The following is a 116,987-nucleotide window of genomic DNA, read 5'->3' on the forward strand; positions in this document are numbered from 1 at the left end:
TTGTCCCTGGTCATCAAATTCGACAAATTGCTTAATCTTTTCAAATCTTTTTATGACTGCCTTTTGTAAAATCTGGATCTCCTGTCCAGTGTTCTCTTCTAATGCCCTCATAGAGAACTCCAAGTTGTGAAATCTGTCCAGTAAAAATAACATCTCATCCTTGGACATAATTTTTTATAGAATGCATATGACTTAGTTTTGCTAACATGTATATGGCATCCAAAGGGTTTTTACATCTTGGCATCATTTTTTGTGAGGTATCAGAGATTGTATTCCCAGACTCTACATTTTAATAAGGCCACATTACTAATTTTAATGAAGAGAGTGCAACAAGAGTGACTTATGTCCCTCCTTGGTAGTCGTTATCCAGTGTCAGCTTGGCTTCGGAGTATCCATGGGTGCTAGGGATGATGGAACCATGGGATTCTAGGGCTTTAACTCTCCACAAGAAGGAAAGGAAATCACAAAACAGAAGCCAGAAGTCATCTTTTCTTCTTCCTTGTACATCAGGGGACACAGACGAGAAACAAGCTCTTTGGATCATTCCAATCGCTTTCTTATTCCTTTTTATTTTTCCCCAGACAGGGTTTCTCTGTAGCTTTGGGGCATATCCTGGAACTAGCTCCTGTAAACCAGGCTGGCCTCAAACTTACAGAGATCCACCTGCCTCTGCCTCCTGAGTGCTGGGATTAAAGGCGTGTGCCACCACTGCCTGGTCCCCAATATCCTTTCTTTGTTACCCCAAATGTCTGGTTACTATATAGGGCAGAGGGCCCAATTGACTGTGTACCTTGGATTAAGTCAACATTAGCTGCTTTATTCTCTACTTTGTATTTGTAACTTCTCATTCTGAAATATTTTCAAACAGAAATAACTTGAGGAATTATACAACAAAGCCCTGCACTCTTCATCCTAGCTCTATCATTGTTAACTTTTCATTGTGTTTAAGTAATTTATTCTCCTTGTAAATACAAGATGTCTGCAAAGTGGAAGAAATATTAAAGACAGCTATCAACATTCATCAGAATTCACAGAAATGCATGGGATTGTTTCTTTAATTCCTCTTATATTGAATCAGTTATAGAGACATACTCAGAGGTATGAGGACTTTTCTTTTAAGAAAGCTAATGGTGCTTATTATACAGAAAACTAGAAATAGCCTTCATGTTCTGTAGTGAGTCTGGTTAAAGCAAACTGTGTAACATGATTGTTTCTTTTTCCAAATGTTCTTTCATTGGTTTCTGTGGCCATTAGGATCAGGGTCAGGTCAAATCTGCTCAATATATATGCCACCTCTCTTGAGGACGTTGGTCTTCTCAGTGCTAGGACCCCTCCTGGACCCTTTCAGAAAAAATGTGGTTATCTAAGACCCGCTCAACCATGGTGAATTCTGAATTTCATCATTCACATCTCACTTACATGTCAAAGCAGAGGTTATTTCATTTGTTTGGATTTCAAATTTCCTTAAGTGTTAGGCTGCTCCCTGATGACCTTAGGAAGCAGCTAACGTTGTGTTTCCTTAGTCCAAGACAGCATCACAAAGACCAGGAAAAAAGAAGCACAGGCCATATAAGAAAGTCTACTTAGTATCGTATCAAATAACTTCAGACTTAATGAGCACTGTGCAGAATTCCTCCTACATAATCTCACCTTTACCAGCCTATATGTGATTCCTCAAAGCCGTATATAGTCATAAGAAAACCTTTGGGGAGCAACAATGCCAGCTTTGTGGTTAGCAATGGCAGTGGAAAGAGTTCTCCTGGCCTGGCTTCTCACAAGCCAGCTTGCAAAACTCTGTGTTCCTTTATGTTGGGTGTGCTCCTGTTCCTTACCAAGAATAATGACAATAAATATAGTACCACTTCATTTACCACGGAAATCATTTGGTTTTAATACCTCAGATCCAGAAATTCCGAAGTAAAATTAAAATTAAACATGAAATTTCAACCAGGGGTTATCTGAGGTAATATTTGCATATTTCTTATGCAAATATCACAATGAAAAAATCATAGATTCTGATATAAAATATTCATACAAAAAAGAAATAAAATCAACCACAGAATATATCAATAGTTCCAGAGATTGAAAAATTCTTGAATCAAGAAGCAAACACTCTAAAACATAATATTTATTTAAATGACAATATAGCTTATGTTTGGAGGACAGAAAGGTCTTAAAGTGGAAAAAATACAGTTGCTCAGCTGCTTTTATTGACATCAGTACACAATCACTTGGTTCCCTCAAGGACCACATAATTATACCATAAAAACTTTAATTCCATTAAGTTTATTAATATGATCTAAACATGGATCACATAGATAAGGAAAGGAGACATAAAACAAAATTTAACTAGCTAGTACAAATAGACCAAAAGAGTGATAGGTTCTTCAGTTGGTGAAAATTTTATATTGGAAGTCAGTCCATCAACTAATATAAAAATAAATCTATCATAGGAAATATGATTCAGATTGAGCCAGTGTGTAACACCCAGTGGTGAGGAACCTTACAGACCCTATAGCTTCCTGTCTGCTCACCCTGTCTGCTCTACTTTGGAATCTCATCTAGGCCCCTTCATAGCAAAGGATTTGCAGCCATCTGTATTTTTTTTCTTAGCCTACAATCAGCCACCACCATCTCTGCATTTATCACAATCTCTTTCTTTTAAGAGCGCTAAAGAGTTTAAGAAAAAAAATGAGCAGAGCAGTACTGCAGAGATAGGGAGATACTTTGATGTGGGTTTGGGTACCAACAGACTCAGTCAAGTGAACAGGAGCGGTACCCCCGAAAAGCACTGAGGTCAGAGGTCACAGAGAACACAGGGGCTGGGCAATGTCAGAGGGAGTAGGGCTGTGCTCACACTTGCAAGTTACAACTAGGAAGAAGGATGGAGTACGGAGTAATTCACAAGCATTCCTTTGATGTTGTTGGTGAAAAGAAGGATGGGTGTCAGGCTGAACAATGGGTATTGAAATAACACAGAATGTGGAAAAAATGAAAGATTCTTTTCTTTCTACTTGACTTCTTGAACTTTCAAAGCAATTTAGTTGGGTCTGTTTCATTTTACTAATCATAGGCACAGAACATCTGCTTTTATAAGGAAACCCTTGAGAACCCCAGTGACATTGTCCGGGTACCCTGCGGAGGAAAATGGAGGGAGTGTGCGTACTGAAAGTCTCTGTGCTCTTCACACCCGTCTCTTCGGGCCCAGCATGAACATAGTCTTTAACCTGACTTTAAAGGCAGTCTCTGATTCCAGACTCTAGCATCACCAAGTACAGCAGTCACAAGCCCCGGGTGCTCATCATACTTCCAAGAAGCAGAGAACACACGAGCAACCTGAGAGAGAAAACGCCATGCAGGGGAGCAGAAGCTGACGTGGCACATACCAACGGTTCTGCTTTATAAGGCCTTTTGTTATCAGGAGGTAATGCTGTCATCCCTTGAATCTGAAAAAAAGAATAAAGACAGTCCCTGTGAGCAGCTGTGTAAGAGCCAGGCTGAGGCATGAAGGAGAATGACCCCCACCGCTTATATATTTTAACACTCCACCCCCAGTTGGTGGAACTGCTTAGGAAGGATTAGAAGGTGCAGCTTTGTTGGAGTGTTTTAATCAAGGGGAGGAGGCTTTGAGGTTTTAAAAGCCTATGCTAGTCCCAGTTAGCTCCTTCTCTCTCTCTCTCTCTCTCTCTCTCTCTCTCTCTCTCTCTCTCTCTCTCTCTCTCTCTCTCTCTCATGTTCATCATCTCAGATGATCTCTGAGAAAGCTAACATGATCATGCAGGAAAGGACACCCAGACCACTGATCAATGGATGAAAATCTGAAGCCTAGGTTTCCTCTTTGGGATTCAGCCCAGCTGTGACAACCGGATTCCCGAGGGCGAAAAGCGGGGCTTACCGACCACTCCGCATTGTCTGTCTTGGAACATCTCACGTTCACGGGCAGGCTAAGGACAAGCTTATTGAAAGAGAGTCCTTCTTTTTTTGTCCATTTAAATTTGTTCATTGCATCCATGAAAGAAAGGTTTTTATATTGCTTCGGGCTTTTGATAATGAAAGGCCATGTCCTGAAATTAAATAATCACAATTGCATTCAGTACATCATGTGACAGCAGAGTACATTTTGTATTTCCTGTAATTTTCAACATTCTAGCATAAACTTCTTGCCTGCTCATTTTTTAAATAGAAGAATAATTCCATATAAAGCATTTATGAACTCATAGGTGCCTTTCTTTATTCTTTTTCCTTTTTACATGTATTTATTTTATGTGTATGAGTGCTTGGGCTGCCTACATGTATGTCTACCATGTGCAGACCTAGTGCCAAGGGAGGCTAGAACACGGGTCAAATTCCCTGAAAGTGGAGCATTATGGATTGTGTGCTGAGGAACAAACCTGGGTTTCCTGAAAGGCAAGAGCTCTTAACTGCTTACTGGGCTCTCAGGCTAACAAATGAAGAGGCTCTTAAAGGAGAGATCCGTCTTCTTTAGATGAAACTGGTCATTACTTTTACTTTGATTGTCTCAGGTGAAATTATAGGCAATCTTTATTTATATTTTTCAGTTCCCCACACTGATCAAATTTTGTGGCCAGGCAGTTTGTTTTGTTTTTAGAGAGATTCTTTTTGTTCAAACTTCCTTTGTCCTTAAGAATTTCATACACCACACATACAACAAAATACAATCATATACATATATGAACACCCCATGCCCTAACACACCCCCTCCCAAGTTCATGTCTTTTCCCTTTCTTTTGTTTGCAACCCACTAAGTACAGCTAATGCTGCGTATATGTACATGGATGTGGGGCCGTCCATCAAAGCACAGGAATCCAGCAAGTGGTATTAACTTTTAGACAAATCACTTTGCTGCAGAACGCTTTCCCAGGGTTTGAAAACTCCAGCTAACATCGTAGCCTAACCGGTGAGTATTAGTGTCTGAATGGACGACACTAATGACAAATGAAGAATATTGCAGGTTCTTGGAAGTCACTGTGACAGGAATAAACTTCCCGGTGCCCTGCGGAAAAGCCTCTCCAGGGTGTCCTGCTCTGGTTGCTGGAGGATAAACACAAAGATTTAGAACTGAATCAGGGACTTAAGTTTGCACTGAAGTCATACGTGGTGACAGCTGCCTACAACCCCAGCACTCAGGAGACAGGGAGATGGGTAAAAAGATCAGGGTCAACCTTTGTTACACAGTGAGTTCAAGAGTAGCCTAGGCTACATGTGACTCTGTCTTAAAAAAATAATTTACTGATTGGGGAGTGGTGGCAGGTGCATTTAATGCCAGCACTCAGGGGGCAGAGGCAGGTCGACCTCTGTGAGTTTGAGGCTGGTCTGGTCTACAGAGTGAGTTCCAGGACAGTCAGGGCTGTTACACAGAGAAACCTGTCTTGAAAAACCTAAACAAACAAATAAAGGAATTTACTCAGAAAATTATGCTTCATGCCCAATATACTCTGCTTTCATGGGCACCTTAAAAAAAAAGACACATGATTTTAAATGCCAAAGCAAGAAGAGCTAACATGAAAGTATCTTAGCCAACTTGAAAAGATATTCAAGAGACAGCTTCCCTTCCAGGCTTCAGATTATTGATTCCTAGACAAAGAAAGGTATAATTATTTACACATGCAAAACTTTACATTAACTCGTTCACAGTTGTTACACGGGATTAGCATGAGTGACCAATATGTGTCAGATCCCGTGACAGCCCCAAATGATGACTTAGGGATTGCCAGTAGTCACGGATAATCATGGCCAGCTCCTGAATCCACAGTTTAAATAAAGAGTCCCCATGCTCTGTTCACTTGTTGTTGCCACCTTCTTTCTAACCTGGACAGCCCCCTCAGATACCCTGGATGTTATCTCTTCAACAAGAAATACAAACCTTAGGAGTCTGAGGAGAGTATAAAAGTAATATTTTTGCTGCAAAATTGAAGATTCTGTTTTTTATCTGTTCTAAGAAGTGAGAAAAATAAGAAAAGTGGGTACTATTTTAGTAGGGCTTCTATGCTGTGGTATAAGCCCCTGGTATGCTCTGAATATGCTTTACTCTCATTGGTTAATAAAGAAGCTGCTTTGGCCTATAGCAAGGCAAAATAAGGCTAGGCAGGAAATCCAAACAAAATATATAAAGAGGGAAAAGGGTGGAGTTAGAGGGGGAGATGCGAGCAGCCCCTGGGGAAGCAAGGTGCTAGAGCAGGCGGAGCCAAGAGCCTTGCAGCAAAGTATAGATTGCTAGAGATGGGTTAGTTTAAGTTGTAAGAACTAGTTGATAATAAGCCTGAGCTATAGGAAAGCATAACTATTCTGTAGTTAATACATAGATATATTATTTTATATATAGTTATATATAATATAATATAGTTAGGTTTCTGTGTGTTTATTTAGGACTGGGTGATTGGAACAGAAAAAAACTCCACCTTCCGTCCTTATTCCCCCTCTAATTAAAGTCAATATAACTTTGTGGAGTCTTAAATACATTGTTTCACACAATCTTTACAGCTGAGTACTGTAATAGGAGCAGCCAGCATCACATTACACTAAATATACAGTGATGTTTTCTAAAATAGCTACAACCCAGAATTGCTACAAAACAAACCTTGTCTAGAAAGAAGCCCGTTAAATTTGCATATTCTGCCATTTAAAATTCGCTGCTAGCTTTTTTACGTGTAAGATAGTGGATATTAACTATTGAAATAACATTTAGCTTTATAGAGACAAGGTATCTATACTGAAAAAAGAAAAACCAACTTAGTAAGTGGAAACCGAGGCAGTTCAGGGGTGGGATGGGAAGAAGAAACATCTGCCTGCAATCTCCTGAAACACCACCAGGGAGCGCCTGCACTTTTACTAAGGGCTTTGTATGATCAGTGTGGTAAATGTGACCTTTGTGCAGCTTTGCCGGCCAAAGTGAACACTGTGAGCATTCTGAAGAGCTGACTCTGAAAGTTTTGATTCTATAATAAGCCAGTATGTTAATATTTATGGAGATTTCGCTCCAAAATAGTGAAAGCGGTAACTACGTGTGTTGGTAGGGCAGCCAGGGAGACAAGAACACACCGAATGGTTCATGTGTTGGAGACGAGGCTCGAGGACTGGGAACCTGAAGACGCGGCAGCAGCCTCTCGGAGCCTCTTGTCTCAGACTTCTCTCTTCCGTCCCTTCCCTTCGAAATAAATGTCCTTTTGGTCACCTCTAAGCAAAAACCATCCAAGTTTTCTAACAACACAGCTCAGGTTACTCCCTGGAGAACTGAGGAGAGAGAGGGGGGACCATTGTAAGAGCAAATATGCTAATTATTTGTTTGAAAAGGACTAAGCTTCCTGTCAGAAACAGTAGTGGGATTAAACAGATAAATTAGTATAAATAAATTAATTAGTTAAAATAACAAATATCCCTGCTATTGCTGGGACTAGGGTTCAGTTGGAAGAATTGAGACTGTTAGAGAAACTAAAATGGTATATCTCGGACATGTCTACCCAAGATACACATATATTTATAATAAAATGATATTATAAATAATCACTGAGGTTGATTTGAACAAATTTTGTTAATATTGCCTTAAATCTGATGGATAATTTTCCTTTGTAACTCGAATTTAAATTCCGAGGTTCATTTTTCTTGTAACAAACACAGCAAAATTTACTGCTGCCCACCGCAATCTAGAGTGTGCTTTAGTTTTCTTTGCCAAAGGTAAGCAATAATTGTATACTCAGTTCATTCAAGATGCAATGGCGTTAGGCACGGCATTCCTGTATCATGTAAAACCAGGTGAAAGAAAGTAACGCAGTTGTTAGATTTCAAGTCTTCCTGAACCCCCGCGGCTGTTTCTAAGGTCTTACTGCTAGAGTAGGTCTTGGAAAGAGGAAGATGTGTGGGGAGAAAGTGGGTAACTTCAGCCAAGAAGCAGGGCCGGGTCCATACAGCTGAATGAATAGCCTTATAGAGTCTCCTTCCATCACACAAGTAAACATATGGTCAAAAATTAGTAAAACAAACAAGATGCTCATTAATGGACTTTCACTCCTGGCCGTGTGGAGTAACAGACACCAACTTACTGTGAAAAATGCCAGCACTCGTTAACAAAGCTGAACAGACTGTCTGGGCTAGGAGACTGGAAAACAGGAAGGAGAAAACCATGACCCTGGAGGAAATGAACACATGTCATAGCTGAACACTCTGTTCACCCAAGAGCTCTGCCGGTGAGCGTGCCCTGGGTCACAATGCAGCAAAGGAGAATTTCCAAGCAATAAATCGACAATCTCAATGAATTAAAGAGACAAATGTCAGCAGAATAAAGGACTCTGGAAGTACTGCAAGTTTCAAAGCAGAGTTCTGCTGGGGAAGTATTAAACATAGAGTTCTTTAAGTCTGTATTAGGGGTAACTAAACTCACGTAATGAGACAACTAGATTAAAGATGAAATTGTACAAGGATAGGCAAAGAGGAACTGGGGAACTATTTAGAAAAAAAAACAGCACAAAACTACGATTCTGAGAGCTCCCAGAGCTGGTACACATTCCAGTTCCAGCCAGCCAGAGCAGAGAGTCTTTGCTGACGTCACAGGTATTGAGTGACATCTCAGAGATCCATCTCAGAGACCTAAGAGTGGACCAGGCCTTAGTAGTAAAGGAAAGTGGCCCTAAACATCCATTCTAGAGTCACACCGACAAGGATGTTAAGGAATTAGAGAAAGTATAGTGCTAATCAACACAAAATATAAACATATACTCAAAAATTGCTAAGCACACGAACAGGTATATAAAGATGAACCTGAATCTAAAGACAAACTAGAAAAACACTACCATCTGGAAACTGGAGAGAGACAGTTTTCAAAATTAGCACACAAAGGTATTGAAACATAAAATATAAATACTAGTAACAAAACAGATGAAAACCATCCATACTAAAAACTATAAGGAAAACTACCCTCAAAACTGCTGAGGAAAATGAGGAAATGCTCCAGTCCGTGGAGTGTACTATGTTCATGGAGTAGATTTCCTACGGCTAACATGTCGGTCCTTTCCAGTTGTTCTGGGGACTCCATATAACTCATATAACTTTCCCTCGGTCTTGATGTTGGCTTGCTTGCTTGTTTTCAAGCTTCTTGTTCAGGGACAGAAGCAGGGGCTGATAGATTGCTAATTGGGAATGTCTGGTTTTTATTTGGTGGCTGATGGGTCCCTTTGCATATCCTGAGCTTTCTGTAATGTTTCCAATCAGAGGTTTTTTTTTTTTTTGTAAAGAGTTTTGTTTGGGTGTTTGCTTTAAAAAATTGACTAAATTGTCTTAATCTTATATGTGAAAATATAATGAGCCTAGACAATAAAATTAATTTGGGAAGGGATGATGGCAAGTGGGGGTTTGCAGACTGTATTCTCCTATTTAAAGGCTTCCTCTAGGACTGCAAAGATCAAATGTGTGCTAAAGTAAACCCATGAACACAGCCATGAACGCAGCCCAGGCCAGAGTCAGCATATGGTCAAATGGCTGTGCAACAAAAATTCTAACTTTGCAGCTTTCAGGCCTGCAAGATGACTAAGCAGGTAAATGCCACCAAGCTTGACAACCTGAATTCTATCCCTAAGGACCACATGGTGAAAAGGAGTAACTGACTCTTGCAAGTTGTCCTAAACACACACACACACACACACACCCCTAATAACATAAATAAATAATATAAAAAACTTAAGGCAGTTTTCTTTCACCAAATGGTTCTTGATATTTATTTGAAAAACAAATTTGCTTTGAATTTGCCTTGTGCTATAAGAAAAATCTATTCAAAATAAATCATCACTCTAAATGTAAAAGTTAAACTTTAAAATCCCAGAGAGGAAAATATTTACAATGAATAGCTTGCAAAGACTTCTTGAAGGGGATTTCAAAAAAAATCAAAGCAAGACACGAAATGATAGAAGGAACCTCAGAAAACAGTTAAAATAAAGCTATAGACTGAGAGACATTATCCATGGCTCAGTGTCTAACATAAGATGAATATCCATAACAAAAAGAGCTCTTATAATCCAATAAGAAAACAAATGTTTCAACTTAACAAGACAGGAAAAGTAAATTGTAAAAGTAAAAAGAATCACACAGACACACTCATAAATAACTTAAGGGAACTTTCTTTCTTTCTGTAATTCTGATTAACTGCAGAGTACTCTGGGATTGAAACATGCCAAACAACAGAATGACGGACTGGAAAAAGTCAGGCCAGGCTTGGTCGTAGTATCCCCTTGCTGTGGTCTGAATGTTTGCATCTCATTGAAATTGTATTTCCACGGTGATGAGCCTTTAGGAAGTGATCGGCCCAGGGGAATATTACTTGGCAAGGAAAAGGTATTGAATGAAACAGCCACAAATACAGATGAATCTCAGAATCACTGTTAATAAAGGAACCTGACGCAAAAGCACGTGTGACAGCCGCACTTATATAAAATGCAAGAAAAAATTAACATATAATGACATATAGCAGATTTTCAGCTTCCCAGAACTTTAAGGAGGAGGTGGGATTGCCAGACCTCTTTATGTTATGATCAGGTAGGATAAGTGTGATATTAATGAAATTTTCTGAGACTACATTTAAATAAACACTTTCAAATTATTATTATTATTAATTTTAAATTATGCTCCCAAGCAATTGACATAAGGGTAAACACATTAGCTGGAAGCAGATAAACAAGAAGGAAACAAAAACAAGATGCAGCATGACGTCATACCTTTCTGATTGTTAATGAATATTAATGAATTGTTACTCTCTCAGTAATGCACAACCCTGGAGAAAGACTGAAAGGAACACAGCCAGATGGACTCTTCTAGACAGAAGGCAGTCTCCAGGGTAGCAAGAGACAGGACATCCCTGTCCAAGGCCAACACGTTCCTCCATAAAAATGATTCAGCCCAGCAGAGAGACAGTGGCTTCCAACAGTAGTAATAAATACACAGCCCAGACAACGCACACATTCAACCAGGGAGCAGCCAGTCCCACCCTACAACCCTTTCCTCTCAAAATATGTCTGCAGAAAATGACTCATCTAATCCCCCAGCTGCAGTGTGGCAAGAAGAAAGCCTAGGTTCAAATATGTTTGATGAGGTTTTGGACAGAAGCCCTCAGAATAAGCAAGAAATGAGATGGGAACCAAGAAACCACAAGGCTAAAGAAAATCACATGGCACAACTTATAAAAGACTCATAAAATATAAATTAAAGGGGTTTATGGAGATTGCTCAGTGGTTAAGAGTATGTATCGCCTCTCTAGGGGACATAAGTTCAATTCCCAGCACCCACGCATGGCAGCTCCCTACCGCCTATAGCTCCAGCTCCAGGGTCCTGACACCTGCGGCCTTTGTGAGAAACTATACTCATATGCACATATCCTCCCCATACACATAATTAAACACAATAAAAGCAAATCTTTAAAAATACAGGAAAGCTGAACTCAGAACAAAGTGGGAACCAATGAAACTGAACAAAGTTATAGACAACGTCCCCTCTTGCCGTTTATTTTGATTAATAATGTGGATTTAATGAATTTACTTGAATGATTAAAACCTCAAGTAGAAGTTATAGAGCAGTATAAAAGATGAGCAGAGCATCACTGACAGACTACAGAGCAAGAGGCAGGAGGATTGTCATGTGTAAAACACTGAAGCTCAGTCTCTTCCTCCTAAAAAGAAAACATTTGCTTAAAGGAGAAAAACACATCTGGGGAAAATTCTAAATAGATTAGAAAATATAGATATAATACAAGGAAATGAAATACTATTTTTCTGGGTAATAATAGCCCACAGCTAACCTTGTTTTGGAAAGTAATTTTTTCTTCCATTGTAAGTGGTAAGAACTCAAATATAGCATTTCTGGGGGAGCTAGAAGTAAGGGACACTGAAGAAACCTATCAGGCAGTGAGAGGAATCTGGAGAGATGCTCATTCCAAGGTGAGCATAAAGGATGGAGCAAGGTGCATCCATTCATTTGTAAACATACAGCTATGTGGTTTTCACATTTTTGTTAATAAACACACAATTAGGAAATTTCCTGTTAAGAGTGTAGAATGCACTCTAAAGAGAAAAATGGACTTGAAGTAAGGAGCGATATGATATGAATATTTGGTAAGCTAGAGGTATAAGTCAATGGTGCATCCCTTGCCTACCATGTGCCAGGCTCCAAGTCTGATCTCCAGCATTGCAATGCATCAACATGCATGCATGAACACATACAAAGACACGCACATATGTGCCAAAATCCAATCATCCAAATATTTAAACAAACCATACCCTTATGTTTCCAGAGATTAAACTTAGGTTCTCAGTTGCCTGGTAATAAGTGCCTTTGCCCATTGATACTCCTCATTGCCCTCATCCTAGTGGTTTTTAAAATCACATTTTATATGTTGTTTTCATGTCTATTAATAACACATTAATCCTATGTACTTTTGTCTAATTACTTCACACTTTGAGCATTTTGGAAGATGTGAGCTTTTAGGAAGCTCTTTCATGTATAGATAGTGACAGGTATGTTGAACTGTGACCCCTAATTCTCCCATTTATGAATATACTGCTCAGTGTCGAATAGATTCCTAAATGCAGTTTCTGCTTTCTCCTCTATAGCAGCACTGCAGCTTGATGTCCTGCTCTAGCAACTGGAATTATGTGCAAGTAGGTTAAAATAAATCATGCATGTGAGCACACTTAGTAACTGCTACTCAGTTACACAGGCATTTGTGATTAGTATTTAGCGAGAACTGGACTATGCCTTCTGCTCTCATGGTCACAGCGTGGCGTGAAAAGGAACAGGGGAAAGTGTATATACACATAATGAACAAGAAAGCAGTTTACAATTTCTAATCCTTGTGTTATTTGGAATAGAGATTATACTTTCTTTGACTATCTGCATTTTATCATGTCTTCATTAAATGTTTTTCACCCTGTTCTTAAAAACACTCTCAAAAATCTGTGTATGTTTTTATCTAATTGCATCAGTCTTTTTTTTATGAAAGTCCAAATTCTCAGAAAGATCTTCCTGTTAATGCAAATTACACAATCTATGAATTCCCACCAACCATCCATGCTTTGTACCAAGATCCCAGAGAACCCACACTTTTTTTCCCAGCATCTCCTGCAACCATCCTTAGCATGATGTCATGCCTAGGTCCAAGATGCCCTTGGATTTCAGTGGACAGTCACAGTAATTTCTTGATCAGTACTCTTGTCATATCTTTCCCTCCTGTGGTCCTTTCTTCTCACTCCAGCCAAACAGACTTTGCTTATGTCCCAGAGTGGTTTCTTTCTGTACTTCTCATAATGGCTGCTGTGGCCCAGGCTACTTCTGACTCCCCATCCTCACACAGTCTCTGCCACACTCCACTCTGCTCCAGACAAAGGCATTGTCTTGTTCATTCTTACACCCAGCAGAATCATGACACACATCACTCTCTTTTCTCGGCAAATAATACATTTGCTATCTTTCTGTCCCTGGCTCCTCAGCCTGTGGGTCCCTGCTCAGATGTCACCATCCCAGAAAGGTTCTGACTCTTCTCTTGGCAAAGTTGCTCATTCCCTTCCTTATTTTTGCTGTTTTATAATAACCACTACTATTTAAAATTTAATGTCCATCTGTTTGTCTATTACATCCCCCAAATCTCTAGAATATAATAACCTTAAGAGGGGAAGAAAAGTCTTCGTATTTAGTTATACTGGTTTCTATGATATGCAGTCATGCTGTGTTTACAGAGCAGGCCTGAAACCGCTCTTCACAAACACCCGCTTCTTCGCTACACGTGGAGGAACACATCCAGAATCCTAGCACCTAGGAGGAAGAGGCAGGAAGATCGCCAACTTGAAGTCGACCCAAATCATGCAGGAAGGCCCTGTCTAAAGTCTGAGCGCAAGGTTCACTTTGGGCTAAGGGCTATCAACTTCAATAGTTGGCAGTCTCCTAGAATGGTAGGAAACTTCCTCTAACGTATCAGAAGGCTCAGCATGATAGTCAATGTGCTTCGTACTGAACACCTGCTTTCTACTGTCAAGTCTGCAAATTGTCATGCATCAGGCAGACAGCACTGCAGGAGCATCCCCAGTAAGAAGCCCAGGCATAGCGGCTCTGTGGAACGCTTCTAGGAGAAATCCCTTTAGGGATATAATCCCAACTGGATGTGTACTCCCTGTGGCTACCTGGACAGGCCGCTGGGAGACTGGGTTCTCTGAACTTTGCCTTTTCCATTGTTCATTTCCCTTTGTATCATTTCCCTGCAAGAACTTTATCCAGCTAAAGGCTGGATCCTTTAGGTCCTCCTAGTCATCAGTGATCCCCAGGGTATTGTGGAAGGACTTGGACAGAGCAACCAAGACCCTCACTCACTCTTCCAGTTTCCAAGCAACTAGAAAGAGCAGCACATAGAATAGCCCATAATGTCACAGTATGGAGATGTGACCCTCTCTTGGAAGCCTAAAACCCACTGCCACTCACGTGACGGGTCTGTAGATCTCCTTCACGCCGATAAACTGCAGCTGTTCCATGATGTCTGGGATGCTGGCGCAGCGGGTCAGGTTAATTCTTGGATAATAAAGAAGGTATGAAAGACACATTTCGTTCCTGGTGCTTAATCCTCCCTGAAAAGTGGAGAGGATTTATTTCGTAATGTTTCTCCCAGTTCTCACACACACAGGATGCAAAATTGACAGTGTTGTGCAGATCCCCAGCTCGGAAATACATTGGGTCTTTATCATTCACAAGCAAACACTCATTATTATTTCTTGTGATACTGAGGATCAAATTCAGGTCTCATAGTTGGTGGACAAACCACTAAACTCTAGCCCAGGTCTCTTTTTAAAAATCTTTATTATGGGCTCTCGCTATGTTACTAGGGTTGGCCTTGAACGCACAGTCTTTCTGCCTCTGCATCTCAAGTAGATGTCTTGAAAATTGTTAACTTAAAGGACTCTTAGCCTTCAAAAATATTGAAATATTAAAAATTAGTATTATTTCTTTCTCTTTAAAGGGTGCTTTTCTTAGACAATCTATTAAAGTCCATAAGAGTTCTATTATCTGACACAAACTTCTGGCACAGTAGACATTTCAGAAGTTCCTGGTGATGCCTACATGTTACAAAACAGTTGGATGGAATTATTTAGGCCTGGAGGGTCTCATGGAGCCCAGGCTGTTTTTGAACTCAGTATCCTCTTGCCTCCACCTCCAATGTACTGTTAGAGTGTTTTCTCAGCAAAACTGAATTTTCTATATTATTTTAGTATGTAAATATCAGCAGCTATGTGCTGCGGTGGCCATGGGCAGTACCTTCTAAGTATAAGTAGGTAATATTGAGGTCTGATCTCCAAAATATATAAAGAACTCAAGAAATTTGTCATCAAACGAACAAATAATCCAATAAAAAAATGGACCACAGACCTAAACAGAGAACTCTCAATAGAGGAATCTAAAATGGCTAAAAGACACTAAAGGAAATGCTCAACATCCTTAGTCATCAGAGAAATGCAAATCAAAACAACTCTGAGATTCTATCTTACACCTTTAAGAATGGCCAAGATCAAAAACACTGATGACAACTTATGCTGGAGAGGTTGTGGGGTAAAGGGAACACTTCTGCATTGCTGATGGGAGTACAAACTGGAACAGCCCCTTTGGATATCGGTATGACAATTTCTCCACTGTATTTTAATCAAAACTTCAAGTATCTGAAGAATCTAGAGTTGCTCTGTCCAGCTTTCAACCAAAAATTATTAAAGAAACAATGAACTGTTTTTTTTGCTCACGAAGTCACTAGTCACAAACTGTGAGGAGAAACAGATGGTGGATTTAGCAAAGGCGGCAAGAGTCAAGTAATTAAAGGCAAATATGGTTAAACTGGGGGAAGAGTTCAAGAGCGGCCCTAGGAATAGGAAACCCAGACTAATGGGAGTTCAAGAGATGAAGGTCCACAAGATGAGTTCAACTGCATATTCACTATGACTTACTGAATTTTAAAACTAATTGATAAAATTGATCCAAATAACAGAAGGATACTTATAAAAAGACATTTCTTTTTCGAATTATAGGCAGTTGGTCATGCCAGCATCCTTCCTCACTTATCTGTCTATCTGCAGCCACATTTCCAGGCGTAGGGTGAGCGGGTTTGTTGCAGGGATTCTGAGAGCCCACACCACCCTGGATCAGTAACCACAGCTGCAAAGCAAGGCTTGCTTTAGCTCACGCCCCACCTCACTCTCTCCTGCAGTCTTTCCTATTCTTGACCCTTCGCTCCTCCAAGTTTGCTTTAAATGCAGGAAGAGCTAAAATAGCAAACTTTTTTTTTTTATAAAAAATGAAGCAAGAGAGGATCTTAGTGGTGACTAGGCAAAGGTTTATTAATTAGCATACCAACCCCCCCAAATCATGAAATTTCCCTGAATTACTTTCACTGGAATTGCATGAATTTACAGACCACTTCCTTTTCTTTAGTTTTTCCTTTTTAAGTTTTATTAATTTAAAAAAATGTATTGCTGTACATTAATTTGTATGCTGTACTGAGTTTAACAGGGGTATTTTGTATAAATGTGTAGCATACTTTGAGCATACTGTCCATGAAGACAGTGTCTCTTAATTTCTTTAGCTGTCATTTACTGTCTCATACAAATATTTATATTTTTATCTACAAGATTAAGCGTGTCTAATGTTGGATTTTGTGTCTATGTAACTTCTTATTTTCAATTATTTAACCTCGAGATTGCTCTTTGACAGTAAACTGCAATTAGGGTTAAATATAAACTTGGGGAGCTTGAGTGTGTTTTGCCGTCTCACCTTCTCCTTTGTGGTCCTTAGAGTCCTTTGTTCATTCTTTGCCAAGAGGCACAGTGATGTTTCAACACAACACTCAACAGAGGCAGTAATAAGAAATGACCCTGCATTCTTCACAAATGTGAAGAAAGATTTTAACATTGGATTTAAGATCAGCTACAGATTTGATCATAGCTAACTTTGATCTAGATATGTCATTGATCCAGGTAAGGCAGTTCCTTTCTAGTCCTGGCTACTACCTGTTTCTTTCTCCTAGGCTTAACGGTTTTAGGAAGCTTTTCTCTGATTGTTTAAGATAAGCCATATCTTTTTCCTTCAATCTCTTAACTGGCAAGATGTATTTTCTGATTTTTCAACTTTATATTCTCTATCTGAACCCAAACCACTTATAACAGATTTATAAAACAGAATACAATCAGTCGGTATTTTGCCAATCAGTCAGTATTTTGGCCTAGTTCGTGCCTTTGTATATAGCTTTGGAGTGAAGATTGTGTTCTCTTAATAAAACAAGCTGGTGGGAGATGACGTCTACTGTGTTCCTATCAGAGACCAAGGAAGGCATGAAATATCTATTTCTTGAGGGTTTGGCAGAAGTCCCCAGTAAATCTGTTGGGATTGGACGTCTGTTTGGGTCAGAAGCTCTGAGTTAATGTGCTTCGTTGTTTCTTTTGAAGTCTGGATTTATCTAAGTGAATAAGTGAACACCCAGGCAGACCCAAGTAATATAGAGACTAGTTAAAGCTTTGTCTATTTGATGAGGATGAAGATAAGGAGGCATAGCTTTCCCAGTAAATTACAGCATAGTCTTTTCCGTAGTGCCACCAGGTTTTTGAAGTCTGGTAAGACACTAACGCAGCTCTTGCTTCCCCTCTATGATGCTTCATGATGAAGACCTTCAGAGTTTTGTTTCAAGATAGGAATGGACTTCTCAACTTCAAAATCAAAGGTTGTTCCTTCCTCTCTTTAAATGAACTTTAAGAATAATATTTTCTTACCCAAGTCATCCCAGATCGGTCCTTGGTGTTGTACCGACATTCAGTAATCAGGTTATCTCCCTGAAACAAAAGCAAGCACCTTTGGGTTAGAGTTGATGCTGTTTTGTCTATATAATCCATCTAATCTGTCTAATTGTTAGATCAGCAGTTTATAGTTACTGCATAAGAAAGCATCAGGCATTTTGATTCAGAAGATGTTGATATGCTTAACCGTAGTGTGTTAGCGTAATCCACAAGAAAGCAAACAAGAGGACTCTCTAAGTTCAGACCAGACTCTCCAGTATTCTAGCCAGACACCTAGGTAAGAAACTGAACAATCCGGATGCAATTTTTTCATCTGAGCACAGAGATTAAAAATAGTACTTACTTTGCACAGCTCTTTGGAGGAGATTTGATGATATAAATAGTATTCGTTCTTTAGTAGAGATTAACATGTAATGAAATAGTAGTCAAGATCCTAACTGTGATTCCTTCTGCACCCATGATCACCCCTAAAGCTTTTTAGTGATGTTCTCCTTTCCTTAGAAATTATTAGTAATTTATTATGTTAGTGGTTTTTTTCAACTTTTTGAACATTATAGCCGACATGAAGAATGATGACATTTTTATAGCTTCCCACCATGTAGATATTTCTGCTGGCGTCATTTCACAAACTGTATGAGAACCTAACTTTCGAGAGCAGATTTAAAGGGCCAGTGAGATGGTTCAGTGGATAAAAGTTCATGCTATCAAGTGTAACATCCTGAGTTTAATCCTCAGGGTCTAGGAGAAGAAGGAGAAAAAGAAGCATCCTATTAAGTGCGTGGAACAACTCTTCACGGGCTGGAGGCTGGCATCTCTTGCACTAGCCCTTTGGTTTCCCTCACTGCTCCTGAAATCAGTCTCTCAGCTTGAATATGGCCCTAATCATAGCGCACTTGTTAGAAAGCGATGCGCTAGAATAGCCAGTCATGAGATGAACACAATGAGACAAAGTGTAGTGTAGAAAGAATCACACCAGATCACTCTTTCTCAAGATATCTTACATCTGTCAAGATATGTAAAAATTTCTAAAAGGTGTAGTGAAGGGTATCTCAACCAATCACTTTGTTTGGGGGGGTGTTTGCCCCACAGCCCCAAATAGCTTATAAAACCATCCATGTGCGCTTGTTTGTTCCTTTTGTTTCCTGCTCTTTGCTGGAACCTTGGCTTTGTAAGCTCTCCCCTTATTAAAGCTGAATATATACTGAGCTTGCCTGGCTAATTCTGTTCGCCATTTGTTTATGCCGTAACAGTGTAGTGAGTCAGAGTGATGAGTAAAATGTGATCATTTAAAAATAAAGGCCCCCTTTCTCTTCATTAGCTACTTCTGTTTTTCACACTTCCTTCCAACATTTTGTCTTTTTCCTGACAGTTCACTTCATTCAAAAAATTCTACTGCAAGCCACACTCACCTAGAGAAGACCCATATGTCGCTGTCATTTCACAAATTGTGTAAATATTTAACGTTTAATACTCTTATATAAGGCTTGGAAATTGTATGACTATTGAGTCCGATGAGCATAGGATAACATTTGAAGGGAGACAATGCATCAAAAAATTAAGAAAAAAAATGAAAGGTTTCACCATTGTAAGACATACAATTCTCTTCGGACACCATAACCCAAAGAACTGCTATATAATTGGTTCATAAAACAAAGAATAGTTAACTATGTCTGATACCTTTCTTTGGGTTTGTGTGTGTGTGCACTCATACACGTACACGTGTGCAATCACAGATCCTGGGTGGCCACTGATCTTCCTCCCATCTCTGCCCCTCAGCATGCCAGTCACAGGTATTCAAGGCTGTATCATTTCTACAAGGTTGCTGAGGACTTGAACACAAGTCCTCTTGATAGCACAGCAAGACTCTTAACCACCGAGTCATTTCTCCAGCCCTGCTTTTCTAAAGGAAGAATTATTGCTCGGTTCATTCTTCATGAAAATGAAACTGATAAAATGTGTCTCCTCCTCAATCTATCATAACGTGCAATTTCACCATTATCGTAATTGTAACCCAAAGACTCACTAGTCAGGGATTGGAATCTGAACCCTTTGGTTGCTTGGTTTTGTTTTGTTTTGTTTCTTTCTTTAATCAAGAGCTTGCATTGCCTCCAGGGGATGCTAAGAGAAGTGAATTTCCAGTGTGGGAAGCAGATCAAACGCATTCCCTCTGATGTATGCAACACCCACAGTGGGTGGCTTCAAGAATATGAACTTGATGAGCAATTCTCTTGGCTAGCAGGATCCCTACTGCATCCTGGGAGATCAGCCTCAAGACACAACATTTTCTGACAAAGGGCATGCATGCCTACTGGTAAGATTGTTTGCTCTTCTTTCAGATACTGAAACTCCTGGAAATTGAAGTCGAAATCATCATCGTAAGCCAACGACTGCATTTCCTCCCCATGGCGAAAATGACGCAGCCTGATGCCTCTGCCTGCCAGGTGAGCATGGAGAAGAACTGCGAACACATGGATTCCACTTGGCTTCTCTGCTCCCAGGGCCTGCGGGAAAGCGAGGAGGACCCGATTAGCCCAAGGAAGGCATGCTCAGACAGTTCAGGCATACTCGAGGTTCAATTGACACACACACACACAAAGATGAAGCAATTTCAGTGAAAGCTTGAGCTGCCAAATCTACTTTGAATGTGGATTGTTGGCTACTGTCTTTGTGCTCACCATTTGCCAGGAGAAGGAAGGGGAAGGTACCAGGCCACAGTAAACTTAGCTTTCTCTTCACTGCCATTGGTCTGTGAAGAGAAAAACCATGGCCCGGTGAAGGTGACAGCTGCAGGTCGCTAACGGGAAAATGTAACCTCTCAAAAGGAGAACCTGTTCCCAGATAGAAAAGAGCATCTTCCCCAGTGGAATGACATGATTCACCCTGGTTCTACAGCTAATATGTGTTGTCATGGTGATTTAATGAGGGGTGATGGCTAAGTGGCTCAGCTGAACTTAATCTTTCTGCTTCACCAGCAAATGCTTGCAGAATCCCATATTTCAGAAATATGATCCACATTGAATGAAAGGCTTTGGTTCAAGAGAAAACCTGTTAATGAGAGTAGTCATGAAATGCCTACAAGGTTCCAATTTCCCTTCTGCACCATGTACTTTGCATTGCTTGTTCTTCCTGAAAGAAGAAAATTAAAAAGCAGAGGAAAAGAGAAAAGCCAAAGTGAATAGTGGAAAAGTATGGGAATAACATGTAAAATTGGGAAAGGACAAAGAAACTACACAAAGGAAGAAAAGTCATCAAATGCCCAAAGGAAGTAGGAACAAAAGCAACAGAGAAATGAGGAAACACCTTGGTTATTCTGCCATCCATCATTCTTCTCTTCCAGCCTTCAAGATTTAGAAGAGGCAGCCAAACATCCCATTGGGATTACACCGGTGGCTCTCCAAGATGCCAGTATTGAAAGCATAATAAACGTGCATGGAAACTTTCAGAACTCAGTGTCTAAGCTGGGGATGGCAATTGGTAGACTGTGGCACGGCTCACCTCCTCTAGGCACTCCAGTGTGCAGTGACCCTCGGAACGGAATTCGGGCATCCCTGGAGGGATCGTATGGAAGAGGCTCACCCAGAGGCCGGCCTCAATCACTCCTGCGTCGTATTTCCTTATGTCCGTGGTATGGAAAAACCTCAACCCGGAACTGTCTATCAAGCCTGTAACAACAGCAAATGACAAAGAGAACGGGGATACTTTAAGAGGAGTTTTCATGGTCCTTTGAAATGGACCATTTATGGATTGATTTAATGGAAATTAAAATCTCACGAGAAAAAGGAATACAAACAGAAATAACTCGAAGACAAAAATTAGCTTTGTGAACAGAAACTAGAACAAAAGTCACCTTATTGTCTATAAGTACCATAGACTTATGCCACATGCTACGGGGGGGGGGGTATGTTTGAGTTATCTAGCGGACATATTCCACAATTCTCTAACACAAGGGCAGAACAAAACTTTTAAAGTCATTCATCATAAGATTAAATAAGTCCAGAAGTTTTATTTTATATTGATTTGGGGTGACATTCTCCTCTTACTTATAGGTACAAACCATTCAGCTTAGAAATCATCTTCGGATAGAGCAAACTACTAAAGCTTACCTCCGTACAGTTTGCTAACATTCTCTTCGTCCTTAACAAACTCATTGAACAGCTGCTAAGGGCTGACGCATGAACAGTTACATGGTGGGTATTGTGGGGTTAAAAGATGAATAACAAATCCTTTGCTATGACATGTTGCTGACAGGAGGGAGAATACATGACGCAGATACTATAAGCCTGTAATTAATTTTAATTAATTGAAACCCTTCCCAGAGGTACCACGACATATACCTATGAGGAATCTGCTTTTACAAGGAAAACTTTGACAGTCTACCATGGCATCCTCCTGACTTAATTAGGTCAACAATTAAATACTCTTGTACTATCAGATACACCCTCTTTTGTATTGATTGGTAGAAACGTGGTGTTATTTTAATTGTTTCTCTTCCCTACAAGACCATAACTTTCGTTTGTGTCATTTTGTTCTGTTTCACATCAGGGTCTCACTATGCAGACTGAGTTGGCTTCAAACAGACAATCCTTTTCTACCAGGTCCCAAGTGCTGGAATTACAGGCATGCACCAGTATACACTGCCATGTTTATAACTTCTATGAGTGAGAGAATATCTTTTTCACTCACATTAATCTTTAAGCCCAGAACAAGCACATAGTTGATGCTTGGTGTTTACTGGGGGAAAAAATGTGAATTAAAATAATTAAGATTGCTTTCATTGGCGAATGCACAGTGAATCTCCTAAGTGTTTTTGCTTTGGGAAAATGGTATGAGTAAATTCAGAAACCAAGTGCATATCCTCATAGCTACCTCTCTCATACAGTTTCTCATCGTAGGTATTTCTTTAGTACACTTGCGGATAGCCTATCAAACAACAAATTGACTGTAGTTTTCAGTGTGAGGGGTGGCAGTAACTGTTTTATATGAACAACTAGAAAGAAACATGTTTAGGGCTGGGGGTGGCTCCCTTGATGAAGCACTTGATCTGCAAACGTGAGGACGTCCTGAGTTCCCTTTTTGGCATGCGTCTACCAACTGGGGAGCAAGTATTCAAGGCGCCTATGGGCGCCATTCTTCTCCAAACCCCCACATCCTGTCTCAAAGGATGAGGTGGTGGGCAATTGAGGAAGGTATCCAAAATGAACCTCTTGTCTGCACACACAATCACAGAGAGGGAGGGAGAGGGAGAGGGAGAGAGACAGAGACAGAGAGAGAGAAGGGGGATTTTTAAAGCACCACATGTATTTGGAACTAATTTATATCACAAAGGGAACTTTCATTTTCCTACTTCCTGGTGAGAAATATGAGAATGTATTCTTAGGACTTGTGACCATATATGCCCATTTGCCTAGATGCTACTGGTTAATGGCTATTGCCTAGTGTCAATCTGAATGGCATCCTGTTTTGCTTCGAAAAGCATCTTAATTTGGATGGCAAATGTACAGGTTAACACTTTCTTACAGAGTTTCATATTTCACTTTAGCCATGTTACAGACAATAGTTACGTGACATTTTAAAACTGGCATTTAAAAACAAAGAAAGAGCTTACCTTTCTTATGTGTGGGATTATCATAATGCACTTCTAAAAGCACATAATGAGGATCCAATGGCGTGCCGAGGGATAATCCAACATGAGGTGGGTAAGTAAATCCCTAAATATGGAAAAAAACTTCATGAGACAGTAACCTGTGAATGTCCTTAAGAGTTCTACTCCCCAAACCCAACTATTCCCCCAAGACACTTCAGCTTTTAGAACAATACCGTTCATCAAACACAGATCAAACATAACCATTTAGGGGAAGAATCTTTTCCTATAAACTTAGAAATATAAGTAAATTTCTATGTATTTTGCATGAGAATGGTGTGTTTCTGCTAGACCCGTACATGTAGGAGAAGCACCATCAGGTAACTGGCTACAAACTGGTCATCATCATTAACCTTACCTCTCCACCAATGGCCCAGGCAAAAATCACAGTTTCACAGGTCAGAAAGGCATCAGGCATGTTTGGGTGGTAGCACTCATGGCCATAGTCCAAAACACTGTCGTTAAAGTTGCTGCTGCACTGATAGAGGAGGATGTGATGGACCAGGCTCTCATGGCCTTTCTCTATTACCGGCTCAACCTACACAAATACGAATAAGAGGGAGGGTGTCATAAACAACAGCGCCTTTTAACATCCCAGAGGGAGCGTGGAAACAGCATCACTGATTGCTCGGTCTTCACAGGAAGGGCACTGAGATCCAAGTATGCGTTGTCCTGAAGATGGCGGTGCTGGTGATGATGCTAGATGACAGGGTGACAACAAATAGAGACAATCGTGTATTTCAAGAGTCGCAGGACTTCACCAACTTTTTTTCTCTTTCCTTCATGTCTAACTCATGTCTATTTCCGTTGTCCATTCTATAAAACATCTTCCTCTCTTTCAGGCCCCTCACTTTGTATTGTTATTGTTCCCTCTTATTTTTCCCTCACATAGAAAATATATATCAAGGCTACCAGTACAAACTCTCTGTCTCCTTCTTCTCCACCTCAAAATATTATTCTTACCCTACTTGAAGTAACAGATGATATCTTGGTTATTTTTCTATAAACATGGGCTGGACATGAAATAGGGCTCAATAATGGATATTTTAATTTTAATGATAAAGTTGCATTTCTAACAGCAATTTGGGGAGCTGGAATTTGGAAGTCAAAAAGTCCAACTATTAGTTAAGAATTACTATGACGTATTTTGAGTTGTGAGGTGGATCTGAAACCAGTTTAAAAGGGAAAGGGTAATTGGCACTGATGGCCCATGTGAACAAGCTCCTTTCCATCAACATCTTTGTAAGTCTCCTTCATGGACTTGGGTCCTTCAAGATACTTGTGTCTATTTCATCCAGGAGCATGCGAACCCACCCAGAATGAGTTGAACAGGACGCCCTTCCAGAGATCCCCACACCCAGATGAAATGGGAGCCTGGGCTGTGGGTATGGGCATCAGCTCAGAGGACCTGCCATACTCCTGTAGTTCTGGCGTTCTCAGGGCTCAGCTACCCTTAGGCTTTAGCTCTCTCTCTCTTCACTTGCAGGCACTGCATTCAGAAACACTTGCTGCAGACTTAGATGGAGCATCTTTAGCCCTTTTCTCCTAGGACATTGCATCTGTTATTTCTGTAGACTTTCTCATTTTGGTAGGAAAATCCAAATAACCTAAGGGGCACAGGGATGTAGCAGGTAGAGGTCTGGAGCAAGCTGCTATGAGATTCCACCTTTTAAATCCGATTCTGTTTCGTCTTCCCTACGTGCATGTTTCTGACCCCCAGTTGTAGAAATAAGGTAGCATCCGGCTTTGTTTTTGATTATCTTTAAAGGTCACAAGTCCTGAAGGCATAGACTATTTTTTTTCATTTGCTTGAAAATGACAGTTATGGTTCAAGCATGATTATAAAATTAGCCTTGATTGCACAGAAGTCTAACTCAGAACTTCTTTCAAAATTGCGTTTCCATATCCAGGATGAACTGTCCTGTGATATTATAGACTTATTTGGGTGCTTCAGTTCACCCACAAAGATAAGACAGAAACAAAGATCTCCACAGCCAGATATTCAAATCTATGTGAGGTTTTTGTTACATGTCTGGGAAAAGTTCAAGCAGAGCCTGGAGTCTGCACAGAATTCTGCAAAACAGAACTCAGAAGGGAGCCACAAGAACAAGGAGGCCCTGGCTTGCTGCAGACACCTTCATCAAGGTGTAGGGAGCGGAAGTGAAGAGTATGTGGTGCAGGATGATTGTTAAGATTCGGGAGCCCCAAATGCCTGTTAGGAGTAAATCTTTGTTCTCGCAGGAAGCATTGAAACAAACGTCAAGCTTCTAGATTATAATGCCTTCTTTGAATAATGATATCTCTCCTTTATCCAGCAGTTCCCATGCACCACCCACAGAATCATTCTTTGTTCCTATATCTGGTCTATAAACTGCATTGATAAACGCTCACTGTCCCCACCAAATAAATGAGAAAACTGAGATTTGGAGAGAGTAGGCAACAAGCCACAAATACTGCAGTCATGGAGTGAGATAACGATGAGAAACCAGACTGTTCTGACCCCAAAGTCTCTTCTTTTGAGAACATGCTGTGGCGAGAAGGTGTGTTGGAAAGCCACCAACACTGCAAGCCACTACCAGTGGGCCGGAGGATGAAAGCCTACAATAATCCTAGCTAGAGAAAGCTGGTAAGAGAGAAATGGCATCACGAGTTAATGCCAGGAGAGTCTCTGGGGCACAACCAGCAAGAGGCACCACACAAAGTTCCCATCAGAGAAGCTAAATCAAGCTGGAAGTCTTGTGCTGGGTCTCCTGATCTCCTTACTACCCATCCCATGGTACTTGGCCTGTTAATATATCCTTTTCTTAAAGAGAACAAAAGACAATGTGTCTCCAGTGAACCTGCCAGAGCTTTAAGGAGAATTTAATTATGGCTTCATCTACAGATTACAAATTGAGGGTATAACCTAAAAAAAAAAATAAGGATTTTTTTTGAGGAGTAAATTACTCATAAAACAGAAAGGAGACTTGATGCAGACCTGACTGTGAGAGAAAATGAAAAGTAGTTTGGAAGAAGCAAAATCCTTTGGAACGTAAAGGGGGTGGGAGCAAGAAGGCAGAGGTGAGGAGAGGTTGGGCAAAGAGAAGGAATCATGCTAGCTCTGCCCGCACCTTCAGCTAGGATAGAATGCTTTTGTGGTTTCAAGAGGTCCTGTTTGCAGCCGTTTATTCTAGCATCCCGGAGAGCTGATACATCACCTGGTCTGAATTTTGTACCATAAATTAGCAATTTTCAGGTCTGTACATTTATATGGAGGTCGTGACTGCCCTTGCAATTGTTCGGAACACAGAAAGCACAAGGATACACGTGTCCCTTGTGATTAATACTATCTTTATCTAAAAGTAAACCTTCGTGTATTTTGCCTTCGTTTTAGCGTGGCAGTATAAAGGGAGAAGTACCTTTCTTGTCCTATCCGCCTGGGCTAAGCATAACCACGGGGCGCTGATGACTAGAACTCTTTGGACTGATTTCTGTCTTCTCATTCTTCCAAGTTATCCACCTAAGATGTGGTTCCTTGCTTGTTGGAACATGAGTGGAGGAGCGGAATGACGCTCTCCAAAAACAACTTGCGATTCAATAAATTAAAGTTTGAAACAAAGTGGAGAGGCGACGGGAGGAATCTGAAATGAGCTGGAATTTTTGTCAACTCCTATCACTTATAGTCCTGCCGATTCTTGTTCCTGGCACTCTGCTTCATGGGCCTCCTCCCCCCACAACCCTTCCCCAGCCAGGCCAAAGTTAATATCCATGGGAAAGTTCATCAACTCTCTCTGACAGAGGGCATTTAAAGTGAGCTGGCTCTCAAAGTGGCACTACCCCTGAGGTCCCGGGCAGACCTATTGGTAGGTCTCTGCATGAACTCACTGGCATGCTCATATGAAGATGGTGGGAGAAATGTCTTCCATCACCTGCCCTGTACGAACTCTCATCTCTGAAATGAATGACGTGAGCATAACAATACATTCGACCAGATTGATTTGGAATGGAGTCTTCATACCGCAAATATTCCACTCTGAAAGCAAGTTGGGGATCAAAGCAAAGCATTATTTGATGTGGCTTCTACAGCCCAACAAGAATGAACTTGGCAGCGAGAGGAGGTGACAAGAAGAAGAGGTCAAACTGGGGTAGACATGGAAAAAAATAATGAGAACTAGAAGTAGGAAGAAGAGAATTCTGGGAAATCATTCGTCCCTTACTATGGTGCAGAAGTCTCACTAGGATTGCCATCTTACACATACTACAACTGATCAGCTCAGGGATGGGCACCCAGCCCATCTATGTGCCCTTGTTTGTTATTTAACTGTAAGAAATAATCTTGTCTCTTTAAAAGACTCTCATTATGAGGTCAGCAGATGCCATAAGTGATGTGCTTATGCACGTGGGAAACAGTCCCAGAGCAGAGTGTACGATAAAGCCAGCACAGAGAGAAGGGACAGTCCCGGAGAAGCTTTACTATGTAAGGTTTCTGTATCCAGTTTCTTCTCTGCCATTCTGAGATTTAGTCACTTGTACACCTCAGCTAATACAACCTTTTCCTCCCAAGCTGGTTCACTTTGTTGTTTATTTTGTTTAGTTTTCCATTGGCCATCCAAAGCTCTGAAAACATGAATACAGGTCACCAGTTTATCCATGGGTCCTGCACACAGCACTTGGAAGCTTTCTTATCTTAGAAATACTGTCACCTAATGTTCTAATTTACTATTTTAACTGAATCTGGACAAGTTTTCATCAGTTATTTCAGTGTTATTCCCTGTAAGTGTTCTAAGAGAGAAAAACCAAAACACAGCCTCTAATACACAGCCCTTTATCTCCTGACTCCTGGCCCCGGGGTTTCCACACAGGCTCCCGCATTTAAGCTGCTTCGATTGACGAACATGCAAGTTCCCTTCAGAAAGGTAGCACGTTGTGACAAACAGCCTGAAGTGACTTTTAAAACCTTAACAAATACAACATTGAATATTGAGAACCGGCTGAGAGACATCTTCAGAATGTCTTTCATGTTATTCTCCAGTCGCTTTTCCTAGCCCGTACTTTGCACACACATGAGATCAGGGAGCAGCCCTCAGCAGTTACCAATGCCAAAATTTGGTTTCCAAATAAAACTGCTGTATTGCTGGAGTGTCTCTTGGAAGTTTCATGTGATAATTCAAGTCAGGTGTACAACATTGCCCAAATCTAGTGAATCAGGAGGTTGATGTCTTCATTGCTCATATTTGGAACCATCAGATGCCAACTTTCCAGATGAGTGTCTTTATTTTGGACTTCCCAAAGGCCAGAGTGATAAGTAAACGTCTCTTCTTTATAAATTCTAAGGTCTGAAATATTTTATTACAGCAGCATAAGCAGTTTGAGACAGACGTTTTGACACTTGTCCCCTAAAAGCACTCCAAGTACCAGCCAGTCTTCCCAAGACAGCATTTTGCACACTGGCGATCTGACCAGTAATGCTGAGCTATATATGGTAATTGAGCAGAGGAGTTTTCTTTTCTGACAACCATGGCCTTCTCTCCTTAACTAGTGGCATGTTAGTTATCCATACAGTCCCATTAACATGAATTCCAAGGCATTGAGACCCCTAAATTTCTTCTTACGCACACATATTTATTCCTGCCACCAAAATCTCATTCATTCATGTTCCCCTCCATCCCATCAGTCTCCTTTATGCAACCTCATGAGCAACGTATTAGTCGTCTATGGAGCCCATTTTGGTTTTATGGATGCCTCCTTCTCTCTGGCTCACTTTTGTCCTGTTTCCCTAAGTTTTCCCCAGGATGTAGAACTGTGTGCACAGCCGGATGACAACATCTGTGCTTTGAATGCCAGGTCTGCCACTCACAGGCTTTGTGAGCTGACGCTCATTTATTTACCTTGGCTTAACCCGGTTTTCTTATTTATAAGTGGAAATCTGAATCCAGTTTCAGTCGACTTTGAAACTGAAATGAAAGAAGTGCATCCAATGCATAACGTACAGTGAATTCTGGTAAAAATTGTACTAAGTTCTGTCCAACCTAGTAGATAATTACATTGCTTTCATTAAATACCATTATCTCACAAGTATCTTCCCCCCTTAGAGGAACAACTCGTTGTTTTTCTCATGATGCCAATGAAATAGACATTTTCAAAACCTTTAGTGTGTGCACATGTGTGTGTATGTAGTACATGCAAATTTTCAAGAGAGTTAACAAAAAGCATCATGGAGACAAACTCCTGAACACATATACACATATCCATAATAATAAGTATGTAAAAAACACAGAGAGACACACATGTACAAAGACCACACTAGACATTCTCTGACATGATATCTCTAGGTCCCTATAACTATGCACTGTTTTTGAAAGGTATCTTGTTTTGTACATTTCAAATTCTGAGGTTGTATAGAGCCAAGCATGTATACAGTTCATATAAATGTGGTTTGAATTTTTTATGCTATAGAAAAAAGGTTTAGATAACATTCAAACAATTTTATTTTAAACAATATATAGCCTGTGGTGCAGCAATATGTCAAAGGGATGAATGTGGCTAGATTTATGACAGACCTACTGAGGATAGACAGACATGGATCAACTTGTTATATTGTGTGTGAGCACTGCCGAAACAGGGAACCTTTTACATAACTGCATATCACAGAGCAACAGAAAAGCCATAGCTACGCAATGAAGTGCACACATATATCAACTTTATTTATGTGTCTCACTCCTAATCCTGGAGAAGAAAACTAAATGCAGCAGAAGAAAAAATTGGAAGTAGTGCTAAACTGAGCAAAGATAAGAAAAATAATGGGAAATTTATTTGCAAATTTGTGCCAAACAGAGGGTGAGGCCCTGTCTCCAAATCAGTGACACGTCAAAGGCACAAAAGTGAAAATACATAAAGGACATGAACTCAAAGTCTATGTAACGACACCCCCATGGTTACAAGAGAAAGACGCCAAAACTCATTCATGATGAAGTATATGGAAATGAGAACAAAATAGCATGTTCATTTACCTGCCAGACTAGATACACTTAGCTCTATTAGCAGGTAATGTTGGCTCAAAAGAATGCACTGACAAGAACCTAGAAATCACTTCAGGTAGTTAATTAAATTACAGTAAATTCAGTTAACAGATACACTCATAAAAACGAGATATATCTCTGTTTAGGATGTAACACTTTAGGAGACATGTCTAAATTTAGAAGGCAAGTGTCATACCTTACCAGAGTCTGCGTTCGTCAGAGTGTCCATGGATGCTACAAACACCCAAGGGAAGTGTTTATGTGAGGAAAGATTGATAGTTCCTCATGGTTTCAGTCTGCAGTGAGCTGCTTCCATGTTCCCAGACTTGGGAGCACTTTGTGACAGAAGGGTGTGATGTAGAGTTCCTTAACTCACAAAGGCCAGGAGGAGGAGAGAGTGGATGGAAGGGGCACGTGGCAGGCTACGTTTTCTAAAGGCACAGCCAGTGAGTTTCTCTCATCAGTCAACCCTCTCTCCCGCAGCTCCCACACACCCCAAAGAATCTATTTAAATGCTGGTCTGTCAAAGAATTAAACCATTCATGGTGCAGAGAGCCCTCCTGACCTACTCACCCCTGGAAAAGCCCTCACAGACACACACAGAGACTGCATAGGTACCTCTCAGCCCTGAGAATTGATCATCAAAATTAACTAAAGTCTAAAAGACAAAGGAAAATATGCATATATATGTAGAGAGAGAAAAATATCATAACAGACAGGTTTTCATACAGATACACACAGATATATGGAAAGAGAATTTTTCAGAAAAATACAAGAAAGTATTAGTGATGTCTTGTGAAGAACTTGGAGAGAGAATAGAATTCAGGCATTTTGTTCTTTAATAATTTGGTTTGTATTGCTGCGAAAAAGATATTACTTCACAGCACATGCTTAAAATTCTGATTTTATCACTAACTTAACATTATGAGTCTCCATATCCTATCTTGTAAGGCAATCATGAAGACATCAGTTGGATTAGAAATCTCCCACAGTAGAGAGTGGTCGCAAAAGCATCAACCCAGAATTAATGATCATATTTCTCCCCACAACTTGTTATTTCTTTGAAAAATTAAATTATATTTATTATGGGCTATCATAGTTAATTAGGAAGAGTCTATGCAATCCTTCAAAACTATGTATGTGTGTCCACCAAACTCTCCACATGCTAACTTCTGCTTCGATAGAAGCAGGCTGTGCTATGCTATGTAGCCAGAAGGGCTACAGGAAATAATATCATTGTATTTCCCAAGAACTTAGAAGAAAAATTCAAATGTTTTCAGCATTAAAAGCTGAGCAATTTTGAGGAGACAGATATATGTATCCTGATTTAAATATTATTCAACATGTACATATGTACTGAGTCACTACATGGTGTTCATATATGCACAATTTCTATGTTTTTTTTATCTATCAGTTAAAATTTCTAACTTAAATATTATTGATATGAATTTTCCAAATACTGAGTAAATACAACACAATTAAACTCATTTTATAATTTTTATTTAAAGTTAATATTTAGAATAGTAATTAATTATAATCGATTTAAAGATAGCTTTGTCTAACAATGTACATATTCCCTTTCAAGACTCAATTATAGTCCTGGAGACTTTCATCTCTCAAAATAACCACCACAGTTTTCTTATTCAAACCTGGTGTAAAACCTTCCCAGCCCTAAGTTCCTTGACTGCTTCACCCCTCATGAGAAGATGCCAGCAGGAATATTGCCATCTCACCTGGATTCTACACTGTGTATTTTCTGTTCTGAGCTGTCGCTCACTTCCGGGTCTCCTTTAAAGATCAGCCTGCTGGCTCTATCTTGATGGTTGTTGTTGGAGTGGATCTTTATTCTATCTTATTATTTTTTCAAATGTATGATTTCATGGTCTTAATGCTGAGCATGTTGGGACAGAATTTAATAGATGGTAAAATTTCAAATCCCCAAACTGGAAGTGGAAAAAAGATTTTCATTTAGTTCAATCTAACTTACAAACAAAAACAAGTTGAACTTATCAATTAAATCCTTCATATTTTAAGTCTAGTTTCCTTATACTATACTATATATATATATATATATATAAAACAGATAAATTTATATATACAAAATATATATTCCTTGTAATATATATTATATATATATTTATATAACACTTTTCATCCTGAAATTTTGATTGCCTATATTAAATATAATTTATTATAATGATTTTGGCAGTTTCAACTAAAGCATACTATTTTAGCATTTATTCACCATTATTTTCTTCTGATTTTTTTCAGGACAGGGTTTCTCTTTGTGTAGTCATGGCTGTCTTGAAACTCATTTTGCGGACCAGGCTAGCCTTGAACTCACAAAGATCTGCCTGCCTCTGCCTCCCAAGTACTGGGATTAAAGATTCATGCCACCACTGCCTGGCTAGTCATCATAATTTAATGATGAATTTATTTGCTGGAAGAAATCAATAAATGAGGTGTCTTGTTTTTTTCTGCGGAGAGCAGGGAAGTAATACAATGGCAGTTTTCATTCCTTCAGAGATCTGTTTGCATGCAATACAAATTAGGAACATTGCTCCATGCAGAATTCTGTGCTGGACTTCATCCAAAATCCCAGAATCCATTACTCTTTTAAAGGCTTTCGCAGTAAATTCTGTTTTATCAGTAACGAAAGCAGGACACTGATGCTGTTCTTCTCTGAGATTGAAAATGAACTTGCTTTAGACCTGATAACCACCTGGCTCGTGACTATTAGTTTGCTTTCCTGAATTTTGGTTTCATCTGTGAGGTGTCTGTAAGCAGTGTAGCATAGCTCATCCGTCCAGCCTAAGTTCAACACAGACTCCTCAGATTAAGGTCACCCTTTTTAAGTCCATTTGTCCTGGAGAGAAAACAGATGTGTGGAGCCTGGCTACAACTCACCATCAATTACTCTGCTCTGTCTGGATTTGAGCCATTGAGTCCACAAATATTTCCTAAACTCTTGGAACCTGTGCCCAGTGCTGAAGATCAAAGATGGCATGATACAGTTGTCCCAGAACTGGAGGTTAGGGCAGAGATGCTACCATATCAATTTGTGCCTTTGTATATACATACACACCACTCCTCGCATATTCCCATAGTATCTCATTTAATTTCATGTAATCGTTATACAACATTGAGATTTGCATTTATTGTTTTCATTTTATAAGCAAAGAAGCTGAGGACCAATTAAGTAATGTGAACACGTTCACCCAGTTTCTGAGTTCTGAGCCTGAATTCGCCCTCAGAGTTCACTAGTTTCAGTCCCATTTTGAGGGCGATACAGATTGTCGGTTGCTCTTACCTGGACAGGCTGCTGGGGAAAAGCAGAGTGAGGACTGAGGTCAGGAAAGGGATGAGAGTAAGACCCGAAACAATTTGGTGTTACAGCACCATTTCAAAACGTCATTCGAGTTTATGGAGCATTTCTTTTTGGCTGAAAGGGGAAAATATTTTTAATTGGAAAGGTCGTATTGTCCTTTTTTTTATTATTAATTTGTGTTTCATTATGCCTGGAATTCAGACATGCCGTCTAGGACTGCAGAGCCAGCTCAGAGGGTAAAGGGTTGGCTGCATAAGCATGGTGACCTGGGTTTGTATGTCCGGAATGCAGGGAAAAGCTGCAAGCGGAACTGTGTGACTTGAACCCCACGTCTGGGGATGCAAGAAGACAGCAGGTGCCTGCTGGCCAGCCAGTCTGTCCTAAACACGACAAACTCTGGGTTCCGTGAAAGGCTCTCTGTCTCAAAAAAAATTACATGGAGAGCAACTGAGGAAGACACCTGATGTGGATGTCTAACCTCCACACCTGCACACATGTTCACCTGCACACGCGTACACACATACATACACACACTCATACATACACATATGCACACTCTCATACACACACTCAAAAGAGGGGGAAAGGAAACATGTTCTTTTAGGTTTTATATAAGTAGGTAAATTAGGCCAGGTGGTGGTGGCGCATGCCTTTAATCCCAGCACTCAGGAGGCAGAGGCAGACGGATCTACAAGAGCTAGTTCCAGGACAGGTAGGGCTGTGAGTTCAAGGCCAGCCTGATCTACAAAAGCTAGTTCCAGGACAGTTAGGGCCGTTACACAGAAAAACCCTGTCTCGAGAAACAAACAAACAAAAAAAAAGTAGGTAAATTGACAGATTTTTTTTGTTACGACTTTTTTCTTGTTCTTTATGGGTTTAAGTTAAAGGTTACCATTTAAAAATGTCACCATCAACAGGACAATTACATAAAAAGCAAAGAAATAACAACCTCAATTGTCTCAAGCTATGACTGGGTTAAATGCTGGTGTCACTGCCTGTGGGTGACTCTTCCCATGCTAGTAAGGCTGTTTATCTTCATAAACTGGACCTACACTGAATTTGTCTTAAAGCATTTGAGGCTCCTTCTGCCTTCCAGGTATGTGACTAAGTTAGTCTTTCCACATAGATGTTGATATTTTGAGAGCATGACAAATGTCTTATTAGTCTTTCCAGTTGTTTGCGTGTGTTATATTTAATAGGTTAATGCATAGAGAAAATATTTTAGCATTCCTCACACAGCAACTGCCCCAAATAAATTCACTTTTTGTAATGTTTGCTTTATCACTCACCATCCCCACTGAATCCAGCAAATCTCTGCATTCCCTCCAGTACTTCCAGTGATAAGATGAGTAGATAAACTCACTCATCAAGGTGAGTCTCAAGCACAAATTTGATGAGTTCTTTAGTCTCAATAGACCTAACTTTTTTTTCATAACAAACATGTCATTACCTCCCTTTAAATAAAACAAATGCAATGGCTTTGCCAAAATTTAAATATTCTTAGATTGTGAAACATAGAAATTATATTGAAAAATGGATTCAGTTACAAATGAAACATAAAAAATGGGTGATTTATTCTATATTTGGATGTTTTCCCAGGCAGATAAAAACCAGTCCATTTAAACTTTGTAACTCAGAGCCTCCTTAGGTACTCAAAGAAAAGGTTTACAATCTTAGAAATGTGGTTGGTCTCTTTTCTTGGCAGACAAAGAAGAGATCCTGGGAGCTGATGAGTTGAGTGATCGTCATCATTCTAAGAAAGAAGTTTCTGCCTCCTCTCCTCTTTGAACCGTCACTTCTTTTTAGATGCTTATTACAGTCCTATCGCCTAACATCAAAGGAAGCAACACATCAGCCCTCTCCTCTGCATAGCTGTCATGGGCATCTCTCCTCAAGACTGCTTCCTTTCCTCTCACCCCCCACCCCGTCCGAATACCTCTGGCTGAACTCCCAGTTTAGTGATCTGAGTTCTAAATTCTACCATACATCACTCCATTTCTCTAGTCCAAACACAGTAGTATAGCTAGAGAGTGTAAGAAGTGCTTATCTACTAAGTTTGAGGACCCACGTTTGATACTCAATACCCAAGGGGAAAACTGGATGCAGCAGCGTATGCTATGCCTGTAATCCCAGCACTAGGAAGGCAGGCAGGAGGATTCCCAGTCTTGTCGGTCTGGCAATCTGGACAAATCATTTAGCTCCAGGTTCAGTGAATGACCCTTCCTCAAAAGGCAGTTGAAGAACTGATGAGTAACACTTGCTCTTACTGCCATGGTCACATGTTTGTACACATGAGCTCACATATACATGTGCTTGGATTTCACTTAAAAAAAAAAAAGTCATTTCAGAGACTGGTCAGAAGCCTCGGTAGTTAAATGTGCTTATTCTGCAAGCATGGGGGTCTAAATTTGAATCCTACGTCCCTGTAAAAGCCAGTCATTGCTGAGTATGCCTATAAACCTAGCATTGGAGGTCAGTGATAGGCAGATACTGACAGCTCCCTAGCTAGCCTAGGCTGGCTCAGTAAGAAACCCTGCCTCAAGGCAATAAGGCAGAGGGCTATAGAGGAAGAGATCCAATGTCCTGTTTGGTCCTCTGTATGTATGTACAGAACCATATACCCACACACCTACATGCATCACAAACATACATGTATAGAGGGGAAAAAGGGGAAAGAGAAACATATATGCAGTATCTATCTATCTATCTATCTATCTATCTATCTATCTATTTATCCATCCATCATCTATCTATCTATCTATCTATCTATCTATCTATCTATCATCTATCTATACCTCACCCTTAACTTCAAAAGCAAAAAATACTGACTTTACTTTATGGGCTACCATGCACAATCTTTCTGGTCCTTTTACAAAACCTTTAAACACTCCTAAGACTATATTTTCCTTTATGCTTTAGGCCATGTCCTTATAAACTTTTAAAGCCCAAATCTGACAACACAACGTTGGAGCCCCTACCTCTAGAGCCTGAGCTCTAGAGTCAGACAGAGGGATAACAAGATTTCATGACCATCCCTACAACCATGCATGTTTCTAGCCATCAGGTGGCCATGACCAACAGACTCAGTGCTAAAAGGATGTTGAGAAGATACTTGTGCATCCTGATGGTATGTAAGAGATGTGGTAGAAACTGGTGTTGACCCAGTGCATCATGCAGTCCAGCCTACAGAAATGAAACCATCAGCACCTAATGCTATGTTTATAACAGCAAAAATCCTCAGGTCACTTTGCATGTTCATCAGTGGGAGAGGGCTGCGAAACACTACAAAAAAAAAACAGAGTAGGAAGTAAATGCTGTATTATATTTTAACCTGTTTTTTAAAAAGTGTGGTAATTTGATAGAATAAATTTCAAAGTAACTTTACAAAAAGAGAGGACTTAAGCCAACAAAAAACCCGCATAATATTATAAATGCTTCTTTGAGCATTAATTGATAAAGAATACAGATATTTGTTATCATTTGTCAACTTCCTCCTGGAAAGGGAAGCAGGAGAAAGGCACTACTAATTTTTTTTAAATGCTTCTTTCTCCTACTTATTTGAACAAGTATTTAGACTTTGGATCTGCTTCATTTTGGTGTGTTATTCTCTTCTTTGCAAGCTTTCATATTAAATTAATGAAATTAAAACATAAACAGGAAAATATTTGAGGAATTAAAATAAAAACAAGTATCATTACATTGGAAATGAAGCAAGAACATGCAGAGAATATTCTCAGGTTGGAAAACTGTCTTAAGAGCTGAAGATACTCTCCTCCCTCTTCCCAGTGGGGAGTGAACAGAACAAGGCTGTTTTGACTTCTTTTCAAGACCTCCAAAGGCCAGGGCAGGAGAACACGGTGTGACATGGGGATTGCTCATTATTAATTCAAGATGAACATATAAATTATTTCATAATGGTGACTTTTAGCACTTTAATGAATAGTATGTGAAAATACGTGACCACATCAGCAAGCTATTGGAAAATTTTAATTGCGATATAAGTGGAAAACATTTCTCAGATAACTGCTGTTCCTTGTTTATAGTAACAAGGAAGAACTTAGTTCTCTGACATTTTAAGTTTACTTTGGTTGTAAATCTTAGAAATCTATCCTAGGCCAGGAGCGAGCATACCTAACAAAATGAGTTGGGCAGTAATCTCTTCACTGTTCAGAATGGAGGAATAAAAAATAAAGATGGTAAAAATATTGCCTTCCAAAATGTAAAGGAATTGATATAAACAAAATACATTTCAATTTTCTGAAATGTCTTGAAACAGTCAAAGAAATCAAAGTGAATTTTCAACTGCTTTGAATTATTGGATAATTATATCCAAGCAATTAGAGCTTTTACAAAAGCACTGAAAATTCTTTAATTATAGATTATTAAAAGATTATCCAGAAGAATATATATATATATATATGGAAATAGAAATTCTTTTAAATTTCACATGTTAAAAGGAAAACACGAATAAGTAACAGCCATTTATGACTTAAATTTAAATCCTAGTTTAATTAGCAGGTTGAGAAAGAGTTTTGTGGGGTTTGTCTTTCTCTCACGATATTTCATTTTTAACAACCATGAGATAAAATAATGACATAAGCAGACAGCTAGTTCAGACTCTCAGATGGGAGAGCGGTGACAATAAGGTGACAGTGTGCCATCTATCAGCCTCATGTGCTCTCTACGGATTTTCAAACAAGTTCCAAGTTTGTCTTGTAAACAGGTATCATAGCTGTTTTGCCAATACAGAAACTAAGATTCAAAGAAGCTATTAAAGGTCAAGAGTAGGGAAAGCATTTTAAGCTATCTCTGTGAGCTGAAAAGTCAACCTAACTAAACTAAATAAAACTAAATAGACTCAGTTCTTGGGGTTGATTACGCTCATATTACCTATGTATATGGGAGACTGGGGGGTTAGATTTGATAACCATCCTGTCCCACCTCCATCTCTGTGGATTCAGAAGACGCCTGTCATTTCTGAGCCTTGCTTTTCTCTTCTGGACAATTAGTAACTGTTAAATAAAACAGTGTCTGGGGATGCAATGAGCAATTGTAAGTGTGACTTCTCTAAATCTAGACACTTTAAAAGTCTTTGTATTTACCTACTGGTATGCCCACTAACACCAAGGTAATGGAGTTCAAAAGCCATCATGTAGGCATTTCACTTGTGAGCTGTTGTAGCCACTGTAGTGATGAGGGACCTGCACTGAGCTTCCCTCTAAAAGGATGAATGTCTACCTCTAAATCATGGGTCAAGAATCAACTACTGTGGACATAATCGCCATCTTCATAGTGGAAGTGATTATTTAAAAAATAAAGATGAAAGGGACCAGGGTATGGTTCAGAGTTGAAGTACTTGCTGTAAAAGCATGATGACCAAAGTTGAGATGCCCAGAATCCATGCAAATGCAAGTGGGTATGGGCTTCATTTGTAATTGCTGCCCAGGAAGGCAGAGAGAGCCAGGGCATCCCTGAAGGAAGATGACTGGAGACAGAGCTGAATAAGTGAGTTCAGAGTTTGATGTCCCAACTCAAAGGACAAGGAAGGAGGATGACCAAAGAACATTTTTGACGTCAACCTCAAGCTTCCATATACCAAGGGCATTCACACACACGTGCACAAACACACACATACACAAATATGTGTGTGTGCACCCTCACTCATGGAAATGTATATGCATATGCGTACATGTATCACACAGTTATATATACACATGAAATGAAAACATATATGGAGGGCTTAATATTTAAGAGATTCAAATGTAGATTTTAGGTAGGTGGCTTTAAGCTGGAGAATTTTATTTTTGTTTTTCTGAGGCAGAAGTTCGCTACAATATCAAGGGCTGCTCTCAAACTGATGATCCCCTCACATCAGCCTCCAGAGTGCTGAGGTTATAGATGTGTGTCAACATGTCTGGTTAAAGCAATATTTTTTCTTAAATGTTGGACTTTAGGTAAATAAATAATTTTGACATCATTCTCGGTTTTGTATGTCAATAAAATGGATAGCTGAATTATAAGAACACCTTCACTACAGAAGCTCACATGTATAATATACATTTAAACTATTAAGAAAGGGTGAACAGCATTGACACGGGAACAGACATTATTTCAATAAACTCAAATTGTAATCCAAGGGAAGATCCCTTCATTTCCAGGAGAACTGAAGGGCCATTATCTGAATCTTAGAAACAGTCACAACTTCACTGCTGATAGTTACATACATATGCCTGCAATTCGGAGGTAGCCTTGATATCTAGCATGGAAAGTATGATGCGATTTGCCAAAGTTTTAACACTAAACACAATGATGTCATTCAAGACAAAAATCTGTACTCTCTTTAGGTATGAAGGCTACAGTATGCAACCCCTTTCAATATTTCACACTAGGAGTCTTGGTATTGTTGGGGCATTCGATGTTTTTTTTTTAAATGTGGTTTCCCAGACAAGCAGTCACTGTGCATTCAAATTTGACATATTTAGACTAAGAATCTGAAGTTGAGCTGGCAGCTGCCTACTCCTTGGCTCTGGTACAAGCAGATGCTGGTTATGGCATCAATGCTTCTTTGCCACATGTGGAAACAAATGGAGCTTCCTCCATATTGATGTGTCATGTTTCAGAATGCTAAAGACAAAGCAAAGGCCTGAGTCTAGGGGCAAAGGATGTTGTTTTCTACAGATACAAAAGTCCCATTTAAGGCTAAAGCACCCACAGTGCTGTTTGTTAGTTTTACAATAGACACTCTTCCCCAAGGGAGAGGATGCCAAGAGGAGAATGGTCAGCCACAGGCAAGTTCCTTAACCTGTTTAGGCTTCAGTTTCTGTTCTATGGAACAAAGATGATAATGTTGACTCCTTTGTGGGTTTTGATGTGGGAACAGGCAGAATTCTCAGTGAGCTTTTGATCTTATGGCCTTACGTTAGTATCCAGTCTGTCCCAGAGAGTTTGCTTCCAGTCATCCTCAGAACCACCATTTCTTCACTCTTGAAATCTCTCTCCTTTGTACTGTCTCCAAATTAGGGTTTCCAAACTCTACTCTGCTCCCAGACTCTACTGTTTTCTCCCTTTTCTTCTTTGACTTCTTCTATCACAGAGGTGGGCACCAAAGTCTACTGGTTAGGTGTGTGTACGGGCTCACTTAACTTCGTATGCACATTTTCCCTTATGGGGGCTGTGAGTTCCTTCATGTGGATGGCTGTTATGTTACGTGGTCTTTATGTGATAGAAGACACGGCACTGCACACTGTCTAGAGTAGACCCTTCACAGGCACTCACTTCTCCTTTGCAATGTAAAGGTGTCGGATGAAAGGATGGTCCCGGGTATTTAAGATATGTAGTGGGTGTGGTGAGCGCATATCTAGATTATATTGTTAATAAATACGGCGTGTATTTTCACGGCTTCTTTAGGCTGAGAAGCTATAGGCAACAAGCACATGCTAAAACCTATTTCCAGGCGGTGGTGGCATATGCCTTTATTTAGTCCCAGCACTTGGGAGGTAGAGGCAGGAGGATCTCTGAGTTTTGAGTTCAAGGCCAACCTAGTCTATAGAGTGAGTTCCAGGATAGCCAGGTCTATACAGAGGAACCCTGTCTTGAAAAACAACAAAAAAGTTATTTCCATGGTCTTGTTTTTATTTAACATTTAAAATACAGATACAGTGATTCAGTGAGAATGCTGTTTCAGTTAGTAGACAGCTTCTCTAAGATTTGGTAAAATTTTGGGTGACAAAATGATTTAAAGAAATTCACCCTTTACAAAAGTCAGCGAGGTGGGCCTTCAGGATTGTTTCCTGAATATCATTACATTATAATTGCTAATATCGCGACACCATGGTGTGCCTCAGTTCCACTGGAACCCAAGTCTTATTTGCCTAGTGTAGAAAGCATCCTGCAGCTCTCAATTGGCTCAGGCTTTGCAATAGAAAGCAGCTGTGGCTCCAGGAAGTGGCTGGCTTTCCAGCTTCTCTGTCTGCAAATAAATCGCCAATGCACCAAAGGATGCCAATACCATAAACTGTTAAATTAGAAAGATTTGTCCTTAATATTGCTATGTGTGTATCTGTGCCTGAGTTCCTATTTCCTGTATCCCATGTGTGTACCATCCCACAGAGGCCAGACAAGAGCACTGGATTCCCTTAGCTGGAGTTAGATGTCATTGTGAGCCATCATATGGCTACTGGAAAAAAAAACTTGGCCCCCTCCAAGAATAGTAAGTACAGTTAAACACTGAACCATTTTTTTTCAGCCACCTGGGTTCTTCAGCAGACTACTATGTTTTGATAGTAGATGCTTAATATGTGTTCAGTCTTCCATTTTATTAATGTAAAAGTAGTATTAATGTTGCTCAGTCTTCCATTTTATTACTAAAAAAACAGTATTAATGTTGCTAAGAAAAGCAACCATTACATTATAAACATTAATATCTTGACATAATGTACTATAAAAGTATTAATGTTGTATTATAAGTATAGCATCCTTTCTATTAAGCATTAAAGTATAACATGTTTTACCATGTGCTATAGACTATTAATATAGCAAGTGCCATACAGGAATTTTAAATAAGCACAAAACAGTGGTTCTCCAGCAGTAGGTTGGCATCAGGGTTAGTTGAATTTTTCTGAATAGTATTGACAACCCTTCACACAAGAGTTGGCACCATCCAGAAAGATCTAACTCAAATGATTTTTAAGATGTCCCCTAAGGATATGAAACAGGCAGAGCAATAATGACTCAACAAGAGTCATCCATAATGCTTCTAAAATTGGTGTAATTTCCCCTTTCAAAAATGGTTGTATTATTAAGCTTTAATTTCTGAGTTTTTGATGAGTAAATACCTTAACAGTGTGCCAATTCAGCTTGGAGAATATAAATTACAAAATTGTGAAACATATTAAATTCATGAGTTACACAAACTTGAATTTCAAATATCTCATTTAGTAAAAGTCAGTTTTCATTGCACACATGATGTTTTTACTACACTTGTTGAAAGTTCTAACTATAGCCGGGCAGTGGTGGCACATGCACTTACTCCCAGCACTCAGGAGGCAGAGACAGGCACATCTTTGTGAGTTCAAGGTCAGTAGGGTCTACAGAGTGAGTTCCAGGACAGCTAGGGCTGCTACTCAGAGAAACCATGACTTGAAAAAACAAAACAACAACAACAACAAAAAGTTCCAACTCTAAAAACTATAAAAATGTATTGTTGGTTCAGTTGAGTCATGTCATCCTGGTTGTATATTAATACAATGTTCACACTGAAAATTGTAACATAATCTGGATTAGGAGCACATAAAAGCTGTCTGCACTATTTTTGTAATTTTAAGATAATTTTGTATTACAACATAATTTACCAAAGAATGCAAAAAACACTTATAAATTTATGTATTCATAAATGCCCAGCTTTCCCGATTACAATATTTAGTGAGAGAAGGTACAACATTCTTCAGGATTAATAATCACATAGACCACCTCTTGATTTCATAGATTTAGTTTTCCAGTGCTTTGGGTAACATGAATTTGACCTCCAATAGGCACCACGGTATTAGTTTTCCAGTGGCCAGCAGTTGGGGTAGGATCAGAATCTGGGCTCCCAGTGGTTCTTAGGCTGCTCTGAGATAATGGTTTTTCTACCTTTCTTCCCAATGTGTCCTCTTCTTGTTTAAAAGCACTGCAGGTATTTTTAAGGCTGAATGTCAATATTAATTTTCATCTCATGGGTCACTTTAGATAGACCATTGTAAGGATGGGAATAAAACAGCCCATTACCATTATTTTCATTTCTGAGCAAGTTTTTTAATTCAGTCAAAAAGCTGCTGGTTTGGTCCCAAGGACCCTTATACCACAGCATCTGCCCAATTAGATTAGAGCTCGCTATCTTCTTTTCATTTAAATTATTGCTAATCCCCCTACTCCGGGCAGCCTCACCTCAGATTCAACATTCTGTCCCTTTCTATAGTCATATGTGTTGTCGGGATTTCTGTCCTGCCAGGTTTCTGTCCTCCCACCGTTGGGAAACGTGGCAAGATAGTGAGAGTGTCTTTTACCTTGGCTTTGGAAATCAGGTCAGGGGGATTTAGGACACACTCAACACGTACAGTTCTTTGTATATCATATGTCTCGGGAAAGCTGAGAAAACAAAACCTAACGTCGTCTAAACTCTGAGCCATCTACTGAGAAACCTCAGGCTGACTGAGTGCTATCAGCCATTTCCCACTGGGCGAGAGTCAAAAGGCATGAGTTGCTCAGATCTCCAGAGGAAGGTCTGCTAGTTTTTCACTGAGGATCTATCCTCAAATCTCAGCTCCACTTGACACGCATTGTACGGTGATGAATGTATCCCTTTGACCTGCTTGACACTAGAAAGTTGTGGAAAGTCAGTTTACCTTATCAGAAAATAGGAAAGACTGATGACATAATCTATCTACGTAGCAAAAATAAGCAAAAGTTTTACCTAAATACTTCCCTCTGTCAAGTCATTCAAATCTCAGTGATACCAACATCTAATCTGACTGTAGCACCCACACCTAGAATTCTGAATGAAAGTGGTGATGGAGTCTCTTGCCAGTTTTACAGCCATTAACTCCCATTGTATGTGCTAATGCTTCACCATGTTCTCACCCAACCTTCGCACTACTTGAAAGTGACATCCTAGATGGGGGGTAGGACTGAGCAGGGGAAGGAAAGCTGAGGAAAATAAATACACAATGTCTGTTGAAAATTATTTAAAGTCACCAGATGCAAGACTAATGGCGAGCATTGAGAATGCCCAAGAATGTCCCAGAGGAATGTCACCAGCTGGTCTTTGTCCCTCCTTAGACAAGAGGAGGGGGGGAGTCGTTTACATTTCGTTTGGCTTAGAGTAATAGAAGCCAAGCCATGAAATCTAACTCTGGAGTAATCTTTCTTTCAAAATAAAACAGTGACTTACTGCCTCTCAGGGCCTCTGTCCAGCCTCTGAGAAAATACTTGAAGTAAGTTTTAGTCATCTATTACTATAATCCCCTCTGAGGGAAGAAAACAAGCAATTGTGGGCCTCTTTTGCAACAGGTGTTTTCACTTGTCTTCATTTAATCTTCCCTGAGAAAGACTTTTTGGATTTTACAACTGAAGAGGCAAGTCCTGATAGTTTACTTTGCCCAAGGGCACTTAGCTAATGCAAAACAGAGTCGGATAGTCAGTGTGCTCTGTTCCAGCCCATTTCAGAAAGGCCTTACCTCCCTCTTCTCCGAAGATGTAAGAGGTTTGAAAGCCATGGTAAAATGGGTAACGCAGATTAGTCCTCATTCAGCCAATATATGCTGAACATGTAAAACACTCATTTGATATTGACAACTAACAACCAAGACAAGTTCTTTTATCAACCCTGTTTACAAATGGTAGCCTAAGACTTAAAGAAGTGAAGAAACTTGCCCGGATCAGCATCTATTGGCTGAGGAGTCAAGATTTGAATCAGACTCTGTTTGAGTCACTACACAATAGAAGCTGTAAACATGTGTGATTTCATTGTTTTGTTTAATGCAAAATCTTTATATGTTCATAAGAAATTGTTATAGAAATGTAATAATCATTGAATAATAATAGCAACAAGCTCAGTAAATTATGGTTATAAAGATTAAAAGCTGAATGATTGATAGCCCAGACAGAATGAAGTCTCCTGGTATCATTTTTTAAAATTGAGTCTTTCTGTTAGCATACTGAGCTGCCACAATTGCATCTTGACTTCCCAGATTCTTCTGATGAAATGCCCTAGAGAGGACTGAGATGCATCAAAATCTATGTTAAAGGAACCCTTGTGGGGGCCTTTTAACTAGGGGTCAGCATCTTCACTCTGGGTGCTGGAGGCTTGTGAGAAACCAGAGTATGGGAAACTCAGACCACAGGACATCTGGTCTCTACCACAGACTTAAGCTTTTGTTTTCAGCGAGTCATAGATATTTAGAACCAGAAAGAACCAATTGAGATCATCTGGTCAAATCTCTTTATCTGACTGGGAAGGAATTTGAGGAGCAGGCAAGGTTAAGTGTTTTCTCTAGGGTTGGAAAACTAATTAGTAGCAGAGCAATAAATCACGTTCACAAACAGACATGCTTTCAGAGTGAACTCAATAACTTGTCCTCTATGGGACTACAAAGAACACCCAGGTAGCGAGACAAACCCCCGACATATCTGTGACAAAGAAGTATCTATGACATAGACATAGATCTGTGACACGGATAATACAGAGCAACATCTTTAAAACTGAGCACCCTGTCAGAAATCTTTAAAACTTGCTGCTTTGGTCACTCAGTAGGGTTGGTGTTTCTACTAACATCTTTCCATACACAATTTTAGACTTAGTCATAGCAAATACCCTAGACTTCCCATATTTTCATTCATGTTTATATAAAATCAGATTAGTTACATATTAGGGCATAATTATTTAACACCAATAATCTTCGTGCCATGAATCACCAGAATGCGGATCTTTGAAATTTTATATTTACACCATGATCTTTTACTAGACTAGTTAGTGTTGCAAAGTTTTAAAAAGGAGAGAAAAGTTTTCCCATGAGGCTTATTGTGAAAGTTCATTTGTCTCAACTTGTTAAAAAGATCCATCTGAAGATCCAAAGATTTGCCTCCAGGGGTTATGGTAAGAGCCAGGGATGAGAGGGAAACAGCCATGAGCAAAAACCATCCTACATGATTAGAGTAGATCTCGGCAAAGCACAAACAACCACTGAGTCAGAAGTCATAGCAAACATCTAGTTTCCCCCGTGAGAAAATGAAACGGGAGGCAGACGTGTGAGAAAGAGTCAAAGCATGGAGACACATCCTGATAACAGGATCAAAGCCATTCCCATGAGGAAGAAAGCCAACATCAATTAAGATGTCTTTTCAAGGGGGAAACAGGAATGAGATAGATAGTGAGACCCACAGAAAGTAGGGGGGAGATTCAAGGGGTTTTTTTGGTCTGGGTTGTGTGGAGAGACATGCTTGCTGGATCTCTGGTGGAAGGGGGAAGTTCGGTTGGTCGCTCCTCTCGCCACCTCTTTGTTCTATCAGGTTTCCAACCCAGTATCTGCCTCCCAAGTCCTTATTGGTAATAGAACAACTTAGATTAAAAACAACAAATGATGTATCCTGTTTGAACAGATAAATTCAAAATGAAGAGAATTTTCCGATGATAAAAACCCTTAAAGGACACTGTACTAAACCAACTAGTAACTCCAACTTCTAATGCAGCATGTTTAAGGGTTCTCTCATGACAACTCCATGGCTGTTGAGCACACCACATAAAGGAATCATTTATTAAAATGAATTCCAAGCTGATGGTGAGGACACAGCGTGAGAAGACTAAATAAAGCAGGCCATGCTAAACTGTCAAGATGGGATGGAGCGTGGGTTACCAATGTGAAGAGCACAGATGATATGAACAGATGATCCCAGACAAGAAGAGAAAGTAATAGAAGCTACCAATAACTTTCTATAGTTTCCAAAGTACTTGTAATAATGAAATACCGTCATCTAACATACACATTTGCAAAGTCATAATATTTTCTTGTGAGATGAGCTTGCCTCAGCCTCCTGAGTGCTTGGGATACATAGATACCATTATGCCTGACTTGAATTCACAGTTAAGCCATTTTTTTTCAAAAACTAAATAGAAATAAATATATTGAAGGCATGAGAGAATTTGGACAAATAACTTTTATTATGTCTTATCTTGCTCCAGAAAACATGTTTGTTTTATGATTTTAGCAATTTTCAGTATTATTTACCTCATCATTTCATAATCTTTATAATAAATCATTTTACATATTTAAGATTAAAATTTAATTTTAATAATGCTATTAACTTTAGTCACTACCATTAAATAAATTCATAATTGATTCACTAATATATTTTATCTGCTTATTTTTGTTATTGTTTACAGTCATAAAATATATAGTCTCAACATTTAAGCCACAAATAGAAACCTCCTTTGAATTATAGTGAAATTTATATCTTATAAAAATCTATATATATATATATATATCAATATTTTTAAATTCACTATACATACATACTTGATAATCCAAAAGCTATCTTCTGTAGAAAGTACTTTGCATCAGAAAAGGATTGAGGCCTAAATTTTTTGAAATTTTGTGCTGGATAGTTTATGTCAAGTTGATACGAGGTAAAGTCATATGAGAGGAGGGAATCTGAATTAAGAAAATGCCTCTGTAAGATCAGAGTATAGTTAGGCTTGTAGCACATTTTCCTGATTAGCGACTTATGTGCAAGGGCCAAACGCATTGTGGGTGGAGACACCCCTGGGCTGGTGGTCTTGAGTTCTATAAGAAATCAGGCTGAGCAAGCCAGGAGGAACAAGCCACTAATTCCTCCATGTCCTCTGCATCCGCACCTGCCTCCAGGTTCCTGCCCTGCTTGAATTCCTGCCCAGACTTTCTGCAGTGATGAGGAGATGTGGAAGAGTAGTCGAATAAACCTTTTCCTCCCAGTTGGCTGTTGGTGGTGGTGTTTCACTACAGAAATAGTAACCCTAACCAAGACAAGCTTATTTGTTCATTTATTGTGTATCGGGAGGTATGAGCAGGTGCCACAGAGGTTTCCATAAATCCCATACGGAGCTCAGAGAATAACGTGTGGGAGTTGGTTCTCTCCTTTCACTGTGTGTGTTTCGGGTTATCAGGCTTTCCAGACAGTGCTCTTACCTGCAAGATCATCTCCCCAGTGTTAACACATCTCATGGCTGGACAAGGCACTAGGGAAAACACCCCACTTAATGGCTTTTCAAACAAACCAGGAGTCTTTGTTTCCTTGGGAAGATTACATCCTGCCTTTAAAGTACTAGAAATCATCTCTTCTAGGACAAAAAGACTGGAATCGAGATAATATCTCTGCTCTAGACCTATGAATTTTACCGCAGAAACTTACTAGAACTCATTTATGACATTTATTTAAAAAGTAGAATATCTTTTGAAAGATGGACTCTAACCAGCTTGCACAGCACATGTATTTTAGCCCTGTTCCCAGTAGGGCTTGATTCTTTGTATGTTGTCTTAGTTAGAGGACTGTGTTTTGTGATATTAAGTGAACTCTACTTTGGGAGCTGTGAGATAAGATCAAAAGTCTATCCTGTAAGGGATATTTTAAACTAATTAATAGAATTTTAATCTGCAGTCACTAAAACTCTCCTCAGTCACAAGTTTGACAGGAACCCCCTTCTACTTGGTGACCTTCCTTCCTTCAAATTATATCTTATATAAAATAAAGCTCTCTTGAGTTTTGGTAGAACTTCAAATATTGTGTGTGTGTGTGTGTACAGTCTTTCATGCCATTGATTTTTCTTGCTACAAACACGCAGCAAAGGCATCAATGTGTTCTCTGGTACCTACTCCAGGGCCCCATTATCTGTGTGTTATTGTGATAGACTTGTGACAGAAAAGTTACCTAAGAATTCTTGGTGAGGTGTCAAGCAAAGGAAAGCCATACTGATAGGTACATTTGACTTTATTTCATTTAACTCAATCTTTAACATTAATAATCGTAAGAATGAAACATGTGAGTAGAAGCAGTTAAGGATTTTACCTTCTATTAAAGTTTAAAATGAATAGAAGACCTATGTTCTGAAATGTTTGTTTTCATTTCAGGCCCTAGTTTTACATCTGTTTATTAAGCCTGGAGCTTGTAAATTGTAAATGACACATGGTGTTCATGAATATTCTATTTTCCGAGAAAGAGTCCACTGGCACGAGTGAAGAACTTTGGCCTATGCACCAGTACATATTTGAATCCTCCTTCCACTTACACATGCATGGAGTCAAAATTAACTTCTTTTAGAGGCAAGCAATGCATTCACTGTTGTATGGTTGCTAAGAGAACTGTTGGCAAAATATACCCTGTAAATGTTTAGGACCATCTATTAACTCAGACATCCCCTGTACCCTATGCAGCCGTGAAACATCCCAGAGGCAAAGATAGATCTGGGCAACTGGATGAACACATTGTAAATCAACATATGTAAGTCACTCTAGAGGATATAAGAGCGATCATACCTCAACTTAAATGCTCTGAGCTTGGTAGGGAGAATCTTGTGATTGAGACTGTTTACAGCAGAGAAAACTATGGCTACAGCATTTTTCAGAGACATTTACCTGCGAGAACAATGTTAATGAAAGGCAGAACCAACAATTCAACCCCATGTGTCGTTCAGATGCCAGAATCTAACCATTTGCTCCTCTCTTACATCCATACTATTTAATTACATAGTCTGGGCGCCAACAGAAAGGTAGTAACATCCGGCTTTCTAAAGGCTCACATTATTTAATTGGCAATATTTAACTCTATCTTATTCTATATAATAGCCGTGTGAGGCTTTGAAGAGCACATGGCCTAATTTTCAATCTTTTTTTTTTTTTTTTGGAGGATCTGTCAATAACTGTCATTCATTAGACGTAAAAGTTTTGAGAGACCCAATCCCTGGGAATGGGAAGAGAGAACTAACTCCATGTCAAGGGCAATTTGAGCTTATCCATCTTTTGAGCTTCTCCAAATTTTCGTTTTCATCAGTTCAATAAAAATCCACTGATTACAATTTTTCCCATCTTCAAGAAAACATGATATTTTGTATGACAAAATCTAGTATTTTCAATGAATCAGATATTCTCAAACAATGTAAGTGAGAAATGTCACTTACTTCATAGGATATATCAATATGCAAACATACTATTTAAAATAGCTATTCATACTACAGCAATATCGCCTACTTACCTCAGATGTGTAAACTTGGAAGTTAACTGAAATGCTAACCGCAATCCAAGCTATCAATATCAGAAAACAGTGTGTGGATCAGACAAAACAGTTTCTTCTTTCTCAGTAACTTCCATATATTTAGAAATCACTTCTATATTTTTTACTATTTTCTATTTTTTAAAAAAAATTGGCATTCACATGGCCCACATGAAAGTCACATACCTTTATTACATGGCGCTTTTCTTGGAATTCAGGAATCTTAAACATTTGGCACCAGTATGTTGTGCCTTTGTTTGGAATGGGGACCTGTCTTAAGAAGAAGGGGAAGAAAATAAAAAGTCACGTTCTATTGACATGGCATCAAATTTAATAATATAAGTAAACAGTCTCTTACACACTTTCATTAACCAATATTTTTGTTTAAAAGCAGAAAAGGTAAAAAAAAATAAAGAAAGAAGAAACTTACGTTTTGATTTACCAGATCAAAGTATGGTGAGGCTGGAGACAACACATCGACTTTCTCAGGGTTCAGTAACCGCAGACTCCTTGTGCCTCGATTTGAATCATGGTATTTGGGACCAGATTCTCCAGGATCTTCATGGTGGTAGGCCCAGATAACTCTCACTGTGCTATCCTGGTAATCAGATATAGGTACGTTATGTCTCACAACAACACTATCCTTGCCATTGAGTTGTGTTTGAAGAATACTACTTAAATCATCATGTAAGAATAAAGAAATGAGAATAAAGATATTCAGAATATCCAAAGGATTGATTCTAACCCCCCCAAAAAACCAATGATCAAATACTAACCAAACTAATCAAAAGAAGAATATTCAAATTAATAAAATTAAAGGCTAAGAAGGAAAATATTATCAAAATATAATCTAGAAACTCATTATAGAACCCCTTAAAACTGATTTAAAAAAAGAGTGGAAAATTTAGAAGAAATGGTAAATTTCTAGACATACATGTGTTGTGTAGAAATTTTCTCTAAAACAAAATCTTCCATCTTTGAGAACATGCACTAGACTACAAGAGGTTATAAAGTGAGGTGAAACATTCTGTCCTAAAAGCAACCTCCTTAGACACAAATAAACAACTCAACAGTTTCAGGAAGTCCCTGAAACTGACCAGGATCCTCCTTTCCAAGTATATATAGGCACTAAGGACTTCTGAGCAACATACTCAGAAAAACCTAGGCTCTGAGAATACTTTCTGACCAGCTGAGCTATTGAAAAGACTCAGGCAAGCTGAACTGTCCAGATGAGTCTCCATACCCATCTTCCAGATACCTGAAAGAAGTAGAGACCAGATGAGTTTCTTAGAAGAGTCCAATCATTGTTTGAGAATGAGTCCAATTCATTTCCAAATTTTACCAAACCAGTTTCCATATGAATATGCAGGCAAAAACTCTCAGTAATATACTAGCACGCCAAACTCAGGAACATATGAAAAAAATCATACGCCATGACTAAGTTTCATTTCAGAATTGTGAGGTTGGTTCAATATACACAAGTCAGTAAAAATAAAACAGTCCATAAACTTAAGAAATCATCTGCTGATGCCAACAAATTCAGAATAGGACTTCTAAGTTCAGTATCCCTTCATGATAAAAGCCCTGAAGAAACCAGGAATAGAAGGAACATATCTCAACATAATAAAGAACATATATGACAAATCTGTGACCAGCATAGCACATAGTGGGAAACACAGAACATGGTCTCTAAAGTCTGGAATGAGATAAGGGAGCCTCTCACTGTAGTGACTGAATTCTTAGAGTACTAAGTAAAGAGGAAGAAACAAAGTTATATGAATAAGAGAAAAAAAAACTCAACTTACTGCTATATGCTGACGAAATGATCCTATATCTTAAAGACCCTAAAGATTCCACCAGGATATTCTTACCTCTGGTAAGCACATGGGACAAAATAGCAGGATACAAAATTCATTTACAAAAATCACTAACTTTTCTATAGATCAATAATGAACATGCTCAGTAGGAAACTAGGGGAAAATATCACTTGCAATGACTTCAAATCAATAAAAGACAAGGAATAAACAAGGAGGTGAAAGATTTCTACAATCAAAACTCTAAGACAATGAAGAAAGAAAATGTAAAAGTCACTAGAAGACAGAAAGGTCTTTCATAATCATGGGTTGGCAGAATCAATATGAATCAAACATGTATGTCAGTGGAGTACAATAAAGGACCTAGAAATAAACCCAGGAAGCTCCTGGTAGCTACTTTCAACAATGTCCTCAAAGCACAGCTTGAAAAAGAGACAATATCTTCACAAAACAGTTTTTTGGGGGAGGGAACTAATATTTTACCCTGAACAAAAATTGATCCAAAATGGATTAAATAAAGACTTTAATGTAAGAAACTCTGGAAACTGCTAAGGGGAAAAAGAAGTAAAACACTTCAAGATGTAAGCATAGGCAAGAATTGTTTTTAAATAGAACTGGAAATAATCCCAAGAATTGATGGCAGACCGTATCTGCACATCAAAAGAGACAATCTCCAGGATAAAGAGACAGTCTAACTACACCATGGAAAAGTGTTTCCTAACAAATCATCAGAACAGGGAATATTATCTATGGTACATAAGGAGCTACACAAATTAATTACCATAACACTAAATCAGCCAGTCAACAAATGGGCTCGTGAACAGAATAGTCTATTCTCAAAATAAATACAAATGACGAATAAATATAAACAAGTGTCATAAATCCTTTGCTATTAGAGAATTTCAAATTAAGTTTTGAGATCTTTGGTGTTTCCTTGGTACCACTTTGACTAATCAATCAACTAAATGTGATCTAGTCTTGGCAACCAACATTTTACTTGGTGGCATAAGATGTCTGCTGGAACTTTTTCTCCCCCTTTGTTGAGTGACTCCATTTCCATTTCATACATGTGTCCATTTTCGGAAGCCTCTACACTAGTGAGTTTTCATAGGGTTCTCCAAATGGCTCCTACTGCTAATTATCTTTCCCTATAATCCCTCTCTTACCCCTTTTTCCTCCTTTCAAATCTTGACATTCCCTTTCTCCTCAGTCAGAATAGCTATCAGCAAGAAAACAAATGACTACAAATTCAGGTGATTGTGTGGAAATTTTAACCTGTAGTTCAGTGCTGCTGGAAGTGAAAACATGTACAGTCACAATGAAAGTCAATGTGGAGTTCCTTCACAAAGTGAAAAGCAGAACCACGTCATCCTGCTATCCTGCTCCTGGACATATTCCAAAGGACGCCATACCCCACTACAGAGACACTTGTCTATGCATGCTCATTTTTAGTCTATTATTCGAAATAGTTAGAGAATGGAATCAGCTTAGATGCCCATCAATCATGAATGGATACTGAAAATGGAGTACATATAGTCAATGGAGCAGGGCCTCGATATTGGTAAAAGGAAATTCTGACATTTAAGGGAAATTGATGCAACTAAAATCACCATGTTAAACAAAATAAGCCAGACTCAGAAAGCTTCTGTTTTCTTTTTTAAGAGAACCTAGAGTTTAAATTTTATATATTTATGCATTTATGTATGTGTGTTTGTAAGTCATGAAATCAGAATGGGGAGCCTGAGAGAGTTGAAAGGGATCTTCAAGAAGAGGAAAAGACAGGCAAGAAAGCAGAGAAACTTTGAACAGGGGGCACAGAAAGGGCAGTGGGGAATGGAACAAATGTGGCCAAGCAGAATGGCATATTTCTATGAAAATGCTATCATGGAATCCTTTACTTTGTATGTTAACTTAAAAATAATTTTAAAATAAAAAAAATTCTTTTTTAAAACATTGGCTTACTCTAAGACTCCTTGTTTCCACAGCAGATTCTCCTCTAGGCACGAACTCAATTATGGATTTAGAGAAGGTGCAAATACAGAAGAAGGCAGCTCTGTGTCTGGGCTTGTTTATTTTACAACTCAAATCTGTGCTCAATATGGGAATACCAGGAATTTCCAAGGGGAAGCAAGTGAAACTGGCTTTGACTGAGCTACAGAAGGAGATTGCCTGAGGGGCCGTGGGATGGGAAAGGTTTGCAGAAACATAGAAAAATGACTGGATCCTTCAGCCCGCTCCTTGGAATAAGAACTCTGAGAATAAGTAATAAAGGAAGGCTACTTGTGTCAAATGTCCTCTTTGCTCTATTTTTTGTAGGTCCGATGACTACAGTAGTATTCCAACAGAATTATGGTTGTACTGTGTGCTACATGGAAAGTGATGCTGGTCTGTCCTTGTGCCTTCTTCCTTCGTCACTCCTTAGGCTGAGGGCTAATCAGAAGGACTTCAGATGTTTTAGATTCTCTTTTCTGAAGCTTTATTGGATCGAATGAAAAAGAAAATTTTTATTGGTCTACACAAAAATGAAATGGCAAAAGCAACCGATGGAAAGCGCCACAGGAGCATACTTCCTCCAAATATTTAATTTGCATATTCATGAAGATAATTTTGTGTGAAATCTGAAAATAAGAAACCTCATATAACGTGCCAATAGGTGATTATAATCAACTGACTATTCATCCGGATTTCCCGAAATTTACAAAGCCAAACCGGTTTCAAATCGGATGAATTACACCCTCATATTCAGCATGATGATTGTCTTTTGTGTCACACATCTCTTCAAACCTTTATTATCTATCTTCAAATTTTACAGGCAAAAGCTAAGATGTACTTTTATTTCTTAAAATCAGCTGTCCTAAAGGAGAACTTCAAAATTTTACATCTGCATAAAGATGCCTTCCATGAAATGTATGGTTTTAAACTTGGGAGAGTTTGCAAAGAGCAGATCAAAAATTTCCCAAGGATTGTTCGACATTGCCAATACTGCTTCCAGGGCCTCTTCCTTTTAGTCTCTCAGTCACTTCATACGTGTAAACACGCTACCACGTTACCCATGAGAGTGCTCAGTCCCACCCTGCTTACCGTGATTCTCTTGTCATTGGCATCACACGTGTGCAGCTCTCTGCTAAACTCAATTACCGTGTGCGTGCTGTTTTCCATGGCATAGTCTAGGTGGTAATCTTGCTGGGTGTCTTTTTCCAATTCTTTATTTGCATTTGTGAAATAGTCCTGTCGAAAAAGGAAAAACAAAGATCAGGATATTCTAATACAGAATAAAAATAATTTAAGAGAATGTAGGGGTCATTCCAAAGTCAATTCTTGGTTTGTTCGGGATAAAACCCTTATACCTAAACCCATTTTATGAATCCTGGGATTTCCCAATGGACTGGATCATTACAAATCAAGAGTTGGTTATCTAGCAAACTGATCTACATTTAAACACCTGGTCCTTTGGGGAAAAAGCAGTAAAGATCCACACTCTCGCTGAGCATCAAAACTGAATGCCTATTTGAGGTCACCGAGTGGATTTCTTCTGGTGTACAAATGAAAAGGGGGAGACCAGCACCATGCAATGGCTGGTCCCCACACGAGAAGATGGCAACAAGCCAGAACCAGCCCCAAGATCAGCACTTTTCTATTGCTTACAGCATCCCTTCATTCATGAATCCAAAACGCCAAGAGGAGTCACAGGCAATTCCAATACAAACTTCAACAGCACACGCTTATTATAATGAAATACAATGAGAAAATATGCAAAGGAATGAAATTGCCAAAATATAGGATATTGATCAACTGAAAAAATTCTGGTTTTGTGGGTCACTTCTGGGGCGTGGACACGAGCAGCATGAGCTTGAAACCAGGTGACTGGAATTCGACCTCCACCAGTCCTGGTAAATGGTTTTGTAGGATCGTAGAGGTCACATTCTGAGATCTTCTATTTGAGCACTAGCAAAATGGACATAGCATGTATTTCTGTTGCAGGTTTTTCAATAGCATGTAGCCTATTACACTGAAAAGGATCAAAATAAATATGGTCATTTTGTCGCAAAATACTAAGTTTTATATATAGCTTAATTGTTTTCAATATGTAATATATTTCATTTTTGAGATCATCCTGTGTTAGAGTACACATACCAGAACATAATTATAATTACTATAAACAACATCAAGTTATATTTGAAAAATTGGTTGCTGTGTTGGACTCAGAAAGCATAGCACACAGGCTGGGTGGTGTTGGCGCACACCTTTAATTGCGAGGCAGAGGCAGGTGATCTCTGTGAGTTCGAGGCCAGCCTGGTCTACAAGAGCTAGTTTCAGGACAGTCTCTAAAAGTACAGGGAAACCCTGTTTTGAAAAAACAAACAAAAAAAATTATAGCACACAAGAAAAGTCTTTAACTATGTATGAGAGTAACACTTGAGTGACGATTGGCAATTTTATTCTTAGTATACTTTAACACAATTATCAAATATGTAGAAATTTGACATCCAAGATCTAAATATTTTTTAATACAAAAAAACTCCAATTACTGACAGAGTCTAACTAACCTTTCTTTACAGTGGGGATAACAATTGCAACCTCTATGTACATAATGCTCAAGGTGCTGCTGAAGCCTGGTACATCTACTCACTCGTTCTTTAGAGTGTCAGATCAATGACATGAAACCATTTCTCCATTTGCAAACAAGAATGAAGCCATGGGTACAGGATAATCCAGGTAGATGCTGTGAGCCCTAGCCCACAGTCTGTATACTTCATTGTGGCCACCACTGCTGGAATGTGGGTTTTATTTTACTTTCTTTTCTCTGCCTGTAGAAACTCATTACATTAGGCTTTACATAAAATACTACCTATGTGTGCTAAACCTGAGGGCTGACCTTGGAAACTAGGTTATAAATATGAAAATAATTTAAGTGACATATCCCATGATGATGCCTGTGTGATGGTTTCCATCACATAGATTTGAATCCTTCAGTTAGATCCCAATGCCTAGGAAAGAAGAAATGGAGACCAACTGTGCCTTCAAGCTCATAGTTTGCTACATTAGTCATGCAATTCATTTTGTAAATAAAAAAAATGAACACAGTGCAAAATGTAATCAGTTCAAAGTATAGGATAATTATTCTGATCTTGCAAATGTTTCCCCTACCCATAGTTGCATACGATATCCAACTTGCTTGCCAAGTTTCCATTCATATTGTCCTGCTCACCAGGGCTAATTCCTACCAGCTACTTTTCTCTGGCTTCTCGGGGGAACTCAGTTATGAGAAATTGGGAGAAGCTTCCCTTAGGACTACTGCAGATCCCTTCATTATTCTGTCAATAAGAACTATTTATGCATGCATGTAGATATGATGTATTTTGTGGTACCACATGCTAGGCAAGTACTCTACTATGGACAGGGGTACATATGTTCTCCCCTGTCCTCTTTTTACATTGTTTTTGTTACTTGTTTTTTTGCAACAGAATTTTACTAAGTTGCCAAAGCTGGCTCTAAATTTATTCTGTAGCCCAGTATTGAATTTGAATTTGTAATCCTTCTGCCTCAGCTTCGCAAATAGCTAGAATTATCGGTCTATGCAGTCACTAATGTTCAAAACAATCTGAAGTGGCAACTGATAAGAACAGTTACTGCACTTGATCTTAGCCAAACAGCAAAGACTAGGCTCACAACCAAAACAAACAAAAATAATTAAAAAACAAATACAAATCATTTTTTTTTTTTGGTTTTTCGAGACAGGGTTTCTCTGTAGCTTTGGTGCCTGTCCTGGAACTAGCTCTTGTAGACCAGGCTGGCCTCGAACTCCCGGAGATCCGCCTGCCTCTGCCTCCCGAGTGCTGGTATTAAAGGCGTGCGCTACCACCACCCAGCTACAATAATCATTTTAAAACCTATCTATGCATATGTACAAATCTTGTTATTATGTAATATTTAAATAATAAAACTCTCTTTTCCAAAAAGAAAAAGTCTGGAGTGGACATGGTGCCTTTATCTGTGGGCCCAGCATTCAGGATGAGACAGGAGAAAGCTTTGACCCTAATAACATTGTCAAAAGAAGCTGATAATCTCAACATTAGTGAACTAAAATATGGCTGAATGTTATTAAAATTAAATTTATATGTAAAATAATATAACCACCATGTTGTGGGAGCTCCTTCCGCTCCTTCAGCCAATAGCCGTTGAGATACCAGCCCACTGGGGCATGGTCTCTCTCCCTTTAAAAAAAGTGACCACTTCCCTCTGCGCTCGTGCTGGCTTCTGGCTCTGCTTCCGGTGAGTAGGCTCCATTCCTGATTGTGTAGAGGGTTGTTGTCTGGGATGGTGATCTGTAAGTTTTTCCCCTTTAAATAAATAGCTTCTCTATTGGTCATAATTCCAAACTGGTGTGGGATTGTTTGTGACTTACACCTTCGCCACCATGATGATTTTCTCATTTTCCCATTGTTTTAGGCTTATTTGGAGACATCTTTGTACCTCAGCTTTCCAAATGGTTTTATTGTTTATGCATTTAGTTCAGATAATCCATGACTGAAAATCTACATGCCTTCAGGTCTCTCAACCAAGGGTATTTTTACAAGATGTCAACACTTACCCCTCTCACCCTATGTCTTCTCTCATTTAGTGAGAATTTCAGCCATGATACTTGAGAGCTCTTTTCCTACTTTCTTTTTATCCTAGAAAATATCACCTCTGCTAAATCATAAAATAGACTAAATCTAAAAGAAACACATAGAACAGGTGAAGTAAAAAAATGAATGTAAATGAAATATAGGGAAAGTCAAAGTTCACATCATATTGTACAGACATTCAAGGTTTATAACATCATGCAATTCTTAGTAGAAAAATATGAAATAATTTAAACAAAAAAATAAAAAAACAAAAGCCAATAAAAGTTACTCAGGAGAACACAAAGAGTCAAAGTGTCTCATAAGTGAAACACCTTCCTACAGAGTAAATTCTAGGCCATGATGGTTTTACTTAAATTTTTATCAAATATTTTAAGGAAAAGTTAATACCAATCCCTCCTAAATTTCTCTAGAAAATAAAAGAACTCTTTCTAAGTCATACTTTTAAATCTCCAGCATTATGCTGATACCAGTGTGAGAGACATTATTAAGAATTGCAAATTAATATGTCTCATTGAGGTAGGCATAGATTTTCTTAAAAATAAAAACAGAATCTCTGGGAGTTTGAGGCCAGCCTGGTCTACAAGAGCTAATTCCGGGACAGGCACCAAAGCTACAGAGAAACCCTGTCTCGAAAAACCAAAAAAAATAAATAAATAAAAATAAAATAAAAACAGAAATAATTGGAAAATACATGGCAGTATATATATATATATCATTATATATCATTAATATACTGACTTGAGTCAACAATAGAAAAACTGTCATTCAATTTTCCTATAAAAAGTCTAACCACAAAAAGTCATATTTCAATAAGTGTGTTCAATTCACTAGAAGAGATATTCTACAGACACCTTTAGAGTTAATGATGAGGGACTGAATTCTCTTCCAGCCCATGATTGGAAATAAGTTTTAGAAGCAAGGCAAAGAAATACACACACACACACACACACACACACACACACACACAGAGAGAGAGAGAGAGAGAGAGAGAGAGAGAGAGAGAGAGAGAGAGAGAGAGAGAGAGAGGAACCCCACTGTTAGAGGTCCAGTCTATTCCTGTTGTTCCCTGGCCCTATTGTGTACTCCTATCCCTTAACTAATGACTTCAGATGCTGTGGGACAATGGTCTTTTATCCTGTCACTTGTATTATTTTTAATTAAATGCTGATTGGCCAGTAGCCAGGCGGAAGTATAGGTGGGGCAACCAGGCAGGAAGTAGAGGCAGGGCAATAAGAACACGAGAATTCTGGGAAGAGGAAAGCTCAGTCTGTAGTTGTGACCCAGACACAGAGGAAGCAAGATGTCATTGCCTTGCCAAATAAGGTACCAAGCCATGTGGCTAACATAGACAAGAATAATAGACTAAAATAAGCTATAAGAGGTAATAAGAAGTCTGAGCTACTAGGCCAATTCGTTTATAATTAATGTATACCTCTTTGTGTTTCTTTGGGACTTGATGACTGCCAGAACTGGGCAGGATAAAAACCTCTGTCAACATTCAGATTGTCACCCTTAATCGGTATCACCAAAGTCCATTTCACTGGCAAGTCTTGCTGTGATTTCAAATGAAGTGAATCCAACCTTATACTTCTACTCCTGGACCCCTTGTATATGTTGTCCAGATTGTCTTTAATGATCAGGTAGATACTCCTCCAACAACCCAAATTCAAAGTTCTCATCTTTAACTTTCCCCCATGACTCTTCTCTGTACAGAAACTTCTGCTCTTATTAAGTTAGAATTTGAAAATAAACAATCCACCTTGTTCTAATTCATGTCAACAACTCATTTTAGACTCTATCAATTACACAGTTCTGTTAAGGTTTTCTTTGAAATTTCATTATGTTTCTCTCAGTATGTCATTACATTTGATTCAATGCCCATGCTACAATATAATAAAATCTTCATCCTAGGGTCCTTATTTCATGAAACTTAACCTAACCTGGACTTCCAAAGTGGCTATTTAATATATGTTCCCTGAGTGTTATTTTCTTTAAATATTTAACCTTTCCTCAACTTTTTGCCTTGTTTACATTTTTTCCTTTCCATCTCTTTAGTCACTGAATGGAACTGAGATGCTCCCTCTCCTAACTTCACCCACTGATGTTCTCTTTTTCTTTCATGCAGTTTTCTCTTCCACTGCAATTTTCCTTGACCCTCCCTGCAGGAAGCAATCACTGCCTCTCTGAATCTTTATTTCTCTGTTTGCATTCTTGTGTCAAATGATACTTTCAAGAAATTGCAAAATCATCTCAAGCCCTAGGCAACTGTGAAGAAATGGGCAACTAATCCTCCTAATCCAATTACATATTTCTACATTTAAAGCAGTCAATTATATTGTAAATAGAACCACACAAAGGTGGTCCAGTTGATTACTATTTACTCTCAATTACTTTCTTAAGATCTGGTATGGAAGGTTCTGGAATGGATTTGGGTCCATATACTCTACTTCCCAGCTTCCTGTGACACTCTGAAACACTGTCATGATCTTTTATCCTTTATATGAGAATTATCTTGGGAGACTGAGCTCATAATTTAGGGGGAAAAAAGAGAGAGAGAAATTACAAGGTGACTACTTAACAGAATGAGGACATTTTTTAAAAAAATAAGAAAAAGATACATATTGTCTGTCTCATTGTTCTAGAGGAAAAACTGAACTTGGTGGGACACAAGGAAGTGTGTGTGCAACCAAGCACAACCTTGATGATGCTAGCCTTGCACAGAAAAAAAAATGGCACATTGGAAAATCTTCAAGTGCAATTTATTAAGAGAGGAAAAGGGAAAATAAAGGATAAAAACGTATCTCAAATTTTGCATCACTCAAACATCCTTACTAGGAAAAACAAAGGAAATAGGAAAAGAAAACAAAGATCAGGGCTGAAAGTTAAAATAGTTAAACTTTTTTTTTTAAAAAAAAAAGATTTAATGAATTTCCTTCCCGGCAGTTTGAGAAAAGATTTAATTGTTCAGGGAGCTAATTAAAAGTGTAGCATTGTTTTCTTATCCTCTCAGGAGAAAAAAATGAAATTGGAACACTAAAACATTAGCCAATTGAGAATTCAAATATTGGTAAAGTGACCTAAACATTGAAATTAACAAAATGATACTATATAAAACTTAGGATATTAAATTTCCCAGTTCATTTCCACTGCATTTTATTTCTATCTTGATAATCAAATCAAACAATGCCCTGACCACTCCCTGTTCTACATAGCAAATGGAGCCATACACATCTGCACTGCACTTGCACGAAGAAGGTCATGTATTACTCAGTCATCTTCCTGCATTGCATGATGGTCTGGGGCTTAAAATAAGAATAGGAGTGTGGCTCACAATACACAGGTAGAATGCTCGAGCCATTATACCATGTATTACCTATGGAATAAATGCATGTATTATAAACATAAAATAACAATATGCAGAGTTTTTTAATTAAGATTAGTTAGCAGTGGGTGGCTAGAGAAATAGCTCAACCAGTAAGTGCCTGCGGCAGAAGCATGAGTTGTGTTCAGATCCCTAGAACTCATGTAAAAAGCTAGGTGTGGTAGCATGCACCTTTAACCCCACTACCATGATGGGACATGGTGGGTAGGGATAAGCAGATCCCTGAAGTTCATGGACCAGCTAGCCTAACCAAATCAATGAACCGAATCAATTTAGAGTGAGAGACTCTGAACAACATCTTTAAAGAAAAAGGTGGAGAGATGCTGTGGGACAATGCTGATTGGCCAGTAGCCAGGCAAGAAGTATAGGTGTGGCAACCAGGCAGGAAGTTCTGGGGAGAATTCTGGGAAGAGGTAAGCTCAGTCTGCAATCATGACACAGCCTCAGAGGAAGCAAGATGTGATTGCCTCACCGAAAAAGGTACCAAGCTATGTGGCTAACTCAGACAAAAATTACAGGATAATGTAAATTATAAGAATTAATAAACAAGAAGCCTGAGCTAATGGGTCAATCAGTTTATAACTAATGTAGACCTCTGTGTGATTCTTTGGGACTTAACACCCATGTAACCAGGCAGGAAAGAAACCTCTGTCAACAAAGAGAAGTCAAGAAAAGACAAACCCATATACATACGCACCCATACTACACCATGCTATACACACACACACACACACACACACACACACACACACACACACACACTAGTTCATTAAAAGAGTACCTTGTAACAGAGAATAGAAGAAACCATAGCTTCACAGGAACTGTAAGAATTTAGGACTAAAAACATGCAGATGTCATTAATACACAAACAGAAGAGCTGATGTACAGTAACCAAGCTTGGCTGTGCTCAGTCAGTGCTAATGTTCTCCAGGACAAACATGATGCGCTGCTACCTCACTTGTTTGATTACTGTATGTGGGTTTCCATTGACTCTATCACAGACACTCCGCCTGGTTTCCATACGAACCGTCCTGTCATGATTCTAACTGTGGACTATTTTACTGAACATGCATTGACCTTGTTTTTATTTTCCTAACAAAACCCAGTACCCTCAAAAGTCAGTTAATCAGCCTCAGCAATGAAGATATCCCTTGGCTCTGTCACAAGAAAGTACACCTCCCGAAGTATCATCTCACAGGGTATTTTCCCCCGGAAGACTTTACACTTAAAAAAAATATGAAGTGTGTAATTGGGGTTTCAAAGATGCTGTGTGAACACAATAAAGTAAGCTACCCCCCAGCAGCAGTTGGCAGGGAGTCGACAGCAATTATTTCATATGGTAACAGAAACACTGGCTGTCATTTCCAAAGTAAGATAATATACCAACAAGCTAGCTTTGCTAACTGGCAGGATTGCTAAGGTCTCTTTTTCAGAAATGTGATCACACAGATGTTCGGTTGCTTTCTTGCTCATTGCTACTCTTTTTCCTCCTCTCTGAAATGAAATCTCTGCTATAGAATAGCATTTTGACGGATGCTTATGTTAAACAGGATGAAGCAAAAACTCTGTTGGGTGAAATAAAAGATATGAATAGGCTTTGGTTCAGCTTGGGGAAACTGGATGTAAGCACAGCTGCACGGAGATCTTGAGGGAAAACACTGTTTCCATCCGGCATCCTCTCCTTCGACAGGTGCCTGCAGTTTCTCTCCTGTTTCTACTTCTCCAAAGTCTGTCCAGTCGCACATTTCTATTCATGGCGGTAGCTATAATATTGACAGCATAGTGAACATTGTTGTGTGATAGAAGCGCCCTTGATTCCAAACAATCGGGAGGCTGTGTAAAGCTGTACAAGCAGATCACATAAATTTTCCCATTTCAATAACTTTCAAATGGAATTTCTTCCCTAAGAAATCAAAATGGAGTTTCAAAATACAAGATGACGTTTTCTATTTCCATCCATTTGTATGCAAAATTCAAGAAGTCCTTGTTTTTTACTGCTGAGTAATACTCTAATATGTATATATTCCATACTTTCTTCATCCATTCTTCCGTTGAAGGGCATCTAGGTTGTTTCCAGGTTCTGGCTATTACAAACAATGCTGCCATGAACATAGTTGAGCATATACTTTTGTTGTATGATAGGGCCTCTCTTGGGTATATTCCCAAGAGTGGTATTGCTGGATCCAGGGGTAGGTTGATTCCGAATTTCCTGAGAAACCGAAACACTGCTTTCCAGAGTGGTTGCACAAGTTTGCATTCCCTCCAGCAATGGGTGAGTGTCCCCCTTTCTCCACAACCTCTCCAGCAAAGGCTATCATTGGTGTTTTTTATTTTAGCCATTCTGACAGGTGTAAGATGATATCTTAAAGTTGTCTTGATTTGCATTTCCCTGATCGCTAGGGAAGTTGAGCATGACCTTAAGTGTCTTTTGGCCATTTGAAGATCTTCTGTTGAGAATTCTCTGTTCAGCTCAGTGCCCCATTTTATAATTGGATTGATTAGCCTTTTACGGTCTAGTTTCTTGATTTCTTTATATATTTTGGAGATCAGACCTTTGTCAGTTGCGGGGTTGGTGAAGATCTTCTCCCAGTAAGTGGGTTGCCTTTTTGTCTTAGTGAAAGTGTCCTTTGATTTACAGAAGCTTCTCAGCCTCAGGAGGTCCCATTTATTCAATGATGCCCTTAGTGTCTGTGCTGCTGGGGTTATACGTAGGAAGTGGTCTCCTGTGCCCATGTGCTGTAAAAAACACTATCCTGAGTGAGGTAAGCCAGACCCAAAAAGAGGAACATGGGATGTACTCACTCATATTTGGTTTCTAGCCATAAATAAAGGACATTGGGCTTATAATGCATGTTCCTAGAGAAGCTAAGTAAGAAGGTGAACCCAAAGACAAACACATAGGCATCCTCATGAATATTAACCTTCATCAGGCGATGAAAGGAGACAGAGACAGAGGAGCACGGGACAGAAATCTCAAGGTCCAAATCAGGAGCAGAAGGAGACGGAGCACGAGCAAGGAACTCAGGACCGCGAGGGGTGCACCCACACACTGAGACAATGGGGATGTTCTATCGGGAACTCACTAAGGCCAGCTGGCCTGGGTCTGAAAAAGCATGGGATAAATCCGGACTAGCTGAACATAGAGGACAATGAGAAATACTGAGAACTCAAGAACAATCGCAGTGGGTTTTTGATCCTACTGCACGTACTGGCTTTGGGGGAGCCTAGGCAGTTTGGATGCTCACCTTAGGAGACCTGGATAGAGGTGGGCGGTCCTTGGGCTTCCCACAGGTCAGGGAACCCTGATTGCTCTTCGAGCAGATGAGGGAGGGTGACTTGATCGGGGGAGGGGGAGGGAAATGGGAGGCGGTTGCGGGGAGGAGGCAGAAATCCTTAATAAATAAATAAATTAAAAAAATAAAATAACTATACGAGGCCAAAAAAAAAAAATACAAGGTGACGGTGCTTAGGAAACAACATCTGAGAAACTTCTCTGTGAGTCTCATACCAGTCATTAAATATCTACCTGAAGTCTAAAATACCAACTCTTAAAAAAAAAAACAATAAATAAATAAATAAATAAATAAATAAAATATCAACTCTTAGGCTTAGTTAAAGGGTCACCCAAGGAGTGTGTTTTCTGTCAGTGCTTCACTCTGGCGAGCACGCACACACACACACACACACACACACACACACACACACACACACAGAGTCAACAACAAGGGTCATTTCACTTCAACTTTCATGGAAATAATCTATAAAATTATGAGAAATGTAGAATAAAGTTCATTGTTTTACCCTTCATTTCTATTTCTAGTTCCTAATCCTGAAAATAAAGTCTCAGTTTTAATTATTCCAGGAACATCATTTCGTCTGGAGAGATAACTCAGAGGTTAAGAGCATTTACGGCTCTTCCAGAGGTCCTGAGTTCAGTTCCCAGCAACCACATGGTGGCTTACAACCATCTATAATTGGATCTGAAGTTCTCTTTTAACATGTAGGTATACATGCCGACAAAGCACTCATACCTAAAAAATACATACATAAATAATTTTTTAAAAAGAAACATTATTTTACCTCTTCTAATTATTTCATCTTTTAATTTGTAAAAAATGATTTTATATGGCCCCACTGAAGAGCTCATATCCATTTTATCCAAAGAGTGATAAAAATCTTATTCAGATTATTTTTTCTTACTCTTTCTTCTTAGTCCCCTTTACTCTCTCCCTACTTTCCTTTTCTCCTAGCTTTTTCTCTCCTTGCTTCCTCTCGTGTGTGTGTGAGTGTGTGTGTGTGTGTATGTGTTTGTGTGCGCGTGTGTGTAAAGTAGTCACAGATCACTGTGGCTACTGTGTGGAGAATGAAGAGGAGAACACAAGAATAGTGACCAAGAGAATTTCTCAGTAATACCGCTGGTCTTATGTCAGCTGCAGAGAATTGAGCAGGTTTTAAGGTTAGGAAGGACAGTAGGAGATAGAGTTTAGATCATGGATCGAGGAAAGAGAGGAAAGATTACTTCTGAAGTTTAACTGGAGTTTTCAAAAACTACCATGTACTGGGAAGGCTGGCAAAAAGGCTGGAGATAAATCACACTCAGTGTGAGCCGCCAACCTCAATATTGTAGTGGGCAGGTCAGGAGGAAGAAAGTGCTCCAAGAAAGGCCAAAACAATGCATGGGATGGAGGGGGGGTGCTCAGAATCCTAACAAATTCATGTTTGACTTTTCTCTTGAAGCCCTCCAAATACTGCTTTGAAAGAGAAATGTTCTTATTTCCATGTTCTCCCGATTTAAAGATGAACACATATTATGTTTAAATATACTGAAGTTTATAAAAGGGCTAGAAATGACATTCTGTCGTGACCATACCAGCTCCATACATAACTATCCACAGACATGAGGAAAACTGCCATTTAAAAAGCAACATGACATTAAACCTTCCTCTATCCATCTTTGGGATTATCGGAAAGCATGTATGTGGAGTGAGGCTCTCTTTAGCATCAGGCTGTAGCTGGAAGCTAATTCTTAGGGAAACCTAATCCTGGCTGGCATTTAGCAGGCTTTCTCTCAAACACATTCCTATCACATGTGTGTGCATGTCTGGGGGTGCTTAGATATCCTTCCTTGGGTCCCATCCACCTCTAAAAATCTCCAGCGAGACTCAATTGGCTTGCCACAACACCCCTCCAGTCTTTACCTCCTCAGCTTTTCACCTTCATTCTGGAGATCCAAACTCTAGCCCTTATGCTTGAGGCAAGCAATTCATCACCTAGTCCGTCTGTTTCTGCAGGTCTTCAGAAGCATCTCTAAGAGATGGCCACACAGTACTGAACACTTGCAGTATGAAGTTCATGACCTTACAATCACACGAGGCCACCCATTACATGTCAGTGCCTCTGGTCAACAGAAACACACTGACACTAAGTTAGAGCATTCTTCTACCCCTTAAGGGGTGTCAACTGGGTCTTAACTTTTCTGGAGCATGATGAGTGAAGTTTCATCCACATTTCTGGAGGAAGTCTGTCCATTGGATGACAAGATTGTGTCCTTGAATCATGCTTTCTCCTGAAAACACTGCCAGCTATTTGTCAGGACATCCAAATTTCCAGAAGTTTCAGCTACCTATAGAATGTTCTCATTTACCCATATGGCCTTCAGAAACATTATTCCTAGAAAGGGCCCTTTAGTGTGGTCAGCCTGGGACACAGTACAATGTCAATATTGCATCCTCTGATTGCTGAGATCACTAACAAATATGACCTCTTTGTGTTTACCAGCCACATTATAGCGAACTAAAACATAACCCAGTGAATTAACAAAGTCTTTATCACACAAACCCAATTTAGTACAATTTTATAAAGTTGTACACTTTACAGTTAGCATTATTCAACTAAATTGCTGATCTTTGCTTTATTTTTTGACAGATATTTAGCCTTTGGTTTCCTTGCATTCTTCTAGTGTACCACTGTCTCTTAAGCCCTCATCTGAAATTTAAGATGGCCATTTTGATATCCCGTTTGGGTATGGATATTAAACATTTGTGATTATAATGAACTTGATATTTTATTCCATCTTCTAGGATACAATGAGAAACCCTGCAAAATGCTTTACTGTACCATTCAGAGGCATCATTTGCTTAAGACCTCAAACTACAAGAACAAGAAATCAAATGTAAAAGAAAAGGCAGTTGCTGTCTGCAAATTACGTTTACAGAAATAAGTTTGCCTCTAGTTGTAACATGAGGGCTGGGTTTGTTGGGGTTTATGTCCTGCCCAGTTCCCCACAGCCGGCAAGCCCCAAAGAAAATCACACAGAGATCTCCATAAGTTATAAAACTGATTGGCCCATTAGCTCAGGCTACTTATTAGCTATTGTAGCTTATATTAACCCATTATTCTTATCTATGTTAGTCACATGGCTCAGTACCTTTATCAGTGGGGCAGCTCACATCTTGCTTCTTCAGTGATCTGGGAAGAACAGCGGGAAGAGCTTCCTTCTTCCCAGAATACTCATGTTCTCATCACCCCGCCTCTACTTCCTATCTGGTTGACCCACCTATACTTCTTACCTGGCCAATCAGCATTTATTTAAAACATGATTGACAGAATACAGACAATTATCCCATACCATCTAGACATTAATAATTCCAACAATCACTGCCTAACTGCTTGAAGTTTGCTTTAATACTTCATTGGGTATTTACTACCCAAGCCTCCTATCTGTTTAAATGCCTTTTTCCCAAGCTGAAAACCTAGGATGTTTGTCTTTGTGAAATCTTCTAACTTTTCCCACAATTCACTACTGAATCACTATAATCATATCTCTCATTTATACACCTCTGCATGTAACATATTCTGCTCAGAACTTTAATGCCTATGTTGTTTAATCCTCACAAAATCCAGGAGCTAAAGAACATGATCTACCTCCTGCACAAAAGGAAGCTGCCACTTAGAGAGGGGTAACAGTTTGCCAAGGCCACACAAGAAATCAGCAGCAAGAGTTGCTGAAACTCGGACTCAGTCTAGAAGATTCCCTGCTCTTAGCTGTACTCAGCCATCTTTCCTGAGGTCCTGCCAAGAGCATGGAAGTGTTCCTGATACCTCAGGGAGGTTTGGCAGCAAGGACACAGTCATCAACACCAATGTTCCATCCATGCCCTAATAAGATGCTAATTATCTACCACTCCTGTACAGCTTCTCCTCCTCCCTCGCAACTATAGCTTGAGGGCATTTTCACGGCTTATTAGCAATCTTGCAGAATGGAGGAGGGAGGGGAATGGTATCTTTTTATGTAATGAGAAACACTAGAGAATATTTTCAAATACAAAGGAAAGCATTACTGTTGAGCGTAATCAAAAGTTTCCCGTCAGAATCCTTTTCTTGGTGAAATTATAGCCCTGGGACCTCCAATTAATAATGAAAGAAATGAGGTAGCTTGTGGCAATGCATACCATACACTTTACACTTTATGGGGGTAGATTTTCTTGTTGCTTAGAAATACAGCAACTGGTACAGGCCAGCAAAAAGTGTGTAGTTATAAAGAGGGCTGGTGGGAAGGGAAGAAAGATTCCTTGCTAAGCATATTTTCAAACATACTTCTACTCAAAGGGCAAAAGTCACTGCTCTTTTTTGCAAGCATTTGTTCTTGAAGAAATGCTTAGAACTACATACAGACTCATTAAATGTGTCTCAGAAGTGTTCCCATGCTAAGAACAACCACCTTGTGCTTCACTTTTAAAAAATAATGTTAAAGAGCCAAGCTGGTATTAGCCCATCAAAAGGTCACTGTGAAATGGCTTTACATGAACTCTTCTGCCTGGAATCTTCCAAATGACAGCAATTTGATTTCCATGACTTCTGTCATGGAGCATGACCACAGAAAACCAACAGTTAGCAGACTTGCCTTCATACAGGATTTACGTCAGGCATCTGTATCCATATGCCAGCTTAATCAGTTAGGAATGGGGTGAGGAGGGTACCTAGGCATTGAAATTGTGGTGGGAGTGCCTTTGCAAGTGTGTGCACATGTGCATAGAGGCCAGGGGAAACCCTCAAGTGTCATTCCTCAGGATTGTGTCCACCTCACTTTCTGAGACAGTATTTCACCCTAGGACCTAGTGCTCACAGGCTAGGTGAGGCTGACTGGTCAGCAAGCTTTGGAGACCTTCCTGTTTCCACTTTTCTAGAGCAGGGACTGCAAGCTTGACACCATGCCTGGGTTTTTTACATGAGTTCCAAGGGACAAACTCAAGTCCTTGTACCAACTATGTCCCCAGTCACTGGTGGATATAGTTTCTGGTTTTCAATTATTCACCAGCTTTATCAAAACTCTATAATCTGGCATAAAATAAATCCCTGTCTGTTCTGGGCCACTGTAATACCCAGTGTCTATATGATGGTGTTGGTCATCAGTTCCCTTGTTGTGGTAGTTTGAATGTAATTTGCCCCCATAATCTTATAGGGAATGGCACTATTAGGAAGTATGGCTTTGTTGAAGTGAGTATGGTTTTGTTGGAGGAAGTGTGTCACTGTGGGAGTGGACTTTAGGTTTTCTATGTTCAGGATACTTCCCAGTGTCTCAATTGACTTCAGGCTGCCTGCAAGATGTAAGACTCTCAGCTCTTGCTCCAGCACCACATCTGTTTGTGTGCCACCATGCCTCCCATCATGAGGATAATGGACTGAATCTCTGAGACTGTAAGCGAGCCACCTCAGTTAAATGTTTTCCTATATAAGAGTATCCATTGTGTCTCTTCACAACAAAAGAAACCCTAGGACATTTTTGCTGTGGGACAATGGTCTTGTACCTTGTAAAGATTTTGTTATTTGTATTTTAATAAAATGCTGACTGGCCAGTAGCCAAGCAAAAAGTACAGATAGGGTGACAAGAACAGGAAAATTCTGGGACAAGGAAAGGCTGCATTTGCAGTTGTCACCCAGACATAGAGGAAGCAAGATGAGAATGCCTCACTGATAAAACGTACCAAGCCACGTGGCTAATACAGACAACAATTATGTGTTAATGTAAGTTATAAGAGTTAATAAGAAGCCTGAGCTAATAGGCCCACCAGTTAATAATTAATGTAGATCTCTGTGTGCTTCTTTGGGGCTGAACAGCTTTGGGAACCAGGCAGGACAAAAACCTCTGTCAACAATTATTATAAGTGGGCTTCAGTGCATGACATTTGCAGGCAGACATTTAGTTATTTCTGTTATTACCATGTAATTATATCACTTCTCCCTTCCCTTTCCTCCCTCTATATCCTCCATATACACTTCCTTGTTCAGAGAAAGACTTTTTTGAAAGCAGAAATTCAAAACTCTTCTAAGAAACTGAGAGTTCTAATTTTTCATTAAAATATCATATAAAAAGATGAAAATCTTTGTCAAACACATGCTATTTTATTGATGTAACTTCTCAAGGGTATTTAATTCTCTAATTTCATGCAATCAGCTAGAACAAATACTAAAGGCTAATAAAGAAGCTCTTACAGAAACACCATCTCGAGAACTTGGAAGACCCCGGATAAGCTTACTTACTACCTCTGTGATATCAAAGCAGAAATGGAGAGACAGTCAGTCATGTGGTCAAGTATTTTTTTGGATTGCAAATAGTTTCTACAGCATGTTTATCTTTGTTTTATTTTTATTTTTTAGAACATTCTGAATTTATTTGTTTGTTTGTTTGTTTTATATGGCAACTGCAGTTTCCCCTCCCTCCTCTCCTCTCAGCCTTCTGTAGTGGCATTTCATTTGTACTTTAATAAATAAAGCTTGCCTGAAGATCAAAAAAGTAAAACAGCCCTACTGGTCAGCCTTACAGACCAGGCAATTGTAACACACACCTTTAACCCCAAGAGCCACACTAATTGCCATAGAAACTGGGCAGTGCATGCCTTTAATCCCAGTGGTGCATGCCTTTAATCCCAGAGGATTATAAAACAGGAGGAAACAGCTCTCAGTCTCATTCTGAGATTCTTGGAGGTAGAATCGCCATTTTGGACTGAGGTAAAGGTAAGAGCTAATGGCTGGCTCTTTTGCTTTTCTGACCTTCAGACTGAACCGCAGTTTCTCGCTCTGAGTTTTTATTAATCATGTTTCAGCCTCCACCCCACATTCCCTCTGGACAAAGGGCAAATTCATTATGTTTTATCCAGGTAAATAGTTTCCTACATTCAAGGTCTTCTGAGTTCTTTATTCACAGCAAGATTGCCTTCTTCCGGCTGTATGATGTTCACATTGGGAATACTACAGTCAACTGCCAAAGACAATCCTCAATACTCATGGCACTTATTTTCCTCCTGTTAGGGTTTGTTAGCATCATGGAGTGAATTAAACACACAGCCACACCTTCTCACATCCCTCCATTTGAATTCTCTGCCCAACGTTTCTCGCTTTCTGATATTTTTCATAAGTATTTGTTTATGAAAACCTCTATTCTAAAACATAAGCTCATAAGATTCCTGATGTTATGTGGTTCTATGATGTGACCCTCCGCAGCATCTAGAACTGTCAATCAATGTTGTCTGAATGGAAGAATAAGAGACTCAACATCCTCCGCCTATAGGTGAGCCCTTCCCTGAAGCAGCTGTATGGAAACCATCGATGATTTTCAGGGTGTGTTACCTGGAATCCAGGGTTTATACATAAGACATTGGCCTCAAATGGGCCCTTTGAAAGTTACACAGACAGCTATCTAAAAGACTTATCACTCACAATGCGAGGCATATAAAATCCTATCATAGAAATGCATGTCTGTGACATTTAAAATGGAATAAAATTAGTAAGAGACATACTTCACAGCACATGTACTATCATTTAAAAAGAAAAAGAAGGTAGAATGTGTTTTTATGGAGACTTCTTATGGAAGAATGAATGGCAGCGAACCAGGATTCAGAGGAAATGACTATAGGCTCTGTATGACCTCCAAAAAGTCACTTAACAATTTCCTCAGGGCCTGCTTTCCTCTCCTACAAAGTGGGGAGAGAAGGATGCTGGCCAGGAAGCCTGAAAGGAAGCCATCAAACACTGGACTCTTAAAAGGCAATAGTTAAAGACACAAGCCAGCAACATTTAACCTGCAAAAGCCGTGAAAAGGCCATCACTTTTGGACTGGGTGAACATGCAAACAAATAATACTTTCATAATATATTATTTATTTACATTACACTCAAATTGATGATCCCAGAAGCACAGTCAATAAAATTATGTTTCTGCAACATTTTTATCGGGGAAGAGGAGAGCTGTACGCATATATGACATCTGTAGGCCAGAGGACAACTTTTGAGAGTTAGTTGTCTCTTTCCACCATGTAGGTTTCAGGCATTGAACTCAGGTCATCAGACTTGGCAGGAAGCATGTTTAGTGAGCAGACACCCTGCAATTGCTTTTGCAACAATCTTTGTTCATATGCTTGCTATGTGTAGTCCTTCAAACAATTTTTTTTAACTGTAGAATTTGACAGGCTTAAAAAAGATTTAAAATTGAAGCTAGGTGTGTGTTGCAAATCTTTAAACCAAGCACTTGAGAGGCAGAGGCAAGCAGATCTCTGAATCCAAGGTCAGCCTGGTCTACATGGTGAATTCTAGGATGGCTAGGACCTCATAGAGAGACCCTGTTTCAGAAGACAAAACAATTAGAAAACTATGGATTTGAAAGAGATTATGCTTTATGTGTTACTTTCTCTAGTCATGTTACATGCTCTGTGATTTATTTCTCCCAGGCATGAAACAAGGCAGTTAAATACACACACACACACACACACACACACACGATATAAATTTGGAAGAAGTTTCCTAAAGAAATTATTTTTTCCTACTTCAAAGTTCTTTCTATTTGAAAGTTATTTACTGGTGATTAATTTTATGTTACAGGGAAGCACTGTGAGACATCTCTGTGTACAGTTTCTATTATTGCTATTTATTATTATTATTATTATTGGATCAAACATCACCAGAAACTCTGTAGTGTGTAATGAATTTATTTGTGTGTGTGTGTGTGTGTGTGTGTGTGAGAGAGAGAGAGAGAGAGAGAGAGCGCAACTTTAAGAGCACCCTTATACAAACTATGAATCAATCAGCCACGATTTATTTTCTTTGAAGTGAACTCTGGCCTCTCCATCCAAGATTCCCCAAATCTGCCTTTGGTAGCCCAAAATTTTGAACTCTGTCAATCCAGGTGCGTTGTTTCTTTAGCAGTGAGATCGACTCGTTTCCCCAGGCTAATCACGAAATTTTCTTCTGTTGTTGCTAGACGTACACAGCTTCCCGCTGAGGTCCATCATGTTGTATTTGAACAGTGGGACGTGTGTCCTCATTCATAATGCCCAGAGCAAGAAGCAGCGTGGAAAGGTCCCTTCCTCATCTGGTAATCGGGAAGCAGCCTCCCAAGATTATATAAATATCTCTTAACAAAGCTGCAGCTGAGCGGTGTCAGGCTTGCGCACTTCCAGTTTGCTTTGCCAATGTTGCTTTGTTGCAGTTGGCTGGCGTGAGCTTAAAAAGAAGCACATCGCTAACCACAAAGAATGCTTACTGTTTTCTGTGATTTCAGATCATTCGCAGGCACTTCCTGGGGAGGGGCCCGGCAGCAATTACCCAGATGCTCAAGACACTGCTCCGCACAGAAGGGCCTCAGTGTTTGAATGGGCCAACAAGCAAAGCTACCACAAGTGATGACATATGTGTCGGGCTCCATTCACTGGTGATGTCCACCCCCTTAGGAAGGGTGAGTCCATTTTTGTGCAAATCAAGAGCACATCCGACAATGATGCTCTCTTGTCTCGCTCACACAAACTGGGCATTCATCAGCTGGATTGCTGGCTTCCAAGGGACACTCACAGTTGCTAAATGGTTTGGAGGGGGGTGGAGCTGTTGTGTCAAAGGGGCAAAGCACAAGGGAAGGACAGGAATCCATCGGAGAAAATGAGAGTTGGGCTGGTTCAAGGAGACAAAACACTGTGGCGCTGAGACACCAGCAGGAAAGGACAGAGTGTTTCCCACCCAGCCTGGGTCCTGCTGTGAAAGGCAGAACAGAAAATGACCTGCCCAGCACCCCACAGGGGCCATTTCCAGGAGTGTAAACTTCCCAGCTCATCCTTCCTATGGTTCAGCTTGAAGATTTCCCAGAGGCAGGCTTCCCTCCACAGCAATTCTTCCTTCCTTTCCTCCCCATTTTGATTGTAGCTGATCAAATACAAATGACAATACCTCAGAGGGTCAGAAAATAGCAGAGTGAATTTCCATAACTAACAGGTCTCTTGGTTTAGGTGTTGTTCATTCTTTTGTTTGTTTGTTTGCTTGTTTGGAAACAGCATCGAATGCATCCCAGACTGGTTTCAGCCTTGAGATCCTCCTGCCTCAGCCCCTCTGGTGATGGAATTACAGATGTGTGCCACCATGCTGAGTCTCAGGTATAGTTTTAAGAGTTATTAAGCCTGTTGCTTTGCTGACTCATAGGAATCCAAATTTTGATTTTTATTCATTTAATTTTAATCTGTGTAAGCTAGCCAGAAAATGCCACCCTCTCATCTACAGGTCGTCCCTTTGGCTCCAAGCTGTATAAATGATGGGTAACCATAGAAACAAACAAACAAACAAACAAACAACAACAACAACAACTGGGAGTAGGTACACAGAGAGGAAACTGAGTGGTTAAACAGGGAAGTGGGGAAATTACCACAGTTTACCAATTCCTGGCGATTGGAGGTGGGGGTGAAGTGAACACAATGAGCAGAAGGAATTGTCAATGAATGAACCTTGTCTCCTGATGTAAATAATGTCAAAATGGAGCAGGTATGTACACTTAAGTGTCTAAAGTGACGGTGGCAATAGGAGGCATGGTGGATGGGGATAGGCGTGGTAGAACCCATTTTACCAAAATGGACACCCGAATATATTCTGTTACCAAGATAAGGTGGGGTCCATGCACTTTTCTGACTCTGTGAACCTATAGCAACAGCACAGAGTCATTGAAGGCTGTACATACGCAGTTTCTATGTGGGTGCCTGGAGATGTCCAAGCTGAGATGAGCCCCTATGCCGTGAGGAAACTAAAGAGCCTCATGGAGAGGCCACTGTCACACCACAGAACTGACGGAGTGAGGCCCCAGCCAGCAGTCAGCCTCAACCCCAGACAGGCATAAGGTGAGTAAGCCTGCAGATCCTCCTAACCACATGCCTGAGAGTCGACACAGCTGTTCCCACCAAGCCCTGCTCAAATTACTTATCTTTGAGCCAAATAATGGTGATCCTGCTAAACTACTGTGTTTGGGGGTGTTTTTTTTTTTAACATAAAGATAAATAGACCAAATAATGGCCAAGACTCCAGATACTGAAATCACTTCCTGGCACAAAATAAACACTCTGATGGCAATTGGACTTGCCTTTCTCCCTCCTATGGATTTTCATAATTTCTGTTGATAATTTGTCTAACTTAGCTGTTTTCCTTCTTGGTCTAAGATTACATCATCTGTAAGATAGACCCCAGCTGAGTACATGTATGTGCACTTTGTACACAGTGCTGTGTGTAGGCTTGAGTGGGAGGCAGTATTGATGAGTCAGAAGTACACGCACACACTCACACATACACACACACACACACAAACGCACTGAATTTCTACCTTCTCTCTAAACACAAAACAAACAGACAGACAATCTGGCAATACTGGATTTGTACTCCCCTGGAAAGATAACTCACAAAGCCTCTGGCCTTCTAGCATCCTCCAGTTGTTGCTGCCTCCCACCTATTCTCCTCAAGCATGCGCTACGTTTAGATTACTCCAGGCATTCGGGTTTGTGGCATCTACTAGACCAAAAATCCCTTGCTTAGTTGGTTAGGAATTACTTAGTCATACCAGAGTCAACACCCATCTGCAAAGACACATTTATAGATTATTTTTTTAAAAAAAAAACAAAATCAAAACATTAAGAAATCAGAAGTTTAAGTTTAAAATTGAAAAGGCTAACATAAAAGGGGAAACCGTAAATGAAATGACGGAGATGTCAACTTAGGTTAAATCACACAGCCGGATGCCATTGTTAACTATTTGTGCCTGCCGTCATACACTAATGCCCTAGGAACCAGAGCTTTTTGTGTCATTGTTCCATGCAAAGTCTGAAAGCAAAATGACATAAAACCCAATGTCTCCTAATAAAATCAAACACACTTCAGTGAGGAAGCACTTTGGTTTGGGCATAGTCACCTAAGATGCCCTTATCATACCACTGTATGAGAAATCTCAAGTAAATATCTAGGGAGAACAATCCATTTCAAGTACTTTAAAATGAAATTTCCCACCCTGCACTACCGACTATAATAAAAAAATTTCTTTTTGTTAATGTTATTCATTATTATTCCTGTTTACCTTAATAAAGAGGTTTGGAATAGGCTTTCTTGCCAGTTAACTAATAAAATAACATATGCCCTAAAAATCAGTAGGCACTCTAAGGAAACAGATTGGTAAAGTCTATCAGCCAAATGAGAAACTGAGTAGTCCTTAGATATGAAAACACAGAGCAGCACTTCTGGACCAACAGCAAGCAGAAAAATGCTGTTTCTTGTTTATTACATATGCACTGCCCATTTTTAATTTATCTCACAGTAGTATATTCCTGTTGCCTAAAAAAAAATTTCAAAGTTTCGAAATCAATTTGAGAAATGCTTAATTCTTCCACAATCTTAGGATAACCACCCACAAGATGGAAATATTCTGTGGTTTAGCAAGATGTTTGTGATGGGCCCGTGCTGGAGTTGGATCAGGATTCTTGCCTCTGACTTTCATTTGCTATCTAATTGTGTGGGCTTTCTAGAAACGCTGCTCCTTTGCCAAACATCATATTGGGTCAACTTTCAAAGTGTGCCCTGTTGCTACTACAAAGCAAGATGCCTTACACCCATGTCTATATCAGGGGCATGATACTCTACAAAAACAGCTTTTAAAAAAACTTTGCTGCAATAGGTATGGAAATATGAAATGAAAATGAGGCAGTATCTACCTCAGATCACGGTGGACTAAGCCAGTCGACTACTAAGGTCCGTGCCTGGGATGAAATTCTTAGCCGTCAAATTTCATATCTGAAATGATGCAGCACCAGAAAATCCACACGTGGGGAAGTCCGCACTGTGAACCTCATCAAGCCTTATTCTGGCAGGATTGCGTGGGACTTACATGGAGAGGAAGAGATGGATTTGGAATAAGTAAAGACACGGTGGAGAGGTTTGGAAATCTGAATTGCTGTCACTTTATTTCTAACCAAAATCAGGGTCAGAATTGAAGCTAAAATGTAAGGGCACTCCCATCAGAATAATGTGAAAACCCAGCTTAGACATAGGAAGAAATCTCTCAGCCATACACGTTGAAATCCACGTAGGGCATTTTCATGTTGCCCAGGGTGAGACAATCTCAGAACTGCGAGGTTTCATGATGCTTAGGGAAGTATTATTGGACGGAAGTTGGCCCTTAACAAAGTGTATCTGTTCGCTATGACCCAAAAGTTGGTCAGTAGAGAAGGAGTATTAACATCCAGGAAACTGAACTACAGAGTCATTCATGTCATTTCACACACATTTTTCCATACATAAAGATGTTCATACCAGGTAGCATAAACCCCCGTCCCCCAGAGCAAAGGGGCAGCGAGCGAATCAGATGAACTTTGTTGCCTATTAAAATGGAAAAACTGTCCCTGAAATAGGGTGTTCCGCTGGGAGACTCATGGTTTCCCCAACAACTGTCAATAACAAAACTTCCTTAAGCAGCTCCTCAGGACCCGTCATTCACTCCTGGGGCGCCCAAAATCAACCACTAAAGACTTTCTGCGATTTCCAACCCTAAACAGCAAGATGTACAAGTCCACCCCGCCCTTCCCCGAAACCTGTCCAGTTAGGTCTCCAAAGCTGTGGTCTTCTTTTCCTGAGACGCAGAGGGGAACGTGTGGCCGGTGCGCGCGGTTGTCTGTTAAGTAGGGAACTAAGACGCGAGAAGGTCCTCCGAGGAGGAACACTTCCCGGGCTTGAACTGCAAGTGGCTCAGGCAGGGACCCCAGGGCGAGCGCAAGTGACCCCGGGGCAAAAGGTGGCAGCGAAGGCGAAAGGGACTCGCTATGCTGAGCCCGTACCAGCCTCGCACTTGAGCGGACTCCACTACCCATCCATTCCTGCACCACGCTTCCAGGGTGAGCCAAGAGAGATCGCAGCGCTAACTTACCTGGAGGTAGGGCCGTCCGTGCGCCACGCCGCCCACCACGATGTCTGCCGCGGCCATGGTCCCCGTGGGCGAGAAGCCGAAGCCCACGTAACCGGTCGTGCGCACCTCCAGGCGGAAGGCCAGCCGTCCACCCTGGCGGCCCCAGCGAAGCCAGTACTTGCCCTCTGGGTCGAGGACCGTGCCGTGCGGGTACCAGCGTCCCGAGCTCCCCGCAGCCGTCGCGGGGAGCAGCGCCCACAGCACCAGCAGCCGCCAGCCGCACATCCTCTTGTCCCGCCGCACCTGGGCTGCAGCCACTTGGGGGCGAAGACCCGCACCGAACTCAGATCCCAGCTTTGGGAACGCCCCGGGGCTGGCCGAGCCGGCACGTTGTCCCCGCCCCGCTGGCGCGGGGTCTTTCTAACCTTTTGCTGGGCATCCACCTGCCGCCACTACCCTACATCACTGAAGTCTGGGCTGAGAAGATGGAAGTGGAAGGAGCTTCCTGGAAGAAGCGGCGAGAAGGGGACCCGTCCGGGTAAAAGGAAAGGAGGAAGGAACGTCTTGAAGTGCAGACTGAGAGGGACACTTGAGAAAAGTGATTGGATCAAATGAAAGCATCCTGCTCAGGACCAGAGGAGAGAAAAGACTCTGAGAGAGTCTGGAGTGCAGTGGAGAGAAAGTGAAAGCACACACACACACACACACACACACACACACACACACACACACCGTTATCGCACAGTCTGCATCCCTGGCTGTGGACTTTGCTCAGTCAGAGAACTTAGTGATACCTGTTCTACCTAGAAGGCACAGTTCACCCCCACTTCCATCTCCCTTTCTTTGATCTTTCCTCCTGGGGGGAGGGGAAGGGTCATGTGCTGGTTTAGGAGCTTCCCCTGGGAATCTGATTTGGTTTGGTTCAGATGGCTTCTGCAGACACATCTGAGGAATAGTCAAGGTCAACTTCCTTTGGAGACCTTTTACCCTGGTGGTTTAAGTTCTGGCCACGGGCCTGTTCATCAAAAGTGTTGTTCAGTTTATTTGCCTTTGAACACAACACCCCTATTCCAGATGCTTAGCACTCATATTGGAGATAAATTAGATTCCTTGTTTGTTTATGTATACATTCCTATATTTCAAAAAGCAAATTTAAGCTTTGCTTAAGAATGCAAATGGAAAAACAAATAAGGGTATAAGAGGTCAAAATAAGGGCAAGAATATAGATAAAGCATGATTGCTCTGGGTTTGGAGACGCACAAACCAACTAGGCTTCTTCCTCTCTCCATGAGTGTTAAACAGCAGCCTGGGGTTTGCGTGCATGAAACATCATGACCAAAAGCAAGCTGGGGAGGAAAGGGTTTATTTGGCTTACACTTCCACGATATAGTCCATCATTCAAGGAAGTCAGGATAGGAACTCCCATAGGACAGGAACCTGGAAGCAGGAGCTGATGCAGAGGCCATGGAGGGGTGCTGTTTATGGGCTTGTTTCTCATGGCTTGCTCAGCCTGCTTTCTTATAGAACCCAGGACCACAAGCCCAGGGATGGACTCATTCGCAATAGGCTGGGCCTTCCCATCAATTACTAATTAAGCCCGGCTTAATTAGCCCTGCTTACAATCCTATCTCATGGAGGCTTTTTTTCTTAATTGCAGTTCCCTCCTCTCGGATGATTTTAGCTTGGGTCAAGTTGACATAAAAGTGTGTGTGTGTGTGTGTGTGTGTGTGTGTGTGTATGTGTGTGTAAAACCTGTACATCTCTAAACTCTGTTAGAAATCAGGCACATGTCTTTTTGAGAACCAAATGATATTTATATGAAGCTAATTATCTTGTTTGGAGCTCAAGTTGTAGAAATTTTCAAGACGTTGAAAGTAGTTCCAATTTAGAGATGAAATAAAATCTTGCAGCATGGGAAATAACCATACACATATTTTACTTCTTTATACCTGTGTTGACTAGAGTACTTTAAAACCCCAGCAGCCACTTCTCAAATATGCCCTAAATCTGCCACTTTCCATATGAAGATAAATGCTTATTGTTCTAGTTTTTCCTTTATCATTTTTAGAAACGGCCACGATGATGTCAATTAAATTTTTATATTAACACATCAATGACCATAATGATGTCAATTGTTTTAGATATAAACATATAAATATATATACACATTTATATGTTTTGTTTGGGGGGGGGTTGTTCAAGACAGGTTTTCTCTCTGTGTTTCTCTGGCTGTCCTGGAACTCACTCTGTAGACCACCAGGCTGGCCTCAAACTCACAGAGATCCACCTGCCTCTGCCTCCCTGAGTGCTGGGATTAAAGGTGTTTGCCACCATCATCCAACTATATGGTCTTTTTTTAAAAGTAACTTTGAGATGGAACTGCCTCCTGAGGTATTTGGGCAGTTGTCTGGAGAAATGATTTATTCCCAGGAAAGAAGGGACTAGGGCTATTGACAACAGGACACAACAAGACAACAGAGAAAAGAAGGATGTGATGATCTTGGGTCAAGTAAGAGCTAGTAGAGCCTTGAAAGAGATGAAGAATGGGCAATGTAACTCACACCCACTGGGTGGGTGCGTGTGCTTCCACAGAGCCCTCTGGGGAGATCCTGAGGACAACAGCATAAAGATCACAGCCTTCGAACTGAGTTTCTACCAGAGCTTTGGGTGATGTTCCTGAACTCTACCAGAAGAAAGAGGGATATGAATAGAAAGGACAAGAGAGTGGACTCTGAAGGCAAGAGGAGTGGACTGTGGTGCCACCAGAGGCAGTGCCACCAGAGGAAGACTCACTGTGCCTCTAATGGCAGAGATGTTAGAATAATGAAAGCTAAGCATCCTGTTTGTGATCCTTCAATTACCCTGGTGTCTTGGTTAGGGTTTCTATTGTTGTGAAGAGACACTATGAACATAGCAACCTTTATTTATTTTTTTAATTATTATTATTATTACCACACTACTACTACTATTATTGGGTTTTTGAGACAGGGTTTCTCTGTAGCTCTGGAGCCTGTCCTGGAACTATCTCATGTAGACCAGGCTGGCCTCAAACTCACAGAGATCCTCCTGCCTCTGCCTCCCGCGAGTGCTGGGATTAAAGGCTTGTGCCACCACTCTTAGCAACCACAGCAACTTTTATAAAGAAAAATATTTAGTTGCGTGACTTATAGTTTCAGAGGTTTAGTTTCATTATCATCATGGCGGGGAACATGGCAGTATACAGGCAGATACGGTGCTAGAGAAGGAGCTGAGAGTTCTGTATTTTTGATCTGCTAGAAATAGGAAGTGGTCTGAGGCACTGGGTGTGGCTTGAGCATATATGAAACCTCAAAGCCCACCTCCAAAGTGACACAATTCCTACAGCAAGGCTACACCTATTTCTACAAAGTCACATCACCTAATAGTGTCACTCCCAAGAACATACGGGGGCCAATTACATTCAAACTGCCACACCTGGGAAGCAACACACCACTCATACCTGCCTTTTGGGGATCCCTATGTAAATTCTAAATTCACATCTGCTAGGACATTTTCTGTCTGCTCATGCAATGATGCCATGCCTTCTAGGATTTGACTGACACTTGCTGATCTAGCTTCACCTCATCACTAGACTCATTTACTCGCTGATCTTTAGATACCTGCAAACTCTCTCTGCCACTCCCAGTGGACAACCATGTTGGCTAATGTTCCAATGCCTTTTCAGATTGCTCGCTCCACCAGGTTTGTCCTTTCTCCCGTCTGTCCTTGGAAGTATTTCCTGACCCTTTTTGCATACTTCTCAGTCAGGGAGCATTAGTGCCTCAGTGACAGTGCAGTTTTCAGGGAGGATCTGCCAAGATTTTCTATAGCACCCAGTACACTTGAGAGCATGTATAGTCTGTATACTTGCCTTCCTCTAGTCGTTTCTAAGGGTTGATGGCCCCTTAATTCTCGCATTACCTAACACACAGGTAGGCAGGAAAGAGATGCCTAATGAGCATCTGTAGGAAGACCAAATCTAAGCATCTCTAGGTTACCTCCAAAGAGCCCCGTTAACTATGTGGGCTTGCAAGGGCAAGTACGAGCCCCAGCTGTGATTGGATGTTACACTCTGCATGGGTATTAAGGCAAAAATATGAGACCACACATGAATACACAACAGAAAAAAGTACAAGCTGGTTTTATGAAGATCGTTCGTTCAGGGTAAAGTTACTTTTTTTCTTCCAAGAGAAAATAGACTTTAATGATAACATTAAATATTAACATTATCAAATAAATGATAAAACTAAAACTACATAAACTATTGTAAAATTTACAAAAGAATTTTACAGACAGTCTACAGCTAATAAGATAGCTATTCAAAGTTATAAATATTAAAAATCAACTTGAACAATAGTAGGTTTGTATGAATGTGTCATTGAATATAACAGCTCATACTAATCAGGTTGGAAAGCAGTGATGGGGTGGGCTTCAAAATATTTCATAGAAAAATCAGTTTGGCAATGTAATTTTTTATATAAAAAGAGGTTATTGCCTTCTGTCTTTCATGACAGGTGCTACATCTAGCCATCTTGAGTTTGGCTGAACACACAGAAAACTACCAGCATAATTCCTACTCCAGAGACATACTCTACTTTGGCCTGAAATAGCCTAGTAATTTAAGACAAAACAGAAAACTGTGTCATGTTCCCTTTGTAAATGCCTGAGTTCCCTAGATCAAAAGCCTCTTTCAACTCATTGGAAATCAGTTACTGTATTAATGCCTTCCTTAAATTTATAAGAAAATCAGAAAGAGGCCTGGGGTGTGGATCAGTGGCTTCTTGATGTGGATGATGAGACTTGATTCCCAACAAAAGAAAAAAAAGTTGAGGGTAGAAGGAGGAAGGTTTAATCCATTAAAACATGTCCTATAGCAGGGAAGAGAATTAAATCAAAGGCAAAACAGGATTGAAGCTCATCTTTAAGCTATTGGTTGTAAAAGTGAAATGTATTTTTTTTTTTAGAAATAAAACAGGAAACACTGGAAAGTGTAAGTAAGAAAGTAAACTTGGAAAAAAATCACCTGAAAATCTGTCATCCAAACATAACCCTGCATGCATTTCTGGGCCTTGCCTCCAGGACCCAGTTACATTGAAACATCCCAGGAGCAGCCTGTTGGGCAAGAACGGGCCAAGAAACAAGTGAATTAATTTTGTGAAGACTCCACTTGAGATAAACAGTGACTGGATACCTTGAATGGGCTTATTTTCTTTCCATATGTCCTTGAAACATGGGAATTGGTGGGGGGGGGAAGAGAAAATAAAGAGGAAGAAAAAAAGGAAGGAAGGAAAAGAGAGTAAGAGAAATAAAGAGGAGGAGGAGGAGGAAGGAAGGAAGCAAACTATAAATTATGTGAGATCCTACATTCAGCTAGATTGCTCCTTCTCACACTTTCCATTCAGAAACTCAAGATTTAATATTTATGTTGACTCCCTTTTGTGACGATGCACAGCTTGACATCAGTCAGTGTAACTGTACCCAAGCTGAGCTTCCTCACTCCCCACCAAACCCCTGTTGCTAATGTTTATTTATATTGCTACATTAGTCAAGTACACAGGGCTGGTTGAGGGTCGGGAGTAGGGAAAACCAGCAGACAGGCAGGTGGGGGCAAGCCAATGCAAAGTTTCTTGGTATGCACCAGGAGGGTCTGAAATAGTTCACTTCTTGGGAGGATCATAATTTTTCTGTCTCCTTGTGTCTAAGGTAGAACAATACTACTAAATATTTATAAATTTCCTGTCTTCTAGGGAGCGCGAAGAAAAATATTTATGTAAGTGTTCAGAAGTTCTCCAGCTCTAGCAGAGGAAATCGGAAGCATTTTCTTGTTTTACTCTACGTAACTAAGCTGCATTTGTGGGTAGATGACTAGTTCAGATTCATGTTGTGAGTCAGTGGTAGAAACTACGGAAATAGAAATGTAACGGCTCCCTGACTACATACTTTCTTTAGCTCGCAACTCATCTCCAATAAAAACAATAATAAAATTGAAAATCACCAGGTTTATGGCTGTGGAGCGTTCAGGAGGACTGATATTTTCCTCGGGAGCAAGGAGCTGCATGGGTTGATGGTACGTACACCCATCTGAGGCAGGGATGCTCTGACTGGCAGCAGAGATGTGCTGGGAAAAGCATGAGGACCACGTGCTTTTGCTTGTCCTACCTGGGTCTCGAGGTTACTTTGAAATGGGTGCCACTTGGCCATGGAAATCTCTCCTCGGCTCTGCCTGCTGCAAGGCATAGAAAGCAAACCATTGCAGACAAAACACACTTTAGTGTTATCTATGAACCATGCTCTAAAAGTCAACTGCTTTAACTTTAATATGTTGAGGATTGATGGGGCGGGGGAACAAAAATTCTTTTACTAACCCTATCTTTTAGAATTTCCCTTTACAAGGAAGCATGGTGACCTCAGCAATATGTTAGGAAAACACTCAAGCCCTCGGCTGGGTTAACATAAAGTCATGTCTAAGCTGCTGTCTGGGGGCCCAGCCAGGGCAAGCCTTGGAACTGTGCTTTTATCAGGATGGTCCTGAACATTGGAAAGCTGCCATATCCTTGGCTTGTTTGCTCTAACTCCTGAGGGGACCGGACAACTTGAGTTGTCAGCGACTGCAGGAGAAGAGGCGAGGGCCGGTGAAAGGACTGAGTTACTTACAGGACTGTCAGCTTTGCAAAGAACCATAGAGACTTTTTTCCATACTCTTATCTTGCAAATAAAGGAAATGAATCCTGTGGAAAAGTCAATCGTTCCAGACTGCAGCTGCAAAAGTAAATAGGCAGGAAAATGGGTTGTCAGACACAATCAGCAATGCCTGACTCCTCCACACCCTCCCTTTAAAGGATACTCTTGAGTCTCTCCAGGACACCATTGGCTGCCGTTTAACAACTTGGAGAAGACTGTAGTAGAGAGTAGAGAGGAAGAAGACCTAGTGTAAGCATCATTTTTTTTCTTACCCAAGCCTATACCTCCATAGACATCACCCTTTCTGCTAGACTTGACATATGAATATTTTGACACTTTTATACTTCTGTGGCCATCAATTTAAAGAAAAGCATGCATTCTGTCTAAATGGCATATAAGGTTGATTCAAAGTTGGATGGAAATTTAACTACACACTCATAATGACAGGCAGGTTCAGAGTAACTCACTTGATTCCAGAATTCCATATGTGGTTTTGGAAAATTTACTGAAATCTATACCATAGTGAAATAATATACTATAATCTGTATTGTAACAAAAGAAGAACATCAAGACCAGAAACATAAAACTGAATTTTAATATCCAGAAAACTAAATTGAAGTCATCATGGCCATTACCAAGAATAACAAACAATGAATAAAGGTTCCTCTGAAGAGGAAAAACTAGAATTAAGCATTTATCTTCATATGGAAAATGACAGATTTACGGCATATTTGGAGAATGATTGTTGAGACTTTGAAGCATTCTAGTCAAAAACAGGAAGAATTAGAAATCTATGTGTGCCTATTTATTATGTTGCAAGATTTTATTTCATAATTAAATCTAATCTCTAGTCTCTTTTTTGAAATGTCTACTCTTTAAGATCCAAACTAGATAATTGGCTTCATATAAATACAGTTTGGTTTTCAAAAAGAACCATTTCCCTTCCTTAGATAATTATAGAATATAACTCCTCAAATAATCCGACTCAACATCATAATCATAACAGGCTGTGCTGATTGTTTCTATCAACCTGACACAAACCTACATGTATCTGAGAATGGGGAACCATGGTTGAGAAAATACATATATTGGTTGGCTACTAGGCAACTCTGTAGGGCATTTTATAAAATTAGTGATTGATATAGTGGCAGTGCTCAGCCCAAGTTTGGGTGGCACCATCCCTGGGCAGGGGGTCCTAAGTTGGATAAGAAAGCTGATTGAGCAAGTCATGGAGAGCAAGGCAGGAAGAAGTACTCCTCCATGGCCTCAGCTTCAGTTACTGCCTGCAGGTTCCTGCCATGGGTTCCTGCCTTGACTTCCATTAGTGAAGGACTGTGATGTAGAAGTATAAGCCAAGCTATTTTGGGGAATGGTAACCTTTAGTAAAGCATGGACCGAGTAACCACTTTCCCCTTGCTTAAAGCAATGTTTGCCCAGACTGCGGGTGATCCAGACCCCAGGCTATTCCAAGATTACTTTAAACAGCAAAACAATCAACGGAGTCTCAGTAGCAGAGCCAAGACTGAGGAGGAGTCTAGTTTTCGGGGGATACTTACTCTATGCCTTCTTCCTTGTCACTTCTCCTCTGTCACATTTGTGGGAAGTTAATATAATATCAGGGCCACCAAGCATTTGCCTGAGATACCAGAAGCATAAAGGAGGTAAAGAGAGCCAGCTACTGTTAGTACTTAGTGTAAAACAGCAACAAGAATTCAGAGTCCTTAAGGTGTATTACAAAGACTATCTCACTTGAACTCCATGGAAATCATTTGGAAGCAATTGAAGAAAAAAAATTCAAATTCTGTAAGAACAGAAGGAACATCTCTCCATTGTGAAGGACGAATTTTCATACAGTGTTGTTTATTAGACTCTCAACTGCTACGTCTTTTATAACTCTCATCAAATAACTGTATTGACACTATTTTTGCTGGCTACAGATTAATTGAGTAAAAGAGGACCAATTTGCTACAGATACTTAGAGCTATTCTTGACATATGTTTTTAGGGTTTTATGTGGTTACTGAATTCAGAGGGGAGTGTATATTAATTAATCATATGGACATAAGAATATCAAAATGAAAAAAGTCATGATGGGGAAAGTGAAAAGCAGAAATGAGTGAATCTGAATCCTCTCTCTCTCTCTCTCTCTCTCTCTCTCTCTCTCTCTCTCTCTCTCTCTCCCTTCCTCTTTCTCTTTACCCCTCTCTCCCTTCACACACACACACACACACACACACACACACACACACACACACACACACGAGTGTAATGATTAATTCAGTCATTCTTTTTAAGGGGCATGCTACTATTGAATCTGTTTTCTCCTCTTTTCGCTGTTTGGAATAGGAAAACTGGGCATATTGAAAAGTCAAGCTTTGTGCAGCGTAAACTGAGAGAGGATATCTTGTGGGATACAACTTTAAAAATAAAAGTCACCCAGCTCGCCTTTTCAAGCATGTAATCACTACTTAGAATTCACAGCAGCAAAACATTACCGAGAAAATTGCCAGGATCAAATGTTTTAAATTATGTGTTTATCTTGTGAACTACTGTGACATCAGAAGGCAATGGCATTTAGCTCATTCAGACCATAAATGCAGATATGCCTTAACCCATCACTGGCTACAATATATTTTGAAATTCTATTGCTTTATAGGTACCTGATTATATTATTAATTGTGCAGATCAATGGGCTTCTCTGTGGCATTTCCTTATGTGCACAGGGCATACTTTGAGCATAGCCACCCCTCTCTTGCTCTCATTCTTCCTCCACTCCATCAACTTTTCCCCTAAATGCATATTGTGTTTGAACATCTAAATTAAAAAGAAAAACATCTTCATTTTAATGGGCCTGACTGATCATTTTATGTTTTGTTTGTTTAAAAGTACACACATTTTTCACTTATGTTGCATCCCATGAATTTACTTTGCTCATTGATCACCAATATATCTGAGAGCCTGCCATGTCCCTGGAGGTTATCTTGAGACACAGTGCTGAGCAAAACTCATCTTATTCCTTCATGGTTCTTGCATTCTAGTCCTTCGGTGGCTTAAAAAGTATTGGAGATAGGCAATTGGGTGGTGATGGTGCACAACTTTAATCCCAGCACTTGGGAGGCAGAAGAAGGTGGATCTCTGTGGGTTCTAGGCCAGCCTGAGCTACAAAGGGAGTTCCAGGACAGCCAAGGCTACACAAAGAAACTCTATGTTTATCCCTCCACTGACTCTCCAAAAAAAGCAGGAGCTGTCACACTAGCAAATCTATAAGCTGAAATATCTCAGTTAGGATAGCTTTACACTGAAAAGGTGTAGGAGAAGAAAGATACAGTTTGTCACAAACCAAAGAACACCCTCTTTTAAATATGGGACATATTTTTCTTTAATATTAAATAATGTTTAAGGTATTACTCACTTATAGCCAGGAGTGGTGGTGCACACAAGTAATTTTAGCACTTGGGAGGTACAGGCATGAGGAACATGTGCTCAAGAACCATCCTTGGCTATGTAGCTGTTCAAGTCAGTTTCTAAGGTGTGAAATATCTCTGTCTTTCTGTCTCTGTCTCTCTCTCCTTCTATCTACCACCTCTCTCTCTCTCTCTCTCTCTCTCTCTCTCTCTCTCTCTCTCTCTCTCTTCTGTTTATCTGCCCTACTTTCTTAATTTTGAGTTCTACAAAACAAAAATACAAAATGAGGCCCCCACTCTCCTAAACAAAGTGCTGAATTGTTTTTGTCCATGTGGTAAGAATTATCAGAACTACAACAAAACAAAACTGTGGGGAAGAGTATTTACATAAAATAAAACTGCATCAAGACACTCTTCACAGAGCCAAAACACAAAGTTTTAACCAGCAAAAGTCATGCACTTGGGCTCTAAAGAAACAAATAGAAAAGCATCATTCTGGGTGGGGCTTTAGTTCACCAACGTCAGAAATAACTATGTGTTTTGTTATGGTTAGCCCAAAACACAGCTGTTTCACTTATCAAGTTAAATGCATTGGGAAGCAAACTCAGCTGAACAGATGATTGCTTGGGTATACGTGAAGCACTTTATCAGTAGACATTGGGGAATTAGAAATGGTCTCGGCTTCTCTCCTATATTTATTCAACTGGATGTACATGCTTGTGTTCAGTGCCATTTTGTAAGTCTCACTACCTCAGCTTCACCTCCCAACCTTATTTCCTGGGCAGTCTCTATCACACTGCAGGCCATAAGCCAGCACGTGGACCGTGTGTTTTATGGACTAGCTGAGTCTTCCTAGAAAGAACACGCATCTGTAGCATCTGGCTAAAATCAATTAAATCTATTCTTGCAAAAGTTAAAACGCGGTCATTGAGTTTGTACTTTAAACCAAAATCTTATATTTAGGAAAAAATGCTGAAACTTAAACTTTTCCTTCTATGTTCTAATCAATATGTACTGATCATATATATGTATTATATATGATGACAGAGACAGATCATTGCCACTTTTGATTTTCCTTCTGTTGTCCTTACCTTATACTTCTACTTTCCTCCTTCTATTTCCCCCTCACCCTCCTTCAGCTATTCTTTTCTCTTTCTCTTTTCCTTCCTTTTCTTGGTTTCCATAATCAGGTAAACCTTTAAGTGACAACATAACTAACTTCAATTCAAATTAGGACAGATAGAACATGAATGTTGGGACAAGGGAGTGGATTAATGGAATTGAGCCTCAGCTCTACTGGCTACACTTTCTGTAACTTGAATTAAGTCAGTTAATTTCTCTGTGTTTCATTTTTGGCATTTCTAAAATGTGGGCAAAAGAAATAAATATCTCAGAGACTGTTAGGAGAAAGTAAAGTTATCCACAAAATTCTCAGAGTATGGCACACACTAGGAAATAATATAGCATGTAGTCAATAAATTAATAACTAACCCTAAAGACAAAATTCATATTCACTCCTAGAAATAGTTTCCCTAGAAGAGGGACATGGAAAGTTCTTGAAGACACCAGATTTTTCCGCTGGCCCACCCACACTACTCCCCTGCTTGCACAACAAATACATTGTTTCTAGAAGCTGAAGTTATTTCTTTTTATCCACTGAATTCACATTTGTACAAGTTCCAAAAATTGCCTACTGCTTCTGTTGATAGGTCATTACTGAGAGGCGGGGCTTCTTCTCAAATTAGATGGAGTGAGAGATGGGATATACCAGGAGTACCTAAAGATGCAAGCAAAAAAAAAAATTATGGACAAGTGCTGTAATTAAAAACATTCAAAGTCCTGTTAACCTTGGCTGGTTCTGATCACATGGCTAGAAGAGAAATGTCCACTTTTCTGTGTTATTAGCCATAAATACAGAGGTGAAGAGTTGCAGAGTGAATGACATCAATGGCAAAGGGAAAGTGTGATGGGCCAAGGGGCCCCACCCACTCTCCCTGGCCCAGCTAGATGTTACTAACCAATTCCGCAGCTTTGATGCTAAGTGTGAATTTTTCTCAGCAGCCCTGCCATATGAGCATGCAAGAGGCTTTATAAAAAGTCACTCCTGGGGACCAACTAAGAAATCCGAAATTATATACCAGATGTCGTGTGAGCCATGAGACTGCTGTGTGGGAGCCTTGAATAAGGCCCCCTCAGACTGGCAGACTCCCCTGCGGGCTTTGACATCACTCACAAAACACTCACCCTCTATGGGCTGCACCAAGCTGACCTTTGACCAAATGGAAAGATCTAGTTCCTGGGAATTCTGAGATAGCCATTCATTAGTATGGAAGGGAAAACATAAGCCTGAGAAAAATCATCTGAAACTGGTCAGCAATCCTGAGAGTTTCAAGTGTGTATTGTTTCGTCACTTCTAAAATTATATGTCACTATGCAGTGTCTTACGCTTTCAAGAACAGATAAAAGAAACGGTCAAATGTGAAGACATAGAGTAAGGGTAGGTGTTTTTATTTAAATGTGGCAGTGGGAGAACAGCAGGTTTTCACGATCAGAGCTGTATTCTGTGTGGCAGAAGAAATGGCTTCTTGGGGGCTATTCTGGGGACTGAGTCATTCTACTGCAAGCAAAGAGGACCACTGGGTTTACCCTGACTCTACCTCTTTATAAGCATGGGAGTTGCCAGCAAATTAATTTACAGAAGTTTTGTGGCATGTAAAAAGATGTGGTGTGTAGGATCACACCTCTGAATGGAGGTGGCAGGTCGAGTCACCTCTGGACTTGCTCTTCCTGGATTCCCTCCATAAGCTGACTTTGTGGAGCCTGAAACCCATGAAGAAAAGAGCAACAAACTCTGGACATCTATGATGCCAGTAGAGCGGCATTCACTTGTTCCACTAAGCTGGGAAAACAGGCCTGCCAGAAGAAAAATGACTTAAATCAATCACACACTCTCCGAGTGAGGCATTAGCCTCAGGGATTCCAGGTAGTTTTTCAAGAGATGATGAGTGGAGAGAACCATCAAAACAGAGCATCCATGAAAACTCAGGGAAAAGCCGACGAAAGCCTCACCTTAGCCCACTAAGCTACACCTTTAGAGCCCTTATCCCAAACTGAAGCTTATTCTTCAGAAAGGATGACAGAAAAACTGATGGCCTGAGAGGAAGAGGAGACTAGGCAAAGTCTTGAATGTTATAGATTTTTGCCTTGATTTCTGGTAATGAACTTAAACCCTGGGAGTAGAAGATTCCTCATTGGAGGCCCCACTCAGCCTGAAGACTGGATTTAGGGCTCCTCTTTAAAACTGCCACCTTAGACTTCTGACACCATGACGACTCTTTTGCCTAAGGCCCTCTAGGTCCCTGGGCTTCCCATTCCCCCAGCTCTGAGAGTGATAAAATACAAGGAGTACACGTTGCTGGAGGAAATCCAGCTACCTCCAAATGAAATGGAGAAAGGGAAACAACAGCAAAACCAGCAAATGGAGAGCCAGGGAGAGATTGTTTGATTTGTTGACCTAGTGTCCAACATGGCGTTGAACATAGTAACAACACTAGCTCACCTTGCTTTGGAGGTGACCTTTAACAAGAATCATCCAGCCATTCACAGTCAGATAGGCTGCTACATAGACATCTTCACAGGTGCATTTTATCTCTTCCAGAAGTTTCTTCTGATCTCTGTCTCACTGAGGTATTTTTACTGCAATCAGGACTGGTCTTGTCAAATGCTTTTCTACACTTGTTGAAATGAATAGATGCTCTGCCCAGCTTCACAGGGAAAGAGTTTATTTCCTCACTCCCACACGCTAAGAGTAGGGTGTCCCCACTAGATGACCATTTTGATTATATTACTTATTACTAGTCTTTTATTCTTCTGTTTGTGCTTTTCCCTAAACTGAGTGATCTTTTGTTGTATGTGTTTATTTCATTTTTATTCCTTTGAATATTTTGTACAGTTACATTATATTATCAATAAGTACTAATTCCAATTTTCTACTGTTTGATTCTGTCGCTTACTATTCCTGGGATTCTCACTCAGAACGCCTTGCTTGTTGATGTGTTCCATGTCTTGTTCTCAGGTTTACTGTGTATGTGCTGCATAGGAACCATGGAAGCCATGACCAAAAGCCTTGCTCCTTGTGGTCTGAGTGAGACATGGGCCCCATGAACTCATGTATTTAAGCACGTGGTCCCCAGTTAGTGACACTGTTTGGGAAGGCTCAGGAAGTCAACCTTGCTGGAGGATTACATCACCGGAAAGTGCTTATAGCTTCACTGCACTTCTAAGTCACTCTCAGCTTCCTGCCTATGGTTAAAGATGTGATTGCTCTCCCGCTTCCTGCTTCTACCACCATGCTGTCACTTGTCATGCCTGCCACCACAACAGACTCAACCCTCTGAAACCAGAAGCCAAAATAAACTCTTCCTTCCATTAGTTACTTTTAGTCATGGTATTCCATTGCAGCAACAGAAATTACACTAATACTTTACTCCTGCAGAGACGACTGGCTATTGACGCTTCCATGTATCTCTAAAGCTATCAACTCAGGACCACTTTATGAATTTTTTTTTTAGCATTGGGTTTTTGGATTCTTCAGGAAGTGTAATTACAAACCCAGAGTCATGTGAAAGTCTAACAATGGGACCAAGTCCTTAAAGAACATTCCCACCTACCAGGGAAGTAAAGATGACAGCTCACTGGGATCTTTTCACGTTCTTTTCCTTTCTCAATTGCCATGTGTTTCAAGCCCTCCTTTTTCTACGGATTCAGCATTTTGAGGTTCTCATCACACTGCTTGTCTTGTTCCAAATTACTGTCTTTCTGGGGCTATTAATGTGATATTATTTGTAAGTTCAGTGATATGCTGTCTATGCTTTAGACCCAAGAGATGGTAATTATTAATTCCATGATATTTCTACAAAGTTTTTCTAGGCTTTCCTTATTTCTTGAATGCACACCTATCAAGGTATCAGTATTGCACATAGTTTTGCATAGTCTTTAATGGTCTTTTCCTGTCGGTACTCAGATCTTGCTTAACTCCTTCTTCTCTAAATAGCTGACCCCTGTGACTATTTGGGTAATGTGGAAATGACAGTCTGATTTCCAAGATAGGTCATCTTACAGCTTTGTTTTCGAATCTTGTGTTCCTGTTTCTAAATTTTCAATCTTCCTTCCCCCTTACTCACCTTCCCTGATTCCTCCCATGGATTTTTATCACTACTAAAGATAGTAATGGCATTCAAGCTGTCTGTATTTTACTAGAACATATATGTTACAGAGGCACAGACTTTGGTCTGATAAGTTTACTTCTATGCTTTGTAACATAAAGTGGTACCTGGAAAATGGTAAGAATCCAATAATGTGTCCAGAATGAGTAAGTGAACGAGAGAAATTTTAACATGAGCCTCATTCAGGTTATTGTGATAGATCTCTCTCCTGGGAACTCTGATCTAACCACAAAGATTTCCAGAAAGATCGAGTGTGAGGCCCCTGGTCTCCAAATGCAGGGTTGTGTGCACTCTGCTATCTCTCATATTCATTCCTACAGCCCTCAATGCCTACAGTGTTCCCTGGGCTCTCAGGCACTGAAAATGTTCAGCTATTCGGTTTCGCTGAGTTTCCCCTTTCGCTTTGGCTTGTTTGATAATACCTTCTTTGCTTCTTAAATCTTGTTTATATGTAACAGTCACTCCGTATTGGAACTAACCCTTTTCAGATCAGAAAGGGAATGAGTCACATAACTTTTATCAGGGTTCAGCATTTCTTTCATAATCTTTCAAAATAATTAAATGTAGGCAGGATAAACCCCACTGTCCATGATATTCAATTTAAAAATCTATGCACAATAACACTGGAATATTCCAAGGAGGAAATGAATATAAATGGTTTTTAAGAATCTTACTTCTCCTTGAATTATGAACTAAGATGATCTTTTTGTTTTGGCATAAATACCAAATAAAAGTAGATTGCCCACTAGAATAAAAAGAAGAGAAGAAGGAAAGGGAGGAGAAAAAGGAGGAGGAGAAGGAGGAGGAGGAGGAGGAGCAGGAGCAGGAGGAGGAGTAGGAGGAGGAAGAGGAAGAAAAGGAGGAGGAGGAGGAGGAGGAGATGAAGAAGGAAAGCAAAGCCGTGATTGTTATAAATACTGGCGAATGGAAGAATGTGGGTTACCAAATAAGACTGTAACCTAATTAGACTCATTCCTCACTCTCCCCTTACGGATTTCTGTTACACCAGCAGAACATGATCAAAGCATGGCCACTTCTGCATTAAAAGCCATACAAAGGAACAGTTGTTTTAACTTAAGCAGTGCTCTCTTAGAAATACCACTCGGAAATATTTACTTGGACAGACTATGGAAGGCAAGTTATTTCTGGTTCTTCAGAGCATATGGATGTTTGAGGTATACCATTAGTCTGCCATTCTGCTGACTAAAGTCAGATCTCCACATGAGAAACGAACCGAGCCAATTGTATGTGGAATGTGCATTGTTCTGAGGTTAATTCAACTGTCGCAGAGATGAGGCACTACAGGAGGAGGACCAAAAGGCAAGCAAAATTAGCTGCATATCTACCAACACTGGGGAGAACTTTCTGGATGAACTGTCATGACCATAAGAAAATTTAAGGAGGAAGTATTGGCCAATTTCCCATTATATAATCTAAAGATGAGGTGACCAATATCATTGCCATCAAGTTAAATAGAATCATTTATATAGCTGCACTATTCATAATTATAAACAAAATATCCAAAATTTTCCTTTCTTTGGCATAACTATGTTATTTTGTGGCGATGTACTCTGAATGACTCTAGACTGTCCCTAACTTACTAGAGATCTATGGCGTGTGTGCAATGGCAACTAGGAACATGTGTGTGACTGTGCTTGTGGCTGAGGAGAGAATACATAAGGACACACCTTTCCTCCACGAATCTTTTTGCTGCCCTGAGATTGTTGTTAGGCCCCGTTTCTTGCAGTTCATGAACCACTTCAAGTGAGGTCGTTCAAAAGCTGTGGCTGTGCAACTGCTCTGGGGAAAGCAGTGCATTTATGACCAAATATGCTATTCTAATAGGTTTTCTGGGAAATCAAAACCATGTTAATTTAGCACGAGCTCATATTAAAATCTCTATATAGACATGAATCAGTGATTGTTTTGAGATCACAGAAATGACAGCCAGTGAGAAATCAAAGATTCAGGTCTCAGAGTTGGGAGAAGGAAAGACTGCGTTAATCATTAGATCATTTAGATACCAGTTGGGGAAGGGGTGGTGAACTGCAATGAATGTGGGAACATCTGTAAGACAGGATCTGATTCAAGAGGAACTCCAAATCATCACATGAAAAAATTGACTATTGCACTTTGTGGACTCCTCCTACCAAACATAATCCTAAGAGGAAGTCAAGATGTTTTCTTGTTAGGAAAACTTTCCAGTACAAGGTAAGGGAATTGATGTTTTCTCCCATGCTTGAGAGTACCCTGTGCCTATTCATAAATGCGTCCCATAGATACTTACTTTTCATTCTGTTTCTCTTCTCCATTGGGACTTACTATAATCTGAATATGAAGTGCACCCCATGTGTTTGGTTTAGGCACTTGATTCCCAGCCCTTGTCATCATTTAGAGCAGGCAATCTCAACCTGTGGCTTACGGCCTCTTTGAGGGTCAAACAGTCCTTTCAAAGGGGTTGCACAGCAGATATCCTGCATATCTGATATTTACATTACAATTCATAACAGTAGTAAAATTATTCTTATGAAGTAGAAACAAAAATAATTTTATGGTTGGGGTCACCACAAGATGGGGAGCTGTATAAAAGGGTCACAGCGTCAGAAAGGTTGAAAAACGCTGGTTTAGAAGGCTATGGAACCTTCAGATACTGGAGCTCTAGTGGAAGCAACAGATCACTGGGGCCTCAAGGTTTTTGCTCCAGATCCACTTCCTGTCTTGTCTCTGCTTCCTGTTCTCCTAACAAGTGAGGAGGTAAGATGTAGCTGCATCCTCCCGCTGCCCTGGAGCCACCAGCTGCCCATGTCTTCACCATAATAGGCTGACTCTACTCCTTCAAACTGTGAGCCAAAGTAAAGTCTTCCTCCCTTCTTGCTATAGAAAGGAATTTTATCATGGCCAAGAGAAAAAAGACTAACATGGGGGTCTTGGATATGACTACCCAAGGCATTTCTTTATTGATTATAGTACCTCAACTATTCAAATTACTAACTCCACAATTTGGGGGATTGCAAGAAAGCCATGGCTGAAAATAAAAAACATAAGCATAAAAATTCAAACTCTAACTGAAATAGTTCTTATTCTGTTTAACCTTTTAAAAGTTCTCTGGCTAAAATGGTAAAAGATTTACACACATTTAGGGCCACATAAATTTCCTTTCTTTGAATATCCTGGATATAAATTTTCAATTCATAGCTTTCTTCATAACTATGGACCTAGTATCTTTTTACCTTTGTGTTAACTTGTAAAATCATCTTGCTTCTGAAGAGAGGCTTCGAACTTAAGTATAATATAGAAGAGAATTATGATCATTGACTGCCATGAACAGATGGCTTCATTTATACTGTTTACAGTTATTGAACTTTAGGAAAAATATAATTGAAGGACAGTAATATGAACTTTCAGTGCAAATTACCAAAGTGTTTATAAATCTCTTTAAATTTGTGGGAGCAAAACTTCTGGCAGATTATCTTAAATGTAAACAGTATTGATTTTTAAATGTCAAAAGTTGCTACTCAGTCAAGTTCTTTGTTTAAAAAGAGCCAAATGAAACATTTACTGCCACTGACAAAATCAGTTTAAACAAAACACAAGGCTGGAAACAGGAACAGCCCCTTTGCTCTCTTCCTTCTAAATTGTAGGAACATTTAATAGCTTCTGGCATCTTACGTCTGTGCTACGTCAGGTACTTAACATCTGTCATTCATCAGGGATGATCTTCAATGATATTAGATGTATAATTCACTTGGTTAATCTACTAATTTCCCCTTTGCAGAATATGTCTACCCATCTTCGTCTCATCTCTAGACAACTGTTTCAAATTAGATGCCAAGTAATATGAACTATTCGATTGTGAAACAGTAAGTTTTCTAACTGAGAAAAAACAAACATGTCATTCAATCTTTTAAGTTCTGTCTTAAGGAAAACATGTGATAGTATGCTTGAATATGTGTGTGTATATGTGTGTATACACACACACACACACACACACACATATATATATATATATTCTGTTTCAGAGTTATTTATCCTTTACACATGAATGTTAAAGAACCATAACACCACACAAATACCCTCAAAACTATAAACCACTTAATGCAAGTTTTATTGGATAACACCCATAAGATTGTAATAGAATCTCTGTAAGCATGGCTAAATGAAGCAAGAGCCACATGCACCCACAATATTGAAATACATACTTCCAAAAGACCAAAACAAACATGTCCAGTGTAACACATAGCCTGATCAACTAATTTTACTAATCAACCTCCAATAGGAAGAAGAGTCATCTACTCACTGATACTTTCCATTAAACACACAATCTGTTTAATTCTAGTGAGACCACTCCTGAAACTCAGAGGAGAAAGTGGCACTTTTCTGTGCCAATCACAGGACCTCGGTCAAGTGGGAGAGCTTGCTCTACAGAGGAAGTTCTGATTCTGAAGCAAAGGAAACCACATGCTCCATTCTGATTAAGGTGTTGAGTTTTTTCAAATTACTTTTTTATGTGTAGAATCAAACAATGTATTTCTTTATGACACTCAGATATCAATGATTATATTATGCCCATCTTCACCTCCTCACGTTGTCCCTCCACATCCCTCTTCTCACTCTCTCTCTGTCTTCCTTCCTTCTCCCAAACAGTCCTCTCTCTGCTTTCATGTCAGAGAGAGAGAGAGAGAGAGAGAGAGAGAGAGAGAGAGAGAGAGAGAGAGAGAATTTTGTAAGAGAGATAATATATATTTCTGTTTCCCATTCTCTTTCTCAATCCCCCTCTCTTTAGCCCTATTCCTCCCTCACAATAGTGGGGATTAGATTCCATGTATGAGAGAAAGTGTGTTTGTCTGAGTCCGACTTATTTTGCTTACCATGATGATCTCCAGTTCCATCCTTGTTTTGGTTACTGTTCTATTGCTGTGAAGAGATGCCATGACCACAGCATCTCTTCTAATGGGAAGTATTTCATTGGGGGCTCACCTACAGATCTAAAGAGTTAGTCCATTAATTATCATCATCATGACAGAGAGCATGGCAACATTCAGGTACTGGAGAGAGAGAGAGAGAGAGAGAGAGAGAGAGAGAGAGAGAGAGAGAGAGAGAGAGAGACTGGCATGGGCTTTTTGAAACCTCAAACCCCACCACTAGAGACACGCTTACTTTAACAAAGCCAAATTTAACCTCTTAATACTTATAATCTTTTCAAATAGTGTCATTCCTTGGTGAATAAGCATTCAAATTTTTGAGTCTTCCGGGGCCGTTTTTACTCACACAGTCCTTTTAATTGCAAATGACATAATTTCATTTTCTTTCATTGCTGAATAAAACATTGTGTATGTATCCCATTATGCATGCATCTGTTGGCAAGCAGCTACTTTGTTCCCACACCTTTGCTCTTGTGAATTCAACCCCTGTTTTACACTGCCATTGTAAGGAAGATGAAGGACTCATGTGACCCATGAAGACTTCAAGTGTTGACACTTGGATGTCCATAGAAGATGAAGATGGGAAAGCTATGTCATTAAACCTAGATGTTTCTAACTGGCAAGAGAACAACAGGAACAGCTTGACCTTGGGCAAAGAATGTGAAAGGTACCCAGGAAGATATTTTAGAGAAGTGGAAAAAAAACCAACTCAGTTCATCTCATTTCCAGGTATCAAATTGGTAGAGAAATATGATCTCTAACCAGCCATTTAGTTCCCAGAGTCTCAAGCTATGTGTGGTAGATATATGCCCACAGATTGCAGACTTTGCTAGAGCAGAATCCAAACTTGTATTTATAAGTGAAATGCTTAGTGGTCACTCACCTGCTTCATCAATATGCACCTTCATGCGTGGACATGTGTGTTAACTGATTCTTTTGTTTCAGGTAAATCTTGTGTAACACTGACTTGCTTTTATTTTATAGCACAGGCTGCCGTCACACTTGCTGGAATCCTTCTGTTTCTGCTTTCCAATTGTTAAGATGTAGGCATGTAACATCACTTCTTTTTATTTATTTTTATTTATTTATTTTTTAATTATTTATTAAAGATTTCTGCCTCCTCCCCGCCACCGCCTCCCATTTCCCTCCCCCTCCCCCTGTAAAGTCCCCCTCCCTCGTCAGCCCAAAGAGCAATCAGGGTTCCCTGCCTTGTGGGAAGTTCAAAGACCACCGACCTCACATACTGGCTTTGTGGTAACATTACTTCTGACATCATCTTGATTTTAAATTTTTTTAATTTTTCATCTCCCCAAAGTATACACAATAGATGTAAAAATTCAACACCTGAATTTTTCTGGCTTATAGTTCATTTTCTTATAAGAGCTAATTAATAATAAATTTTCCCAGAGAAACTATAGATATAAGAACAAACTGGAATTTGTGATATGTAATTAAAATTATCTTTGATTCTGGTATTGCTGATTTGTCCTCAATGTGAACAAAAGAAAAGCTTTCTTTTCTAGTTGTTCCATAAATCTACCAAGTATTTGAACAAATTAAGAATAAAAGACAACTTTGAATTATTTTTTTGAACTTTATTAACCAATGAAAGTAACACATAGACAGATGACCGTCCTACACCAAACTCTATAAAGTAAGAGTGTTGACGGAATTTTTCTGTCCCACCCAGTCCCGCAGTCATTCAGTCCCAAAGAAACACACAGAGGTCTACATTAACTATAAACTGATTGGCCTGGTATCTCAGTGATGGAGGAAGGTCATTCGTTAAGAAACTGCTTGGTCCTCATAGGTTAGAACATAGGTGAGTGGAGTAAACAGAACAGAATGCTGGGAGGAAGAGGAAGTGAGCTCAGACTCGATAACTCTCCTCTCTGGGGCAGACACGATGAAGCTCTGACCCAGGATGGACGTAGGCTAGAATCTTCTTGGTAAGAGCACCTCAAGGTGCTACACACATTAATAGAAATGGGCCAGGCAGTGTATAAAAGAATACAGTTTGTATGTTGTTAATTTGGGGCATAAGCTAGCCAGGCGGCCAGGAGCTGGGGTGGCAGGAACGCAGGCCCGCAGCTCCTACTACAGCTCAGCCTTCTAATTAACTCTTATAACTTATATTAGCCCATAATTCTTGTCTGTGTTAGCCATGTGGCTTGATACCTTTTTCAGCGAGGCAGTCATATCGTGCTTGCTCTGTGTCTAGGTTCCTCTGTGTCTGGGTAACAACTACAGACTGACTCTTTCTTCCTCTCAGAATTCTCCTGTTCTCTTTGCTCTACCTCTACTTCCTGCCTGGTCGCTCTGCTTTACTTCCTTCCTGGCTACTGGCCAATCAGCATTTATTTAAAATACAAGTGACAGGGTACAGACCATTGTCCCACAGCACTTCCCCCCTTTTTTTAAAACAAGAACTCGGAATCGAATCTCCTTTGTTTAGCTTTTTTCCTAACCATTGTCTATAACAACTTATAACCAACATTCTAAACAAAGATAGATATCCATAATCCATTTTTTGTGAATATGGGTGTAGTATTTCAGGCTACTTCCTGCTGATTGGGGGTGCTGATAATCTTATGGGGACTGCTGGATCCAACCCATTCCTTAGCTTTCTGAGAACCTAGCTTCATGGTGGAGGTACTGGCTAGAGCCATGTTTATTGCCACAATGTTATGGAGTTTCAAGGTCCTTGACACCACCAAGAAGTATGCTGTCAGGAAGCCTCTCTGAAATGAGTTGTGCTTGCCTGTAGCAAAGAAAGCAAACCCACGAAATTGCTACTACCAAGATAACATGCTTAACACTGTTATTTGGGGTCTAGAATTACTTTCCAAGCCCTCTCAGGTTTTCTGTGGATGTAGTTGTCCACATGTTGGGCACCATTATTTGGAAATTGCTGTGGGACAATAATCTGTACCCTGTCACTTGTATTTTAAATGAACACTGATTGGCCAGTAGTCAGGCAGGAAGTAAAGATGGGGCAACCAAGCAGAAAGTAGAGATGGAGCAAGGAGAAGAGGAGAATTCTGGAAAGAGGAAAAAGTCAGTCTGCAGCTGTCACTCAGACGCAGAGGAAACAAGATGTGGCTGCTTCACCAAAAAAGGTATCAAGCCATGTGGCTAACACAGACAGGGATTATGGGCTAATATAAGTTATAAAAGTTAATAAGAAGCCTGAGCTAATAGACCAATCAGTTTATAATTAATGTAAGCCTCTGCGTGTTTCTTTTTTTATATGATTTTTTTTATTTTTATTATTTAATTAAAAATTTCTACCTCCTCTCCTCTTCCCATTTCCCTCTCTCTCCCCCCATCCCCCTTCCCCTCCCTCTCCAGTCCTAAGAGCAGTCGGGGTTCCCTGCCCTGTGGGAAGTCCAAGATCCTTTGGGACTTAACGATTGTGGGATCCAGGTGGAACAGGAAACCTCAGTCAACATTTAAACTTTAAAAAAAACTGTTGGCACGTACTCATTGCACATAGAAATGGGATTCATAAAGATATTTCATTCAATTAGGGTTTTTTGCTTTGATTTTTATGCTCTTGGGGAGCATTTTCTAAAACTCTGATGCTTGGCACCTTATTCCGTCCCCTCTAACCCTGTAACACTCTCCATTCCTGGTCTGAGCCCAGGCACATCTCAGAGATTATACACATCTAAAGGCTTGCAGCTAGAAATGGCCCAATAGCTTAAGCATATTTTTAGCTAGCTCTTATATCCTGAACTAACGCATCTCCATTACTATGTGTATCACCATGTAGCTGTAGCTTACCGGGTAAAGTTCTGCCTGGCATTTTTCTCTGGCAGGGCTACATGACTTCTCACTTGACTCTACCTTCTTTCTCCCAGCATTCAGTTTAGTTCCTCCTCCCCTCTACTAGCTCTACTGGGCCCTCTCACATACCAAGGCATTTTCTTTATTCATTAACCAATAAAAACAAAACATATACAGAAGGACTTACCAGACCATATCCATTTTATTATTTCATTCTTCTTTATATTTGAAAGATATTCTATGGTACATATGTACCATACTTTCATTTTGTATCTATCAGTTGAAGAACAATTAGGTTGTTCCTGATTCTTAGCTATTGTGGATAGAACAGCAATGGTGATGGCTGAACAAGTACCCATGGAGTAGGATGTCCTTTGGGCATATGTCAAGAAGTGATAGAGCTGATTCATATGGTAGATTTATTTTTACCTTTTTTGAGAGTTCTCCACACCAGTTTCCAGAGTGTCTAGACTAGCGTGCAATTCCACTGATGGTGAATGAGAGTTCCCTTTCACCCACATCTTTTCTAGAATTTGCCATCTGTTGTTTATTGATCTTTGCCATTCTGAGAGTGGTAAGATGACATCTCAAAATTGTTTTGAATTGTCTTTCTCTAATTGCTAAGGATGATGAACAGTTTTTGAAATATTTCTAAGCCATTTTTATTTCTTCTTTTGAGAACTCTCTGTTCATATCTCAAACCCATTTTTTTGGAATGGGTTGTTTCTTTTTTTGACCAGTAAAATAAAAGGATACCATGAGGTTGGGGGAAACAATAGAGAGGCAAATAGCAGGGCACAAGAGATTTAAAATGGAAAATGGGGGGAAAAAATCCATGCAGGGACTTTGCATAGGGAAGGAAGATAGATAAAAAAGGAACAAGGTAAAATAAAAATAAATAAGACTGAAAAGCCATAAGGAATCATTATCTGTCTACCTAAAATTGCATATAAGTCTGTGTATGCATACATACTTTAAATGAAAATTTTCCATTTGGGCTGACAAAGATTCCCCAGTCAAAAGTCCACAGACTATCTAACAAGAACTCTAATACTAGACATTAGAAGTTTTTGTTAAGTTGTTGGTCAAAGTTGTCCAAGAGACTCTAAAAACAATATAGATTATTCCCAGAAGTGGAATGTAAGTCCCTGTTGCTGAAGATACCATACACTTTAGATGTAGGACCTAGAGGATCTGAGAGGGCTCTGACCTGAAAGCCTACTCCTTGAAAACTCGGAAGGGAATTACCAATTGTGCTGTCCAGCAATGAAGTATATGAACCAAAACAATTACCAGGATGACAATGATATCTGTAAGGGCAGGAACGGCACATACACCTGGGCAGTAATCAACAGGTCTCTAGACTTTACAACTGCTCAACAAAATGGAAACTATGCAAGGTACCAGAGGCCTGGCCAACTACCCAGTGCTCGTGAAGTCATGGATCTTAGACGAGAACCTACAATCACCAGGCACCATAATAAACTAGCATAGTTACAAACCACACTACAAATATTTATCTGTACCACCACAGGTAGTCTTCAGCCTTCAATAAAGAAAGCTCTCATTGTAACAGATGGAGATCATTGCAGAAAAGTACAACTGATAAAAATCCAAGGGAATAAGAGATTGTGTAGTACCCAGTCCCAATTGATACATATACAACACAGTTTTTTTCATGCAAGACAAGGATCATTGAAAGAAAGAAATGCAATTGGTGTAAATTAGTCAACAGACTAAGTAAACCTTGAGTGCACCCACAAAACAGAGGACTCAGAAATGACCAAGAAAAGCTTAACTAATAATTCGTTGTTTTGAAATAAGGAAGAATCATTTGAATGCCAGTATTGGTGTGAGTTTTATAACATTTTGAATTTCAGTGGAGTTGTCATAACCTTTACAGTGTTGGAATTTCTAAAGTTTTCAACCTAAGCCCTGGACAACTCTACATCTGGAGGGCAAAGGTATCACAGGTGAAAGCAAGCTCCCTTACAACTATCTTTATTGTGAGAGATTTGCCGGTCTCTAAGAACATGCAGTCTCTCAACCCCAGCCTCCTCCCACAGGGTTATGCTGATTCGCTGATCCACAGCTCAATAGCAACACTGTTCATCTTTGCCTCGATTCAGACTGCAATTTCTTTTTAAACTACCTGACCCTTATAATCAGATGGCGAGTGCATCTGGTCATTCATCTTCTCAGGGTCAAGTACCCCGCCTGAACACAGCGTCATTTGTGTTTCTGAGGCCTCTCAGCATCATGAGGAGCAGAGCAGGAAAACTGCCAATTGGAAAGGTTTGAAAGGAACTTTTCATGTGCTCTTTTCATTGTCTTATTTTTCCCTCTGGAACTAAGATACCCAGTAGGGAAACACATCTTCCTTGGTACAACGATGAAATTTAAAAAGATACTCTGTTTCTAATTAAGTATGGGAAAATGATCAATTACTGTATTACTACCAGTCTTAGAAACTAGTGTGCGAGATTTTGCTTTCATTCAGAGACCAGCATTTACGAAGCACCAAGCAAATGCTTTCTGGATGAATAAAGGAAGAGCTCAACGCATTTCTGCCTTTGTCTGGAAGTTGTCTTTCATCACGAGGATAAAAATGTTCCTTAAGTTCCTGCTTCACCATCGGAGAATGCTGTCTAAATCTTGCTCAATTTACATCACAGGTTGGAGGGAAAGCCATAAGCCGACTGATCATTGAAACCGGGCTTCTGCCTATCTCTGAACCATCACTGAACCAAAATATGATTAGACCTACTGGTTCCTGTTGTAGGAGCTGCGGGCCGTGTTTCTGCCACCCCAGCTCCTGGTCGCCGGCTAGCTTATGCCCCGAAATAACAGCACACAAACTGTATTCATTTAAACACTGCTTGGCCCATTAGCTCTAGCCCTTACTGGCTAATTCTCACATCCCAATCAACCCATCTCTAATAATCTGAGTAGCACCAGTCTTACCGGGAAAGATTCAGCATTTCTGACCTGCTTCATAAAATCTGTCCAGGAGAGGGGAGCATGGCCTCTGAGCTCACTTCCTCTTCCTCCCAGCATTCTGTTATATTTACTCCTCCCACCTATGTTTTAACCTATGAGGGCCAAGCAGTTTATTTTTTAACCAATGACCTTCCTCCATCAGGTTCCAGTAAAGCAGAGCCTGTAGTCTTGGCAGTTAGGATGATGTCAACTACATTTATCGCCTTCCAGATAATTATCTACTCACCAAAAGGAAGGATAGAGTTCCAAAAAAGAAGTTGGGGTGCCATTAAGAACTGACAAGCAGTAGCTGGAGAGATGGCTTAGTGAGGAAATCACTTGACCCAGAAGCATGAGTCTGGAGTTTGGATGCCAGCATCCATGTGAATACCATAGGCAGGCATGGTCGCAGCCTACAAACCCAGTGTACCAGAGGCAGAGACTGGTGAGGCCCAGAGCAAGTTGGATCACTAGATTAGCCGAGTCAGAGAACTCTGGGCTGTGAGGGACCCTGTGACATTACACAGGTGAAGAAAGATTGAGGAAGATACTCAGTGTTGACCTCCAACCTCCATAGGTACCTACACCTATGTGCATGTGCACTCGCACGCATGTGAACACTAGTACCCACACACTCACATACATGTGAACACTCGTACACACCCATGCACTCACACACATGTGAACACTCATACACACCCATGCACTCACACATGTGAACACTCATACACACCCATGCACTCACACACATGTGAACACTAGTACTCACGCACTCACATACATGTGAACACTTGTACACACCCATGCACTCACACACATGTGAACACTAGTACACACCCATGCACTCACACACATGTGAACACTCGTACTCACCCATGCACTCACACATGTGAACACTCATACACACCCATGCACTCACACACATGTGAACACTCGTACATACCCATGCACTCACACACATGTGAACACTCGTACTCACCCATGCACTCACACACATGTGAACACTCGTACACACCCATGCACTCACACATGTGAACACTCGTACACACCCATGTACTCACACACATGTGAACACTTGTACACACCCATGCACTCACACACATGTGAACACTAGTACACACCCATGCACTCACACACATGTGAACACTCGTACACAGCCATGCACTCACACATGTGAACAATCGTACACACCCATGTACTCACACATGTGAACACTAGTACACACCCATGCACTCACACACATGTGAACACTCGTACACAGCCATGCACTCACACACATGTGAACACTCGTACACACCCATGCACTCACACATGTGAACACTCGTACACACCCATGTACTCACACACATGTGAACACTCATACACACCCATGCACTCACACATGTGAACACTCATATACACCCATGCACTCACACATGTGAACACTCATACACACCCATGTACTCACACACATGTGAACACTCATACACACCCATGCACTCACACACATGTGAACACTACTACACACCCATGCACTCACACACATGTGAACACTCGTACACACCCATGCACTCACACATGTGAACACTCGTACACACCCATGCACTCACACACATGTGAACACTCATACACACCCATGCACTCACACACATGTGAACACTACTACACACACATGTGAACACTCGTACACACCCATGCACTCACACATGTGAACACTCGTACACACCCATGCACTCACACACATGTGAACACTACTACACACCCATGCACTCACACACATGTGAACACTCGTACACACCCATGCACTCACACACATGTGAACACTCGTACACACCCATGCACTCACACACCTGTGAACACTCATACACACCCATGTACTCACACACATGTGAACACTCATACACACCCATGCACTCACACACATGTGAACACTACTACACACCCATGCACTCACACACATGTGAACACTCGTACACACCCATGCACTCACACATGTGAACACTCGTACACACCCATGCACTCACACACATGTGAACACTAGTACACACCCATGCACTCACACACATGTGAACACTAGTACACACCCATGCACTCACACACATGTGAACACTCGTACACACCCATGCACTCACACACATGTGAACACTCGTACACACCCATGCACTCACACATGTGAACACTCATACACACCCATGCACTCACACACATGTGAACACTCATACACACCCATGCACTCACACACATGTGAACACTCGTACACAGCCATGCACTCACACATGTGAACACTCGTACACACCCATGTACTCACACATGTGAACACTAGTACACACCCATGCACTCACACACATGTGAACACTCGTACACAGCCATGCACTCACACACATGTGAACACTCGTACACACCCATGCACTCACACATGTGAATGCTAGTACACACCCATGCACTCACACACATGTGAACGCTCGTACACACCCATGCACTCACACACATGTGAACGCTCGTACACACCCATGCACTCACACATGTGAACACTCTTACACAGCCATGCACTCACACATGTGAACACTAGTACACACCCATGTACTCACACACATGTGAACACTCATACACACCCATGCACTCACACACATGTGAACACTACTACACACCCATGCACTCACACACATGTGAACACTCATACACACCATGCACTCACACACATGTGAACGCTCGTACACACCCATGCACTCACACATGTGAACACTCATACACACCCATGCACTCACACACATGTGAACGCTCATACACACCCATGCACTCACACACATGTGAACACTAGTACACACCCATGCACTCACACACATGTGAACACTCATACACACCCATGCACTCACACACATGTGAACACTAGTACACACCCATGCACTCACACACATGTGAACACTAGTACACACCCATGCACTCACACACATGAACACTCATACACACCCATGCACTCACACACATGAACACTCATACACACCCATGCACTCACACACATGTGAACACTCGTACACACCCATGCACTCACACACCTGTGAACACTAGTACACACCCATGCACTCACACATGTGAACACTCGTACACACCCATGCACTCACACACATGTGAACACTCATACACACCCATGCACTCACACACATGTGAACACTAGTACACACCCATGCACTCACACACATGTGAACACTAGTATACACCCATGCACTCACACACATGTGAACACTCGTACACACCCATGCACTCACACATGTGAACACTCGTACACACCCATGCACTCACACACATGTGAGCACTCGTACAAACCCATGCACTCACACATGTGAACACTCGTACACACCCATGCACTCACACACATGTGAACACTCGTACACACCCATGCACTCACACATGTGAACACTCATACACACCCATGCACTCACACACATGTGAACACTCGTACACACCCATGCACTCACACATGTGAACACTCATACACACCCATGCACTCACACACATGTGAATACTTATACACACCCATGCACTCACACACATGTGAACACTCGTACACACCCATGCACTCACACACATGTGAACACTCGTACACACCCATGCACTCACACACATGTGAACACTCATACACACCCATGCACTCACACACACGTGAACATTCATACGCACCCATGCACTCACACACGTGAACACTCGTACACACCCATGCACTCACACACATGTGAACACTCGTACACACCCATGCACTCACACATGTGAACACTCATACACACCCATGCACTCACACACATGTGAACACTCGTACACACCCATGCACTCACACATGTGAACACTCATACACACCCATGCACTCACACACATGTGAATACTTATACACACCCATGCACTCACACACATGTGAACACTCGTACACACCCATGCACTCACACATGTGAACACTCATACACACCCATGCACTCACACACATGTGAGCACTCGTACACACCCATGCACTCACACACATGTGAACACTCATATACACCCATGCACTCACACACATGTGAACACTCGTACACACCCATGCACTCACACACATGTGAACACTCGTACACACCCATGCACTCACACACATGTGAACACTCATACATACCCATGCACTCACACACATGTGAACATTCATACGCACCCATGCACTCACACACATGTGAACACTCGTACACACCCATGCACTCACACACATGTGAACACTCATATACACCCATGCACTCACACACATGTGAACACTCGTACACACCCATGCACTCACACATGTGAACACTCGTACACACCCATGCACTCACACATGTGAACACTCGTACACACCCATGCACTCACACACATGTGAGCACTCGTACACACCCATGCACTCACACATGTGAACACTCATATACACCCATGCACTCACACACATGTGAACACTAGTACACACCCATGCACTCACATTAAGAGAACCAGAGCTGAAAGCATGCTATGGATGCTGTATAAGCCACCAAGAAATACTTGCAATGCAGTATGTTTCATGACTCAATGTGAAATTAAGGATGTGACATGAATTAGAAATAATCCCACATTTCTTAAGTTGTAATGAAAATCTCCTTCACGTTGGCAAGAAGAAAACACTACAGGACTATTATGATATTTAATACCACATTTCTGTTCTTAAGAAGGGACCCTCAGATAGTGTGGTATCTTTATATAAAAGAAATGCTATAGATTAAATTGATGTTAATTAACTGACTGAATTGTTACTTAACCAATTAACATTATTTACACAGAAATTTTTAAGAAAACTCTCTGATTTTTGTGCAGATGATGTTTGCTGTCTTTTGCCAGGGCTATCCACTGCTATGGCTATTCTTGGTTGTCAACTTGACTCTATCTGGACAGAACTACAGTCCAGAAAAGGAGGACACACCTGTGGAGATTTTCTCTTTTGTTTGAAGTGGAATCCACTTCTAGTATGGACCTTTGAGTGAGAAGACTCACCTCTGACTGGAATCTTGAGGTGGGAAGACACACTTTTAAACTGGGCCTCACCTTCTGCCGGAAGCCTTTATAAGGGCGTGGAAGAAGGAAAGGTCTGCTCTTTGCCTGTTTGCCCTCACCATGCCTAGTACATGCATTCTTCCATTGGCACTGGAGCCTACATTTTTGGGACTCCAGCATATACAGAAGACCATCTGAGACAATTCCCAGCACCTATATGGTGGCTCACAACCATCTGTAACTTCAGTTCCAGAGGCTCCTATGTCATAATCTGGCTTTCATAGGCATCAGGCATGCATGTGATACACAGACATATATACACAGACAAAATACATATTCCCATTAATATAACAAAAGTAAAATAATAGAAAATAAGTGTTCAACTAGCACATGATATAACAATCATACTGTGACACATTTGTCTCATAGAAAGGAAAATTTTATTCATATAAAACCTGCATGTGCATGTTCATAACTATTTCACTCATAATAACACCGAAGGTCAGATGTTTCCTAACAGGTAAATAAACCATGGTAAATACATACTATGGAACCATACTCACATTCCAAGAAAGGGCCGGCTGAGTCAATGTACTACATGGGGTGATTTGCCTAAGAAATTAAATTAAAAATATCAGCCATAAAGGCCACATGTTATTATATTATTCATATAGCAACAACAATGAAAACCTCAATACATCTCAGACAGAACTATGTGAACAACAAAGGTTGTATAATTAAACCATGGGCTGAACCCCACTGCACATTAAATCACATATTTAAAACACGGTAACTGTCAGGCAGTGGTGGCGCACGCCTTTAATCTCAGCACTTGGGAGGCAGAGGCAGTTGGATCTCTGTGAGTTCAAGGCCAGTCTGATGTGGGAGTGATTTCTTATTAATAAAGAAACTGCCTAGACCCATTTGATAGGCCAACCCTTAGGTACGTGGAATAAACAGAACAGAATGCTGGGAGAAAGAAGCTGAGTCAAGGAGTTGCCATGATTCTTCTACTCCAGGAAGACGCAAGTTAAGATCATTCCTGGTAAGCCAGCTCGTGGGCTACACAGATTAATAGAAATGGGTTAGATCGATATGTAAGAGCTAGCCAATAAGAAACTGAAACTAATGGGTCAGGCAGTGTTTAAAAGAATACAGTTTCCGTGTAATTATTTTGGGTAAAGCTAGCCGTGGGGGCGGCCGGGTGCCAGGGACGCAGCCCGCCGCTCCTACTACTACACCAGTCTGGTCTGCAAGAACTAGTTCCAGGACAGGCTCTAAAGCTACAGAGAAACCCTGTCTCCAAAAACAAAACAGAAAACAAAAAACAAACAAACAAATAACTTTTTTGGAAGTTACAACATTAAATGTGGCCTTAGCATGAAGTCAGATGTGGTCAGGCATATCGAAAATAAACTGAGGCGCCAGGCAATGGTAGCGCACGCCTTTAATCCCAGCATTCAGGAGGCAGAGGCAGGCAGATCTCTGTGAGTTTGAGGCCAGCCTGGTCTAGAAGAGCTAGTTCAGGACAGGCTCCAAAGGCTACAGAGAAACCCTGTCTCTAACAACTAAAACCAAAAAAAAAAAAAAAAGAAAGAAAGAAAGAAAGAAAAAAGAAAAGAAACTGAGGCATCTTTATACGAACCCAAGTTTGGAAAATGAACTAAATCATAATATATTCCTCATTAAAACATGCCATATTTCCTGAATCTCCATTGATGGAAAGACTGGCTCGGACCTGGAAGCTTTCACCACTTCTTCTTTAGTGATGCAAGATTTTCAAAAGAATAAATCTTCCACATTACTTGGGTTAGATCCCTGACTTTTAGACTATTCTTCTTTGTCAGAGTTCAGGATCCCAGTTCAACTGTTAAATTGTTGATACGAAGCAGGCATTCTGAAGAGAGAGCAGGAGCCAGCACACCTCAGCAGAGGCTCAGTGAGTTCATCTCTGAAGGTCCTGCTCATGCCCACAGTCTTTGGAGGGGCAACTACTGTCTAGCAGTCCTTACCGTAAACACTTAAAACTTTGTATTTCGGGTTGGTCCAAGTGGGAAGTGATGCTCTTTCAAGTTTATTTAAATACTCGGTTCAGTTCTAGAGGACTTTCTTGAATACAAGAAGGGGTGTTATGCATGCAGGGCCGGCACAGGAAATCTGGTTTTGAAAACAAATAGGGGTGTTGTACACGCAGGGCCGGCACAGGAAATCTGGTTTTGAAAACTTCTACCACTCACATGAAAAAAAATGCTGTCACTACACGACCTACAGGAGCCCAGTCTGAGTAATTAAATGGCTGAATTCTTAAAACCCTGCCAGAAGCAACAGGGTCAGCTATTTAGGTGGACTTTAGTGTTTAAAATTAGAATTACTGAGATAGTAATGCTCATTGGTTAGCTGTGTGTGTGTGTGTGTGTGTGTGTGTGTGTGTGTGTGTGTGTGTGAATCCCATTTTGGTGGGTGTGTCAATCACAATAAAATGATTAGAAGACAATGTTTTAAAAGCAGCATGTTGACGGAATATATGAATCGCAGGAATTTACGCAGGCATCAGCTATTCGGTGAGTCTTCTCCCTTCCTTGCTCTTCCTGCTCTCATCACTCTCCCTTACCTCTTTCCTCCCTCTCCACTTTGTGGTTGTTTTTAAGACAGGGTCACAGGGTCCAACCTGGCTTGGACCTCTCTGTGTGATCAGTGGAGCCTAGTATTAAATCACCACCTTCCTGCTTTCACTTCCCGAGTGCCACGATTCCAAGTATGGATGACTGCCTGGCTGAGGCTTTTCCTCTATGCCCCCTTTTCACTAAACACAAAACAAAACAATAAACAACAGCTGCTGAGGTTGGGGTAAAGCTCAATTTAAAACATTGTGATATATTTTGCAAGGCGCATACTCAATGCATTTATTTGAGGGTATTGCGTTGCAATAGATTCTAAATTCCCCTTGCTTCCTTCCTTACATAGTTCTGCCCTCTACTGGAAGCAGTAATTCTGTGAATGCCTTATAAACATGGGATCTGTTATACCAGATACGAGTCCAGCCGCAGACAAAACAACTGTTTGGTGGCTTTTCAGATGGACTGTCAAAATGGATTCTTTCTAGAAAACTTGATTTTCCAGAGGTCTTCTAAATGAGGAAAGAAAATGAAACTCAGTCACTTTACGAGTGGGCAATAGGAGCAACAAGAGAGGCGGGTCCAGAGAGCAGTACAGCCAATTGTTTAAGCGCCCAGTGGCCCCAGAGTGATTCATCCTTGCACACTCCCTTTCTTCCCTTCCCTCCTACCATTTTCTTATGCTACATAAAGTGTAGACCAAGCTGACCTTAAACTGTAGTTTAAGGAAGATGGCCTTGAACTTCTGATCATTTCTGATTCCACTTCCCGGAGCTCTGACTGGGTTATGTGGTGTGGTATAAGGGTTGAAGGGGAGAGGAGAGGAAGAGAGGGGAGCAAAGAAAAATGTATAGTTCAATAAAATCAATTAAAAAAAAGACTGAGCCCATGGCCCTGTGAGTGATACATTAGCATTGTACCAACTGAGCCGCATCCCGAGGCCCTATTCTAAGCGCTTTTTTCTACGTCAAATAAAAAGGACTATATTCACTGGGTTCAGTCATAGTTTTTATGCCCAGACATGTAGAACCCTGGCAAAACGCTGACCTCAAATTATGCCAAATTAAGTATCTGTTGAGAAACTGTTGAGGGGAGGAACACAAGGAAGTGAAGTAGAAACTGCTGGATGCGGCTGTCCTAACAGACACACTGCTTCTTGGGGCTGGAGAAAAAGTCACTGCTCTCTCCAGCACTGAGGACAATTCCCAGAAACGGCTGACACACTGTCCAGTCAAAGTCAACATCAAATTGATTTCTTACATGTGGCAATGACTTTTTATTTTTCACCATGAACTTCACGTCTTTGCATGAAGAAACAAAAACTATATAAAGTTCAAAATATTCTGAGTGGTTTTTTTTTTTGCTAAAACCCATTTCATGAGCCAAAAGTGAACCGAGACACTTTGTTTTCATTAGAGATTTATCTAAACATATTGGTATTTAAAACATTCTGGATACAAAATTTTACCAAAAGTGGTAAGGCCCATGACTGGCCCAAGGGTGATATCTTCAAGGCATGGAGTTAGCAGTCACCTCTACAGATATTGTTGTGGTCCTTGGTATGTGGTCTAGGGGACCTCCTCCAGACAGCGCATGTGGCTTCTTGTTCCATCCTTCGCCCTGATTGTGCCCACATCTGTAACAGGAGATGCCATTCCTACTGAAAAAAACTGTACTATATTCAAAGGGAACAGTTAATCTTTCACTGTCAACTCTTCTGCAAAGTTATATTTTTTATTATATTTTAACAACCTAAACACTTTAATGTCAGACTGTCATTCAATTTAAGAGTCCAGGTAATCTCACTGAGACCCGTGTGAGAACACTGAACAACATGGCACTCAGTGCGGAGATCCTTCAGCTTGAATAAGATCCAGGCATACTCAGTCATAGAAAGCTCTCGCTTTAGTTTCCAGGGTGAAGATGCGTGGAAGTGTTAGAGGCAGAGGACCGGGAGGAAAGCTGTGCACTGCTGTGCTCTGGACACCCTACACCCATGAACTCACAGCGGCTGGGAACCCCTGCATAGGAGTGGCACGTGATCAAGTCCGCCAAACTACCACAGGCAGGATGGTCGATCTCCACATCCCACCCCTTACTGAGAAGTTAGTGGCAGCTTATAGTTGCTAGGGGTGGGGGTGTTCCTTTTTAAGGAAGTGGTCATGGGTAGAATTCCATGCTCCCAGAGAGGGCTCCGCACTCACGCATCTGTACCTAACAGGACTTTGCGAGCTATAAAAAATTAAGTAAAATGAATAATGAAAAAACCACATAGAGTTGGGATGGAAACATGTTGAAGAGGATATGGGCAGAGTTAGTGGAGCAGATAAATATGACATACAACAGATTTCATTGTATCATTGATATGAAATTCTCAATAATCAAAGAATTTAAGACAACATTTCAGAGGAATTCTTAAACTGGCCTAAGGAAACAACCAGCTTTTTGGTTTCTCACTTAGCTCTTCTGTTATATTTTGCATTTAAATTTTTTTTCAGCCAAAACTAGGTTTTATGTTCCGAATATCTTGTAAAACTTTTCTCAAATTAGTGCTCTATAGAAGAATACAAGCAGCTAAGGTTGCTGTCTTAGATCACTGTTCACTGACCCACCTAAAATAATAACTTAAGATCAAATCTTAAGTACGGTGGCTAAGGTGACACCCAGTTTTTGAAAGCGCTCTGCTGTTGTGGGGCACTCGCTATGAAGGGCACAGCAGAAAACGGGCATGAGGTACATGAAAACAAAGTTGTTAGCGAGAAGAGTTGGCACAAAGCTGTTCACAGATGCCACCGAAACCCTCTAACGACAAG

The 116,987-nt window shown here is 40.3% G+C and overlaps 1 protein-coding gene across 1 annotated transcript; it reads right to left on the minus strand.

Annotated features, from left to right (window-relative positions):
• Positions 1-1,864: 1,864 nt before the first annotated feature.
• Positions 1,865-80,237, minus strand: Moxd1 (monooxygenase DBH like 1). Its single transcript, XM_075947550.1, has 12 exons — positions 79,575-80,237; positions 55,443-55,589; positions 50,978-51,145; positions 50,734-50,817; positions 23,807-23,986; positions 23,413-23,515; positions 21,303-21,469; positions 20,117-20,308; positions 17,784-17,843; positions 14,464-14,606; positions 3,896-4,064; positions 1,865-3,446 (listed from the first exon to the last, which is right to left on the minus strand). Exons 1-12 carry the CDS (start codon positions 79,836-79,838, stop codon positions 3,282-3,284), a joined length of 1,842 nt encoding a protein of 613 aa, XP_075803665.1. The 5' UTR covers positions 79,839-80,237; the 3' UTR covers positions 1,865-3,281.
• Between the last annotated feature and the right edge of the window lie 36,750 nt (positions 80,238-116,987).

This window comes from Microtus pennsylvanicus, chromosome 1, assembly GCF_037038515.1.
Source record: "Microtus pennsylvanicus isolate mMicPen1 chromosome 1, mMicPen1.hap1, whole genome shotgun sequence".
NCBI lineage: Eukaryota > Metazoa > Chordata > Mammalia > Rodentia > Cricetidae > Microtus > Microtus pennsylvanicus.

Excerpts from the sequence above, each read along its gene's own strand:
- Moxd1 (XM_075947550.1), bottom strand. The coding sequence starts at position 79,838 with ATGTGCGGCTGGCGGCTGCTGGTGCTGTGGGCGCTGCTCCCCGCGACG. Across the intron at positions 51,146-55,442 it reads CCAATGACAAGAGAATCACG|GATAGCACAGTGAGAGTTAT; the intron begins GTAAGCAGGGTG and ends TCTGATTACCAG. Across the intron at positions 17,844-20,116 it reads AAGAGCAAACAATCTTACCA|GGAGATAACCTGATTACTGA; the intron begins GTAGGCATGCAT and ends CTTTTGTTTCAG.